The 105,891-nt window shown below is 42.1% G+C and overlaps 3 protein-coding genes across 8 annotated transcripts in view; 1 reads left to right on the top strand and 2 right to left on the bottom strand.

The window, feature by feature from the left end:
* LOC139368707 (uncharacterized) overlaps positions 1-11,022 on the bottom strand; it is a 15,970-nt gene extending 4,948 nt beyond the window's left edge. The window contains exons 1-14 of the mRNA XM_071107974.1: positions 10,859-11,022; positions 9,821-9,949; positions 9,432-9,577; positions 7,444-7,642; positions 5,748-7,309; positions 5,455-5,572; positions 5,138-5,182; positions 4,932-5,017; positions 4,751-4,828; positions 1,242-1,391; positions 988-1,095; positions 764-905; positions 213-500; positions 15-59 (exon numbers count right to left, since the gene is read on the bottom strand). Of these exons, the coding sequence (XP_070964075.1) occupies positions 15-59; positions 213-500; positions 764-905; positions 988-1,095; positions 1,242-1,391; positions 4,751-4,828; positions 4,932-5,017; positions 5,138-5,182; positions 5,455-5,572; positions 5,748-7,309; positions 7,444-7,642; positions 9,432-9,577; positions 9,821-9,935 (3,082 nt within the window). The 5' untranslated portion in view covers positions 9,936-9,949; positions 10,859-11,022. The remainder of the gene's footprint in view (positions 1-14; positions 60-212; positions 501-763; positions 906-987; positions 1,096-1,241; positions 1,392-4,750; positions 4,829-4,931; positions 5,018-5,137; positions 5,183-5,454; positions 5,573-5,747; positions 7,310-7,443; positions 7,643-9,431; positions 9,578-9,820; positions 9,950-10,858) is intronic.
* Positions 11,023-22,124: 11,102 nt separating this feature from the next.
* Positions 22,125-84,576, bottom strand: LOC139368705 (DNA (cytosine-5)-methyltransferase 3B-like). Of its 5 annotated transcripts, none has more exons than XM_071107970.1 (22): positions 84,326-84,576; positions 81,797-81,907; positions 70,010-70,160; positions 65,459-65,553; positions 63,827-63,994; positions 57,211-57,372; positions 56,441-56,599; positions 53,957-54,064; positions 52,169-52,310; positions 50,078-50,200; positions 49,700-49,744; positions 49,496-49,575; positions 38,492-38,604; positions 37,931-38,114; positions 37,635-37,719; positions 37,001-37,146; positions 30,803-30,893; positions 29,977-30,125; positions 29,675-29,760; positions 29,318-29,387; positions 25,622-25,740; positions 22,125-25,089 (listed from the first exon to the last, which is right to left on the bottom strand). In XM_071107970.1, exons 2-22 carry the CDS (start codon positions 81,854-81,856, stop codon positions 24,948-24,950), a joined length of 2,478 nt encoding a protein of 825 aa, XP_070964071.1. In that variant the 5' UTR covers positions 81,857-81,907; positions 84,326-84,576; the 3' UTR covers positions 22,125-24,947. The 5 variants fall into 5 exon arrangements, with proteins under 5 accessions (XP_070964071.1, XP_070964074.1, XP_070964070.1 ...); XM_071107973.1 differs by having other exon boundaries at positions 63,827-63,991; positions 84,326-84,502; XM_071107969.1 differs by having other exon boundaries at positions 63,827-63,991; positions 81,788-81,907; positions 84,326-84,458.
* A 4,079-nt stretch (positions 84,577-88,655) lies between these two features.
* Positions 88,656-104,445, top strand: LOC139368704 (COMM domain-containing protein 7-like). Of its 2 annotated transcripts, XM_071107967.1 has the most exons (9): positions 88,662-88,790; positions 89,820-89,873; positions 90,204-90,306; positions 91,881-91,937; positions 92,077-92,114; positions 92,225-92,315; positions 96,850-96,899; positions 102,581-102,629; positions 102,757-104,445. In XM_071107967.1, exons 1-9 carry the CDS (start codon positions 88,707-88,709, stop codon positions 102,831-102,833), a joined length of 603 nt encoding a protein of 200 aa, XP_070964068.1. In that variant the 5' UTR covers positions 88,662-88,706; the 3' UTR covers positions 102,834-104,445. The 2 variants fall into 2 exon arrangements, with proteins under 2 accessions (XP_070964067.1, XP_070964068.1); XM_071107966.1 differs by lacking the exon at positions 89,820-89,873 and having other exon boundaries at positions 88,656-88,790.
* Positions 104,446-105,891: the final 1,446 nt, after the last annotated feature.

Below are 105,891 nucleotides of genomic sequence, written 5' to 3'. Positions count from 1 at the left end.
GCACAAGCTCTCACCTTCAATGTCCAGTCTTTTCTTCTGTACCCTTTGAACCATCTCCTCTGAGAAAATAAAGATACAAAATACAGTATATTAAATGTGTGCAGAGTGCATTGAGAAAAGTAAACAAATAGGAAATAACGCCGTTGGAAGTGATTTTAAACAATTATTAACAGAGTATATATCAGCGTGAAGAAAGAGTAGAGAAGGCCCACCTCTGTATTTCTGATCCGGCTGTTCATAGACGTAGCCTGGGTCTTCTTTTTTGTTGGACTGCTGCTTTTGTTTTTTGAGTGGTGGCTGGCAGTCTGGATTTTGATCATTTTTCTCCATGTTGGACGAGGCACCTGCATCCTCCTCCTGCCTGAGGTTGAAGGTGCCGTTGTCCAGGTTCAGCGAGAGCTTGGTGAGACACACAGACACCTGGCTCAGGTTGTGCAGTTCGCTGTTGATGGATGTTGCCTTTTTTTGGTCCGGTTGCTTCCCATTAGCAATCCCTTTAGCTGTAAAATCATTATCATCAAAATACTGTACACCGTTAAGACAAAATATATCTATTTATTTTCATACAAGTTCTTATGACATCTTCAAAATGAAAGAGGGATCATGTATGTAATATCCACTAGGCACAGACAGCCAGTTTAACGTCTATCCCACATTGGTTCAACGTAATTTAATTGAAATGACGTGTGAACCACATTGGCTCAACCAGTGTGTGGCCAGTGGGTAGATACAGAATGATATGTTAGTCAGCCTCTTAGCTTACCCTCTGTCTGGAGTGGTGGTTGGAACCCATCTGGGCCAGAGGGTTTGAAACCGCCGAAGGCCCAGTCCACCATTTCCCTGAGGTGCTCCTCCTGCTTCTCTGAACCCAGGGAAAACACCTTCCTACATCTTGAAGCAGCCACCTACACGGTTACATATTAACACAATCAGGTGGGATACACACATACAAATCACAATCATACACAAGCAGAGATACAGACTGACCTGTAAAGACTGGAACATAGCATCCCTGTACGTGACAAGGGTGGCGAAGCTATTTGCGCAGAAACATTGTGCAAACGATCCAAATGGCAGCAGTCCCCGGGTATTTATCTGAAACAGACAGAATTTCACTGAGTGATAGGCACAACAATTCACCTTTACAATTTAATTTAAAAAACATTATTGTCCATCAAATATGGACACTCATAACTCACAAACACTGAAAACAAAAACACAATGTCTTTCTCCCCCCTCACCTCGGAAAACATGCCAGCCCCAAACCATTCAACTTTCCGGATGCGGTTGGCTGCCCGCCGTCCCTTCCAGGGTTGGACAGTCCCTGGCCACAGGGAGAATCCCTCTATCTGTCCCCATACCAGATCCCCCACATTGTAGCCCTTCTCATCCTACAGCACAGTCAGCCATACACCACAAAACAAATCTGGTGAGATTGAACACCGAAATACATTGATATGTACCATTGTTGGCCTCAAAGCTAACTGCCATGATAATGTAAATCAGAAAAGAGAAAGGATTATTTTACACACTTCAGTTAAGTAGAGAGAATTTCAAGACGAATAACATAATATTACTTAACAAATGTATAAGATCTTGGCAAGAAAAAGTGCGTGAACCCTTTGGAATTACCTGGACTTCTGCATAAATTGGTCATCAAATTTGAACTCCAGCTAAGTCACAACAATAGACAGTCTGCTTAAACTAAATAACACACAATTACACGTGTACATATCTTTAATGAACACGCCGTGTAAACATTCACAGTACAGGGCGGGAAAAGTATGTGAACTAGAGGTCGACCGATTAATCGGAATGGCCGATTAATTGGGGCCGATTTCAAGTTTCCATAACAATCAGAAATCGGTATTTTTAGGGGGCCGATTTGCCAAATGTTTTTTTGTACACCTTTATTTAACTAGGCAAGTCAGTTAAGAACATATTATTTTCAATGACAACCCACCGTTCCTAGGCTAACTGCCTCGTTCAGGGGCAGAAAGACATATTTTCACCTTGTCAGCTCGGGGGAACCAATCTTGCAACCTTAGTTAACTAGTCCAACGCAATAACGACCTGCCTCTCTCGTTGCACTCCGCAAGGAGACTGCCAAATGCAGTAAGCCAAGGTAAGTTGCTAGCTAGCATTAAACTTCTTATGAAAACAATCAATCATAATCACTAGTTAACTACACATGGTTGATGATATTACTAGATATTATCTAGCGTGTCCTGTGTTGCATATAATCTGACTGAGCATACAAGCATCTAAGTATCTGACTGAGTGGTGGTAGGCAGAAGCAGGCGTGTAAACATTAATTCAAACAGCACTTTCGTGCGTTTTGCCAGCAGCTCTTCGTTGCGCTGTTTATGACTTCAAACCTATCAACTCCCGAGATGAGGCTGGTGTGACCGAAGTGAAATGGCTGGCTAGTTAGCATGCACTAATAGTTTCTCAAACTTCACTCGCTCTGAGCCTTGGGGTGGTCGTTTCCCTTGCTCTGCATGGGTAACGCTGCTTCGATGTGGTGGCAGTTGTCGTTGTGTTGCCGAATCGAGCGAGGAGAGGGACGGAAGCTATAGTGTTACACTGGCAATACTAAAGTGCCTATAAGAACATCCAATAGTCAAAGGTTAATGAAATACAAATGGTATAGAGGGAAATAGTCCTATAATAACTACCTAAAACTTCTTAGCTGGGAATATTGAAGACTCGTTAAAAGGAACCACCAGCTTTCATATGTTCTCATGTTCTGAGCAAGGAACTGAAACGTTAGCTTTCTTACATGGCACATACCGCACTTTTACGTTCTTCTCCAACACTTTATTTTTGCATTATTTCAACCAAATTATCTACTTGAGGCTAAATTGATTTTATTGATGTATTATATATAGTAAGTTAAAATAAGTGTTAATTCAGTATTGTTGTAATTGTCATTATTACAAATACGTTTCTTTAAATTGGCCGATTAATCGGTATCGGCTTTCTTGGTCCTCCAATAAGTCGGTATCGGCATTGAAAAAAATAAATCATAAATCGGTCGACCTCTAATGTGAACCCTTGGTTTTAATAACTGGTTGACCCTACTTCGGCAGCAATAACCTCAACCAAACATTTTCTGTAGTTGCGGATCAGACCTGCACAACAGTCAGGAGGAATTTTGGACCATTCCTGGAACGAGTGCGCTGAGAGTCGGGAAGCAAGTTCAGGGAGTGAGTGTTTTAATAAATAAAATAAACACGAAACAAACACACAACATGAAAACAGAGTCATTAACACCAGAGTAAAGATCCAAGGGGAGTGACAGCTATAGGGAAGATATTCAAGGAGATTATGGAGTCCAGGTGAGTGACATGAGGCACAGGTGTACGAGACAATGGTGACAGGTGTGCTGGATAGTCAGCAGCCTGATGACCTAGAGGCCGGAGAGGGAGTATAAGTGACATTCACAGAGTTCAAGTAACAGACACATCAACTCTTCAGAGGAGACTGCGTCACAATTCCTCTTTACAAAACTGTTTCAGTTCAGCAATATTCTTGGGATGTCTGGCATGAACCGCTCTCTTGAGGACATGCCACAGCATCTCAATTGGGTTGAGGTCAGGACTCTGACTGGGCCAATCCAGAAGATGTATTTTCTTCAGTTGATTTACTTCTGTGTTTTGGGTCATTGTCCTGTTGCGTCACCCAACTTCTGTTGAGCTTCAATTGGCGGACAGATAGCCTTACAGTCTCTGCAAAATGTCTTAATAAACTTGAATTCATTTTTCAGTTGATGATAGAAAGCTGTCCAGGCCCTGAGGAAGCAAAGTAGCCCCAAACCATGATGCACCCTCCACCATACTTTACAGTTGGGATGAGGTTGATGTTGGTGTGCTGTACCCTTTTTTCTCCACACATAGTGGTGTGTTCCTGCCAAACAACTCAACTTCAGTTTCATCTGGCCACAGAATATTTTGCCAATAGCGCTGTGGAACATCTAGATACTCTTTTGTGAACTTCAGACGTGCAGTTATGTTTTTTTTGTACAGCAGTTGCTTCTTCAGTGGTGTCCTCCCATGAACAACATTCTTGTTTACCGTTTTACGTATCATAGACTCGTTAACAGAGATGTTAGCATGTTCCAGAGATTTTTTTAAAGTCTTTAGCTGACACTAGGATTCTTAACCTCATTCAGCATTCTGCGCTGTGCTCTTGTAGTCATCTTTGCAGGATGGCCACTCCTAGGGAGAGTAGCAACAGTGCTGAACTTTCTCCATTTATAGACAATTTGTCTTAACGTGGACTGGTGAACATCAAGGTTTAGAGACACTTTTGTAACCTTTTCCAGCTTTATGCAAGTCAACAATTCTGAGATCTCTTTTGTTCAAGGCATGGTTCACATCAGGCAATGCTTCGTGTGAATAGCAAACTCAAATTTTGAGAGTGTTTTTTATAGGGCAGGGCACCTCTAACCAACATCTCCAATTTCGTCTCAATGATTGTACCCCAGGTTAGCCGACTCCTGGGTTCACATACTCTTCCCAACCTACACTGTGAATGTTTAAATGATATATTGAATATAGACAAGACAAATACAATAGTTTGTTTTATTAGTTTAAGCAGACTGTTTGTCTGTTGTTGTGACTTTATGCAGAAATCCAGATAATTCCAAAGGGTTCACATACTTTTTCTTGCCACTGTACATACATAACAGTATAATTTAATATATTAACAGTTACAATCTGTTGTTGATGGAGTCAACAGTACCTACCTCGTACAGGCAGGAGGATGTCTTAGATGGTCCTTCAGGGGTGGATGTGGCCATTGGCAGGGCATTGTCATTTTTAAGCTGGGGGTCAGTGAGAGAAACACTTATATTATGCTTCCATAATATATGCACATAATCATATTTTATATAAAAGTAAATAGATTTAAACAAAAATATAATGTACCTTGTGCTGTATGGTCTCAGTCCAAATAACGTCATCGTCGCTATCATCGAGAACAATAATTTCAATAGACTCAGTTGTCTTTAGCGCTGCCATTGTGGGCAAATTGCAAAGAGGTCAATATTTTTTTTAGGATATATACAATATTCATACAATTGTCTGACAATGATCCTTTAATGAGTGTATGTGATTCTCAGTGCTATCCTTACCTGGTCTTGTGTCTGTCTCAGCAGGCTCTGTGATGTCAATCAAATCTTGAACAATAGGAACAATCGGAATTATTAAATATACAGAATATCCGTACTCACCTACAGGGTATGCAATGTTTGTTCCAGCCTAGCACTCACACACTTGTGTCAAATAAACAAATAATGGCCTTCAGTCTGGAGAGAGGCTTAGTTGAATTGAGTCTGTTACTGCTGGGCTGGAACAAAAGCCTGCACACAGAAACAGAGCTGGAGACCTCTGCTCCAAATAAACAGTTTGTCAAGTGTCACATTCCGGTAAATATATAGTACAATCTTACCAGATGAGTTACTCTCCTGTTTTAGAGGACTTGAGGGTGATGAGGGTATGCCTTCATCCTCACTGCGTTCTGTGAGCCAGTCATCCTCATCCCGACTACCATCACCAAGCAAGTTAGCCTGGACACATAAAAGACATCCATACCAACACATTAACAGACAGAAACAAAACATAAAAAATGGTATGTTCTACATTGCAAAACAATATGCTACTACTATAGTCACACATTACAGCAGAGCTAACACACCAACATAATTTCCCAAACAGTGCCGTCTAGTCCAGTTAGCTACACACCCGAGCGAAGACCTTGTCCCTTTGCAGAGAGCCAGAGAGGAGAGTAAGCAGGCTACAGATCAGCCTCCGTAGGATAGATGTCTTTCCCATGGTTCTCAGCACCTGTTTCCAGTGCTGCTCCACCGTGGGCCCAGGGGTGGGAGAGTCGGCGGTAGGCTTCTCACCCTCTGAGATCATATACTCCAGGAACTCATCGGTCAGCAGGGCCATGTCCCCCGGGACTCCACACAGCCCCATGAGGGACCCCAGCTCGGCCACTACCCTACTCGTCACCTCCAGCCTCCCAGCAGGCCTCAGCAAGATGGGAATGTTCTTCAGGGCCACGTTGGGTAGTGGCAGGCTCTTCATCAGGCTCCAGGTGGTGGCCTTGTAGAAGGAGACACTGCTCTCCAGGAAAGAGTCTACGACATCGTCGTCGAGTTCTGCCTGATGTTCTGACAGGAAGTCCTTCACGCGGGCGCCCGTATTCACATCCACCCTCAGGAGGTGATCCTTCTCGTTGGCAAGGAGCGTGGGCTCCCGCCGCCTGAGGAAGCGGTCCACGGCGGGCGAGCGGAGGAAACTGGCTGCATAGGAGTGCACCAGGCTGGAGGCCTGCTGTAGGATGTTGGCCACATCAGAGTCGCCCCATTCAAGGAGCTCCTGGAAGGCACAGAGGGGCTCCAAGGCTTGCCCCAGGAACAGCAGGCTCAGTCTGACTTTTAGGTCCCTTAGACGGGCACACACTTGCTCCGCGTCCCCCTCATTGCCCCGGGACTCAAAGTACTGGAGCAGCTCGGGCCAGGCGTCTGCCATCCTCTGCACTGTCCTGCCCAGGAAAAGGCACTGGGACGACAGGGGAAGGAGAGGGTCCAAGGATGTCACATCGGCAAATATCTCCTTGAGGTTGTCGTTGGTGGTGGGGCAGGTGGAGTAGTGGTGGTGGATGTTTCTAACCAGCTCCAGGACCGACTCCGGCAGCGCACTCACGCCCACTTGACACGCCCGTCCAGCCAGGCCAGGGAGACCACAGAGGGACACCAGCCCAGGGTTCAGGGCCCTGAGCCCGGTCACCAACACCTGGCTCAGCCCTGAGTCTCCACAGTAGAACACAGCCAAGTTCGCCAAGGGGAGCTCAAACCTCCTCAGAGTCTCCACCAGACAGTTCAGCTCGGCTGTACCAGCTGACACTGTGGCATCCCTGGGCTGAAGGGTGTCTAGCAGGCGCACATGCTTGACCCCTGACCTCTGGTCAAAGTAGCCAATCAGGAGCACACTGGCCGTCTCCCGGTCTCCATCCCCTCCCAGCTCCACACCTCGGTACAGGTAGAGGCAGTAGGGGGTCTGGGAGCAGGCAGCGGTGATGTCCTGAGGGTATTTCTGACCCAGAACGTGTCTGGCTACCTGATCCTGGGTAAGTTCTGTCCCGTGCTTTGCTGGGCTGGGCCAGTGCTTCTGGATGAGCTGCAGCAGGCTGGGGCTGAAATGGAAAAATGTATCCTCCTTCTCCTCCTCTGCTGTTTGAACATCCAGTGCCATTTCCTGGTTCTGCCAGGGCCCCTCAGACATCTCCACTTCCCTAGCTGTGGGTGACAAATGACAACATTGAGAAACCAAAACACAAATAAAGTGGATACAGTGGACTAGAATTTCATACTAGCAATTCACACGAAAAAACAAAAGAATAGAACAGAGAGAGAGTGAAGTTGAGTCTCACAGAAATCAGGTTGTGTCAGGGCTTTGGGTCTTTGTGGCTGTTTAGCAGCATTAGCAGGTGGCATGCTCTGACCAGCCCGCGACTCCAGAGCATCATACTCCTGGCCATTGTGGTTGGAGTCAAAGAACACCTTGAACCACTGTAGGAAGTCCAGGCTCGCCTCAGAGCTCCCTCCGATCAGACCCTCCACTGGGATTGACTGGGGGAGGAGAGATTTTACACAACATTATTAAATCACATGTAACAATATGCCTGTTATAAAATGTAATAAGTACTAGATTACATATACACTGCTCAAAAAAATAAAGGGAACACTTAAACATCACAATGTAACTCCAAGTCAATCACACTTCTGTGAAATCAAACTGTCCACTTAGGAAGCAACACTGATTGACAATACATTTCACATGCTGTTGTGCAAATGGAATAGACAACAGGTGGAAATTATAGGCAATTAGCAAGACACCCCCAATAAAGGAGTGGTTCTGCAGGTGGTGACCACAGACCACTTCTCAGTTTCTATGCTTCCTGGCTGATGTTTTGGTCACTTTTGAATGCTGGCGGTGCTTTCACTCTAGTGGTAGCATGAGACGGAGTCTACAACCCACACAAGTGGCTCAGGTAGTGCAGGTCATCCAAGATGGCACATCATTGCGAGCTGTGGCAAGAAGGTTTGCTGTGTGTCAGCGTAGTGTCCAGAGCATGGAGGCGCTACCAGGAGACAGGCCAGTACATCAGGAGACGTGGAGGAGGCCGTAGGAGGGCAACAACCCAGCAGCAGGACCGCTACCTCCGCCTTTGTGCAAGGAGGAGCACTGCAAGAGCCCTGCAAAATGACCTCCAGCAGGCCACAAATGTGCATGTGTCTGCTCAAACAGTCAGAAACAGACTCCATGAGGGTGGTATGAGGGCCCGACATCCACAGTTGGGGGTTGTGCTTACAGCCCAACACCGTGCAGGACGTTTGGCATTTGCCAGAGAACACCAAGTTTGGCAAATACGCCACTGGCGCCCTGTGCTCCTCACAGATGAAAGCAGGTTCACACTGAGCACATGTGACAGACGTGACAGTCTGGAGACACCGTAGAGAACGTTCTGCTGCCTGCAACATCCTCCAACATGACCGGTTTGGCGGTGGGTCAGCATTTCTTTGGGGGGGGGGGGCGCACAGCCCTCCATGTGCTTGCCAGAGGTAGCCTGACTGCCATTAGGTACCGAGAGGAGATCCTCAGACCCCTTGTGAGACCATATGCTGGTGCGGTTGGCCCTGGGTTCCTCCTAATGCAAGACCTCATGTGGCTGGAGTGTGTCAGCAGTTCCTGCAAGAGGAAGGCATTGATGCTATGGACTGGCCACCCGTTCCCCAGACCTGAATCCAATTGAGCACATCTGGGACATCATGTCTCGCTCCATCCACCAGTCTGTGCCACGTTGCACCACAGACTGTCCAGGAGTTGGCGGATGCTTTAGTCCAGGTCTGGGAGGAGATCCCTCAGGAGACCATCCGCCACCTCATCAGGAGCATGCCCAGGCGTTGTAGGGAGGTCATACAGTCACGTGGAGGCCACACACACTACGGAGCCTCATTTTGACTTGTTTTAAGGACATCACATCAAAGTTGGATCAGCCTGTAGTGTGGTTTTCCACTTTAATTTTGAGTGTGACTCCAAATCTAGACCTCCATGGGTTGATCAATTTGATTTCCATTGATAATTTGTGTGATTTTGTTGTCAGCACATTCAACTATGTAAAGAAAAAAGTATTTAATAAGAATATTTCATTCAGATCTAGGATGTGTAATTTGAGTGTTCCCTTTATTTTTTTGAGCAGTGTATAATATGTAATAACACCATGTTATTACTAGAGTAATTGCAGTGTTGCTACACATGTGTAAGAGCAATGGAATGAAGAAGTTGTGTGCAGATTACACACAGTCCTACCAGACTGCAGTATATCATTAACGGGTGTATGGCTGTAGTGTAACTCACTTTGATCACCCCACTCCTCCCGAAGCCGGCCTGCAGCACACTGTAGTTGTGACGGGCATCCACCTCATCACTGGCATGGAACCTCACTCTCTGTACGTCCACAGAACCAGGGAACAGCCAATGCATCAGCTGGCAGAACGCAGCACCTGGAACACACACATTTAGAGTCTTACCCCCCCCATCCCTGAAACTCATGCAAAATAGCGAACTATGATTGTTTTACATGGTAACTTCTCAACTGGCCTACCTGGTTAAATAAAAGTTTAAAACATTGATGTAGAGGAATGTTCTCTAAGTATGACATCAGACACATAACAGTGTATTATCTAGAGACAATACATGGGCCTAGAGAATTTGTCAACAGGGTGTACAATGAGCATCTAGCCTACCTGAGCATGTTTGCTCCACCTTCGTGAACCTGGTCTGTAGAGATTCATTGAGCCAAGCCAGCAGCTCATAGCGGTTGTGTTTCTCACCAGGCTTGACTTGGACATTCACTGCCATCTCCAGGTCTCCACCTGTAGCAAAACCACATATCAATAACAATGTAGCTTAATAACTAAAACAAGGATCATAGTATTTGTATAAGTGATAGTATGTGTTAAATGCATGAATTGAGATTCAGTACGGAGTGCACACTCCACGAACAAGGCTACTTTCAGGCACTGGTAAACATCAACGTAAACATCCATTTGCGTATTGTAAAGGTTGGGGGAAGGAATCGAACATCGCAATAAAAGTAAACTACCGCTACAGTGTGTCACGTATAGCTGCTGCAACATTGTATCGCTCTCGAACGATTCAGGGTGTCGTAAAATTGTGTCGATTCATCTGCGCTCTTGCTTTGTGCATTCGTGCTTCGCGTTAACTTCCTGAATGTTCAAATAGCCTATATTAACAGTTACTATAGTCAAATGTTCTGATTTTAAAATGTTTACACAAATCGCCAAGGGCTAAACTTACGCATGCTCATATTATTTTCCCGCAAAAACACCGAAGGAATGTATTGTATTTGGACCAATGCTGACCCAACAGCCACGTGTATAGTAACCATGCAGTGTTAAGAGAAAACGTGAGTGAACCGAACAAACGCAGAAGTGTTTCTTCAGGTGCCCCACATGTTATTAGAACGTTATTTAGAACAATATTTAACTAGTGTTTTCAACAAGGCTGGTAAACTGTAGACAAAATCGCAAAACATATATTTCTCAGCATTCAAAGCAATAATAATTTATTTGGACATATTGGTAAAAGAAAACCATATAACATTCAATTACATTGTTATATGTGTAACTTATGCTATTTATAAAGCTTGGTGAACGTAAAAAGTACAATACAACCTGGTAAAAGTTCATGTGAGGCTATGAGCTATGCTACTTGTCTATTTGATTACGATATATCGAAAATGTTCAGACATGTGCGCTCACCTCGCTCTCCTTTCCTTTTCACGGCGTTTTCAATGTCCCAAACTCGTGGTCTGTTGTTTGGCCAAGCTAGCTACTCATCCCTTTGGCTCAGGGAATACGGGATATTTAACTCGCTGCAGCTGTACAGAAGACCCATAGCTATGTTTCGTCCGCGGGATTCCAACCAATGATCTCTCTATGATAATGTCTGGCGTTGGCGGGATTCCAACCAATGATTTCTCTATGCTAATGTTGAGTGGGGTTGGACTACGTGAACCAGCCGAACCCGCTTCGTGCGCAATTACGCAAACTATGCTTTAGCTATTTGCGCCCGCCAACCACCGAAAAAATGGAAACACTAACTGTTTTACAGTTTCCAAGTCAGAATCGTAGGCGAAACATCGTAATCTATTGTTGTATCATTGTAGGGTTGTGTTTACGACATTTTGAGAGCCACAAGGTGTTGCAGACAAAAAGCCCATCAAAACGGATCTAGGCGAAATTTACTCAACATCTCAGATGATCGAACTTTCTAGTGTGGCCACTAAAAGGAAGTAACCGAATGTACCCACATATTAATCACGTTCCACGACAAAACAACATTTAGGACTATAAAAACACCATGGGGGTAGGTAGGGGGACCACAGGGTTGAACTTTCTTGATAGAAACATAACGCCTTCGTTCCCGAAATATGCCTAAATCTGGACAGGCTAAATCTAGTGTAGTAATGTGACCATTCCGTCCTATTTAGTTGAACCATTCTGTGCATAGGCCTACAGTAGCCTGGTGCTCCTGTTGTCAAATGGCAGCTCCAACGGGTCTAAAATGGCGAAGGTCGAAACTAAGCTCAGTTGGGATCGACTCAAACTCCGAGTAATTTAGTTGTTAAACGAATGGATTAACATTATCCACGTTTCTATCCACCGTTTTTATGTTTGTAAAGTAATATGTATAAAATTAAAATAAACACGACAGCTGTGATAGAAAGTTTTGGTGTAATTGTTGTAAATGCCGACAAATAGGCCTAATTTGTTCTTTCAACATGGTGGGATCTTTTTGTGACTAATATTATCTGGAAATGGTGGTGAAAAGTTATAATTATAGTATTCAGACCCCATTACTTTCTCCACATTTTGTTAAATTATGGCCTTATTCTGAAATCGATTAAATTGTTATTTTTCTCCTCATCAGGCCTTTATGGCACGCCTGGAGGAAACCTGGCACCATCCCTATGGTGAAGCATGGTGGTGGCTGCATCATGCTGTGGGATGTTTTTCAGCAGCAGGGCCTGGGAGATTAGTCAGGATCGAGGGAAAGATGAACAGAGCAAAGTACAGAAAGATCCTTGATGAAAACCTGCTCTAGAGCACTCAGGACCTCACACTGGGTGTCACGGCTCTTGTCGTAATGAGGATCGGACCAAAGCGCAGCGTGGTAAGTGTCGAACAAAATAAACAGAGGGAAAACCGAAACAGTTCTGTAAGGTGCATAAACTATACAGAAAACAACTACCCACAAAACACAGGTGGGGAAAAAAGGCTGCCTAAGTATGATTCCCAATCAGAGACAACGATAGACAGCTGTCCCTGATTGAGAACCATTCCCGGTCAAAACATAGAAATAAAGAAACTAGAATGCCCACCCTAGTCACACCCTGGCCTAAACAAAATAAATAATAAAAGCCACTCTATGGCCAGGGCGTGACACTGGGGCGAAGGTTCACCTTCCAACAGGACAACGACCCTAAGCACACAGCCAAGGAGTACCACAGGAGTGGCTTCAGGACAAGTCTCTGAATGTCCTTGAGTGTCCCAGGCAGAGCCCGGACTTGGCCCCTTAGTTCCAGTGAAGGGAAATCTTAACGCTACAGCATACAATAACATGCTAGATGATTCTGTAATTTGTGGCAACAGTTTGGAGAAGGTCCTTTTGTGTTTCAGCATGACAATGCCCACATGCACAAAGCGGTCCATAAAGAAATGGTTTGTACAGATCGGTGTGGAAGAACTTGACTGGCCTGCACAGAGCCCTGACCTCAACCCCATCAAACACCTTTTTCATGAATTGGACACCGATTGCGAGCAAGCCCTAATCTCCCTACATCAGCGCCTGACTTCACCAATGCTCTTGTGGCTGAATGGAAGCATGTCCCCTCAACAATGTTCCAACATCTAGTGGAAATCCTTTCCAGAAGAGTGGAGGCTATTATAGCAGGAAAGGGGGGACCAACTCCATATTAATGCCCATGATTTTGAAATGAGATGTTCAACGAGCAGGTGTCCACATACTTTTGGTCATGTAGTGTATGTCTCATGTGGTCTTCCTGAAGGGCTTGACCCATGAGAGGGTGTATTTATTTATTTTTATTTCACCTTTATTTAACCAGGTAGGCTAGTTGAGAACAAGTTCTTATTTGCAACTGGGACCTGGCCAAGATAAAGCAAAGCAGTTCGACACATACAACAACACAGAGTTACACATGGAATAAACAAAACATACGGTCAATAATACATTAGAAAAAGTCTATATACAGCATGTGCAAATGAGGTAGGATAAGGGTGGTAAGGCAATAAATAGGCCATGGTGGCGAAGTAATTACAATATAGTAATTAAACACTGGAGTGGTAGATGTGCAGAAGATGAATGTGCAAGTAGAGATACTAGGGTGCAAAGGAGCAAAATAAATAAATAAATAGAGGAAGGGGATGAGGTAGTTAGATACACTATAATTGAGAATTTCAATAAGCATTTTTCTACGGCTGGCCATGCTTTCCACCTGGCTACTCCTACCCCGGTCAACAGCACTGCACCCCCACAGCAACTCGCCCAAGCCTTCCCCATTTCTCCTTCTCCCAAATCCAGTCAGCTGATGTTCTGAAAGAGCTGCAAAATCTGGACCCTACAAATCAGCCGGGCTAGACAATCTGGACCCTTTCTTTCTAAAATTATCTGCCGAAATTGTTGCCACCCATATTACTAGCCTGTTCAACCTCTCTTTCGTGTTGTCTGAGATTCCCAAAGATTGGAAAGCAGCTGCGGTCATCCCCCTCTTCAAAGGGGGAGAAACTCTTGACCCAAACTGCTACAGACCTATATCTATCCTACCCTGCCTTTCTAAGGTCTTTCGAAAGCCAAGTCAACAAACAGATTACCGACCATTTTGAATCTCACCATACCTTCTCTGCTATGCAATCTGGTTTCAGAGCTGGTCATGGGTGCACCTCAGCCATGCTCAAAGTCCTAAACGATATCTTAACCGCCATCGATAAGAAACATTACTGTGCAGCCGTATTAATTGATCTGGCCAAGGCTTTTGACTCTGTCAATCACCACATCCTCATCGGAAGACTCGACAGCCTTGGTTTCTCAAATGATTGCCTCGCCTGGTTCACCAACTACTTCTCTGATAGAGTTCAGTGTGTCAAATCGGAGGGTCTGCTGTCCGGACCTCTGGCAGTCTCTATGGGGGTGCCACAGGGTTCAATTCTTGGACCGACTCTCTTCTCTGTATACATCAATGATGTCGCTCTTGCTGCTGGTGAGTCTCTGATCCACCTCTACACAGAGGTGTACTTCTGTATACTTCTGGCCCTTCTTTGGAGACTGTGTTAACTAACCTCCAGACGTCAATGCCATACAACTCTCCTTCCATGGCCTCCAACTGCTCTTAAATACAAGTAAAACTAAATGCATGCTCTTCAACCGATCGCTGCCTGCACCTGCCCGCCTGTCCAACATCACTACTCTGGACGGCTCTGACTTAGAATACGTGGACAACTACAAATACCTAGGTGTCTGGTTAGACTGTAAACTCTCCTTCCAGACCCACATCAAACATCTCCAATCCAAAGTTAAATCTAGAATTGGCTTCCTATTTCGCAACAAAGCATCCTTCACTCATGCTGCCAAACATACCCTTGTAAAACTGACCATCCTCGACTTCGGCGATGTCATTTACAAAATAGCCTCCAATACCCTACTCAACAAATTGGATGCAGTCTATCACAGTGCAATCCGTTTTGTCACCAAAGCCCCATATACTACCCACCATTGCGACCTGTACGCTCTCGTTGGCTGGCCCTCGCTTCATACTCGTCGCCAAACCCACTGGCTCCATGTCATCTACAAGACCCTGCTAGGTAAAGTCCCCCCCTTATCTCAGCTCGCTGGTCACCATAGCATCACCCACCTGTAGCACGCGCTCCAGCAGGTATATCTCTCTGGTCACCCCCAAAACCAATTATTTCTTTGGCCGCCTCTCCTTCCAGTTCTCTGCTGCCAATGACTGGAACGAACTACAAAAATCTCTGAAACTGGAAACACTTATCTCCCTCACTAGTTTTAAGCACCAATTGTCAGAGCAGCTCACAGATTACTGTGAGCTGCTCTGATATCGTTTAGGATATTGAGCTTGGCTGAGGTGCAACCATGACCAGCTCTGAAACCAGATTGCATAGCGGAGAAGGGATTCGAAAAGGCTTGGTAATCTGTTTGTTAACTTGGCTTGGAAGAGAGGGTCAGATTGTCTAGCCCAGCTGATTTGTAGGGATCCATATTTTGCAGCTTTTTCAGAACATCAGCTATGGTGATGGAGAAATGGGGAGGCTTGGGCATGTTGCTGTGGGGGGTGCAGAGCTGTTGACCGGGTTATGGGTAGCCAGGTGGAAAGCATGGCCAGCTGTAGAAAAATGCGATATAGCCCTTGAGAACCAAGGGCTATATCTGTTCCTGGTTCTAAATTGGAACCCACCATACGAGACTGTACAGTGTAAAACGTTTCCCTGTAAATTTACAGCATTATACTGGCACCACAGTTGCCAGTTTGTCAATGTGGTGCCTGTATAATGCTGTAAATTTACAGGAGAATACTTACAGTAATATACAATTGATTTACAGTACTAAGCAGCATTGCAGGTTGTCTTTAGAAGACACCTCCCTGAAATGTAATATTGTAAGAAAAACAATGTGTACAAATATATTTATTCAAATTCATAATAGGAATTTCACATGAATTGCACTTTAACCACAAAGAACAACATTTGAAAAGAGCAACATTACAACTCCAGATAGTAGGGGAGAGAGAGAGACAGAGAGAGAGACAGTGATAAGAACATTGACAAATACTGGCCAATAATGTACTTCACCATACACAAAACAAGACATCAGAATAGGGCATTCTTGAAAATACAGGATTATGTAAGAAAAAAATTAAATCTAAACAGATCAATGAAAAATAGGAAAACAACAGTAGAAAATGAAGACATCTTGACAAAAAACTACAACAAGAACTGCTTGCCTGCCTGTCTTTGAGAAAGAAATGAGAGAAAGAGAGATCGAGAGAAAAAGGGGCTGAGAGAAGGACGGATAGAAAGGAGCAAGCAGGGCTAGACTGGAGCCAGAGTAGCACGCTACCACAAGCCAACACAGGCTCTGGGATGGAGCAAGCAGATCATTTTCAATGCCTCAACTGATTTAATGTATTCCATGTTGGGTTGTGCAGGTTCCTTGGTTCGAATAAACCCTGAAGGAACCAAATTCACAGCGAAAGCAGAAGTGAGCCGCAAGACCGGAAAGGTCGTTCTGAGGAAGCCATTGCCAATTGACCCACATGTTACACGCTTTCTCGCAGACCTGAACGAGTTTGAGTGGAAAAAGTACACAAACAATAAGGAATATCATTGCAATGTAACTAACAAATGCTAAATGTAAGTGTTGGATTAATGAATGTTCAATGCTTACCTCTGTATCAGCTCCAAGGTTGCAGAGGTCGACTCCTGGTATTCTATGTTAAAAACATAGAAAGTGCTGAAGAGCACAGAGGGCAGCAGCAAAGTTGGACTCACTGTCCAAAACACAGACCACTCTCCCCCCGATCGACACCATCCATTTTGAGGATGGATTTCCTGAAATACACAAAAGTAAGGGTGTTAGTGTATACTTACTAGACATCTCTAGATAGGTACCACAATACTATATATTTCTGTTCCACCTTAAATCAAATAAATGTATTACCAAGCATGATCAGCCTTGGTGTGTCTGGCAAAGGAATTTGCGCCTCGACATCAACCTGAGATGCAGTGACCTAAAATCACAAAACATACATATAGAAAATATTCAAATCATGTGTAATAGTACAGTATAATCACCATTAATCATATTAACTTTCTAAGTATAAAAATACTATTCCTTACATCTGCCAAGAGGAACAGAGACTCGTCCTTCTCTTTGAAGTGGGTCATCAACAGAAGAATGGCAGCAGTGGCAGTTAGATCGTCATTGCCTTTTATGTAACCATCGATTTCATTCAGCAGGCACTGGATCTCTCTCCTCAACTTGGTCTTTTGGCTTTTAAAAAAGTAGAAAATTCTCTTACCCTTGTTCAGGAGAGCTTGAGTCAGGTGACTGTCAATCACAAGTATTGAAGTGGTCGCAGAGCCATAACTTGGTGAAAAGGATAGGCTACTGTTCCTGGAGGTCACTGATGCTTGAAGGAGGACAAGTGTCCTATCCATTCTTAATTTTCTTTTAAAAAATACAAAGAAAAAAAATGCTGTTAGGCTATGCGCTGCACTCCATACCAGCACAAGAGGACAAACAGCTAATTTTCAGAAACATTGTCACGTTCTGACCTTAGTTCTGTTATTATATCTTTGTTTTAGTATGGTCAGGGCATGAGTTGGGTGGGCAGTCTATGTTTGTTTTTCTATGTTGGTTTTTGAGTTCGGCCTAGTATGGTTCTCAATCAGAGGCAGCTGTCAATTGTTGTCCCTGATTGAGAATCATACTTAGGTAGCCTGGGTTTCACTTTTGTGTTGTGGGTGTTTGTTTTCCGTGTGAGTGTTTGGTCCACACGGTACTGTTTTCGGTTTTGTATATTCACGTCGTTGTTTTGTTTGAGTGTTCTATTGTCTTTATTAAAAAAACATTATGGACACTTACCACGCTGCATTTTGGTCCTCTGATCTTTCATACTACTCCTCCTCGTAAGAAAACCCTTACAAACATTTGAATATTTCTGTACTTTTATGTATTTTTGTAATTTCCGTCCATTTTATTGCATATAAATGCAATATGCTCCCTCGTAGCATAAACCATTTTTTTTGAGGGCAAACTAACTAAACTCAGCAAAAAAAAAGAAACGTCCCTTTTTCAGGACCCTGTCTTTCAAAGATAATTCGTAAAAATCCAAATTACTTCACAGATCTCATTGTAAAGGGTTTAAACACTGTTTCCCATGCTTGTTCAATGAACCATAAACAATTAATGAACATGCACCTGTGGAGCGGTCATTGAGACTAACAGCTTACAAACGGTAGGCAATTAAGGTCACAGTTATGGACACTAAAGAGGCCTTTCTACTGACTCGGAAAAACACAAAAAGAAAGATGCCCAGGGTCCCTGCTCATCTGCATGAATGTGCCTAAGACAGCGCCATAGGGAGACAGGATGGACAGCTGATCATCTTCACAGTGGCAGACCACGTGTAACAATACATGCACAGGATCGGTACATCCAAACATCACACTTGCGGGACAGGTACAGGATGGCAACAACTTTTTTAAATTTAACCTTTATTTAACGAGGCAAGTCAGTTGAGAACAAATTCTTATTTACAATGACGGCCTACACCAGCCAAACTCGGACAACGCTGGGCCAATTGTGCGCCGCCCTATGGGACTTCCAATCACGGCCGGTTGTGATACAGTTTGGATTTGAACCAGGTTGTCTGTAGTGACGCCACTAGCACTGAGATGCAGTGTCTTAAAGGCTGACTACACCACTCACGTCGCATACGCGAGCATTGCAAAATACATTTTGAAATCTATGTTATTCAATTATTGCACCCACACTGCTCGCGCGTGCCAACGAGTGTCTGCTTTGCCAAGTGATAAAATAGAAATCAGTTCTATTTCTGACGCAGATCGCACTGCAAGTCCTGCCTCTCCCATCTCCTCATTGGTTTTTAGAAGCAGGTACCCACGTGCCATCTCCTCATTGGTTATACCCACGTGGGTGACTCATTGTCTATACAGTGCCTTGCGAAAGTATTCGGCCCCCTTGAACTTTGCGAACTTTTGCCACATTTCAGGCTTCAAACATAAAGATATAAAACTGTATTTTTTTGTGAAGAATCAACAACAAGTGGGACACAATCATGAAGTGGAACGACATTTATTGAATATTTCAAACTTTTTTAACAAATCAAAAACTGAAAAATTGGGCGTGCAAAATTATTCAGCCCCCTTAAGTTAATACTTTGTAGCGCCACCTTTTGCTGCGATTACAGCTGTAAGTCGCTTGGGGTGTGTCTCTATCAGTTTTGCACATCGAGAGACTGACATTTTTTCCCATTCCTCCTTGCAAAACAGCTCGAGCTCAGTGAGGTTGGATGGAGAGCATTTGTGAACAGCAGTTTTCAGTTCTTTCCACAGATTCTCGATTGGATTCAGGTCTGGACTTTGACTTGGCCATTCTAACACCTGGATATGTTTATTTTTGAACCATTCTATTGTAGATTTTGCTTTATGTTTTGGATCATTGTCTTGTTGGAAGACAAATCTCCGTCCCAGTCTCAGGTCTTTTGCAGACTCCATCAGGTTTTCTTCCAGAATGGTCCTGTATTTGGCTCCATCCATCTTCCCATCAATTTTAACCATCTTCCCTGTCCCTGCTGAAGAAAAGCAGGCCCAAACCATGATGCTGCCACCACCATGTTTGACAGTGGGGATGGTATGTTCAGGGTGATGAGCTGTGTTGCTTTTACGCCAAAAAGTTCAATTTTGGTTTCATCTGACCAGAGCACCTTCTTCCACATGTTTGGTGTGTCTCCCAGGTGGCTTGTGGCAAACTTTAAACGACACTTTTTATGGATATCTTTAAGAAATGGCTTTCTTCTTGCCACTCTTCCATAAAGGCCAGATTTGTGCAATATACGACTGATTGTTGTCCTATGGACAGAGTCTCCCACCTCAGCTGTAGATCTCTGCAGTTCATCCAGAGTGATCATGGGCCTCTTGGCTGCATCTCTGATCAGTCTTCTCCTTGTATGAGCTGAAAGTTTAGAGGGACGGCCAGGTCTTGGTAGATTTGCAGTGGTCTGATACTCCATCCATTTCAATATTATCGCTTGCACAGTGCTCCTTGGGATGTTTAAAGCTTGGGAAATCTTTTTGTATACAAATCCGGCTTTAAACTTCTTCACAACAGTATCTCGGACCTGCCTGGTGTGTTCCTTGTTCTTCATGATGCTCTCTGCGCTTTTAACGGACCTCTGAGACTATCACAGTGCAGGTGCATTTATACGGAGACTTGATTACACACAGGTGGATTGTATTTATCATCATTAGTCATTTAGGTCAACATTGGATCATTCAGAGATCCTCACTGAACTTCTGGAGAGAGTTTGCTGCACTGAAAGTAAAGGGGCTGAATAATTTTGCACGCCCAATTTTTCAGTTTTTGATTTGTTAAAAAAGTTTGAAATATCCAAGAAATGTCGTTCCACTTCATGATTGTGTCCCACTTGTTGTTGATTCTTCACAAAGAAATACAGTTTTATATCTTTATGTTTGAAGCCTGAAATGTGGCAAAAGGTCGCAAAGTTCAAGGGGGCCGAATACTTTCGCAAGGCACTGTACCCACGTGCAGGCTCATCCTGACATGACCCTCCAGCATGGCAATGCCACCAGCCATACTGCTCGTTCTGTGTGTGATTTCCTGCAAGACAGGAATGTCAGTGTTTTGCCATGGCCAATGAAGAGCCTGGATCTCAATCCCATTGAGCACGTCTGGGACCTGTTGGATCGGAGGGTGAGGGCCAGGGCCATTCCCCCCCAGAAATGTCTGGAAACTTCCCCCCAGAAATGTCTGGAAATCCTTTCCACAGAGAACCCTCTGTGGAAAGGGTTCTACATGGAACCCAGAAGATTTCTACCTAGAACCAAAAGGGTTATACATGTACCTGGAATCAAAAAGGGATCTTCAAAGGGTTCCCTTATGGGGACAGTCAAATAACCATTTTAGGTTCTAGATAGCACCTTTTTTCATAACAATTACATAAATATTTATCAATATTTATCATTTATCAATCAAGAGCTCACCTCTTTGGTTGAAGGACTGAAGTAATTCCCGGCACTGTGTTGGCGTCAAATGGTATTTTATGTCCTCCGGCTGAACATATTCAAGGTCTTTAATATTCTCCACTCCAACATTTGCCCTCAGATGCACCGACAAAGATCTCACCATCTCGGTCTCCAACTCGGGCAGTTGGTGTTTAATTGCACCTTGAAGACCCTCCAACCTAACACTGGTTTAAGGAGAACACACTGAGTGATGCAGGGAAACAAAGAAACCTGACACTAAATTGGTAGTGGGTAATAATTACTCAGACTATCTTCATTAACACACACATAATTAATCAGAGAATCTGGTATAAAATGAACCCGGACATTGATCAGTGACACAGACTGATACACCCCAACAATAAAATGAACATGTGATTCTGTGACCAGTATCAGTGAGATCTTTCCAAATGTGTATCCATCATTTTCTCCCATTAGAACAAGGCCTTTAGTGTGTTTTTACTTTGTATACAATTTTGAACATCTACAGTGCTTTGCTTTGTGAACACTTTTGACTGTACAGCTCCCTGAATGGCGTTGTTATTAATAATTGCTCCTCAAATTAATTAATGACACCAACAACTTCAATACTACGTGGAAACAATTGGCAGCTGCATAAGTAAGATTGGAGTAACAGGTGGCTCCCAGACAAGTTTTCTGGCTCACTCCTTGAAGCAGGAGTGCTTGCTCTCAAACCTTGGTGTCCACAAACTAATGAGTCGCCCAAATTGCAGGATGAGGTCGTGGTAGTGCAACAAGTTGTGATGCTTTGGTGCAAGGGCATTCTACCCCACAAGCAAAACTGTAGTTCGCCACATTTCTATGTTTTTTTTGCATGAATAATGAATTCAGAGCCAAACATCTGTGGTGTGTGTGAGAGAGAAAGAGCGCTGTATCCCATTGTTGAAACCAAGACTGTTCTCAGGGCAGGTCTGCCGGTTTTGACTATTAAAGTTGCTTTTCTTAGCAGGTACTACTGTAAAGAAATAAACTAAGAGTCATTTTTACAGGCTTAAAATTAATAACAGTATTTTTCAGCATTTTACCCATATGCAGTGCAATCTACAGCATTAATGCTGTAAAACACATGTAAGGTATTTTACAGTGGATTCTACAGTGTTTTACTGTTGAAATTACAAGGAAAACCAACATAGTAAAGAACATAATTAAAGCCGTTTTTATTGAATAGAAAGAAGTAACATATATGAGTAAAAATAAATACTTTCTTGCTGCATTTCCAAACAGTACACAAGTACAAAAATAGGAGACAGATCTTTTAGAATAACTCCCTCTTCAAACAACACGTTTAGTTTAAAAACATCTGAATGCACAATGGAAGTACAGTATTATTGGAGAAAGTATTTTTCACCAAATATAAATCATATATATATATAAAAAGATGTTGCAAATCTAACATACAAAAAAGCCTATTAATTAATCATGCTCTAAAATGCTTGATAAAATAATACATCTCAAGCAAGCCTTCAGTAAGTATTCACACCTCTCGACTTTTTACACTTTTTGTCACTGGCCTACACACAATACCCCATAATGTCAATGCGGTATTATGTTTTTACAAATGAATTCAAATTGAAAAGCGGAAATCTCTTGAGTCATTAAGTATTGAAGCCCTTTTCTAAGGCAAGCCAAAATAAGTTCAGGAATAAACATGTGTTTAGAAAAGGGATATCCCTTTGAGCAGGGTGAAGTTATTAATTACACTTTGAAAGGTGTATCAATACACCCAGCCACTACAAACATACAGGCATTCTTCCTAACTCAGTTGCCGCAGAGGAAGGAAAACTGAGGATGGATCAACAACATCGTAGTTACTCCATAATACGAACCTAATTGACAGCATGAAACGAAGGAAGCCTGTACAGAATAAAAATATTCCAAAACATGCATCCTGTTTGCAACAAGGCACTAAAGTAACACTGCAAAAAATGTGGGCAAAGCAATACATTTTTGTCCTGAATACAAATCCAATACAACACATTACTGAGTACCACTCTCCATATTTCCAAGCATAGTGGTGACTGCATCATCTTATGGGTATGCTTGTAATCGTTAAGGACTGGGGAGTTTTTCAGGATAAAAAAATATAGAGCTCAGCACAGGCAAAATCTGGTTCAGTCTGCTCTCCACCTATGAGCAGGACAATAACCTAAAACACATGACCAAATGGCCGAGTTACAGTTTTGACTTAAATTTACTTGGAAAAATATGACAAGACCCTGAAAATGGTTGTCTTGCAATGATCAACAACCAATTTGACAGAGCTTGAAGAATTGTAAAAATAATGAGCAAATGTTGCACAATCTAGATGTGGAAAGCTCTTAGAGACTTACCCAGAAATACTCACAGCTGTAATCGCTGCCAAAGGTGCTTCTACAAAGTATTGACTCAGGGGTGTGAATAGTTATGTAAATGGTTTATTGCATTTTCAATAAATGTGCAAAAATGTCTAAAAACATGTTTTCCCTTTGTCTTTATGGGGTATTATGTGTAGAAAAAAATCTATTTCATCCGTTTAGAATTCAGGCTGTAACACAACAATATGTGGAATAAATCAAGGAGTATGAATACTTTCTGAAGGCACTGTATATATTGTGCTACTTCTTCAGCTCTTGTTGCAAGTAAGCAGAAGATCTGAGTATATAAAACAAAAAATGTTGAAAGTGTAGTCATAAAAAGAATAGAAAAAACATTTTGAATATTCAAAATCATAAGTATGACATTTATCAAAATGAAAAGGATACAGTGCTATTAATAAAGCATGTAAACATCTTATGTATTTTGGTATCTTAGTAAAAAATAACCTTTGAAGTAAAGCAAGTGCTGGTTATGACATATAGTCAGTGTTTTACTAAAGTAAGCTCTTTGAACAGACTGCTAAAAGGCACTATGAACGAGTGAGTAGTACTGAGTAGTACTCAGTAAAAAACAAATAACTGGCAGGTCTCCACTGGGAACATATGCTATGTAAAATCAGTAAAACAAATGTCCAGTATTTTAAAACTGCACAGCAAACTCTCCACATTTATTTACCAAAACAAAAAAGGGCTACAAAAGTAGCCAAAATGAGTAGCCAAAATGAGTGTATATTGTACTTCAATCTGAAGTCCAGAGCACTTTAACAATGGTGAAGGATATCTATGCACTATACTGGGGTTTATCAACCACTGAAATTTACAGATTTAAAAATATAAATTTAAGATGACATTAGGACAATGAAACTCCCAAAGTCCAATCAAATATTTTTTTAATCTTGTAAACATTTTCATATATACAGTATAAAAATGAAGTATACCATTTCTATAAAACATTCGTGACTTTTTGTACAGATAGCCAAGATGGGTTTTCAGATGTCCTGGATGATGAGGTAACTCTCACTTATATTTGGTGAAAGCAAAAACTAACTTCCAGTTCAAGAATATGGATACTTTAGAACAGTAGCACATGACAAATGTCAAAATGTCCAATATTGAGATGTCATTACGTCTTTGTATTGATTTCACAGTACATTTTTAAATGTATTTTGGCATGGCTGAGAACGGAGCGTTCTTTATTCTGTCTCTCAGCTCGATTGGACATTTTTGTATTGAATTGTTTCAAGTGTTACTTCACATTGGCATTTGGGAGAAGAACACGTACATTTCCCAATGTTGACATCATGAAAATGAAACAGAAATGTCTACTCATTGATAAAGAGATCTATATAAATTGTTATATAAAACTTTCTCTAGTTTTAGAAAATCAGTGTGGCATAAACATATGTCTGACTTTGTGATTACAACAAATCCACTCAAAGACAACATGAGGGGAAGTCATTTGTTAAAAAGTAAAAGCAGTGTATAAAACCTTAAAACCCTAAAATAACACTTTGGCTTTTGCCTACCAGGGGATAACAAGATTGTCTAACTTGACATTGGCACTTCTGATTGAAGCCAAGTTAGAACTACAGAGAGGTTGGTTAGGGAGGGCGCTATTCACATGCAAAGTAGTCCTTCAGAGGGGCAAACAGGTGTCTGATGACAGGTACGCTCCAGGACCTGCCCAGAAGCTTCTGCCTGGCACCGCGGCCCATGTTGGACACATCTGTGTAGTGGACCGGGAAGCCAAAGATCCTGGAGGGAACAGAGGATTAGTTTCCAAACGTGTGAGCGGCACAGTCTGAATATAATTGTGGGTCTTGGTCTCACCCAATGGTGTTTATAAAACCTGGATTGCTAATGCTATGTATTAGCCAATGAGAGGCTTGAAGCTACCGGTTGGGCATATTGGCACACCCTTTTAGGACCAGTCCTCCATAGGAATACATGGAATTCTACAGTATTTGAATTAAATGTTCTAAGGACAAAAATGTGTATTTAAGTTTTTGTTTGTTGCAGAGGTGACAGTAACATTAGTACTCTCTAAAATACATGAAGGAAAATGTTATTATCTTTATGTTTAGCTCACATAATATAATTTAAATGCATACATGAAGGTGTTTGTAATAAAATAAATGTGTCAAAATCGAAGGTAGACATTAATAAAAGCGTATTCTATAGTATCCAAAATCTTTTACAATTGAGGAGTACCAAGATGGCTGCGTGGTGGCTTCAATACAGCTCTTCCTGTTAGTCATCCAGGGTTTATACACATCATTGGTCTCACCTCTCCAGTTCGGTGCACCACAGAATGTCCTCTTTGCCATTCATCATGACGGGAAAGTGCTGGTCTTTGCCCTGCTTGATGGAGTTGGCGCGCGTGGTGATGGTGCGCACCTTTCCAAACTACAGGACAGAGAAAATACACACTCATATAAGATGATACCCAAAATGATTATTTTCAGATATAAATACGCCGCTGTATCAACAAAAAACAAAAATTACAGACAGAGGGGCAACAATTTCCAACTTTGTTCAACATTTGAAGCTGCACAAAGAATCGTGGCTAATATAGCCGACAGCTATATAATTTATAACTTTGCTAGTGTAGCATGTAGGCTAACGTAACGTTAAATCAATGACCCTCCACACAGTCAGTGCAGGAATGTGATCATTGCAACCAAGATTGAGCTACAACTGGCTAGGCAGTTGGTAGCCTAAATCCTGCCCGACTTTACTGCTGTTCCTAAAACCATTGACATACCTTAGCCTACTGTAACCACATACAGAGAGTATGTGTGGGTTAAGGTTGGGCAATTGTGTACAAGCCTACATCGCCTGATTGCGCCTCATAGCGATCCTCGATAGTCAATCGCTATTGAGGGGGGAGGGGGAGTATTCTGAGTATTCTTTGTTTTCTTTATATATTTTGGTTAGGTCAGGGTGTGACATGGGTGATGTATGTGTTTTTGTACTGTCTAGGTTTTTTTGTAGGTTCATGGGGTTGTTTACCATCTAGGTGTTTATGTATGTCTATGGTTGCCTAGATTGGTTCTCAATTAGAGGCAGCTGTCTCTGACTGGGAACCATATTTAGGCAGCCATCTTCTCTGGGTATTTCGTGGGTTATTGTCTATGTTATGCTGCATGTTAGCACAGTGTTTCGATAGCAGTCACGTTCGTCTTGTTAGTTTGTTTTAGTGTATTTCCTGTTTTTTCCGTCTTTCATTAAATCATGCATTCACACCACGCTGCGCTTTGGTCTCCTCAATACGACGATCGTGACAGGGGGGGGGGGGGGTCTTTCTCACGGTCTTTCTCCTGGCTACCCATATATTTCCATGGAAATATAAAGTTTATTTGGAAAGTAAGAAATATATATATTTTTTAAAAGCATTCATGATTTGCGTAAATGTAATATACTAACTATTACTAATATGAAAAGGTATTACATTTGGTGAAGAGACTTGTTTAGGACTCGAAACTCAGTTTAGGAGTTGAGACTTGTCGGTCTTGACTTGAGACTTGACTTGAGTGCTAAGACTTGAGACTTACTTGTGACTTGTAAAACAATGACTTGGTCCCACCTCTGGTTTCTTCACAGTCCCTGCTGTTCCATAAGGTGTATTTTTTATCATTTTTAAAAATCAAATTTGACTGCTTGCATGATTCTTGATGTGGAATAGAGTTCCATGTAGTCATGGCTCTATGTAGTACTGTGCATCTCCCATAGTCTGTTCTGGACCTTGGGACTATGACATTTGACCTTTACATTTTAGTCACTTAGCAGACACTCTTATCCAAAGCGATTTACAGTGCATTCATTTAAGATAGCTAGGTGAGATAACCACATATCACAGTTGTAGAAAGTACATTTTTCCTCAATAAAGTGCTAGTAGGAAAGGACAAGTGCTATTTAAAAAAAAAAAAAATTGGTGGGGGATATGATTAAGATATCTTATTTAAGATGTTCTTGACCGGAACTGTATATATTGAAGGAGACACAGAAGGACTGAGTGTGGTTTTATTCAAATCTGTACTGTACTGTAATAGAATATACAATATATATGTACAAAAGTATGTGGAAACCCCTTCAAATTAGTGGATTAGGCAATTTCAGCCACAGTCGTTGCTGACAGGTGTATAAAAATTAAGAAACACAGCCATGCAATCTCTATAGACAAACATTGGATGGCCTTACTGAAGAGGTCAGAGACTTTCAACGTAACACCGTCATAGGATGCCACTTTCCAACTAGTTAGTTCGCCAAATTTCTGCCCTACTAGAGCTGCCTCGGCCAACTGTAAGTGCTGTTATTGTGAAGTGGAACAGTCTAAGAGCAACAATGGCTCAGCCGCGAAGTCACACAAGTTTACAGAACAGAACCGGAAAGTGCTGAAGCGCGTAGCGTTTAAAAATCATCTGTCCTCGGTTGCAAAAATCACTACCAAGTCCCAAACTGCCTCTGGAAGCAACTTCAGCACCAGAATAGTTAGTAGGGAGCTTCGTGAAAAAGGTTTCTATGGCCGAGCAGCTGCACACAAGCCTAAGTTCACCATGTGCAATGCCAAGTGTCGGCTGGAGTGGTGTAAACTGTCAAGTTTGGTGGTGGAGGAATAATCGTCTAGGGCTGTTTTTCATGGTTTGGGCTAGGCCCCTTGGTTCCAATGAAGGGAAATCTTAACGCTACAACATATAATGACATTGTAGACGATTCTGTGCTTCCAACTTTGTGGCAACAGTTTTGGGAAGGCCCTTTCCTGTTTCAGCATGACAATGCCTCAGTGCATAAAGCGAGGTCCATACAGGAATGGTTTGTTGAGATTGGTGTTGAAGAACTTGACTGGCCTGCACAAAGCCGTGACCTCAATGAACCCTATCGAATGAATTGGAATGCTGAGTGCGAGCCAGGCCTAATCACCCAACATCAGTGCCCGACCTCACTAATGCTCTTGTGGCTGAATGGAAGCAAGTCCCTGCAGCAATGTTCCAACATCTAGTGGAAAGCTTTTCCAGAAGAGTAGATGCTGTTAGTGTAGCAAAGGAGGGACCAACTGCATATTATTGCCCATGATTTTGGAATGAGATGTTTGACGAGCAGGTGTCCACATACTTTTGATTATGTAGTGTGTGTTTTCTGTGGGATATTGTGAAATATACACTCAGTGGCCAGTTTATTGGCTACAAAATCCCATTCACAAAAATGGTTCATGTGGCCGTGGCTTGCTATATAAAGCAGGCAGACAGGCATCGAGACATTCAGTTACTGTTCGATTGAACGTTAGAATGGGCAAAACGAGTGACCAAAGCAACTTTGAGCGTGGTATGATCGTCTGTGCCAGGCGTGCCGGATCCAGTATCTCAGAAATGGCCGGCCTCCTGGGCTTTTCATGTACGACAGGAGTTACCGAGAATGGTGCGACAAACATACAGTCAGCGGGCAAAAAACGCTACTTGATGAAAGGTCGAAGGAGAATGGCAAGAATCGAGCAAGTTAAATGGCGGGCCGCAAACAGGCAAATAACGAACACACTGGGTTCCACTCCTATCAGCTAAAAAACCAGAAGAAGCGGCTCCAGTGGACATGCGATCACCAACACTGGACATTGAGGAGTGGAAAAACATTGCCTGGTCTGACGAATTCCGGTTCCTGTTGCGTCATGCTGATGGCAGTCAGGATTTGGCGTAAGCATGAGACCATGGCCCCATCCTTCCTGGTGTCAACGGTAGAGCCTGGTGGTGATGGTGTAATGTTGTGGGGAATGTTTTACTGGCACACGTTGGGCCCCTTAATACCAATTGAGCAACATGTCCATGCCCCAGAGAATTCAGGATGTTCTGGGGGCCAAGGGGGGTCCCATCCGGTACTAGATGGGGGTACCTTATAAACTGGCCACTGAGTGTATATTGTAATATACTGAAATAAAACCACTTGTTGATTTTTGTCCAGTTCCACTGAGTGAAGAAAAGGTAGATAGTGTTACCTTAGCCACACGGCCATGTTCCAGACAGTCCTGTAGCTCTAGCTTGTCCATCCCAGATGCACACCGAGGCCTGGCACATGAACAATGGTAATGTGATATGGAATACGAGATATCCATAAATGGCCATTTATTTTACGGTAATGTTTCCACTAGATTTCAATTGGTAACCATGTGTACTTTCTGGCATTTACTTTTTTTCAATACAATTGACAACTACCAAAGTAAAAGTAATTCATATGATATAACTGTGTAGTTACCAACCATGCAATTAGGTCATTTTTGTATTGTAAATTAAAAACAGGAATATGAAAGACTGTGTTATTATAGGAAAACAAGTAGACTGTGGGCATCACACACCTGTTCATCCCTGGTAGGTTGCCCCAGAAGTACCTAGCCCTGTGAGCCGCAGACACCTCAATGGCATCGATCATCACTGGATTGCACTGTCGGACACACACACACACATATATACATTTAACATACCACAGCTATCTATCATGGGTTACACATTTTCGCTCTTTACAACGCCTTTGTGTTATGTTGTGAGTCCACAACGACATATAAAGACTACAACAACTTTTAAAACACTCTAATGAAGTAATGCCAAAGACCTCTGAGATTGTCACTTGCATTGTATTGATATTGTGGATATAACAAACCTCGAGGAAACGAGAGATGTCCCTCTTGTCGTTGACGCCCATGGCGACCACATTCTCGAACATCCAGAAGAATGGGCGGTCCTCGCCCTCCTTGGGCTTGGCCTCACTCAGCAGGCGGTAGAACTCAAAGAACAACCTCCCTGTGCCCTCTGGACAGACAGACAGGAGAACACGTTAGGAGATTTTTAATACAGTCCAATGTTGACTGAATAACAATATATATCAATTGCAAATATCTCTTTGATTGCTGTACCTTTAATGTATATGGAAAACAAGGTATAAGTTTATACTATGCATATAAGAGGGAATGTATAGAAATTACATTTTATAAGAACTACTTCCCTGCCACTTCTGCCTGTAACACATGGAGTGTAATTGGAGTGAAGTGAAGCATGCTTCGTAACACATTAATTATTATTAAGTTTGATTAAGATTAATAGATTTATTTTGTGTGTGTGAATTTTTACCCCCTTTTCTCCCCAATTTCGTGGTATCCAATTGTTAGTAGTTACTATCTTGTCTCATCGCTACAACTCCCGTACGGGCTCGGGAGAGACGAAGGTCGAAAGCCATGCATCCTCCGATACACAACCCAACCAAGCTTCTTAACACAGCGTGCATCCAACCCGGAAGCCAGCCGCACCAATGTGTCAGAGGAAACACTGTGCACCTGGCGACCTGGTTAGTGTGCACTGCGCCCGGCCCGCCACAGGAGTCACTAGTGCGCGATGAGACAAGGATATCCCTACCAGCCAAACGATGCAGTGTCCTAGACCACTGCGCCGGCCGGGAGGCCCAATTAATATTTTTTTATGAAGTTTCTTACCGTACAGTCCCTTCCTGGCGGGGTTGACGATAGATAGGTCGTTACAGGGGCTTCCTCCTATCACCAGGTCAAATGGGCCCCACTCTTCTATCTGTGTGAGACAACAGCACCACCTACTGTCAGACTGAGTGTAACACAAGTCAATGCCCCAACATTTGTACCCATCTGTAGTCAGGGCCTTTTCTCATTCCCAATCCCCTCTACTCTATCCCTACATAGCGTCACCTCCCCCATCCATATTACCAAACAACCCCAACACAGGATAGTATATAACCCCCACTGGAATCTCCAATTACATTGAATGAACTACAGGACAAAATACAAACCCTTCAACTCAAAAAGGCCTGTGGTGTTGATGGATTTCTAAATGAAATGATCAAATATACAGACCACAAATTATAATTGGCTACACTAAAAACTTTAACATAATCCTCAGTTCTGGCATCTTCCCCAATATTTGGAACCAATGACTGATCACCCCCATCCATAAAGGTGGAGACATATTTGACCCCAATAACTACTACTATATGCGTCAACAGCAACCTTGGGAAAACCTTCTGCATTATTATTAACAGCAGGCACTTACTTTTCCTCTACTGAGCAAATGTCATATTGTCTTTTTACTAAATTAACATACGACAGACCACATATTCACCCTGCACACCCTTACTAACAAACAAACTAACAAACAAACAAAGCTTTGTTGATTTCATAAAAGCTTTTGACTCAATTTCACATGAGGGTCTGCTATACAAATTGATGGAAAGCGGTGTTGGAGGAAAAACATACAACATTATAAAATCCATGGATACAAACAACAAGTGTGTGTTAAAATTGACAAAAAACACACCTTTTTCTCCACAGGGCCATGAGGTGAGACAGGGAGACAGCTTGAGCCCCACCCTCTTCAACATATATATCAACAAATTGACGAGGGCACTAGAACAGTCTGTAGCACCCGACCTCACCCAAGTAGAATCTGAAGTCAAATGTCTTCTGATTATCTGGTACTTCTGTCCCCAATCAAGGAGGGCCTAAAGCAGCACTTAGATCTTCTCCACAGATTCTGTCAGACCTGGGCCCTGAGATTAAATGTGCCCAAAAAGTTCCACGAATACAAATTCCATCTAGACACCGTTGCTCAAGAGCACACACAATAACAGCACCCAGGGTAACTTCTGCAAAGCTGTGAACGATCTGAAAGAAAAGGCAAGAAGAGCCTTCTAAGCCATCAAATGGAACTTAAAATTCAACATCCCAACTAGGATCTGGCTAAAAATAAAAAAAACACCAACTAATGCATGCAGAGCAGAATTAGGACGATCCCCGCAATTGATCAAAATCCAGAAAAGAGCTGTTAAATTCTACAACCACCTAAAAGGAAATTATTCCCAAACCTCCATAAAAAAGCCATCACCTACAGAACCTAGAGAAGAGCAATCTGGTCCTAGGGCTCTGTTCACAAACACAAACAGACCCCACAGTGCCACAGGACAGCAACACAATTGAGAACAAATGAGAAAACAAAAAGATAATTACTCGACACCTTGGAAAGAATTAACAAAAAATAACAAGAGCAAACTGGAGTACACAGTGGCAGAATACCTGACCACTGTGACTGACCCAACATCAAGGAAAGCTTTGACTATGTACAGACTCAGTGAGTTTTGCCTTGCTATTGAGACAGGCAGTCGTAGGCAGACCTGATTCTCAAGAGTCGCTATGCGCACACTGCCCACAAAATGAGTTGGAAACTGAGCTTCACTTCCTAACCTCCTGCCAAATGTATCACCATATTAGTGACACATATGTCCCTCATATTACACAGACCCACAAAGAATTTCAAAACAAATCCAATTTTGATAAACTCCCATATCTATTAGGTGAAATACAAGTGTGCAATCACAGCAGCAAGATTTGTGACCTGTTGCCACAAGAGAAGGGAAACCTGTGAAGAACAAACATTATTGTAAATACAACCCAAATTTATGTTGATTTATTTTCCCTTTTGTACTTTAACTATTTTCACATTGTTACAACACTGTACATAGCCATAATATGTATGGCATTATAATGGCGCCGGAGAAGAAGGCAGACGTTTTACGTGTACCCAACCGATTGTGTTTTATTGCTCGTTTATTAGCATTTTTTGTAACTTATTTTTTTAACTTATTTTGTACATAATGTACATCACAGACTGGCAGAATCCTTTATTTCCTTTAACGTGTCTGACGAGCCCGACGCAAACGATATACTGCTTTCTCGGGAACAGGCCAAGATCCCCGTGATTTGCGTGAAGAGGCGGATAAAAAAGGCTGCCTTCTGAGAATTCTTAGGCGATCAAATAAAGCCCCACTTCCTTCCATTCTACTAGCAAACGTGCCATTTTTATTTATTTATTTCACCTTTATTTAACCAGGTAGGCAAGTTGAGAACAAGTTCTCATTTACAACTGCGACCTGGCCAAGATAAAGCAAAGCAGTTCGACACATACAACAACACAGAGTTACACATGGAGTAAAACAAACATACAGTCAATAATACAGTAGAAAAATAAGTCTATATACAATGTGAGCAAATGAGGTGAGATAAGGGGGGTAAAGGCAATAAATACGACATGGTGGCGAAGTAAATTCAATACATCAAGTAAAACACTGGAATGGTAGATTTGACAGTAGATGAGTGTGCAAAGTAGACAAACTGGGGTGCAAAGGAGCAAAATAAATAAATAAATACAGTAGGGGAAGAGGTAATTGTTTGGGCTATTTATAGATGGGCTATGTACAGGTGCAGTGATCTGTGAGCTGCTCTGACAGCTGGTGCTTAAAGCTAGTGAGGGAGATAAGTGTTTCCAGTTTCAGAGATTTTTGAAGTTCGTCCCAGTCATTGGCAGCAGAGAACTGGAAGGAGAGGCGGCCAAAGGAGGAATTGGCTTTGGGGGTGACAAGTGAGATATACCTGCTGGAACGCGTGCTACGGCAATCTTTGGAGAATAAAATCAATGACCTACGCGCAAGATTAAACTACCAACAGGACATTCAAAACTGTAATATCAGTTGTGGCTGAACGACGACACTATCAACATACAGCTGGCTGGTTATACGCTGTACCGGCAGGATAGAACAGCGGCGCCTGGAAAGACAAGGGGCAGTGGACAATGTATTTTTGTAAATAACAGCTGGTGCACGATATCTAATGAAGCCTCAAGCTATTGCATCTCATGATAAGCTGTGCACCACACTATCTACCTAGAGAGTTTTCATCTGTATTTGTCATAGCTGTTTACATACCACCACAGTCAGAGGCTGCCACTAAGACAGCATTGAATGAGCTGTATTTCTGCCATAAGCAAACAAGAAAACGCTCACCCAGAGGCGGCGCTCCTAGTAGCCGGGGACTTTATGCAGAGAAACTTAAATCTGTTTTTCCAAATTTCTATCAGCTGGTTAAGTGTGCAACCAGAGGGAAAAAAACTCTGGTCCACCTTAACTCCACGCACAGAGATGCATAAAAAGTTCTCCCTCGCCCTCCATTTGGCAAATCTGACCATAATTCTATCCTCCTGATTCCTGCTTACAAGCTTAAATTAAAGCAGGAAGCACCAGTGACTTGTGGTCAGATGAAGCAGATGCTAAGCTACAAGACTGTTTTGCTAACACAGACTGGAATGTGTTCCGGGATTCCTCCGATGGCATTGAGGAGTACACCACATCAGTCATTGGCTTCATCAATAAGTGCATCGATGACGTCGTCCCCACAGTGACCATACGTACATACCCCAAACAGAAGCCATGAATTACAGACAACATCCGCACTGAGCTTAAGGCTAGAGCTGCCGCTTTCAAGGAGCGGGACTCTAACCCGGAAGCTTATAAGAAATCATGCTATGCTTAGTCCTGCTTAGTCCTGTCAATACAGGACTAAGATCGAATCGTACTACACTGGCTCTGATGCTTGTCGGATGGGCTTGCCAACCATTACAGACTACAAAAGGGAAGCACAGCTGAGGCAAATAACACTGAAACATGCATGAGAGCACCAGCTGTTCCAGAAGACTGTGTGATCCCGCTCTCCACAGCCAATGTGAGTAAGGTCAACATTCACAAGGCTGCAGGGCCAGATAGATTACCAGGACGTGTACTGCGAGCATGCGCTTACCAACTGGCAAGTGTCTTCACTGACATTTTTAACCTCCCCCTGTCTAAGTCTGTAATACCAACATGTTTTAAGCAGACCACCATAGTGCCTGTGTCCAAGAACACTAAGGTAACCTGCCTAAATGACTACCGAACCGTAGCACTCACGTCTGTAGCCATGAAGTGCTTTAAAAGGCTGGTCATGGCTCACATCAACACCATAATACCAGAAACCCTAGACCCACTCCAATTTGCATACTGCCCCAGCAGACCCACACCACAGATGATGCAATCTCTATTGCACTCAACAATGCCCTTTCCCATCTGGACAAAAATAACACCTATTGGAGAATGCTATTCATTGACTACAGCTCAGCGTTCAACACCATAGTGCCCTCAAAGCTCATTAATAAGCTAAGGACCCTGGGACTAAACACCTCACTCTGCAACTGGATCCTGGAATTCCTGACGGGCCACCCCAGGTGGTAAGGGTAGGTAACAACACATGAAACTCAACACGGGAGCCATCCATGAAACTCAACACGGGAGCCCCTCAGGGGTGCTTGCTCAGTCCCCTCCTGTACTCCCTGTTCACTCATGACTGCACGGCCAGGCACGACTCCAACACCATCATTAAGTGGTAGGCCTGATCACCGACACATTGTTGTCTATGTAATGTAGTGTTTAATTCATTTGTCAGGTCAAGCCATCTCTGGTGACCATACACCCAGATTAGCTGCAGGGAATTAGAGTGGAGACCATAAAAACACAGACACTAGTAGGACAGAAATGTCTTACTATTAGTTAAATATTAATTGTTAACCTTTAATATCAAATAGATCAGGTAAATATGTAATTTGTCTACCACACGTCTTGGTCAGTGTTGATTTCGGCACATGTGACTAATATAATTTGATTTGACATTTGAAATGTCATGATTCCTTTGAAACATTTGTGAGTGTCATTTTTACAGTTAATTTCTGATTGTTAATTTGTTTACTATCTATTCCACTTGCTTTGGCAATCTAAACATTTTCCCCATGTCAATAAAGCTTGTTGAATTGAATAGAGAGAGAGAGAGAGAGAGAGAGAGTGAGTAGTAGTGCTACTGAGACTCTTACGCAACTTCGAGAGGGTGGTGGCCGTTGACTACCTACTGCCTAAGGGTTATGTGAGAGGGGTTGTAGGTTCCCAAAACAGCCAGGCCGACCCTCTTCGGGCCCAGACCCTCTTTGAGGAGTGCTCTGAATCTTTGACAAAGGGATGAATGAGTTCTGGGGGATTTACTCTGACAAGAGGCTGTGCTTTGTCCTCTAACCCAGATGACGTCAAGGACTCGCATGCAACCCGGCAGCGCGTCCCTCTCTGCCACTGTGGCGGAGTGTTGTGTTTAGCTATGACTTGGGAGTAGAGGGGGAAGTTGTGTTTTGTTATGAACAGGGATGCAAGCTGGGTGGATAAAGGTTTGTGTGGTTAATGTTGTGTGTTGCTGTATTGTGTGTGTGTGTGTTGTGTTGAAGCACTCAAAAGAGCCCTCAAGAGCCCATGTGTCTGTATATGTTTCATTGTGGATCCACAAAGTAGGGTAGGAGAGCATTCACTAGAACTATAACAAGTGAAGCTCATTAAGCTACAATAAGGTACTACTGTCCTGTCTGGACAGGCAATAGCCCACAGAAACAGCAGTAAACGGGTGTGTCGTATGTGTAAATGTTTGCATTTCGAAAGACACTGAGGACTACTCCATGAGACATAAAGGCACTAGCCCTTGGTTCTTGGCAATTTATTCTCATATGATAAATAATATGAATAATGTAGACCAGTTCAGATGATAATCCTCAGATGTTGAATAAAGAGAAGGACCAGAAAGAAATGTTTCATGAAGCACCTGCTTTACACAACAACAACATCAGTCATTGGGGAAGGGATTGAACTTAGAACTATCCCTTCTCACTCCTCCCTCTATTTGACTTGACTCAGATTAAGTTTGCTCTGCCCATCCAGTTGTCAGTAATGCGAAGAGAGAAAGAGAAAGACAGGGAAGGAGATGTGTTCTGCTTACATTTTTTCTGGTGATGTTGCGCACGTCGTGCACGTACTGGATTCTTCCTTCATGTCGGACGACCCCCACCGATATGGAATCCTCACACACCTCTGATGCAATATAATGGTCCACTTTGAATCCTAGGTCTCGTAGCACTAAGTAGCCTAGAATCATGCACCCACACACATGGAAATATACAGTACCAGTCAGAAGTTCAGACACACCTACTCATTCAAGAGTTTTTCTACATTGTAGAACAATAGTGAAGACATCAAACTATGAAATAACACACATGGAATCATGTAGTAAGCAAAAATGTGTTTGACAAATCAAAATATGTTTTATATTCTTCAAAGTAGCCACCCTTTGCCTTGATGAAAGCTTTGCACACTCTTGGCATTGCACACAACTTGCAAGCACCCGGCCCGACACAAGGAGTCGCTAGAGCGCAATGGGACAAGGAAATCCCGGCCGGCCAAACCCTCCCTTAACCTGGACGACGCTGGGCCAATTGTGCGCCGCCTCACTGGTCTCCAGCTCGAACCCGGGTCTGTAGTGACGCCTCAAGCATTGTGATGCAGTGCCTTAGACCGCTGCACCACTCGGGAGGCCCTCTGAATATTACACTTGACACCTACGTGCACACACTTACCAGTGGCGATGCCATCAAACAATGAGAGCACACGGATGGGGTGCCGCTGTTCTGCAGGGACAGCCCGGTAGATATTTGGGCTTTCCTGAGAAACATATAGACCAAATCACAATGTTTATATAAACAACCACATCTATGTAGTAATGTTGCTATGAGTGGAACCCTGAGGTTTTCCAGACCCTGTGACCCGAGCAAGGAGAATGGCAGGCCCTAGATGCTGTATGAGATAAATTGGTTTGTGATCAGTATTGTGACAAGGGCCAATGTGAGGAGTTAAGTATCTTGATGGGACTCACAAACTCCTGGCCGTTGTCGTTGATAAAGAACTCCTGCAGCTTCATGCTCCAATTGTGGCGTTGTTTGAGCACACCGTAGGGCTGCAGGGGCTGGCACATGTAGCAGCGCCATGGGTCCAGGTTACGGGCACTGTTCGACGCCCCAGCGCCCACCAGAATGTCCAGGCATTCTACACAGAAACACCTGCATGGGGAGGAAGGAGACAGATGGAGATGTGTGAAATAAGGTTGAGGGGGAAGGAGGGGAGAGAGGGAGGTGGATGAATAAGGGAGGGGATAGGGGGGAGAGACAGATGGAAAGCAACGATAGGAGGCAGGAGGAACTAGTGGTAAAAAAAGGTGACACGAGAGAAAAAAAATACTTCTAATCAACAGGTGAAAGAAAGTAGAAGCTGACTGAACATACAGAAGTTAAAAATTAACTAATATACAGTAGATACAGTCTGTGTTCCCTATATAGTGCACTACTTAGTAGTTGACAATAAAGGGAAAAGGGTGTCAGTTGGAACACACTCAGTAGAATACAGAGTTACAGTTGAAGAAGTGAGTGTTGAGTCCCACCTGCAGCAGTTGGCGTTCCCACACAGTAACACCTCGCGGCCCCCGCAGCACACGGTACAGTACGATTGGTAGCCATCGTCATCATACATGTAGGAGATCTCAAGATACACGTCCTAACACACACAAAGATAAACACTAATTAACAACAATATCCAGATGCCAGTGTTCTACATACTGGCAAACAGAACCACATTTTCAAAATGCAAATTCTTGGCACCAGGATTAACTAGGTGCATGTCTGGTGAGCCAGGAGATCAGACAAGAATGTGAATGCAAACAGGACCGGCCCTCACATTAGGCCCTCACATTAGGCCCTCACATTAGGCAGGATTAAGCGGCCGCCAGGGGCTGAAGATTGATGAGGGCAGCATTTTCCGAGCTAAACTGACCAAGACGTGTGGTTGACAAATTACATATTTACCTGATCTATTTGATATTAAAGGTTAACAATTAATATTTAACTAATAGTAAGACATTTCTGTCCTACTAGTGTCTGTTTTTATGGTCTCCACTCTAATTCCCTGTTGCTAATCTGGGTGTATGGTCACCAGAGATGGCTTGACCTGACAAATGAATTAAACACTACATTACATAGACAACAATGTGTTTTACTAGAGATGGATTGTTCTACTCCCAAGATCTCATTGTCTCAAAATCATCCTGGCAACTGGGAAACTAATCCAGGGGTTAAGACAACAACCCCATGCAGATGAGGACAGGATGAACCCAGAGTGGCTTATAATGTCCTAATCTGCATGGGAGTGTAAAGACTGACGCTGGAGTCGAGAAGCAGGTACGAGGAGTCAACATTTAATTAGGGACAGACATGGAACAGGACATTAACAGCTTCAGAACTGGGTAAAACACAGACGTAAGACAATGAATGCAGTGGCGGGGAACAGAGATGGGGAACTGACAAATATAGGAGAGGTAATAAACAGGTGATTGAGTCCAGGTGAGTCCAATAAATCGCTGATGCGCGTGATGAGGGAAGACAGGTGTGTGTAACGATGGTGGCAGGAGTGTGTAATGCTGGGGAGCCTGGCAACCTCGAGCACCAGGGGGAAGAGCAGGAGCAGGCTTGACAGGGAGGTGTGGAACCAACCATGAGTGAGCATTCTTAGTGTCAGCTATATAAAGAACTCTGCATTTGTGTAAAGGTTAGGCTACTCAGCCCAAAGGTCAAAACTGTGGGATAGTCTCATTACTGCAATAATGAATCGATAGTAAATAAAGATGATTGTTTGAAGAAATGACAGTCTTTCTCAGTATGAATTTCCACCTCCAACAACACATAACGTAATTCTGCCCCAAAACAATGAAAACATAAATACAGGCAAGTGTCTGGAACTCTATATCGGAGGGATGCAACACCATTCTTCCACGAGAAATTCTATCATTTGGTGTTTTGTTGGTGGTGGTGGAAAAAGTTGTCTCAGGCTCCGCTCCAGAATCTCACATAACTGTTCAATTAGGTTGAGATCTGGTGACTGAGACACACAAACACACACAATTATTTGTGATTAATTGTGATTATCAGTTGCAATTTTCAAACACTTGGTTGAAAACTTGGTAATTCTGTCAGACATGGTTAAAACAAGAGTCAGGGTCTCTCTAAAATGAGATTATATGAATTTATACAAACTGTGCTAACTGAACGCAAAACCAACACTGTTTTATTTACCTTTTTAAAATACTGCCATACCACTGAAAATGCGCCCTTCTTCTAGCAACAATCATGTTTCCGACACTTACTCTGCACTCAGGTTTTTAGACAGAAATACATTATTTACATAAGTATTCAGACCTTTTGCTATGCGACTCGAAATTAAGCTCAGGTGCATCCTGTTACCATTAATCATCCTTGAGATGTGTCTACAGCTTGATTGGAGTCCACCTGTGGTAAATTCAATTGATTGGACATGATTTGGAAAGGCACACACCTGTCTATATAAAGGTCCCACAGTTGACAGTGCATGTCAGAACAAAAACTAAGCCATGAGGTCGAAGGACTTGTCCGTAGAGCTCCATGACAGGATTGTGTCGAGGCACTGCTCTGGTGAAGGGTACCAAACATTTCTGCAGCATTGAAGGTCCCCAATAACACAATGGCCTTCATCATTCTTAAATAGAAGAAGTTTGGAACCCCCAAGACTCTTCCTAGAGCTGGCCGCCCGGCCAAATTGAGAGAAGAAGGGAGAAGGGCCTTGGTCAGGGAGGTGACCAAGAACCCAAAGGTCACTCTAACAGAGCTCTAGAGTTCCTCTGTGGAGATGGGAGATCCTTCCAGAAGGACAACCATCTCTGCAGCACTCCACCATTTAGGCTTTTATGTTAGAGTGGCCAGACGGAAGCCACTCCTCAGTAAAAGGCACATGCCAGGCCGCTAGGAGTTTTTCAAAAGGTACCTAAAGACTCTCAGACCATGAGAAACAAGATTCTCTGGTCTGACGAAACCAAGATTGAGCTCTTTGGCCTGAATGCTAAGCGTCACGTCTGGAGGAAACCTAGCACCATCCCTATGGTGAAGCATGGTGGTGGCAACATCATGCTGTGGGGACTGTGGAAGCCTAGTCAAGATTGAGGGAAAGAAGAACGGAGTAAAGTACAGAGAGATCCATGATGAAAACCTGCTCCAGAGCACTCAGGACCTCAGACTGGGGTGAAGGTTCATCTTCCAACAGGACAACGACACTAAGCACACAGCCAAGACAATGCAGGAGTGGTTTCGGGATAAGTCTCTGAATGTCCTTGAGTGGCCCAGCCAGAACCCGGACTTGAACATCTCTGGACAGACCTGAAAATAGCTGTGCAGCGACGCTCTCCGTCCAACCTGACAGAGGTTGAGAAGATCTGCAGAGAAGGATGGGAGAAACTCCCCAAATACAGGTATGCCAAGCTTGTAGCGTCATACCCAAGAAGACTCAAGGCTGTAATCGCTGCCAAAGGTGCTTCAACAAAGTTCTGAGTAAAGGGTCTAAATACTTTTGTAAATGAGATATTAAAAAAATCAAATACATTTGCAAAAATGTAAAAATAAAAAAAACTGGTTTTGCTTTGTCATTATAGGGTATTGTGTGTAGATTGATCCCATTTAGAATAAGGCTGTAATGTAGCAAACTGTGGAGAAAGTCAAGGGGCCTGAATACTTTACAAATGCACTGTATATATGTATATTGATAGACTTTCCATATCGGTGCCTATCACTAATAGTATGCTATTACGTCCCCAATTTGTTTTACACTACCCAAAGGGAAATCTACTTGCTTTGAGATGAAATATGTTAAATTATGCTTATGGTGGCACAATGCGCTGGATGATGGCATGCAATAGCGCTCTGTTGTTCATGACAACTGACCTCTGTTCTGAGACCAGTGACTTGGCAGGTGTTGTCCACGTACACTATATATACAAAAGTATGTGGACACCCCTTCAAATTAGTGAATTTGGCTACTTCAGCCACACTCATTTTTGACAGGTGTATAAATATCAAGCACACAGCCAAGCAATCTCCATAGCCAAACATTGGCAGTCGAATGGCCTTACTAAAAAGCTCAGAGACTTTCAACGTGGCATAGGATGACACCTTTCCAACAAGTCAGTTCGTCAAATTTCTGCCCTGCCAGTTACCCTGGTCAACTGTAAGTGCTGTTATTGTGATTATTATTTCCATTGCAAAAATTTCTAACAACTTGTTTTTTCTTTGTCATTGTGGGGTATTGTGTGTAGATTTATGAGGGGGGAAAAACGATTTAATCAATTTTAGAATAAGGCTGTAACGTAACAAAATGCAAAAAGTCTGAATACTTTCCAAATGCGCTGTATAAAGGACAAATTGGTAATACCAAAACTGTAAATTGGTGCATGTCATTCTCCTTATTTAAATTGTTACTAAAGCCAGAAACAATCTCTTTATTATGTTTTGTCTAGGCGACAGAACGATTTTCAAATTGGTTTCAAATTCTCTCATCCATAAAAACACACAGATATCAGTTATATTAGCCTACCTTTAAAAAAATGAATATTAAAGCCATATCAGGTGTTGTTATTTCATCTTGATCATCTGCGTAAACAAGCACATTTGCAACATTCTTTCTTCTATTAGGCTACTTTCTGACAGTATCAGACAAAAACAAGTGATAGGATTTACTGGGGGGGAGGGGCTGATCCAAATCTAAGTGTCAGGGAAAAAATGCCCCACTCTTCCCAACATTACAACTATTTTCACAGGACCCTGCCCTTGTACTGTAAAATAAATGGAATACCCCACCCCCGGGATGGCACAATAAAGTCGGGGACTTATTTCCATGATGGTCCTTTTTTTTTTTTTTTTTTTTTTTTTACATAAACACACATACAATTACATAGAAACAGACATTACAAAGAGACGAAAAATGCTCAACCTTCAGATGAGCATGAGGGGGGAGTTTAAGTACCATTCTTACAAGCTTGTTTGGCTGGTAGCTTATTCTTTAAATATTTGGGGCTGCTGGTGAACCATGATGTGCAGGCATCATCAAAGTGACACAGGACTAGCGCACTTGCCAGAGTCTCTATAGTGTCTATAGCTAGGTTTCCAACCAATTGGCGATAGATTTTCATGTGAATATAAAACAATCTTCCTAAAAACAATATGCCATTTCAGAGTTTCTCTTTGGAAAATTTGGCGCCAGACAACTTGACAGGGAAGACTTAAATTCACCTGACATTTGACAAATTTTATAGACATCCATAAGCATTCAGATCAGACTAAGCGCCATCAAAAAATGAGGGATGTTGGCCAAATGAGCCATATTTACGTGTCCTTAAAAACAGCTATAACAAATTACAAAAACACTATTCCTTGTGTTTCGATGTGTAGCATATGTAAAACTTTATAGCCACATTTTTTATTGGTTTTTAGGCTACTTTCCTAAAATAATATTTGTCCACCTCACGGTTCAGCTGTCAGAGATTTGAGCACTAAATGCATCATGGAATTGCATGCATATGCCTATAGGCTTAGGTGTCCACTGTATGATATTAATATGTTTATAAATATATACAGTACCAGTCAAAAGTTTGGACATCTACTCATTCAAGGGTTTTTCTTTATTTTTACTATTTTCTACATTGTAGAATAATAGTGAAGACACCAAAACTATGAAATAACACATATTAAATCATGTAGTAACCAAAAAACTGTTAAACAAATCAGATACATTTTTGATGACAGCTTTGCACACTCTTGGCATTCTCTCAACCAGCTTCATGAGGTAGTCACCTGGAACACATTTAAATTAACAGGTGTGCCTTGTTAAAAGTTAATTTGTGGAATTTCTTTCCTTCTTAATACGTTGAGTAAAATCAGTTGTGTTGTGATAAGGTAGGGTTGGTAGACAGAAGATAGCCCTATTAGGTAAAATACCAAGTCCATATTATGGCAAGAACTGCTCAAATAAGCAAAGAGCAACTACAGTCCATCATTACTTTAAGACATGAAGGTCAGTCAATCAGGAAAACATGCACCCTACCCAAAGCAACAAAAACAAGTTTGACAACCCTCCCCTATTTTGGACCACCCCTCCAACCCCAGTAAATTTAGATCTGTCCCTTAGTAACTCAAGTGTAGTCTGCCTTAGCTTAATCAGAAAAAGAACGATGGCTGACTTGGTGGGAAAGAAAAGCATGACTTTGCCTGTATGGCAGTTCTTCAATTTCAGGCCGAATTATAAAGTTGAGCCAGCAGACCTGACCGAATTCTTGTAGACTATGCTAACAGATTATCAGGGCAAGGGATGGGCAGACTACAAACCTCCATTAACATTTACAAGTCCATCATCCTGCTGAGTTCGCTTCTCTGGGCAGAAAAGGTAAACATGCTGGAGTTTGCCAAAAACATTTAGGTAGGCCTAAGAAATGGTAAAAACAACTAGGCCTAATGGTTCCTCATTGCACCTTTTTATTTAATTTTAAATGGATATATTCAAATAAAGATGCATCTTATTCGAAAGACATAGCCTATAGGATAGGCTAAAATATTCTGTCAAACCTTGAAAGGCTTATTTGCACAAAAATAAGTTATTTTCATACTTAATTTGTTTAGGCAGTTTATTTATTTTGTCATTTGTAGGCATATATTTAGGATTTGTACAGTTCAATAGGCGGGAGATAAATCCCAATTGCCTGTTGCACAATTCAAGGACATCAATAAACACTTTGACAATATTATAAATATTAGTTTATAAGTTTAACTTGTCAAAGAAATGTTTAGCCTACTGCAACTTTTATTGACAGTAGCCTATGTGCAGGCCTAAAGCCTATTATTGGCTGTTTGGTTTGCAAGGAAGGATTTTCAGGATTGTTTAAACTTAGCCTGGTCTCATACACTAGATGTAACATAGTAAATCGGGGGCACTCAAATTACTATGATATGCTACGTTTGGTTAGATAACGTAAAAACGAACCCAAAGTGTGCGAGTTCGAATCTCATCACGGACAACTTTAGCATTTTAGCAACTTTTCAACTACTTACAACTTTTTAGCTACTCTGCAACTACTTAGCATGTTAGCTAATCCTTCACCTAACCCTAACCCTTTAACCTAACTCCTAAACTTAACCCTAACCTTAGTCCTAACCCTTAGCCTAGCTAATGTTAGCCACCTAGCTACAATTAGTAACATATCATAAGTTTTGCAAATTCTCAACATATTGTAAAATTGAGGCAAATTTGTAACATTTTTCAAACCAAGTAAAGACAAGGATGATCAAATGCACTTGAAAGATGGGTGGAACACAAAGAATTTCTAAAAAGACCAACACCAGCAGAAACCTCAAACATATCCAGAGCTGAAATACTGCTGAATGTGAATTGCGAGATACCAATAAAAGCTGCAATTAAACTACAAAAGAGTGGAAAGGCAGCTGGAGCCGACAACATTCCATCGGAGGCCTTTGAGGCGATATCAACGCATCTACAGACATGCTCTATGAGGGGTCTGGGAAAAGGAGAAAACACCCAAAGAATGGGCTGAGGGGCACATTGTCAAGCTTCCGAAAAACGACCTAATGGAATGCAGGAATTACTAAGGGATTACTCTGTCTATACCCTGCAAAATCCTGAATAGGATCATCCTCATGCGCCTTCAAAAAGCTGATCAGGGACCAGCAGGCCAGGTTTAGGAAAGACAGAATGTACGGACCACATGGAAACACTACGCATCATCATAGAACAATCAATAGCTAGACGATTATGGCCAAAATATCATATTATATTTTTCAACTAAAAGTTGATCTCATTTGAGATCATTTCCACACTGCAAGATATGGGCAAAAAAAGACATGCTCCGAAACTTTAGCGACTACTAAGTATTTTTGGGCTAGATGTGTCAATGTGTAGTTCATGTATGCATAATATATGACCAGAATTACTGTTTTACCTCAAATAGCCACGAAATCCCTAGTTTGATAGCAACTGTTTTTCTGGAAGCTGTGCTGCACCATTTTCCCCCACGTTTCCGAGCCCCTAGCAATTCGAGTTCAACCAATGAGCTTCAGCTTCTAGCTATATGAGTGACAGCTAGCAAGATGCACATGATACACACACAGAAGAGCGAGAGAGAGCAATGACATAGTGCACATACAGTGGGGAGAACAAGCATTTGATACACTGCCGATTTTGCAGTGTACATGTACAGGTCTGTAATATTTATCGTAGGTACACTTCAACTGTGAGAGACGGAATATAAAACAAAAATCCAGAAAATCACATTGTATGATTTTTAAGTAATTCATTTGCATTTTATTGCATGACATAAGTATTTGATCACCTACCAACCAGTAAGAATTCCGTCTCTCACAGACCTGTTAGTTTTTCTTTAAGAAGCCCTCCTGTTCTCCACTCATTACCTGTATTAACTGCACCTGTTTGAACTTGTTACCTGTATAAAAGACACCTGTCCACACACTCAATCAAACAGACTCTAACCTCTCCACAATGGCCAAAACCAGAGAGCTGTGTAAGGAAATCAGGTATAAAATTGTAGACCTGCACAAGGCTGGGATGGGCTACAGGACAATAGGCAAGCAGCTTGGTGAGAAGGCAACAACTGTTGGCGCAATTATTAGAAGTTCAAGATGACGGTCAATCATCCTCGGTCTGGGGCTCCATGCAAGATCTCACCTCGTGGGGCTATAATCCAAGTTTATCATTTTAAAAGGCTGATTAATCATTAGATAACCCTTTTGCAATTATGTTAGCACTGTTGAAAACTGTTGTTCTATTAAAGAAGCAATAAAACTGTCCTTCTTTAGACTAGTTGAGTATCTGGAGCATCAGCATTTGTGGGTTCGATTACAGGCTCAAAATGACCAGAAACTAAACACTTTATTTTGAAACTAACTCGTTAGTCTGTTCTTAAACTTGGATTAGCTAACACAATGTGCCATTGGAACACAGGAGTGATGGTTGCTGATAATGGGCCTCTACGCCTATGTAGATATTCCATAAAAAAATCAAGACTTTTTCAGCTACAATAGTCATTTACAACATTAACAATGTCTACACTGTATTTCTGATACATTTATGTTATTATGTTATATGTTAATTGACAAAAAACGTGTTTTTTTCAAAAACAATGACCTTTCTAAGTGACCCCAAACGGTGGTGTACATATACCCCCAAAAATTACTTAAGTACTTTATACCACTGTCTGGTCGTAACGGTATTGTTTATTGTTGTTCTTAAAATTTGAATTCTATATTGCTCCAAATTTGCACACACCCCATGTTCCATAACATTGTCATGGAAAATATGAATTATGTTTCCAACTACCAATCAGTCAGTAACTGCGCCTTAAATCCAGTTGCATATTGAACGTTGAGATTTCTGAATGGCCAGTCTCTTTGGCAAATAACAGGAGTGTTAGCTAAAAAGACTGGTACCCAGACTGATCTATTGGACTGGAGGTATTCGATAGAAGCAGCCAGCCAAGCCTGGTATCGATGCCTCTAGTCCAGGGGTACCAACCTTTTATTTTTTTTACCCCTTTTTCGTGGTATCTAATTACTAGTTAACAGTCTTGTCCCATCGCTGCAACTACCGTACGGACTCGGGAGAGGCGAAGGTCGAGAGCCATGTGTCCTCCGAAACACAACCCAGCCAAGCCGCACTACTTCTTAACACAATGCCCGCTTAACCCGGAAGCCAGCGGCACCAATGGGTCTGAGGAAACACTGTACACCTGGTGACCATGTCAGCATGCATTGCGCACGGCCCACCACAGGAGTCGCTAGTGCGCGATGGTAAGAGGACATCCCTGCCGGCCAAACCCTCCCCTAACCCGGACCACGCTGGTCCAATTGTGTGCCGCCCCATGGGACTCCCGGCTGCAACAGAGCCGGGAGCAACAGAGCCTGAACTCGAACCAGGATCTCTAGTGGCACAGTTGGCAGACCACTGCGCCACTCGGGAGGCCTGTTACCAACCTTTGAGTCAAGATCACTTTTGGAGTCAAAAGGCAAGCCGAGATCTACGGCTCAGATTTATTTTTAAACATGACAAAAAAATAGAACCCTATGCAACATTAACCTAATAAAGATAGTTCTGTAGAAATGAGGTTTGTGCATTAGGCCTAATACATTATCACAGCATATTGGCTATTTGATTGGGCTGCCAATATTGTTAATCAGACCATATTATATTTCAAAACTCGAGCTTGATAACAAAATAGATCAGTTGTTGTATCACTTGCGAGGCACAGCTGAGCATAAATTTAAATAATTCCCTTTTTTATTTTACTGGACTGATGGTACCTGCATCTGATGGTCAGTCTCAGCGGAGGGAGAGAGCAGCAGAGGGTTCGCCTCTCACGTTCCCTGCTCTCTCCTTTCCTCCGGTGAGATTGACCAGAGAGAGGGGACACCGTCTTCCACCTGGTGGCGAGACTAGAGTCGCACCACATTATTTCTGACTTGTGCACAAATTCATGTTGTTCCTATGATGAAAGAAAGTGAAATATTCCTCGATATTAAAATAGACACGATCTGCTAATAATAAAAACACAGGCCTATCGATACACTTGGATACTCATTGATTGCAGCTGCAGTGCTAGTTGTAGCATGAGTGGAAGTAGGGCGTTTTATGTTTTGTAAAAGTGTTGAATAAAAACAGTGTTGACAGTGCTGAATAAACAAACAAACAAACTCATAAAAATATTAGCTCTGTGCTGTATTTGTTGACAGTTTCTCTCTGGTCATGGTTTTAAAAGTTATAAAATCTCACATAGGAGGATATCAAACTTTGCCGTGGGATCGTGGAAGCTGTAGGCACGGTGATTTGAGCTATCTGATTGGCCAGCGCAGTAAGCACACTTGATTTAGTTATCCTGGTCCACCGGGTAGGTGGAGTTTGTCCCTTCAGACAAATTAAATGGTTCAAAATGGGAACACTTTGCCTACCCAGTGTGCAGGGTTTCTGATTAAAGTGCACCTACCACTAACAGCGCAGGACAAATTGAAACAAAGTAGGAGCGCAAGGATTTCTCGCTGGAATTTCTACAGAAATGTTTGGTGATTGACTAGGAATGCCTTGAAGATTGACCAGTTGGTCGACCGGTTGGTGACCACTGCTCTAGTCCCTTACACAACAAAGAGAGGCAAGCCCAGGCATTGACAACTCTAAAATTTTGAACACAGTGGCTCTATTGACAGAATAGCTCTAGATGGCTATTGTGGAAATCCTGCTTCCAGAGAGCAGCACAAACACATTAATACACATTTTGACACATCGTAGGGCTCGGAGTGGATTAAATATTTAGGTAGGTAGGTAAATGTCTGCATGTCATTCACCTCAGGGTGTCCTGCTTTTTTCAACAATTATTTTCTACTCTACAAGTACAACGTGGGATCTACTGTATAGTCAGTGGGTGTTGTAAGGATGGTTGAGTGAGAGTGATGACAGTTAAAGATAATATTGGTGTATTTCTTGGGAGTATGCCGTTTCTGACTGAGAGAAGTGCACTAACCTTGCATGCTTGGCAAAGGCCTCCTTCAAAAAGTGGATGGAAGGTTGCCGCTCGTGTTTTCCCACATGAGAGGCAAAACTCTGCCAGAAAAAAGACAGGTAGATAAAGTCTTCAGACTAAAGCACTTTTCGCAGTTTATGTTCCATAGCTACATCAATTAGAGATCTTTTTTGAGAAATGTCCAAAACTAAAATGAGAACATACCTTCTATACTTCTGTTATTCTTCAAAACTTCATGCACCATTTGTTCTGAAGGGCAGAGAGGATACACAGAGAGAGACACACACATCCAAGTCAATAATCAAGACAGGTCTTGAGACACATGAACAATAACATACTACCGTATAGTAATAAAGAACAATCTTAAGGGAATTAGCTACATATGTTTGAAACAGACAACTCCAGGTTCGTATTCATTAGGGCATAACATTTGAAATCGTTTTGCAACAGAAATGGGAAATGAATGTTTCTTATAGGACAAATCTAAGTAGTCCCTCCCTGTTTCAGTCTGTTTTCTTCTGTTTGGTGCCTAATGAATATGACCCTGGTACCCCAGGTTGACCCGTTTGGTTGACCTCTGACCTCTACTGTAGACCTCCTCTGGGCTGCTCTTGGCCTTACAAAGGCTGATGCGGGGCCTCTTGGTTGTGGGGAAATACTCTAGCAGACTGACGTCCAACACTTTGTGGTTTAACGGGTTGCTGTCTAGAGAGGACACATACAGAACAAAAACAACAGTCAAATTATAACACAGATTAAGTTATACCAGCTTACTTTCAGTGAGATAAAAAAAAGTTATACAACATTTTGTTTAGGCAAATGTTGTATTACTTTTTTAAATCTCACTGGCAGTAAATTATTGGCCAAGTAATATCGGGGTGAAAGTAAGCCGGGACAGACCGGTATGGAGTAGACGTTACGGCGTACCAGTATAACATGAGCCTATCACAATAATTAAAACAAAGATGCCAAGAAAACTGAAGGCAATTATAATATTATTTATCATTACTGCATGTCGGTTGCATGACAAATGAAAGAATGGACATGAAAACGTGTAGAATACACTCCAAAATGCAGTGTGGTTTGACGATAAAAGTTGCGAAGGCAGAGGTGAGTGTCAGAGACTGAGACTCTTGCGGACAGCAGTGGACGCATCATTTCAGGTTACAAGTGTAGGCCTAATGAATGTGTCACACCCTGATCTGTTTCACCTGTCCCTGTCTCCACCCCTCCAGGTGTTGCTTATTTTTCCTGGTGTATTTTTCCCTGTGCTTCCTGTCTCTCTGTGCCAGTTTGTCTTGTACGTCTTTCAAGTCAACTAGCGTGTTTTCCTGTACTCCTGCTTCTATTCTCTTTTTGCTAGTCCTCCCGGTTTTGACCCTTGCCTGTTTTCTGGACTCCGTACCCGCCTGCCTGCCCTGACCTCGAGCCTGCCTGCCACTCTGTACCTCCTGGACACTGAACTGGTTTTGACCTTTTGCCTGTCCATGACCACTCTCTTGCCTACTCCTTTTGGAACTAATAAATATCAAAGACTCAAACCATCTGCCTCCCGTGTCTGCATCTGGGTCTCGCCTTGTGCCCTTAAAGAATGACAATCACTGATGGTCATTCATTATACTTTTTGGTGTTTTGTAACAGATGTTTCTTTCCATGCCTGCCATTCTGGACCCTGACCTCCACCTGCCTTTGACCTGTCGTTTGCCTGCCCCTGTATTAGAAATAAACTTTTGTTTCTTCGACACTGTCTGCATCTGGGTCATACCTGAAACGTGATAACCAGGCTCTGAGGGTGGCCAGTGCTCTTCTGGCTGTGGACGTTGGAGATTGTAAGAGTACATGGCCATTCATGAAATGGTAGTTGCATAGTGCACTGTATGGATTTATTTTAGAGTGGATGAAGGTGAGCAGGTGGCTATTGAAGTGATTGTTTGAAAATTAGATGAAAACATTATGACTGTTTTTTGTTTATGCCACAAAATATAATCTTGACTATTAGTCCAGGCATCATATTAAGGGATTCATTCTATATACTTTCACACCTGGCTAATCCCCTGACAAACCCATGGAACCCTAACCAATGGAGTACTGTGGATGACATGAAGCATACTAGACAGGAGGCAACCCGTAACCACCCCGATGAAATAGTGTGTCAACATACAGTTAACAGACAATGTGCAAACAAAGACTGGGGGAGAAAGACAGAAAGACAAAGAGAAGGGCGAGTGTGGGAGATGCCAAGTAGAGACATAAATAAATTACGTAAGTATTCTAAAAACAGCTTATCAAGAAGCAAATTATTAGAATCCGTTGTGCTAGATTGTGGTTGGAGCTAAAAATTACAGGACGGTAGCTCTCCAGGAACAGGGTTGGAGAACCTGATCTAGAGAAAGTAACGGTGGAACTATTTTGAATCTGTCAGCAACTATTGTTCACAGCACTAACAGGGGCTATCGTTTAAGTTGGGTGCTATAACAGTGATACATTGGACTACAGATATGCTTCCTAGCTTATTCTAGCAAATTCACAACTATTGTATGATGTGAAAACTGAAAAAACGGCAGCTATCCCTTTAAGGGGCCCATAGTGGACAAGACTGGACAGAAGGGGGCCAGGAGAAAAACCCAGCAATGGCATTAAGACCTTATATTGACTTTGGTTAGTGAGTCTCACCAGGGTTCTCTGTGGGTTTGAGGCCCTCTTGGCCCTTAGGCAGGAAGCCCCCGTTGGCCCAGTCCAGCATGGGCTTGACCTGGTCCTCTGGCCCCTCTGACTCACACGGAGGGAATGGCTTCTCAGCACGCAGACTGGCCATCTGAGAGAGAGGGGGAAAGAGAGGAAAGGGAGGAGGTAGGGTTGTGGAAGAGGGAGAAAAGGTGTGGTGAGGGAAGGAGAGAAGGAGGGGAGGGAGAGGTAGGAGGTTAGATGGAAGATAGAGAGGTTGTAAATGAGAACTTGTTCTCAACCAGCCTACCTGGTTAAATAAAGGTGAAAAAAAGAATAATAATAATTTTAAAAAATACAATTGCTTGTGTGAGTATACCTTTTAGGGGAAATATTATAGGCCTATTTAACAATGAAAAGGAATTGTCTAAGTTAAATTAAAAAATCCATGTGACATTGTCACATACACATATATAACCTGACATTTGATATTCTTAATTTAATAAAACAACAAACTTTTAAATGTAGTTTGTATCCTCTTCACCCCATAAAAAACATATCCCACTTGTTGTGTCTGCCAATCAAAGCGGCACTACAGTCATAGAGGCTCCATGTGTAGCAAGTCAAGTGAGAGATCATTGTTATTTGTTGCTATTTGTAGACAAGGACAGGAAGCACAGCAAAATGTTGCCTCAATTAGCCTAGCTAGCTAGCTGGCTAGTTTAGGTAACTTCTCTTCTCCGATTTGATGCAGTCAACACAGGCACTGTCAGATGGGACTATAAATAACATATGGCATCAACAAGTTAGCGCGAGTTGACTAGGCTACATTGCATCTCTCTCTGCCTCTCCCTGTTTGCTCAGCACACCCCTTACACACACACTGGCACCTCCCCCCGCCTGCTTTGCTGCAGCAGAGTGCATTGCCTCTACCTTGCTGAGCAAGTGTTCAGGTTAAAAACATAGCGAAGTTAAGGAAACACATGTATTACGAAAATCTGAATACCCCCCCAAAAATGTATGATATTTTTCAAATAGTAACATTATTTCAAATTGCCATACCTACTGTCTGTCTGTTTGTCGGTATTGTGAAGTTATTAACAGGCCCTAGTATTGAGATCAAGGAAATGCAGGGAAATTCCCGGACCCTGTATTGACATTAAAAATTAATATACAGTACCAGTCAAAAGTTTGGACACACCTACTCATTCAAGGGTTTTTCTTTATTTTTACTATTTTCTACATTGTAGAATAATAGTGAAGACATCAAAACTATGAAATAACACATATGGAATCATGTAGTAACCAAAAAAAGTGTTAAACAAATCTAAATATATTTTATATTTGAGATTCTTCAAAGTAGCTACACTTTGCCTTGATGACAGCTTTGCACACTCTTGCACACTCTGTGGTAAATTCAATTGATTGGACATAGGGTTGTGGCGGTCACAAAAATGTAGTCAGCTGGTGATTGTCAAGCAAATAACTGTCGATCTCAAGGTAATTGACCATTAATTAACACACACTTATTTTTAATGCAATTCTAAAAATGGCTAAAAACCTGTTTCTGCTTTGTCATTAGGGGCTATTGTGTGTAGATTGATGATGGGAAGAAACGACTTAATCTATTTTAGAACAAGGCTGTAATGTAACAAAATGTGGAAAAAGTAAAGGGGTCTGAATACTTTCCGCACTGTAGAGTAACCAAACCCTCCCCCACACATCACACATATATACACACACACACAAATGAATCTCTACATTCTTCTTTGCCACCCTCCTCCTCCCCCTCCTTACCTCCAGTGTCTGGAAGATGGCCCTGCGGTAGGATGCCAGCTTGGCGTAGGAGGCTTGGTTGAAGAACTTGGGGAAAGCAGTGATGGAGTCCAGCTTGTCAGCTGAAACCTGGTGAGGATGATGTGTGGAAGCCAAGGACAAGACATTAGCCGGGGTAGATACAGTGCCTTGCGAAAGTATTCGGCCCCCTTGAACTTTGCGACCTTTTGCCACATTTCAGGCTTCAAACATAAAGATATAAAACTATTTTTTTGTGAAGAATCAACAACAAGTGGGACACAATCATGAAGTGGAACGACATTTATTGGATATTTCAAACTTTTTTAACAAATCAAAAACTGAAAAATTGGGCGTGCAAAATTATTCAGCCCCCTTAAGTTAATACTTTGTAGCGCCACCTTTTGCTGCGATTACAGCTGTAAGTCGCTTGGGGTATGTCTCTATCAGTTTTGCACATCGAGAGACTGACATTTTTTCCCATTCCTCCTTGCAAAACAGCTCGAGCTCAGTGAGGTTGGATGGAGAGCATTTGTGAACAGCAGTTTTCAGTTCTTTCCACAGATTCTCGATTGGATTCAGGTCTGGACTTTGACTTGGCCAGTCTTACACCTGGATATGTTTATTTTTGAACCATTCCATTGTAGATTTTGCTTTATGTTTTGGATCATTGTCTTGTTGGAAGACAAATCTCCGTCCCAGTCTCAGGTCTTTTGCAGACTCCATCAGGTTCTTCCAGAATGGTCCTGTATTTGGCTCCATCCATCTTCCCATCAATTTTAACCATCTTCCCTGTCCCTGCTGAAGAAAAGCAGGCCCAAACCATGATGCTGCCACCACCATGTTTGACAGTGGGGATGGTGTGTTCAGCTGTGTTGCTTTTACGCCAAACATAACGTTTTGCATTGTTGCCAAAAAGTTCAATTTTGGTTTCATCTGACCAGAGCACCTTCTTCCACATGTTTGGTGTGTCTCCCAGGTGGCTTGTGGCAAACTTTAAACAACACTTTTTATGGATATCTTTAAGAAATGGCTTTCTTCTTGCCACTCTTCCATAAAGGCCAGATTTGTGCAATATACGACTGATTGTTGTCCTATGGACAGAGTCTCCCACCTCAGCTGTAGATCTCTGCAGTTCATCCAGAGTGATCATGGGCCTCTTGGCTGCATCTCTGATCAGCCTTCTCCTTGTATGAGCTGAAAGTTTAGAGGGACGGCCAGGTCTTGGTAGATTTGCAGTGGTCTGATACTCCTTCCATGTCAATATTATCGCTTGCACAGTGCTCCTTGGGATGTCCAAAGCTTGGGAAATATTTTTGTATCCAAATCCGGCTTTAAACTTCTTCACAACAGTATCTCGGACCTGCCTGGTGTGTTCCTAGTTCTTCATGATGCTCTCTGCGCTTTTAACGGACCTCTGAGACTATCACAGTGCAGGTGCATTTATACGGAGACTTGATTACACACAGGTGGATTGTATTTATCATCATTAGTCATTTAGGTCAACATTGGATCATTCAGAGATCCTCACTGAACTTCTGGAGAGAGTTTGCTGCACTGAAAGTAAAGGGGCTGAATAATTTTGCACGCCCAATTTTTCAGTTTTTGATTTGTTAAAAAAGTTTGAAATATCCAATAAATGTCGTTCCACTTCATGATTTTGTCCCACTTGTTGTTGATTCTTCACAAAAAAATACAGTTTTATATCTTTATGTTTGAAGCCTGAAATGTGGCAAAAGGTCGCAAAGTTCAAGGGGGCCGAATACTTTCGCAAGGCACTGTATAGAAGGTTAAAAGCTCATTCATTGCTTTACTGTAAAACAAGGTCCATATTCACAAAGCGTCTCAGAGTAGGAGTGCTTAACTAGGATAAGGTGCCCCCTGTCCATGTAATGTTATTCTTTATGATCTACAAGAGGACTGATCATCAACCAGCACTCCTACTTTGTGTCGCATGAGCCTCGTTTACACCTTGCACTAATATGTGGGGTTCATGATCTTATCAATATGATCCAATCACTATCTAATCAAGGTTTATCTTTCATCCATCCACTGTGTCCGCATTTTGACCAGATTTCCTAGTCCCTCCCTGTATGCAATTTCTTTGCATTGAGATAATATGAATGTATTTATTTATTTTAAGAGACGATTATTGGTATCCAGATTTGTCTACACTTGATTGATTTCCAGACACAATGCTTGCCTGACTACCTCCAGATGTGGTCAGGAAGATCTGATCACAACCAGATCACAATTGTCTACACCTGTCTAAAAATGTGGGCACAATCAGAATGTGGACAAGATAACGTCAAAAGGATGAATGTTAGCCCCGGGTATAAAACGGGGCTTTGGTCAATGCTGACCCTGAAATATAGCAGACTTTATGACAGACATAACATCCAAAATGTTCCTCTCTGCCAAAACAATGATGGAGTGTTGTGATTGTTGTGAGTACACAGGGTGGGAACCATCCTCCTCAATTCTCACCTCAGAGAACTTGCCATCACCGAACCACTGCAGCCACCTCATGCCATGAGTGGCTTGTCGTTTGCCCGTGGCGCGCCAGGTGACCACGATGCCTGGCCACCAGGAGAACCCCTTGATCTTCCCCCACACCAGCTCTCCAATGCCAAAACCCTTGTTGTCCTGCGAGGGGAGAGGACGGGGGACAGTTTGAGAGGTAAAGAGGTGTGTGTGTGTGCAAAGTAGATTTGGAGTTTGAAACAGGTGGGTCTTTGACTCTAGGACATGTCAGCGCATAGACAATCCGCCAGGTGCACATCATTATAATGGATATACCACTGCTAGGGGACTGTGGGTTCCATTAGTCTTGTTGTGGATACAGGTTGACCTCCAAACACACATTACAAAGACTCAGTCTTACTATGAGACTATGTTATACTTCATTTACTTCATGTGCCACTGCCACTGACTAACCGCACACCACACAGCTCTGTAGACCTGTGAGGTTACAGACATCAAAGACAATGAAGGCAGAGATGTACAAACACACACAGTCAGTCATGCTCTAAACACACATTGTCTCTGCAGGTGGACAAACAGAAGGGATGGGAGACTTCTATGATATTATCCACATTCTCCTCTCGTTTTCTGTTAAAACTTAACTCCCTCTTCTATTGGCCCTATATTACCCCCTTTGTCCTCTCCCTTCTCTCTCCCCCTTCCTCACTTCCTCCCCTCTCCCTGTCTCCCCTCCTTCCTTCTCCCTTCCTCTGTCCTCTATCCCCTTCCGTTACCTTGTACTCTGGCTGGCAGGCAGGCTCTGTGGTGTTGGAGGCCAGGGAGGTGGAGGAGGTGCTCTGGGCCGAATCCTTAGAGTCCTGCTCAAGGAGCTCCAGGGAGGGGCTCTCAGGGACCACGGACACCAGTGGCCCGGGGCCAACACTGCAGGCCAGGCTCTGTGGAGAAAGAGAGACAGGTGGGAGGGGGAGAGATGGGAAGGAGAGAAGGACAACGCATTAAACCTTAGTTGGGATAAGGGTTGCAAAATTCCAGGAACGTTCAATAAATTCCCTGGTTTTCCCGGAATCCCGGTTGGAGGATTCCTGTTTATTCCCTCCAATTCTGAGAATATTCTTTATTGAATGTTTCCGGAATTTTGCAACTAGCTTTATGAGAAGGTTACATGTTTTGAAGTGTATTAAAACCTATGTGTAATTACACAATGTTACCAAGTACGAACAACTGCTAAATCTGTGTGTTTTTTTGTTTAATTTGGTCCCTATCCACCTGATGTTCTCTACTCCACCCAATCCTAGTTCTTAGCTCCATCAGTGTGTGTTTTAGCATAGTTCTCGTGACCCAAATGGACTTCCACATCTACCCAGATAATCCAGACCATCAATTCGGCACCTACTCAGTGTCCTTTAATCCAGACCATCACCTTGGAACCTACTCAGTGTCCTTTAATCCAGACCATCACCTTGGAACCTACTCAGTGTCCTTTAATCCAGACCATCACCTTGGAACCTACTAGGTGTCCTTTAATACAGACTAACACCTTGGAACCTACTCAGTGTTCTTTAGTCCAGACCATCACATTGGAACCTACTCAGTGTTCTTTAGTCCAGACCATCACCTTGGAACCTACTCAGTGTTCTTTAGTCCAGACCATCACCTTGGAACCTACTCAGTGTTCTTTAGTCCAGACCATCACCTTGGAACCTACTCAGTGTTCTTTAGTCCAGACCATCACCTTGGAACCTACTCAGTGTTCTTTAGTCCAGACCATCACCTTGGAACCTACTCAGTGTTCTTTAGTCCAGACCATCACCTTGGAACCTACTCAGTGTTCTTTAGTCCAGACCATCACCTTGGAACCTACTCAGTGTTCTTTAGTCCAGACCATCACCTTGGAACCTACTCAGTGTCCTTTAATCCAGACTAACACCTTGGAACCTACTCAGTGTTCTTTAATCCAGACTAACACCTTGGAACCTACTCAGTGTCCTTTAATCCAGACCATCACCTTGGAACCTACTCAGTGTTCTTTAGTCCAGACCATCACATTGGAACCTACTCAGTGTTCTTTAATCCAGACCATCACATTGGAACCTACTCAGTGTCCTTTAATCCAGACCATCACCTTGGAACCTACTCAGTGTCCTTTAATCCAGACCATCACCTTGGAACCTACTAGGTGTCCTTTAATACAGACTAACACCTTGGAACCTACTCAGTGTTCTTTAATCCAGACCATCACATTGGAACCTACTCAGTGTTCTTTAGTCCAGACCATCACATTGGAACCTACTCAGTGTTCTTTAGTCCAGACCATCACCTTGGAACCTACTCAGTGTTCTTTAGTCCAGACCATCACCTTGGAACCTACTCAGTGTTCTTTAGTCCAGACCATCACCTTGGAACCTACTCAGTGTTCTTTAGTCCAGACCATCACCTTGGAACCTACTCAGTGTTCTTTAGTCCAGACCATCACCTTGGAACCTACTCAGTGTTCTTTAGTCCAGACCATCACCTTGGAACCTACTCAGTGTTCTTTAGTCCAGACCATCACCTTGGAACCTACTCAGTGTTCTTTAGTCCAGACCATCACCTTGGAACCTACTCAGTGTCCTTTAATCCAGACTAACACCTTGGAACCTACTCAGTGTTCTTTAATCCAGACTAACACCTTGGAACCTACTCAGTGTCCTTTAATCCAGACCATCACCTTGGAACCTACTCAGTGTTCTTTAGTCCAGACCATCACCTTGGAACCTACTCAGTGTTCTTTAGTCCAGACCATCACCTTGGAACCTACTCAGTGTTCTTTAGTCCAGACCATCACCTTGGAACCTACTCAGTGTTCTTTAGTCCAGACCATCACCTTGGAACCTACTCAGTGTTCTTTAATCCAGACCATCACCTTGGAACCTACTCAGTGTTCTTTAGTCCAGACTAACACCTTGGAACCTACTCAGTGTTCTTTAGTCCAGACCATCACCTTGGAACCTACTCAGTGTTCTTTAGTCCAGACTAACACCTTGGAACCTACTCAGTGTTCTTTAGTCCAGACCATCACCTTGGAACCTACTCAGTGTTCTTTAGTCCAGACCATCACCTTGGAACCTACTCAGTGTTCTTTAGTCCAGACCATCACCTTGGAACCTACTCAGTGTTCTTTAGTCCAGACCATCACCTTGGAACCTACTCAGTGTTCTTTAGTCCAGACCATCACATTGGAACCTACTCAGTGTTCTTTAGTCCAGACTAACACCTTGGAACCTACTCAGTGTTCTTTAGTCCAGACCATCACCTTGGAACCTACTCAGTGTTCTTTAGTCCAGACCATCACCTTGGAACCTACTCAGTGTTCTTTAGTCCAGACCATCACCTTGGAACCTACTCAGTGTTCTTTAGTCCAGACCATCACCTTGGAACCTACTCAGTGTTCTTTAGTCCAGACCATCACCTTGGAACCTACTCAGTGTTCTTTAGTCCAGACCATCACATTGGAACCTACTCAGTGTTCTTTTCTCTTTTTGATGTAATTAGCAATCTCACTGGTAACTGAAATAAAGCAACCTTTTTGCAGGTACTGTAGAGTGACAGAGAGACACACAGGGTATGAGAGAGACAGAGAGAGGAAGAGAGAGGTGATAAGAGAGTGAGAGACAGAGAGGGGGAGAGACAGAAAGAGGGACAGAAAGCAAAAGAGAGAGAGCACAAGAGGGAGAGTGAAAGAGACAGGGAAAGAGAGAGATAAAGAGCCGTTGAACATTGTCAGTCACAAAGGGCAGACGCCGAGCACTTAAGAAGGCACTTTTGAAATCTCATCACATGATGGACAGCAGACAAGCATGTTTTAACTGGCTCACGCTGCAAACAAGAGACTTCAGAAAATAAACCACGAGGATCCAATTGTACACTGACTGTCACTCCTTCCGGGCCGCAGCGTTTCACACAAAGGCAGCCCCTATGGTTGCTGTGTGTGTCTCCAACAGTTTGGTTTCTCCTCTGTACCTACCCTCTCAGAGCTGCTGTTTGAGCGTGGCAAGTGTGTGTGTGTGTGTGTGACTGTTTCAGAGTGACAAGTCATTCTTGTTGGATGGTGTGTGTTTCTACAGGTGCTGTCTCATAATTTCTCAGAAAACTGACAGAAGACACACAGAGCTACATTCCTCCAGCCACATGTCATGTCTTGTCCTGTCCTACTCTGTTAGTTGTGTTAATGGCAAGGATGTTGCCATGGTTCAGAGTGATTTTTTTTATTTCACCTTTATTTAACCAGGTTCGGCCAGTTGAGAACAAGTTCTCATTTACAACTGTGACCTGGCCAAGATAAAGCAAAGCAGCGAGACAAAAACATTACACATAGGATAAACAAAAGTACACTCAATACAACAATAGAAAAATCTATATACAGTGTGTGCAAATGGAGTAAGGAGGTAAGGCAATAAATAGGCCATAGTAGCGAAGTAATTACAATTGAGCAAATTAACACTGGAGTGATAGATGTGCAGAAGATGAATGTGCAAGTAGAGATACTGGGGTGCAAATAGAGCTAAAAAGTAAATAAAAACAACATGGGGATGAGGTAGTTGGGTGGGTTATTTACAGATGGGCTATGTTGAGCTGCAGCGATCGGTAAGCTGCTCAGATAGCTGATGCTTAAAGTTAGTGAGGGAGATATGTCTCCAACTTCAGCGATTTTTGCAATTCGTTCCAGTCCTTCGCAGCAGAGAACTGGAAGGAAAGGCAGCCAAAGTGTGTGTTGGCTTTGGGGATGACCAGTGAGATATACCTGCTAGAGCGCATGCTACGGGTGGGTGTTGCTATGGTGACCAGTGAGCTGAGAAAAGGCGGAGCTTTACCTAGCAAAGACTTATAGATGACTTGGAGCCAGTGGGTCTGGCGACGAATATGTAGTGAAGGCCAGCCGACGAGAGCATACAGGCCGCAGTGGTGGGTGGTATATGGGGCTTTGGTGACAAAATGGATGGCACTGTGATAGACTGCATCCAGTTTGCTGAGTAGTGTGTTGGAGGCTATTTCGTAAATGACATCGCCAAAGTCAAGGATCGGCAGGATAGTCAGTTTTACGAGGGTATGTTTGGCAGCGTGAGTGAAGGAGGCTTTGTTGCGAAATAGGAAGCCGATTCTAGATTTAATTTTGGATTGGACATGCTTAATATAAGTCTGGAAGAAGAATTTACAGACTAGCCAGAAACCTAGGTATTTGAAGTTGTCCACAGATTCTAAGTCAGAACCTTCCAGACTAGTGATGCTAGTCGGGCGGGCGGGTGTGGGCAGCGATCGGTTGAAGAGCATGCATTTAGTTTTACTAACGTTTAAGAGCAGTTGGAGTCCATGGAAGGACTGTTGTATGGCATGGAAGCTCATTTGGAGATTTGTTAACACAGTATCCAAAGAAGGGCCAGATGTATACAGAATGGTGTCGTCTGCGTAGAGGTGGATCAAGGAATCGCCCGCAGAAAGAGCGACATTATTGATATATACAGAGAAAAGATTCAGCCCGAGGATTGAACCCTGTGGTACCCCCAAAGAGACTGCCAGAGGTCCTGACAACAGTCCCTCCTCCGACTTCTAGGTTAGACTACTGCAATGCTCTACTTTCCGGCTACCCGGATAAAGCACTAAATAAACTTCAGTTAGTGCTAAATACGGCTGCTAGAATCCTGACTAGAACCAAAAAATGTGATCATATTACTCCAGTACTAGCCTCCCTACACTGGCTTCCTGTCAAAGCAAGGGCTGATTTCAAGGTTTTACTGCTAACCTACAAAGCATTACATGGGCTTTCTCCTACCTATCTCTCTGATTTGGTCCTGCTGTACATACCTACACGTACGCTACGGTCACAAGACGCAGGCCTCCTAATTGTCCCTAGAATTTCTAAGCAAACAGCTGGAGGCAGGGCTTTCTCCTATAGAGCTCCATTTTTATGGAACGGTCTGCCTACCCATGTCAGAGATGCAAACTCGGTCTCAACCTTTAAGTCTTTACTGAAGACTCATCTCTTCAGTGGGTCATATGATTGAGTGTAGTCTGGCCCAGGAGTGGGAAGGTGAACGGAAAGGATCTGGAGCAACGAACCGCCCTTGCTGTCTCTGCCTGGCCGGTTCCCCTCTTTCCACAGGGATTCTCTGCCTCTAACCCTATTACAGGGGCTGAGTCACTGGCTTACTGGGGCTCTATCATACCGTCCCTGGGAGGGGTGCGTCACCTGAGTGGGTTGAGTCACTGATATGGTCATCCTGTCTGGGTTGGCCCCCCCCCTTGGGTTGTGCCGTGGCGGAGATCTTTGTGGGCTATACTCGGCCTTGTCTCAGGAGGTAAGTTGGTAGTTGAAGATATCCCTCTAGTGGTGTGGGGGCTGTGCTTTGGCAAAGTGGGTGGGGTTATATCCTTCCTGTTTGGCCCTGTCCGGGGGTGTCCTCGGATGGGGACACAGTGTCTCCTGACCCCTTCTGTCTCAGCCTCCAGTATTTATGCTGCAGTAGTTTATGTTGCAAATTAATGAGTGCCAGAACTTGCTCCAATAAAATGGGGCTAGGGTAGGTTTGTTATATCTGGAGTACTTCTCCTGTCCTATTCGGTGTCCTGTGTGAATTTAAGTGTGCTCTCTCTAATTCTCTCTTTCTCTCTCTCGGAGGACCTGAGCCCTAGGACCATGCCTCAGGACTACCTGACATGATGACTGACTCCTTGCTGTCCCCAGTCCACCTGGCTGTGCTGCTGCTCCAGTTTCAACTGTTCTGCCTGTGATTATTATTATTGGACCATGCTGGTCATTTATGAACATTTGAACATCTTGGCCATGTTCTGTTATAATCTCCACCCGGCACAGCCAGAAGAGGACTGGCCACCCCAAATAGCCTGGTTCCTCTAGGTTTCTTCCTAGGTTTTGGCCTTTCTAGGGAGTTTTTCCTTGCCACCGTGCTTCTACACCTGCATTGCTTGCTGTTTGGGGTTTTAGGCTGGGTTTCTGTACAGACCTTTGAGATATCAGCTGATGTACGAAGGACTATATAAATACATTTGATTTGATTTGACACACTGAACTCTATCTGATAAGTATAGTATGACTACCTAGTCATGTATCACAGACAGGATTGACAGAACATATATTTTTAATATCAAATGTCTAAGGTACTGTTAGAACAGAGTAATTCATTTCTGTGGGGGTGTCAAATTTGAATGAAAAAATATGTCAAATCAAATATGACTCAGAAGTGGATTTGTTTTTCTTTGTGAGAACATAAAACAACAGAGCTGAATATTTTGACAGACTAGTTGTGAGCCCTGGGGTATATAGTGTCTGTTCATTACGTTGCTGCATATTCAGTCTACTCTGAATGGCGTGTGTCCACATGTAGTGTGTGTTCTCACCAGAGGACTGCTGTGGTGCTCCAGCTTGTTCTGGCGTCTCTGCTCGCGGCTGCGTGGTTTGCTGTGAGGGGCCAGCAGACCGGCCTGGAAGATGGTCCTGGGAGAGGGTCTCTGTCTCAGACCCGAGCCAGACTCCGAGCCCCCCACTCCTGCTACCTTGGCCTTCTGCTGTAGAGAAGACAAAGCACTGCTAAACCATGGTTGACCAACTCCCTGCCCAATCTGGCTGACCTTTGGACCATCATAAGAAGGTTCATGTCCATTCCTGTATCCTAATTCTACAGCGCACAGTGTCTGGCTACGAGACAACATCATCACCGTTCAGGTTTTGTTGATGAGATGGGGTTCAATACAGACTAACAGCAGGGCTAACTGGTCCTCCTGTTAGGATCATCACTTTGAGCACTATGTATTTGTGCAGATAGTGTTCTCCTGGCATTCGGCAAACCCAGATTCGTCTGTCGGACTGCCAGATGGTGAAGAGTGATTCATCCCTCCAGTGTTTCCACTGCTCCAGAGACCAATGGCGGCCAGCTCAACACCATTCCAGCCGACACTTGTTATTGCGCATGGTGATCTTAGTCTTGTGTATGGCTGCTCTGCCATGGAAACCCATTTCATGAAGCTCCCGACGAACAGTTATTGTACTGACGTTGTTTCCAGAGGCAGTTTGGAACTCGGTAGTAAGTGTTGCAACCGAGGAGAGATTATTTTTACGCGCTACGCACTTCAGCACTCGGCGGTCCCATTCTGACAGCTTTTGTGGCCTACCACTTCGCGGCTGAGCAGTTGTTGCTCCTAGACATTTCCACATCACAATAACAGCAATTACCAGGGCAGCTCTAGAAGGGCAGAAATTTCACGAACTGACTTGTTGGAAAGGTGTCACGTTAAAAGTCACTGAGCTCTTCAGTAAGGCCATTCTACTGCCAATGTTTGCCTACGGAGATTGTGTGCTCGATTTTATACACCTGTCAGCAATGGATGTGGTTGAAGTAGCCAAATCTACTAATTTGAAGGGGTGTCCACCACAGGAGGTTGCTGAGGGGAGGCCGGCTCATAATAATGGAGCAAATGGAATGGCATCAAACACCTGGATACCATGTGTTTGATGTATTTTATACCAATCAACATATTCCGCTCCAGTTATTACAATGAGCCCATCCTCCCCAATTAAGGTGCCACCAACCTCATGTGGTGTCCACATACTTCTGTACATATAGTGTACCTTGAGAAGCAACTGCTCTCGATGTATCCCGTCTTGATCCCGCAAACTTTTGTCTCTTATGTAGCAGGTGTAAAAGAAACACAGACCAGACAAGTAGATTATGGTTGGATTGGATTATGGTCATTGTAGTTCAGTATCACGTATTCTGCGCTAAACTATGCAGAACATTGGCCTGTTGAAAACTACAACCCCATACAGTTTGGGCATGATCTGATTTATTTCTAGAGAAACTGCAGCACAATGTGCAGAGTCTGGTGGAGTAGAGTGTTGGGCATTGTGTGTTTTTGTGTGTGTGTGTGTGTGTGTGTGTGTGTGTGTGTGTGTGTGTGTGTGTGTATCTATGTATGAGTAAACTGTCCGCACGCATGTGTGTGTATGTGGGTCTATGTAGTGTGAATACTCACCTCACTATAGGAGGAGTCCCAGCTGCAATCTTCCTCCTCAGAGGACCTCTTCCTGGTTCTCTTCCTGCTCCCAGACAACTGGTTAACATCTGAGTCTGGGGAGAGAGATGGTAGGAGAGAGAGCAAGAGAGAGAGAGAGCGAGAGAGAGAGAGGGAGAGCGAGAGAGAGAGAGGGAGAGAGCGAGAGAGACATGATGACTAATGAAAACACAGGGTACAGAGAGTGTGTGAGAAGTTTAGGCTTGAGAGGTGAGAGGAAGCTGCTACTTAATGCGGTAGTCAAGTGTAAGGTGAGAATTTGGTCAAACGAATCAAATGTATTTATAAAGCCCTTTGTACATCAGCAGATGTCACAAAGTGCTTACAATTGAAGTCGGAAGTTTAAATAAACCTTGGCCAAATATATTTAAACTCAGTTCTTCACAATTCCGGACATTTAATCCTAGTAAAAAATTCCTGTTTTAGGTCAGTTAGGATCACCACTTTATTTTAAGAATGTGAAATGTCAGAATAATAGTAGAAAATTATTTATTTCATCACATTCCCAGTGGGTCAGAAGTTTACATACACTCAATTAGTATTTGGTAGCATTGCCTTTAAATTGTTTAACTTGGGTCACACGTTTTGGGCGCCTTCCACAAGCTTCCCACAATAAGTTGGGTGAATGTTGGCCCATTCCGCCTGACAGAGCTGGTGTAACTGAGTCAGGTTTGTAGCCCTCCTTGCTCGCACACGCTTTTTCAGTTCTGCCCACACATTTTCTATAGTATTGAGGTCAGGGCTTTGTGATGGAAACTCCAATACCTTGACTTTGTTGTCCTTAAGCCATTTTGCCACAACTTTGGAAGTATGCCTGGGGTCATTGTCCATTTGGAAGAGATATTTGCGACCAAGCGTTAACTTCCTGACTGATGTCTTGAGATGTTGCTTCAATATATCCACATAATTTTCCATCCTCATGATGACATCTATTTTGTGAAGTGCACCAGTCCATCCTGCAGCAAAGCACCCCCACAACATGATGCTGCCACCCTCGTGCTTGTCACACTGACCATTATTTGCGTTGTTTGTTTCTATGTTTTGTTTGGTCAGGGTATGGGCATTCTATGTTGCATGTTTAGTTTGTCTGTTTCTATGTGTTTTGGCCTGATATGGTTCTCAATTAGGGACAGGTGTTTGTTGTTGTCTCTGACTGGGAACCATATTTAGGTAGCCTGTTTTGTATTGTGGTTCGTGGGTTATTGTCTATGTGAAGTTGCCTGTGTCTGCACTCGTTGGTCATAGCGTCACGTTCGTTTTGTTGTTTTTGTTTAACTGTTCTTCGTGTTCTTCTTTCAATAAAATGTTTTCTAATCACGCTGCGCTTTAGTCTCCCCATTACGACGATCGTGACAGTGCTTCACAGTTGGGATGGTGTTCTTTGGCTTGCAAGCTCCCCATTTTTCCTCCAAACATAACGATGGTCATTATGGCCAAACAGTTCTATTTTTGTTTCATCAGACCAGAGGACATTTCTCAAAAAAAGTATGATCTTTGTCCAGTAGCAAACCGTAGTCTGGATTTTCTATGGAGGTTTTGGAGCAGTGGCTTCTTCCTTGCTGAGCGCACTTTCAGGCTATGTCGACATAGGACCTGGTTTACTGTGGACATATACTTTTGTACCGGTTTCCTCCAGCATCTTCACAATGTCCTTTGCTGTTGTTCTGCGATTGATTTGCACTTTTTGCACTAAAGTACGTTCATCTCGAGGAGACAGAACGCGTCTCCTTCCTTAGTGGTATGACGGCTGCGTGGTCCCATGGTGTTTATACTTCCCTTGAAACACATCCCCAGGTACACCTCCAATTGACTAAAATTATGTCAATTAGCCTATTAGAAGCTTCTAAAGCCATGACATCATTTTCTGGAACTTTCCAAGCTGTTTAAAGGCACAGTCAACTTAGTGTATGTAAACTTCTGACCCACTGGAATTGTGATACAGTGAAATAATCTGTCTGTAAACAATTGTTGGAAAAATTACTTATGTCATGCACAAAGTAATGTCCTAACCGACTTGCCAAAACTATAGTTTGTTAACAAGACATTTGTGGAGTGGTTGAAAAACGAGTTTTAATGACTCCAACCTAAGTGTATGTAAACTTCCAACTTCAACTGTACATACTGTGTGCGGCTACAGTAAAAACGACAACACGATATACAGAAAATAAGGAACTTACTTTGATAGGAACGAACACATGTCCAAAGTTATTATGTGTAAGGAAAAAAATAAGGATAGGCAAAGCGAGCGCCAGCAAGAAAACATTCAAATTCTTGCAAGACTGTGCAAATATACTCATACTTGATCTGCACAAACATGAGTGAAGTACGGTGGGTTCTCCTGGAAGAGAGAAGTTTATCTGGCTCAGTAAAGCCTCAAACATAAATTGTGAATTAATGAGGAGGGAGGACACACCTCAATTCAAACTGTTGTTAGAAAATACAACTTGTTCGAAAATAATTTGAAATTGACAAGTTCAAACATAGCCTATAGACAATTAGCAGGAAGCGCATGTTAACTGGCCTGTTGCGTAATAATCATATTTTGGAACAGTGAGTGAATTCTGACATCAAGTGCATTAAAAAACTCACACTGTTAGAGATATTTGGAACTCACATGTGAAAAGATTAATGCGTTTGAGCCAACCATTTGCACACACTGTATATAGACTTTCTTTTTTTATTTTGTGTTATTGACTGTACGCTTGTTTATTCCATGTGTAACTCGTGTTGTTGTTTGTGTCGCACTGCTTTGCTTTATGTTGGCCAGGTCGCAGTTGTAAATGAGAAGTTGTTTTCAACTAGCCTACCTGGTTAAATAAAGGTGATTTTTTTTATCAGTTGTGTTGTGACAAGGTAGGGTTGGTAGACAGAAGATAGCCCTATTTGGTAAAATACCAAGTCCATATTATGGCAAGAACTGCTCAAATAAGCAAAGAGAAACCACAGTCCATCATTACTTAAGACATAAAGGTCAGTCAATGCAGGAAATGTCAAGAACTTTGAAAGTTTCTTCAAGTGCAGTTGCAAAAGCCATCAAGCAACTATGATGAAACTGGCTCTCATGAGGATAAGTTCATTAGAGTTACCAGCCTCAGAAATTGCAGGACTATCCTGATAATTCCTACAAAGATTTTCAATGGGGTTGAGATCTGGAGACTGGCTAGGCCACTCCAGGACCTTGAAATGCTTCTTACGAAGCCACTCCTTCGTTGCCCGGGTGGTGTGTTTGGGATCATTGTCATGCTGAAAGACCCAGCCACATTTCATCTTCAATGCCCTTGCTGATGGAAGTAGGTTTTCACTCAAAATCTCATGATACATGGCCCCATTCAATCTTTCCTTTACACGGATCATTCGTCCTGGTCCCTTTGCAGAAAAACTGCCCCAAAGCATGATGTTTCCACCCCCATGCTTCACAGTAGGTATGGTGTTCTTTGGATGCAACTCAGCATTCTTTGTCCTCCAAACACGACGAGTTGAGTTTTTACCAAAAAGTTATATTTTGGTTTCATCTGACCATATGACATTCTCCCAATCTTCTTCTGGATCATCCAAATGCTCTCTAGCAAACTTCAGACGGGCCTGGACATGTACTGGCTTAAGCAGGGGGACACGTCTGGCACTGCAGGATTTGAGTCCCTGGCGGCGTAGTGTGTTACGGATGGTAGGCTTAGTTACTTTGGTCCCAGCTCTCTGCAGGTCATTCACTAGGTCAACCCCCCGTGTGGTTCTGGAATTTTTGCTCACCATTCTTGTGATCATTTTGACCCCACGGGGTGAAATCTTGCGTGGAGCCCCAGATCGAGGGAGATTATCAGTGGTCTTGTATGTCTTCCATTTCCTAATAATTGCTCCCACAGTTGATTTCTTCAAACCAAGCTGCTTACCTATTGCAGATTCAGTCTTCCCAGCCTGGTGCAGGTCTACAATTTTGTTTCTGGTGTCCTTTGACAGCTCTTTGGTCTTGGCCATAGTGGAGTTTGGAGTGTGACTGTTTGAGGTTGTGGATAGGTGTCTTTTATACTGATAACATGTTCAAACAGGTGCCATTAATACAGGTAACGAGTGGAGGACAGAGGAGCCTCTTAAAGAAGAAGTTACAGGTCTGTGGGAGCCAGAAATCTTGCTTGTTTGTAGGTGACCAAATACTTATTTTCCACCATAATTTGCAAATAAATTCATTAAAATCCTACAATGTGATTTTCTGGATTTTTTTTCTCATTTTGTCTGTCATAGTTGAAGTGTACCTATGATGAAAATTACAGCTCTCTCTCATCTTTTTAAGTGGGAGAACTTGCACAATTGGTGGCTGACTAAATACTTTTTTGCCCCACTGTATGTGATGTCAGGTCAATTACAGTAGTTGTTTAAAAACAGTAAAATAACCTACATTTCTGTTCATCACTTAGCTCTACTGTAAACCAACTAGAGAGCTTAAAATATTTTAAATGTCCCTTTCCAGTCTTGCTGCCATGCATGTTTGCTACTATCAGTGTTGTATGTGTTCCTGACCTGCAGGTGAGGCAGCGTCTCCGTTTTGCTTGGGGCTGAAGGGGGAGGGCGGCTCAGCAGCGGTCAGCGGGCTGTTCTCATTGGTCATCTCTGCGCCACTGTCGTTCTCTGATGGTCCTTCGGCTGCAGGAATGTCCCCGTTCACCTCAGCCTGGGGACGACAGAAGATGTGCTATCAACTCAGTTAAAAAAACTGCAAAACAGTCCAAACAAACCACCCCAAACAGCAGCCAACTACCTATAGACCAGTCAGCTTCCATCACAAACCACCCCACCTAACATAACACTTAACATAACACAACAACAATTGTCATCAAAAAAGCTTGGAGCATTCATCAGAAAACTTGCATATTAGCAAGTCAAGCTAAGGGCAGTAATTTTCTGTCTATGTGTGCTTTCACTGTGCACAGTATGTAAGAAATGATGCAAATTCAGAAATGGTGTCAGTCTCGTGGCAAGAATCAAACGTGTATGGACTGCTAGATTTGAATGACTCAGCTGTGGTGCCTGTGTCCCACTTCAGCACTCATCTATTCCCCTTGAATTACACCCTTTAAATCTAGAGAGACAGCCCGTAAAGGAGTGATGAAAAATTAGGCGATCTCTCTCGCCGTGGCTTCAATAGCATTGTGGGTCTATAAATCACATGACCCAGCGTCCTCTTTGCTAATTCTGCCACTAAGACAACACTACAGTTTTTCTCAATCGCGTACAAGCATTTTTGGAACAATGTTGTCAATTTTCAAAACAATCCACTCTGTGTTTTTTTGCAAGACAGTACATGTGTTTTCCAAATGAAGTTGTCAAAATTGCAAATACATTCATCAAAACAACACGACTGCCAGCAAAAAGATTAACGCAACCATATTTATCTCGAGTCCAAGCAGACAGAACAGAAAGTTAGTCTGTGTTTAAAAAATCCCAGGAGATCAATACATTTTCTTTGCAGTCACTAATGATGATACAAATGTCTACCCCTGTTTGGACCCCAGGAAGAGTAGGTGCTGCCTTGCCAACAGCTACTGGGGATCCTAATAAATACTACTAAAAGTACAACTATGCAAAGGTGAAGAATTATGGGCAATTACTCTCCCTTTATGCATATTTCACACAACAATTTCATACACATCAAATCAAATACTATTCCTGTAAAAAATAAAATAAAAAACAAGCACATCGTGTTCAGGATTCATTCATCTGTATCATCACAATCCATCAGCGAAAATGTTTTGCAAATTCGGCATGCGGGCAGCCAGTTGGGGAACCATGTACATGGTATGACATGTTATGACACTGACGGAATGATTTAGAATTCCATGCAGTAGTATTTACTGATTGCCTGAAACAATGAACACAATTGCACACCTTTATCTTCTGATTAAAACAATGTGTTAATATTCTGGGAACAAAACACTTAACACTGAATGTGTATTCACTGATAACATTTGCATTTAATGGACAGAGCTGGTGTAACTGAATCAGATTTGTAGGCCTCCTTGCTCGCACACGCCTTTTCAGTTCTGCCCTCAAATGTTCTATGGGATTGAGGTCTGGGTTTTGTGATGTCCACTCCAATACCTTGACTTTGTTGTCCTTATGCCATTTTGCCACAACTTTGGAAGTATGCTTGGGGTCATTGTCATTTCCGACCAAGCCTTAATTTCCTGACTCATGTCTTGTGATGTTGCTTCAATGTAGCTACATAATTTTCCTTTCTCATGACGCCATCTATTTTGTGAAGTGCACCAGTCCCTCCTGCAGCAAGTACCAGTCTCAAATCTCTGGAAGACTGAATCCGTTTTCACTCAAGAATTTCCCTGTATTAGCGCCATCCATAATTTCTTCAATTCTGACCAGTTTCCCAGTCCCTGCTGATGAAAAACATCCCCACAGCATGATGCTGTCACCACCATGCTTCACTGTGGGGCTGACCTTCTCAGGGTGATGAGAGGTATTGGGTTTGCGCCAGACATAGCGTTTTCCTTGATGTCCAAAAAGCTAAATTTTTGTCTCATCTGACCAGAATACCTTCTTCCATATGTTTGGGGAGTCTCCCACATGCCTTTTGACGAACACCAAACGTGTTTGCTTATCTTCTTCTTTAAGCAATGGCTTTTTCTCTGGACACTCTTCCGTAAAGCCCAGCTCTGTGGAGAGCACAGCTTCTTTAAGCAATGGCTTTTTCTCTGGACACTCTTCCGTAAAGCCCAGCTCTGTGGAGAGCACAGCTTAAAGTGGTCCTATGGACAGATACTCCAATCTCCGCTGTGGAGCTTTGCAGCTCCTTCAGGGTTATCTTTGGTCTCTTTGTTGCCTCTCTGATTAATGCCCTCATTGCCTGGTCCGTGAGTTTTGGTGGGCGGCCCTCTCTTGGCAGTTTTGTTGTGGTGCCATATTCTTTCCATTTTTAATAATGGATTTAATGGTGCTCCGTGAGATGTTCAAAGTTTCAGACATTTTTTTTTATAACCCAACCCTGATCTGTCCTTCTCCACAACTTTGTCCCTGACCTGTTTGGAGAGCTCCTTGGTCTTCATGGTGCTGCTTGCTTGGTGGTGTTGCAGACTCTGGGGCCTTTCAGAACAGGTGTAAATATACTGAGATCATGTGACAGATCATGTGACACTTAGATTGCACACAGGTGGACTTTATTTAACTAATTATGTGACATCTGAAGGTAATTGGTTGCACCGGATCTTATTTAGGGGCTTCATAGCAAAGGGGGTGAATAAATATGTACCCACCACTTTTCTGTTTTGTTTTTGTTTTTTTAAACAAGTTATTTTTTAAATTTCACTTCATCAATTTGGACTATTTTGTGTATGTCCATTACATGAAATCCAAATAAAAAGATATTTAAATTACAGGTTGTAATGCAATAAAATAGGAAAAACACCAAGGGGGATGAATACTTTTGCAAGGCACTGTAAGTAACAAGGTAGTCCTACCAATTATGTGTAGTGATTTTCCTGATTTTAATTTAGTTTATGAATTATTAAGTGATTAAAACTCTTTCTGTTACAAAATTGGTAAAATAATTACTTTAAATAATTGATGGAATTCCTGCAATTAAATTGACTACAATGGGAAATCATAGTAGTCACAAACAACATTTGGGTCACATGCTCCCTTCCACTGGCAAACTGTGATAATCAGTTCAGCTCTTAACAACCTCTCTCAATTTGTATCTTTTCTCTCTCTCACTCCATTTAAAGGGATATTGTGAAATTCTGTCAATTAAGTTGTTCTACTTACCCAGAACTAGTGGATACCATTTTTAAAGGTAGTTTAGCGAGTTAATTCTAACTACTGTAGCATTAGCGCAATGACTGGAAGTCTACAGGTACGCTAGCATATGAATAAAAAGGTTAGCTAGCTGCAAGACTCAGTGACTCTATATGCCAGAAGGAGTGAGTGGGGCCTGTGGTGGAGGAGTGTATGGATACATGTTTGTTTTTTCCTTTCCCTGTATTTTTCTGTCTCTCGATCTCTATTCAAGCGAAGGCATTATAACCTGGTATGGCAACTGCTCAGCATTTGATCGTAAGGCGCCCCAGAGGGTAGTGCAAACAGCCCAGTACATCACTGGGGCCAAGCTTCCTACCATCCAGGACATATATAATAGGCAGTGTCAGAGGAAAGCCCATAAAATTGTCAGAGACTCCAGTCACCCAAGTTATAGACTGTTTTCTCTGCTACTGCACGGCAAGCGGTACCGGAGCACCAAGTCTAGGACCAAAAGGCTCCCCAACAGCTTCTACCCCCAAGCCATTAGACTGCTGAACAATTCATAAACAATACATTGACCATCCCCTTGTACACTGTTGCTACTCGCTGTTTGTTTGTTGCCTATGCAGTCACTTCGCCCCCAACTACATGTACAGATTCCCTCAACTAGCCTGTACCCCTGCACACTGACTCGGTACCGGTGCCCCCTGTAAATAGCCTCATTATTGTTATTCTTATTGTGTTACTTTTTATTATTACTTTTTATTTTAGCCTACTTGGTAAATATTTTCTTCTTCTTGAACTGCACTGTTGGTTAAGGGCTTGTAATTAAGCATTTCACGGTAAAGTCTACACTTTTTGTATTCGGCGCATGTGGCAAATAAAGATTGATTTGATTTAAACGGGACTGCAAGACTCCAGTGCTTTGCCAAATGCCAGCTAAAGATGTGGAGTTTCAGCAGCATCAACTGCAGCCTTGTTTTTTTACCCTAACACGGAACCCAAACCGGCTGCGCGTGCACCATCGTGCATAAATATATTTTGTCCCCCTACACCAAACGAGATCCCGACACGCAGGTTAACATTTAAAAAAAACTCTGAACCAATTACATTAATTTGGGGACAGGTCGAAAAGCATTAAACATTTATGGCAATTTAGCTAGCTAGCTTGTACTTGCTAGCTAATTTGATATAAGTCTCCAGCTTCAGTGATTTTTGCAATTTGTTCCAGTCATTGGCAGCAGAGACCTGGAAGAAAAGGCGGCCAATGGGGAAGTTGGCTTTGGGGATGACCAGTGAAATATACCTGCTGGAGCGCATGCTATGGGTGGGTGCTGCTATGGTGACCAGTGAGCTGAGATAAGGTGGGGCTTTACCTAGCAAAGACTTATAGATGACCTGGAGCCAGTGGGTTTGACAACGAATATGTAGCGAGGGCCAGCCAACGAGAGCATACAGGTCACAGTGGTGGGTGATATATGGGGCTATGGTGACAAAACGGATGGCACTGTGATAGACTACATACAATTTGCTGAGGAGAGTGTTGGAGGCTATTTCGTAAATGACATCGCCGAAGTTAAGGATCGGTAGGATAGTCAGTTTTACGAGGGTATGGTTGGCAGCATGAGTGAAGGATGCTTTGTTGCGAAATAGGAAGCCAATTCTAGATTTAATTTTGGATTGGATATGCTTAATGTCTGGAAGGAGAGTTTACAGTCTAACCAGAAACCTAGGCATTTGTAGTTGTCCACATAGTCTAAGTCAGAAATGTAAGCCCTGGATGACTGTAGAATCTAAGAGTAAAAACAAACTGTTATCTTAAGTAAAGTTCATAGGTTAAAACAACACTCCTTTAGGGAACTGTAGCTAATAAGTATTTAGGGGAAATAGAAAGTGTTGTAAACTAAGGTACTGTAAAACTTTAATTAATAGCCCAGGTGTTTATTTGCTTAAATCACTGAAGACAATAGGCACTTATTGGAGACAGGCTTCTATTTGAGCCAGGCCTCTAACTTATTTCCTTAGTGCACACAACCTTTGCTCATTTTCTAGTTCATGTTTAATTTCAGCATTCACTTTCAGCATTTTTATCAATTTATTCATTTCCTGCACTAATGTGTTATCATTTACACAGTGTCACGTTTGTTTTGTCTTAGTATGCCTATATTTAAAAAATATACATAACAATTAATTGAGAATAATTATTCTCCTCTTTGACAGTGCTTACTTCTACCGATTTCTAGGGCTCTGTACTCCCGAAGTTGTTGACTGTTTTTGTGCATACCAGTAGCAGTTCTCAGCTGTTAGGAGCCAAAAAATAAGCTGATTGCAATCATTTTTCCAGTCATTACTTAATTATTGAATGTTACAAATAAAACATTAAACCTCATAAACAATTAACCCACTGTTTATTTGAAACTGTGGTTTATGTGCTGAAATGTGTGCCGTTGTCCAGCTATTAAAAGGGGCAGGTGGCTATTTGAGACTTGACATTTAATTTAAGATTTACAGTATGCATATGTGTGTGTGTGTGTGTGGGTTTGTGTGTGTGTGTGTGTGGGGGGGGGGGGGGGGGTGTAACAGTGAGAGTGATGGGATCTGCTGACTTGATTAAAGGTAAAGGAGAATAATGTTAATTCCAGCTGTGAAATTGATGCAGAGGTAGCTATAGGAACACACACACACACCAAAATAAAACAAGACCACAAAAAAAATATAACAACATAGAGAGCTACAGAGTAAAAGCATCTATCCAAAATATTTAGACTGAACACCGGGCTGAGACCGGAAGAGGGTGAGAGAGGTGGAACTCCCTGAGGGGGAGACAGCCAGGGAGTTGGGGGTGAGAGAGTTAAGGGCCTTCACCTCATTGGCAGGCTTCCTCCTGAGGAAGCGTAAGCCCTTGGCCTTGGGAACAATGCATGCGGTTGTGGGATATCAGGAATCTTCCTCTGGAATGCCAGTCTGAGTCACGTTTCCCTTACCACCATCGCTGTCCTCCAGTGGCACAGTCACTTGCCAAAGCTAACACAGCCAACCAGCAGGCACAGGGGAAGACACAAGCCAACCCAGGCTAGCACAGCTGCACAGTAGAGCTGAGCATAGTTCAATTACATACCACACACTGTGCACTCTCTCACTCTAGGAAACCAGCACTGCAATACAAACGCTATACAAAGAAATAAGCAGTTTCTCTCTCTCTCAAACCCTCTCTCTCTCCTGCCCCCCCCCCCCCCCCCCCTCCCCCCCTCTCTCACAGGCAGCAGTGAGATTCTTTCTCTTGCACCTCCAACCGTGTCAGCTCAAATCACACCTCACCTAAGCCAACCTGGGCCGCACAGCACAGTATAACATAGTAGAGCACGACACAGTACAGTTATAGACCCCAAAGCACTCAATGCACCGTGGATAAAGGGATTATTAAGGCCACAGGGGCAAAGGTGGAGAGAGAGAACTAGAGAGGGGGAAAGAGAGAGAGACAGAGTGAGGGTGAGAATGAGAGAGAGAGAGAGCACGAGAGAGAAAGAGAGACAGACAGACAGAGACAGAGAGAGAAAGAGAGGAGACAGAGTGAGGGTGAGAGAGAGAGACAGCTAGGTCAGCAGGTCAGTGCCAGAGTTTCTCTCATTAGTGAGATTAGACCTGAGAGAGACGCCTTTTTCCAGACCAGGAAACCCCTCTACACCTGTCAACACTTCGTCTGCTACCCCCATTGCCCCTCCCTAATCTCCTGTCTGCACCCTTTCACCCCTCCTTCTCTCTCAGCCCCACATCTGGCTAGGAGAGGCTCAAGGAACATCTCAGGGCAGACGGCTATGAAAACCGTGTCTGACATAAGACAATGCACGTGTGGATTGATTAAAAGTGTGTTGACAGATTAAAAGAGCAAGACCTTTGGTTGATCTGTCTGTCCGTCCATCCGTCTGTTTCTGCCCACTCAAACGTCCTCAAAATAAATATTCCCTGACAAAGTACATCATCACCCCCCCAGCCCAAGCTGAAGGGGCCCAGACAAGGCTCTGCCACAGCCCCTGCTTTTGTAAAAGGAGAACAAAGTATGAGTGGAAACTAGAAGCTGGGGCTCAGACCAGGTGTCTAGGAGCCCTTTCAGTATCTCTGCCTCCCTGACACCTCAGCCCTTGATCTGCTTTCTGGGTTGGACACAGATACGGGAAACAAAGGAGAGGTTGGGAAGGAATGGACTCAGTTGGAGAAAGATACTCCCTTTCAATGGACCCATACCTGACCTACAGTATAGCACACACACCTTCCAGACACATTTACAACATGAGGCACTGGCTAGCCATGTAAATGTGCTTAGCTAATGTCAGTTACTCTCATCCCTGGCCTGGCACAAAGACACCAAGATAACAGCGTGACAGAAAACCCTAAAGGGGAACTACATAAACTATACACCTGTGAATACCATGTCTGTGCTTTAACTGCTTTCTATAGAACAATATTATTCTTATCTGGGATCACAGATTCACATAGTTGAGAACCAGTTTGCCAGGAAGACCCAGGAATGATTAAAAAAACTATTGTAAAAGCATGTAGAAACCCATAAGGCATTTCCCAGGGTATCACTGTACTAGTGTTCCAAGGTATACCGAAACTACTGTACTTTTCTAATAAAATAAAAATACGTTCAGTACTTCTGTCAAATGTGTTTCTCAGCATTGAGAGTCTATCAGCGGAGTGGAGCAAAGTACCTGCTCTACTTCCTCATTCATTGTTAGAGCTGTCTGGGCTAACCACTAGGCTACCTGCTGCCCCTCAATACCCGAATGCATGCACACTCTCCTATTGAATCATATGAATTCACCTGTATTGTGAATAGACCTATGCTAAATCTTCATTTACCCAGTTTATCAACAGAGATTTACCATTCAAATAAATTATTACCACTATGTTGTTTTGTAAAAACGAAGTCAAATTGATTGTATAATTGATTAAATAATGCATATATGGCTGTAGGGCTGGGCAATATGGCCTAAAAGTAATATCTCAATTTTTTTTACGAGGTTCAGATGATTCACTATACATATCTCCATTTCTTGTTTCTCTCTAAACAAATTAAAAAAGGCCAAGACTGTCACGACTTCCACCGAAGGTGGCTCCTCTCCCTGTTCGGGCGGCGCTCGGTGGTCGTCGTCACTGGTCTACTATCCGCCACCGATTATTTTTTCTTTTCTGTTAGTTTTGTACTGATTGTTTTCACCTGTTACTTATTTGTTGTTAATTATGGCCTATTTAAAATTCCAGGGCCCGCCTGCTTTTGTGCGGGCTTATTCTCACTGTCAGTGGTGAAATTGTTTTGCTTACGTATTTTGTTGTCTGTTATTTTCCCTGGTTTTGGGGACATACCTGTTTATTGGTCATTTTGCCTGTTTGTTGGCTAGATCCAGCTTAATAAACGTATGCATTGGAAGCATTGCTCTCTGCGCCTGAGTCCACACCCACCGCTCCTAGCTATCCGTGACAGAGACATAATTCTTAACTGAAGTTAAACATTTAAAAAATGTACAACGCCTCAAGGCCTATTTGTGCAAAACAAATGAACAACCCCCCCACGTCTATTCTATTGTTTAGAAATGTTTGACAAATAGCTGTTTGAATAAGTAATTTATATAATCATTTTGATTGAAAATGTATTAATTTAGTTAATTTGTTATAATTAAAACAGCCTGTGGTTATTTGCTATTGGATTGGAGGAATGACTCAACTACTAACACATTAGCCTACAGCTGGCCTGAACATAACTTTTTTGAATGCACTTTAATTATCCAATGTCACATTTACCGATGGCGAGGTGAAGCCTGTGCCCAAAGCACTGCAGGCGGGTCCAGTTGTTCAAGTACAATGCATTTATCATGTTGCTCCTGCTGTCAGTTGTCATGTACACCTGTCGGTCTTCGTTCATCTTCCACGATGCCAGAGTCTTTTGAGATCCTGGGCCATATTTCACCCATATGCTCATCGGGGAAGTAAGATGTCTGGAGGCAGACATTTTGCCATTTCCAGTCTTCATTTATGTAGTGGACTGACAAACTTAGGTATGGCTCTGACGTTCTGTGGTGGAGAAATAAGAAACCTCGCCAGCTTCTCTGCGGCTCTTTCGCGGGTAGCAGTGTATAATCGCAGCAGGGCTTCTTCCATGAAATACTTGCGGCTTGGCAGCTGATATTTGTGGCCAACTGCAGCTTTTTAAAGCCTGGCTTTTCTACTGTAAAGATTGGAACCATATCATTTCGCTATGTAATAGGTCACTGCATCTGTTATCTCCTTCCACCTCAAACTTTTCTTGTCATAAGGGATTACGTTTGAAAAGGATGTGGCTACTGCGTAGTCTCACGCATTCCTTCCATTCCACCGCGTGTTTCAGTTGCAGGTGATGGAAAGGGTTGGTTGTACTGCTGCGTTTCGTGCCTTTCAACACATTTTGCACAGGACATTCGTTTGCTGAACATCAGACTTCTTAAACCCGAACCACTTCCATATTACTGAAAAAACATTGCCGCCCTTTTTGGGGATGATTTCATCCTCACGAGAGGCTGAGCTGCCTTCCCCATTTTCCATTTTGGTGGAACTCTTACTGCTGCTACACTTCTCTGGCGTGGTTACAATTTGTGAAAGGCTGTCTAGGGTGGTGATTGGTGGATAACCTCTGTGCACGTGTTGTCTCACAATTGGGACATTATTTGACATTGGGCTGACAGAGAAGAGACAGTGAGATGCTGCATTTGTAAAACGTTCCAACATTATAACAGAACCTCGATTCTTGCGATACAGGCATTTCCATATCGCGCTAAAACATAAACTCGGATATATCTAAAAAAAAAATTGATATATCGCTCAGCCCTATATGGCTGTCATAAAAATGTTAACCTCAACATGTTAAAATGTAATGATATTGAACTCAAAAGATGGCCAACAATTGAATAGGGCAGTAGCTGAGTTTGTCTGTCTGGATGAAGTGCCATTCTGTGACTTTGGCTAATACGCCTTATTTTTTGTTGTTGTAGTATCGTTTTGGTATCGTGATGGGATCGAGTACTGTGATACTAAACCTGGTATCGAAGTCAAAATTCTTATATCGTGACAACACTACTGTACACTTTCTGAAAAAATATGGTGACCACCGGGCCAACTCTTGTCTGTCACGCTACTAAGCCCCTCGGGCAAGAACCAACAGGCCTAAGAAAGGAAGCGTCTAGGAGTCCTACAGTGTCTAATGCTATGGAAAGTGGAAACACAACACACATACCACACCAGTAGACAAAGTTGAAATACAACTATGCCCCCCAAATGGTGATCCATCCATCATGAATATAGTGGCCCATTACAAGACCATTATGACAGAGACAAGCAGGCCTCCCACAAGCCTCCAGAAGCTTCTGAAAGCCTGGTCCCTGAGGGAGAGGGTGAGGTGATTGAGGTAAGGGGTTAGGCGATTGAGGTAGGGGGTTAGGTGATTGAGGTAGGGGGTTTTGTGATTGAGGTAGGGGGTTAGGTGATTGAGGTAGGGGGTTTTGTGATTGAGGTAGGGGGTTTTGTGATTGAGGTAGGGGGTTTTGTGATTGAGGTAGGGGGTGAGGTGATTGAGGTAGGGGGTGAGGTGATTGAGGTAGGGGGTTAGGTGATTGAGGTAGGGGGTTAGGTGATTGAGGTAGGGGGTTAGGGAGTTCCAGTGGCTGTGTGGTTTATTGTACTGTAGCAATAGAGCAGGACCGGAAGCAACAGGATGAGAAATGGGGGGAGAGAGAGAGAGTTCCCTGATGCCGTAAAGACTAGTGTGGGCTCTGAGCCATAAATCACACTGAATCATAGTTAATAACTATCTCACTCTGGGATAGAGCAACAGCCAACACTACACTACCACAGACACCACAGAAGGTAATTTATTACATTTATTATAATGTTATGCAGATTTATCTAGATAGTCCTTATAACAACATTTTTAAACATACGCATGGTACTAATGGTATAATCCAGGAGTGAAGGCCAAAACCCAACTGGCAAAGGATGCTACTGGGGCTGCCTGGAAGTAACTTTTTTCTAATGTAACTAACGGGGCAGAAATATTGTCCTACTGAATGGAAAAGGTCTGAGGGCAAAAGATCTGAGGGCAAAACTGATCCAACCAAAACATTCAGTCACAGTGTATCATGGTCCAGTTTTGTGTGAGAGCGTTAGTGGGTGAACCAATAGGCGTGCTATCTGGTAAAAATTGGACCTAGTGGCATGCTGTTGAGTTGTGGACGCAGGAGAGAACAATCATCCTAAAATCTTATTAGAAATTAGGTGTTTCTTTGTCTTACAGTAACATTATACTTTGCTATTATATTCGGTTCTGTTATGTACAATGCTATCATTATGTGATTTTGCAGACATTGATTCAGCTTTGATGTAACTATTAAACAAGCACCATTCACCAGAGTAGCCTGTTCTCTACGAGTAGCACATGCTTCAGGACCTTTAGCAGTTGGGAAGAAAGGTCCAGAAAAGTCAGCTCTGCAGCCACTCTGTAAAATAAAAATGGAGACCCACACTACTTACTGTTGCCGTCATCTTGTCACTCTCAACCATGATGGCTGAAGAATACTTGTTGGATGGCATTACTGTTGCAGTTAACTTCCTCGATTATTGTTATTTTGATTATCTTCTAATCTGGAGGCAAAACAAACAAGACAATGCAGTAGTTAGGAGAGTGCACAAAACAGTATATTTAAATGTGCAATATTCATGCATAAAATCACACTGAATCACTAGCTGTGATTCCTTGAACAATTTTTCTGAGTAACATCTGTTTCTCAAACTAGACACTCTAATGTACTTGTTCTCTTGCTCAGTTGTGCACCAGGACCTCCCACTCCTCTTTCTATTCTGGTTTGTCACGCCCTGACCTTAGTTATCTTTGTTTTCTTTATTATTTTGGTTAGGTCAGGGTGTGACGAGGGTGGTATGTGTGTTTTTGTCTTGTCTAGGGTTTTTTGCATGTTTTGGGTTTTGGTATGTCTAGGTATATGTAGGTCTATGGTGGCCTGAATTGGTTCCTAATCAGAGACAACTGTTTATCGTTGTCTCTGATTGGGGATCCTATTTAGGTTGCCATTTTCCATTTTGGTTTTGTGGGTTATTGTCTATGTGAAGTTGCATGTCAGCACTAGTTGGTTATAGCGTCACGGTTGTTTTTGTTAGTTTGTTTAGTGTTCTTTGTTTAATAAAGAAGAATGTATTCATTTCACGCTGCGCCTTGGTCTCCTCGTTATGACGAACGTGACAGAATAACCCACCAAACCAGGACCAAGCAGTGTGAAAAGGAGGAACAGCGCTTAATGGGGAAATGGACCTGGGAGGAGATATTAGATGGAGCAGGACCCTGGACGCAGCCGGGGGAGTATCGCCGTCCTAAGGAGGAGATGGAGGCAGCGAAAGCGGAACGGAGATACTACGAGGAGAAATACCGGAAGGTACACGGCTAGCACGGAAGCCCGAGAGGCAGCCCCAATAAAAAATGTTTGGGGGGGGCACACAAGGAGATTGCATGAGTCAGGTCGGAGACCTGAGCCAACTCCTCGAGCTTGTAACTGGTTAGGCACTGTGTTATGCAGAGATGCGCATGGTGTCTCCAGTGCGCTATTCTAGCCCGGTGGGCTCTATTCAAGCTCCTCGCATTTGCCTGGCTAGAATGGGCATCCAGCCACGACGTATTGAGCCAGCTCTATGTTCTGGATCTCCAATGCATCTCCACGGTCCAGTGTATCCTGTGCCTCCTCCCCGCACTCGCCCTGAGGCGCGTGTCCCCAACCTGTACAACAATAAACATGTAAAATAAAATAAAAAATGTTTTTGCTCAGAAAACTTGTGGGGACAAATAAAACTTGCATGCTGCCAGTTGGAGAACCGTGGCATAGCCTATATTATATTGTTTCCCAAACTCGCTCCTCAGGTGCACGTTTTGTTTTCTGCCGTAACACTACACAAATTATTAAAACGATCAAAGCTTGATGATTAGTTGATTATTTGAAAGCTGTGTAGTGCTAGATCAAAAACCAAAACGTGCACTCCTTGGGGTCACGAGGAACGAAACCCTGGATTAGCTATTGCGGTTTGGTGCGGATGAACAAACAGCTGACACGCGCACGACTAACGCGGGCACTCTCCGAGAATAAAGACCCAACTTCAAAAACTGCAAATTTGATTGAAAAAAATCCACGCAGGTGCACAACAGTCCACGAAATTGTGTCATACTTAAGCGACTAGTCTGTGGTTATAGGCTTATTATATTATGTTTCAGCATTCGAATTGAAATTCCACTACAGGGAATGATTATCAAGGCATACAGAAGACAATTATTTCAAATAAGCCATACAAAATACTAAACTATCTGTCTAACGGCATGGAGTAGGAAACATGCACTTGTTTGAATGAAAAACAACGCAATCGCGCAATCGAATTTATAGTGATTTTGAGGAAATTGTGCCAATACCACAAGAAAAATCTAACCCTTCATTAGTGAAGTTGAAGTTCATCAAACGTTGAAATAAACGTCCAAGACACGCTAAAAATAAATACATCACCACCTGATTGGAAACCACAAACTACCCACGCATAAAAATCCATTACGTTCCACTCGCAACATCTGTAGCCTACTGTAGGATACAATACTGAGTGCGCGTGACGCAGATCAACTCTGAATTGAAACTATGCAATAACATATGCAATAACATTCCCATACAAAAAAAGTATCATATTATTTTATTATAGGATAAATATCCTTATATTTACCATGTTTGAGGATATGTTGGGTATTTTCCCTTCCTTGTCTCCAATTTATATAATCATCGACGCAACATTGTTTCATCAATTGATTCGAAATGTAATGTTACCCTACGTCTTTCCGCAAAAAAGTTTAAATTAAATTGACTCTATCGAGCAAATTACTGTAACAGTAAGAAAGTTATCAAACCTCATGCATGAATTCTTCCAGTTTCTGACAGCATGCTGTTAACTGATCTCCTAAATAATGTTCTGCAGACTAGCATGCATAAACACATCATAAATGGCAACTGCACAAAAATGTACCTGTTGCAGGGGTAGTCGTTCGGTGAGCGGGGAAGAGTTGAGATTGATTGGTCCTCTCTCACTGCTTGCCAAGGTGCCTTGAAGTGTCACACTACTTACCTCAACATATGCATGCCTTTATACCCTGTGGGGCAAATATCTAAGTGGAGTTCTCTTCTTTTCAAACTTGCCTGTTGTAATCTTTTTTTCTTCGTTTTTTTTCCACAATGTGCCACAATGTTCAGGCGTAACTTTTCCCGGGTCTCGAATCACACTGTAGCTGAATGGAAACTAGATTTACCTTTTCCAGTGTTAACCCTTAATACAAAGGTATTGCATTTATACACCATTTATATGCAGTTCTGCCAATGGTCTACTACCCTGCTGGCAAATACAAATACTTTAAAGTGCTACTTAAGTCGTTTTTGTGGGTATCGTTACTTTACTATTTAGATATTTTTCAACTTTTACTTCACTACATTCCTTAAGAAAATTATGTACATTTTCCTCCATACATTTTCCCTGACACACAAAAGTACTCAGTACATTTTGAGTGCTTAGCAGGACAGGAAAATAGTTCAATTCACACACTTATCAAGAGAACATCCCTTGTCATCCCTACTTCCTTTGATCTGGTGGACTCACTAAACACACATGCTTAGTTTGTAAATTACATCTGGGTGTTGGAGTATGCCCCTGTCTATATGTAAATAAAACAATTGTGCCTTCTGGTTTGCCTAATATAAGGTATTTGCAATTATTTATACTTTTACTTTTGATGCTTAAGTACATTTTAGCAATTACATTTACTTTTGATACTCAAGTAGTATTTTACTGGGTGACTTTCACTTTTACTTGAGTAATTTTTACTACGGTATCTTTACTTTTACTCAAGTATGACAATTGGGTACTTTTTCCACCACTGGTCCTTATTAGGAGAGTGCGTGAAGCCTAATGTTCACAATAAACCAACCCATCCAAACATTTGATGTTGTCACTGGAAAAGGATTGCTCATTGAATTAATATACTGAAATAGTATAAAGGGTAGAGTCAGCGATATGAAATGTAGATGCTCAAAGTAAACAGCATAGTGGGTCAATTTCCGCAACAACTAAGAGCATTGGAGAGCAAGGCTAAACTTCTCCACTGTTTTAATCCCGTAGCTACCACATTCCAAAAGCGTGAAGCGAACCCATGCACATGTGCAGATACTCTGTGTGATTGTGTGAGAGCGAAGTCTTGTATCTTGCTCATTGCAATATCTGGCTACCTTATTGCTCATCCCAATATCTGACTACCTTTAAATCCATTGGTATAATAACAGATACATAATCATATAATAATAATCATAACTGTGCCCATTTCAATTATATCACACTATTGTCTTACGTGTCTCTGTTATTGCACTGTAGCCTGTGTAATGTTCTGTGTTCATCCTACTTGCAAACCAAACCTGACCTTTGACCCCTTCTCTTCTGACCAGATGCAATTTCTGAAACCCAGAACTAAAATATTGCATAATTGCGTCAGCTGCTCGATACCAGTTAGGCTATGTTATGTGTGTCTGTCCATGAGATATTAGATCAGATATAAACCAGAAGATTATAGGGGGATTTAACAGACCGTGTATAACCTCTGCTGAGGGTGCATACACCCACTTATTATATGGTTGCCACTCAAATCAAAAGCAGACCACAAGGCCCACAGCCTAGCCTACTGAACAGTCACAACTCACCACATTGTCTGAGTATTGTCGTCATTCATAAGTAGGCCCTGTTGTCACGAATGCAATAGATCAGTATTAGAGTATTGCTATGACTCATGACTGAAATAAAACTTTTGAATTGGCTTTCCTTATTGAATCCAATAATGTGCGTAGCAACTAACCATACCTTTTACCTATTGGTACAAGCAAAATACAATATGTGGATGCTATAATATAAATCATAACCACTTAATTTAACTGATGCTGTCGCCCCGTAGCACTCACTTCTGTCAACATGAAGTGCTTTGAGAGACTAGTCAATGATCATATCACCTCCACCCTTCCTGTCACCCTAGACCCACTTCAATTTACTTACCGCCCCAATAGGTACACAGACGATGCAATCACCACCACACTGTACACTGCCCTATCCCATCTGGACAAGAGGAATACCTATGTAAGAATGCTGTTTATTGACTATAGCTCAGCATTCAACACCATAGTACCCTCCAAGCTCATCATTAAGCATGAGGCCCTGGGTCTGAACAGCGCCCTGTGCAATTGGGTACTGGACTTCCTGATGGGCCACCCCCAGGTGGTGAATGTAGGACACAACACCTCCACTTTGCTGATCCTCAACACTGGGACCCCACAAGGGTGCGTGCTCAGCCCCCTCCTGTACTCTCTGTTCACCCATGATTGCATGGCCAAGCACACCTCCAACTCATTCATCAAGTTTTCAGACGACACAACAGTAATAGGCTTGATTACCAACAACAATGAGACAGCCTACAGGGAGAAGGTGAGGGCTCTGGGAGTGTGGTACCAGGAAAATAACCTCTCACTCAACGTCAACAAAACAAAGCAGATGACCGTGGACTTCAGGAAACAGCAGAGCCCACTTATCCACATCGACTGGACAGCAGTGGAGAAGGTGTAAAGTTTTAAGTTCCTGGGCATACACATCACTGACAAACTGAAATGGTCCACTCACACAGACAGTGTGGTTAAGAAGGCGCAACAACGCCTCTTCAACCTCAGGAGGCTGAAGAAATTTGCTTGTCGCCTAAAACCCTAACACACTTTTACAGATGCACAATTGAGAGCATCCTGTCGGCTGTATCACCTCCTGGCACGGCAACTGCACCGCCCACATCCGCAGGGCTCTCCAGGGGGTGGTGAAGTCTGCACAACACATCACCGGGGGCAAACTACCTGCCAAAAAGATAATCAAGGACAACAACCAACTGAGCCACTGCCTGTTCACCCCGTTATCACCCAGAAGGCAGCATACCATTGCTGGCTTGCTTCTGAAGATAAACAGGGTTGATCCTGGTCAGTCCCTGGATGGGAGACCAGATGCTGCTGGAAGTGGTGTTGGAGGACCAGTAGGAGGCTTCCTTTCCTCTGGTCTAAAAAAAAATATCCCAATGCCCTAGGGCAGTGATTGGGGACATTTCCCTGTGTAGGGTGCCGTCTTTCAGATGGGATGCTAAATGGGTGTCCTGACTCTCTGTGGTCACTAAAGATCCTATAGCACTTATCGTAAGAGTAGGGGTGTTAACCCTGGTGTCGTGGCTAAATTCCCAATCTGGCCCTCATACCGTCACGATCACCTAATCATCCCCAGTTTACAATTGGCTAATTCATCCCCCTCCTCTCCCCTGAAACTATTCCCCAGGTCGCTGCTGTAAATGAGAATGTGTTCTCAGCCAACTTACCTGGTAAAATAAGGGTTAGATCAAAAAAAGTGAGGTCTGTACAGGTGCATCAAAACTGGGACTGAGAGAATGAAAAGCTTCTCTCTCAAGGCCATCAGACTGTTAAATAGCCATCACTAGCAAAGAGAAGCTGCTACCTATATACACAGACTTGAAATCATTAGCCACTTGAATAAATGGAACACTAGTCACTTTAATAATGTTTACATATCTTGCATTACTCATCTCATATTCCATATTCTGTATTCTACACTATTCTACTGTATCTTAGTTTATGCTGCTCTGACATTGCTTGTCCATATATTTTTATATTCTTAATCCATTTCTTTACTGGTTAGATATTGTTGCACTGTCGGAACTAGAAGCACAAAATCATTTCGCTATATCCGCAATAACATCTGCTAAACAAGTCTATGTGACAAATAACATTTGATTTGATGAATAGCCATGCCATGTGCTAAATTGTAGCGGTGAAGATTGAACAAGGTGCAACTCCCTTTGTATTGCACCTTGTTCAATCTTCACTGCTACAATTTACCACATGGCATGGCCATTCATCAAATCAAATCAAATGTTATTGGTCACATAGACTTCATTTCATTGTAATTACAGCACCATTTAAGGCCAAATCTGCTCCAATAGGCCTATGTTATCCAAGGCAAGTTATCTTTAATGCATTAGAGGTGAGGATTGTCACACTTCCATTGTATTTAACTATTGCCACACTTGTAACAATGCATGAACAAATAAAGCATAAAATACTTTACAACAGATTGTGTATTTTTGTAATAAATATATTTTCAATTCGATTATTATTATTTTTTAAATACAATTGATAGTTTTCCCGCCTTGAATGCACTGTATAGGCAAGATAAAAATATGGAATGTGCTGAGTTGAATAGCAAGATAGCTTCATTTGAGTATACCATCACGGAAGTAGCCACTAAAGTAAACATTTCCAGGCCGACAGCTATAATGTTGCAACTGCAATTTACCAAAGATACTTTACCAGATTCTGTGAGCAATGACTTTCAGAACTTGAACAAATTCAACGAACAGGTGAGCATTCAATAACTCGAAATTTTCGTTTTGAGCGTTAGATAAGAACAGTGAATTGCATGCAAATCTTAGCTGTATGCTTGTAGTCAATATAATAGACAAGCTTTGCTCAGGAACAAATTAATTGACATACCGGTAGTAGTCAAACTGTTATAGAATCATGCTGTTTTTAGTATGATACAATGTTGCAAAATGAAGATGAAACACATTTGTGTCGACAAAGATAGACATTTGTTCCTTAGCAAAGATTGTCTATTATATTGACAAGATAGTCAAGTGACTGCTCTAACAATGGAAATACATGTCCTCAAAGATGGAAGGCAGGCTAGAGGAGGCGAGATCAGACTGGGCAGATACACGTGCAAAGAACAGATCTAAGAGATAGTGGACTCATCTTTGTATCGGTGTCATTATAGTGTCTGTGACAGCATGGGCAGCGCCATTGAGGCCATCTCCATTTTATTTAAAGTGTTCAATTTTTTTTCTTCTTGACTGATTGCTCCCAACTCATAGGAATCCCCACCCGGTTGACTACTTTAAAATGGTGGAATCCCTAAATGGCAATGTCTATGCTAAAATGGGTTATATCCATGATGAGTCCTCTATTTTTCTCTATGAAAACGGGCACAACAAGTTGCAGAAATGCTCACTTATATCAGTGCATTTGTAACAACCTAACCATTATGACATTTCTATTAGATCAAATAAGCCTCACGTAGCAAATTAGCAATTACATTTTTTGTTGACCAAATTCAACTCTCTCTCATTGACCTCTATACAAAAATTCCTCACTTTGTGGGCATATTTTCATAGACAGATTTTTATTTAGGCAGAGTAAAACCTCTCACTTTGTCTCATCCTCTCTGGCCTAAGTCAACATCCCGGGTCACATGACTAGCAAGTGTCACATGATTCATAATTCCAATTAGGTCTTACCTGCCTTACATGTCAACAAAGTAGATCTGTGGCAAAATAGCAAATACTGTATTGAAGAGGCCAATAAACACATTTTAAACTGTTTCCCTGTAGCAATTCACAAGTCTGACTGAGATTCTTTTCAATTTCCTGTTGGAGCCAAAAGAGGTAAACACACCCATGCATGAACTTATTTTTGACATTTTAGTCATTTTGCAGACGCTCTTATCCAGACCGACTTAGTCAGTGCATTCATGTTAAGACAGCTAGGTGAGAGAACCACATATCACAGTTGTAGTAATGCATGTTTTCCTCAATAAAGCCGTTATCAGCAAAGTCAGTGCAAGTAGGAAAAGTCAAGTGCTAGTTTTTATTTTTTGGGGGAGGGAGGAATAAGACTTATTTAATATATTATTTGAAGAGCTTTTTCATTCATGGTGTGCTGTGTGGACAGACAGCCACTTGACTGGTGTTTCATTCATTGTGTTGTGTATGCAGGCGGACAGGTTCCTGCATCAGCTGAGTGAGTTTGCAGGAGAGAATGGGATGAGTGCAGGCCCACTGAGGAACCTCATGAAGAGCCTCCTGCTGCTTCCCCATGGTGAGACTGACCGAGCACTCACAAATAAGCAGATTTAAAAAAAAAAAAAACTTTTGTATTTAGCTTCAAATGTGTACAACATGAAATACACATACACCAAAATATTGTAAAGATTCCATCACACATCTTAGATATATGGTATATCAAGGAAAATGTCATTTTTTGTGGTCCATACTGTTACCACCATAGAGAGAAAAAATGTAAATGCAAAATGTAGTTACAGTTCATATAAGGAAATCAGTCAATTTAAATAAATAAATTAGGCCCCAATCTATGGATTTCACATGACTGGGAATACAGATATGCATCTGCTGGTCACAGATACCTTAAAAAAAAAAGTAGGGGCGTGGATCAGAAAGTCAGTCAGTATCTGGTGTGACTACCATTTGCCCCATGCAGCGCGACACACAGTGGGGCAAAAAAGTATTTAGTCAGCCACCAATTGTGCAAGTTCTCCCACTTAAAAAGATGAGAGGCCTGTAATTTTCATCATAGGTACACTTCAACTATGACAGACAAAATGAGAAAAAGAAATCCAGAAAATCACATTGTAGGATTTTTAATGAATTTATTTGCAAATTATGGTTGAAAATAAGTATTTGGTCACCTACAAACAAGCAAGATTTCTGGCTCTCACAGACCTGCAACTTCTTCTTTACACATAGGTACAAATATCGTACTTTTTGTAGAATTATCCTCTGGTCTGATGAAACAAAAATATAACTGTTTGGCCGTAAAGCCCATTGTTATGTTTGGAGGAAAAAGGGGGAGGCTTGCAAACCGAAGAACACCATCCCAACCGTGAAGCACGGGGGTGGCAGCATCATGTTGTGGGGGTGCTTTGCTGCAGGAGGGACTGGTGCACTTCACAAAATAGATGGCAAAAAATGATGTGGATATATTGAAGCAACATCTCAAGACATCAGTCAGGAAGTTAAAGCTTAGTCGCAAATGGGTCTTCCAAATGGACAATGACCCCAAGCATACTTCCAAAGTTGTGGCAAAATGGCTTAAGGACAACAAAGTCAAGGTATTGGAGTGGCAATCACAAAGACCTGACCTCAATCCTATAGAACATTTGTGGGCAGAACTGAAAAAGCGTGTCTAAGCAAGGAGGCCTACAAACCTGATTCAGTTACACCAGCCCTGTCAGGAGGAATGGCTACCTGAAACTATTGACCCAAGTTAAACAATTTAAAGGCAATGCTACCAAATACTAATTGAGTGTATGTAAACTTCTGACCCACTGGGAATGTGATGAAAGAAATGAAATCTGAAATAAATCATTCTCTCTACTATTATTCTGACATTTCACATTCTTAAAATAAAGTGGTGACCCTAACTGACCTAAGACAAGGAATTATTACTGGAATTAAATGTCAGGAATTGTGGAACTGAGTTTAAATGTGTTTGGCTAAGGTGTATGTAAACTTCCAACTTCAACTGTATGTAGTAGGGTTTCATTCAAATCAAAAGTGGTGGTGTCAAAAGGTGATTGAATTCAAATGGATTTACTCAAAAGGGATAAAGTGTTGTATAATTTAACTCAAACCAAGATTTTTTTTAAATTCTAGGTTCCCTGAAGAAAAATCTGACAGAAGACCAAGTCAAAGAGGACCTTCTCACTTTAGGTCTGTTGTAATATGAAATACCATATGCTGTATGTATCAAAGCTAATCCATACTCCTGTCTCCACAGTCCTCATTATTAATGAGTTTTACAGTGTCACTGCGCAACATAGATAATGTTGTATAATGTTTTCATTTTTAGGAGTCAGTGAAGACAAGGCAGACCATTTTTCACAACAGGTATATTTGATATCATATCCTCCATGCTGTGTCAGTACTCTATTTAAGTACAGTTCTGAATTGAGAAAAAAGGTAATTGATTGACTTTTTATATATATATTTTTTTTCAGTGGAGCCTCCACTACCCTGTGTTGTCCAGGCTGGCTGTAGGACAGACACTGATGGTCAACCAGTTGGTGGACATGGAGTGGAAGTTTGGTGGTAAGACTTAATCAGGGACTGACATCTTATGAACAGAAGACCAGGGCCTGTAAGAACAGTAGTGCTGATCTAGGATCAGTTTAGCCTTTTCGATAATAATGAATACTTATTATATGGCCAGGATGGACCTGATCCTAGATCCGTACTTCTACTCTGAGATACTTTAAGAATAGGGGGCAAGGATAGAATTGCCATTGTAAATAACCCTCATCGTATTATAGATAGATGGATGTTGTGTATAGTGTGCATTTGGGATGGATGAATTAGCCTATTCCTGGTCCTCTCCATGAAGGATGAGGGTGAAGGGGAGAGAGAGAGAGGGGGTAATACGGAGCTTATCTTTGGGGAGGCACAGCTTTCTCTTTTCTCGTTGAGATGTACAAAGGCCACTAAATTGCTCTATACACTTGAATAGGCACGAACAGAGCCATGTATTTAGAGAGTTGGGCCAATGCAGTTTCTACATTATGATGCATTTACATGAACGCTTCTTGCTCCGGGCCAAACTCTCCGCAATGGGTTGAGACAGAGGCAGAACACACGTGGGTAAAGCAACGTTTTGAAAATGATATTGCTTAGAGCAGTGGTTCCCAAACTTTGTATAGTCCCGTACCTCTTCAAACATTCAACCTCCAGCTGCTTACCTCCTCTAGGGTCAGCGTACTCTCAAATGTTGTTTTTTGCCTTCATTGTATGCAGCTGGAGGTTGAATGTTTGAAGGGACACTGGACTATAACAAGTTTGGGAACCACTGCCTTCATTGTTAAACATAAGAATGAGTGAGTTTTTGTCACAACCCAGCTCGTGGGAAGTGACAGAGTTCTTATAGGACCAGGGCACAAATAATAATCAATAATTTTGCTCTTTATTTAGCCATTTTACATTTTAAAATTGTATTTGTTCATCAAAAATGGTGAATACAGGTTAATAAGAAGGGTGTGCTTGAAAGGATGCACATAACTCTGCAATGTTGGGTTGTTTTGGAGAGAGTCTCAGTCTTAAATCATTTTCCACACACATTCTGTGCCTGTATTTAGTTTTCCTGCTAGTGAGGGCCGAGAATCCACTCTCACATAGGTACGTGGTTGCAAAGAGCATCAGTGTCTTAACAGCAAGTTTTGCCAAGGCAGGATACTCTGAGCACAGCCCAATCCATAAATCTGGCAGTGGCTTCTGATTTAAATTTTCACAGAACCGCTTGTTACAATTTCGATGAGGTTCTCTTGTTCATATATCAGTAAATGGACTGGAGGCAGGGCATGGAAAGGGATAACGACTCCAGTTGTTTTTGTCGTCCTTTTCGGGAAAGTATCTGCGTGATTGCGCACCCAGCTCACTCAGGTGCTTCGCTATAGCACATTTGACAAGCTTGAGTTCATTTGCACACAAAAAATCATACAATGATGGAAGGACCTGTGTGTTGTCTTTGTTAATGCAGACAGAAATTTTTCAATTTTGTCCTGCGCATTGAATATAGTTGCAGAAAGTCCCTGTAATCCTAGATTGAGATCATTCAGGCGAGAAAAAACATCACCCAGTTAGGCCAGTCGTGTGAGAAACTCGTCATCATGCAAGCGGTCAGACACGTGAAAAGGATGGTCAGTGAAAACTTTAAGCTCTCAATTTAAAAAACATGTAAATTCTTTGCCCCTTGATAACCAGCGCACTTCTGTATGTTGTAAAAGCTTTACATGGTCGCTGCCCATATCATTGCATAGTGCAGAAAATTCACGAGAGTTCAGGGGCCTTCCTTTAACAAAGTTATCCATTTTCACTGTAGTGTCCAAAATGTCTTTCAAGCTGTCAGGCATTCCCTTGGCAGCAAGAGCCTCTCGGTGGATGCTGCAGTGTACCCAAGTGGCATCGGGAGCAACTGCTTGCACGCACGCTACCACTCCACTATGTCTCCCTCTCATGGCTTTTGCGCCATCAGTACAGATACCAACACATCTTGACCACCAAAGTCCATTTGATGTCACAAAGCTGTCCAGTACTTTAAAAATATCCTCTCCTGTTGTCCTGGTTTCCAGTGGTTTGCGGAAGAGGATGTCTTTCTTAATTGCCCCCCCCCCCCCCATAAACGTAACGGACGTATACCAGGAGCTGTGCCAGGCCCGCCACATCTGTTGACTCGTCCAGCTGTAAAGCATATAATTCACTGGCTTGTATGATAAGCAGTAATTGTTTCAAAACATCTCCTGCCATGTCACTGATGTGTCGTGAAACAGTGTTGTTTGATGAAGCCATTGTCTGTATAGTTTTTTAAAACTTTTCCCCCAGCATTGTCCCAACCATATCTGTGGCAGCAAGAATAATTAAGTCCCCCACAATAGTATGGGGCTTGCCTGTCCACTCAGTAGCTCACCGTATAAGATGCTTCTAGCCCCTTCTTATTAACCTGTTGGATCTCTGGGGGCGCTATTTCATTTTTGGATAAAAAACGTTCCCGTTTTAAGCGCGATATTTTGTCACGAAAAGATGCTCGACTATGCATATTCTTGACCGTTTTGGAAAGAAAACACTCTGAAGTTTCAGAATCTGCAAAGATTTTGTCTGTAAGTACCCCAGAACTCATTCTACAGGCGAAACCAAGATGATGCATCACCCAGGAATTAGCAGAATTTCTGAAGCTCTGTTTTCCATTGTCTCCTTATATGGCTGTGATTGCGCAAGGAATGAGCCTACACTTTCTGTCGTTCGCCCAAGGTCTTAGCAGCATTGTGACGTATTTGTAGGCATATCATTGGAAGATTGACCATAAGAGACTACATTTTCCAAGTGTCCGCCTGGTGTCCTGCGTCGAATTCGGTGCGCAATTGCCAGCTGCTTCCACTTTACCATTTGATTCAGGGGAGAAAGCATGTGTCCAAGAACGATGTATCAATGAAGAGATATGTGAAAAACACCTTGATGATTGATTCTAAACAGCGTTTGCCATGTTTTCAGTCGATATTATGGAGTTAATTTGGAAAAAAGTTCGCGTTTTGAGGACTGAATTTTCGGTTTTTTTTTGGTAGCCAAATGTGATGTATAAAACGGAGCTATTTCTAATACACAAAGAATCTTTTTGGAAAAACTGAGCATCTGCTATCCAACTGAGAGTATCCTCATTGAAAACATCAGAAGTTCTTCAAAGGTAAATGATTTTATTTGAAGGCTTTTATGTTTTTGTTGAAATGTTGCGTGCTGGATGCTAACGCTAATGCTAACGCTAAATCCTTTGTTTGCTAGCTACTGTTACACAAATTATTGTTTTCCTATGGTTGAGAAGCATATTTTGAAAATCTGAGATGACAGTTTTGTTTACAAAAGGCTAAGCTTGCGAGATGGCATATTTATTTCATTTCATTTGCGATTTTCATGAATAGTTAACGTTGCGTTATGGTAATGAGCTTGAGTCTGTATTCCTGATACCGGATCCGGTATGGGGAGTTCCAAGAGGTTAATGGTATCTGTTGCTTTTATACGTCTTACTACTCGAAAGTTGTCTTTATTCTTCCTCAAACTCCTGTGGCTTATTTTTCAAATTGTCATGTTTCATTTCTAAATGTCTGTGCGAGAGTGAAGTTTCCCGCGAGAGTAATGGTTAATGTGATTTGATGTTAATTATTTAACTAGGCTACCTGTATTTGACATTGTTTTTATTGCGCTGAACACTAGATGGTTTCATTTTATTGTTGGCAGTGAAATGAGGCTACTCAGGCGAGAGAAAAACCTCACCTAAATGTATAGCCCTGTTGGAAAATATAAATGTACTGTATGAAAATGTTAAGAAAAATATTTTTTGTTGAAGAAAAAAAATCACATTTTTATTTGGCGTACCCCAGACGGCATTGCGCATACCTCTGGGGAATACCTGGCTTAGAGGATCCAATCGCTGATTACTTTGTTTTGTTCAACAACCATCATCACAAACTACTTCAACGATGGCAGTCTCACTGAAGTATGTAGCGAACATAGCGCAGAGGAACCATTCCGTTTGAGTCGTCAGGCAAAGTCATGTTAGCTTTCCATTAACATAGCACTGTTTAAATATTCCCCATGTTATGGAACTGAAAGTCTAAAATTAGAACAATATTCAAAATTCTAAAAGTTGACCTAACTCTCTAAATATATGTCTCTGGGCACGACAACATGAGCAGAGCATGCTATTGTGGTTTGTTGGCTTTAGACTCATTAAGTTATCTGTTGTGATTAGGTGTACAACGATACATAAAATGTTTGTGATCAGTGAATGGTCTAAACTGAAAGATTTAACAGTGGCCTAATGACTCAACCAATCAGTATTCACTATACTAAGTAACGATTATGCTAAGTACTATACGTGAGTATGCTAAGTACAATCTTCATTTAACAAATTACTGCTCAGGCATCCCTATTATTGCTCAGGCATCTGCGCATGTCTATAATCCACGTGTCTCGAGCACTTGGCTGAAGCCAAGCTAAATGCCTCCCTCTCTTGATAGTTAAAAGTGCAGTTCAATTACAATATGGACAATAAGGCATTGTGATTGAATGTTGTCTGTCTCCATAGTGACCGTGGGGACGAGTGAACTTCAGAAAGTTGGAAACACCTTTCTACAGGTATTATTTGTTGCCATCATGATTACATATAGAATAAATGTACAGTGCCTTCAGAAAATATCCATACCCCTTGACTTATTCCACATTTTATTGTGTTACAGCCTGAATTGAAAATTTATTTAACATTTTAAAAATTCTCACCCAACTACACACAATACCCCATAATGATAGTGAAAACATGTTTTTAGAAATGTTTGCTAATTTATTGAAAATTAAATACAGAAATATCTAATTTACATATGTATTTACACCCCTGAGTCAATATATGTTAGAATCACCTTTGGCAGCGATTACAGCTGTGAGTCGTTCTGGAAAGTCTCTAAGAGCTTTGCACACCTGGATTGTACAATATATTTTTTAAATTTTTTTAATCAAGGTCTGTCAAGTTGGTTGTTGATCATTGCTAAAGAGACATGTTCAAGTCTTGCCATATATTTTCAAGCTGATTTAAGTCAAAACTGTAACTAGGCCACTCAAGAACATTTTATGTCGTCTTGGTAAGCAACTCCTTGTGTATATTTGGCCTTGTGTTTTAGGTTATTGTCCTGCTGAAAGGTGAATTTGTTTCCCAGTGTCTGTTGGAAAGCAGACTGAACAATGTTTTCCTATAGGATTTTGCCTTCGCTTTATTCCATTTATTTTTATCCTAAAAAACTCCCTAGTCCTTGCCGATGACAATAAATGACATTTATTGGATATTTCAAACTTTTTTAACAAATCAAAAACTGAAAAATTGGGCGTGCAAAATTATTCAGCCCCTTTACTTTCAGTGCAGCAAACTCTCTCCAGAAGTTCAGTGAGGATCTCTGAATGATCCAATGTTGACCTAAATGACTAATGATGATAAATACAATCCACCTGTGTGTAATCAAGTCTCCGTATAAATGCACCTGCACTGTGATAGTCTCAGAGGTCCGTTAAAAGCGAAGAGAGCATCATGAAGAACAAGGAACACACCAGGCAGGTCCGAGATACTGTTGTGAAGAAGTTAAAAGCCGGATTTGGATACAAAAATATTTCCCAAGCTTTAAACATCCCAAGGAGCACTGTGCAAGCGATAATATTGAAATGGAAGGAGTATCAGACCACTGCAAATCTACCAAGACCTGGCCGTCCCTCTAAACCTTCAGCTCATACAAGGAGAAGACTGATCAGAGATGCAGCCAAGAGGCCCATGATCACTCTGGATGAACTGCAGAGATCTACAGCTGAGGTGGGAGACTCTGTCCATAGGACAACAATCAGTCGTATATTGCACAAATCTGGCCTTTATGGAAGAGTGGCAAGAAGAAAGCCATTTCTTAAAGATATCCATAAAAAGTGTCGTTTAAAGTTTGCCACAAGCCACCTGGGAGACACACCAAACATGTGGAAGAAGGTGCTCTGGTCAGATGAAACCAAAATTGAACTTTTTGGCAACAATGCAAAACGTTATGTAAAAGCAACACAGCTCATCACCCTGAACACACCATACCCACTGTCAAACATGGTGGTGGCAGCATCATGGTTTGGGCCTGCTTTTCTTCAGCAGGGACAGGGAAGATGGTTAAAATTGATGGGAAGATGGATGGAGCCAAATACAGGACCATTCTGGAAGAACCTGATGGAGTCTGCAAAAGACCTGAGACTGGGACGGAGATTTGTCTTCCAACAAGACAATGATCCAAAACATAAAGCAAAATCTACAATGGAATGGTTCAAAAATAAACATATCCAGGTGTTAGAATGGCCAAGTCAAAGTCCAGACCTGAATCCAATCGAGAATCTGTGGAAAGAACTGAAAACTGCTGTTCACAAATGCTCTCCATCCAACCTCACTGAGCTCGAGCTGTTTTGCAAGGAGGAATGGGAAAAAATGTCAGTCTCTCGATGTGCAAAACTGATAGAGACATACCCCAAGCGACTTACAGCTGTAATCGCAGCAAAAGTTGGCGCTACAAAGTATTAACTTAAGGGGGCTGAATAATTTTGCACGCCCAATTTTTCAGTTTTTGATTTGTTAAAAAAGTTTGAAATATCCAATAAATGTCGTTCCACTTCATGATTGTGTCCCACTTGTTGTTGATTCTTCACAAAAAAATACAGTTTTATATCTTTATGTTTGAAGCCTGAAATGTGGCAAAAGGTCGCAAAGTTCAAGGGGGCCGAATACTTTCGCAAGGCACTATATATATATATATATATTTTTTAACCAATCTACCAATAGGTGCCCTTTGCGAGGCATTGGGAAAACCTCCCTGGTCTTTATGGTTGAATCAATGTTTGAAATTCACTGCTCGACTGAGGGACCTTACAGATAATTGTATGTGTGGGGTAGCGAGATGAGAGTGTTTACAATGATTTTTGAAAGACTATTATTGCAGTCCATGCAACTTATTGTGACTTGTTAAGCACATTTTTACTCCTGAACTTAAGCTTGCCATAACAAAGAGGTTGAATACTTATTGACTCAAGACATTTCAGCTTTTCATATTTTATTAATTTGTAACTTATTCTAATAAACATAATTCCACTTTGATATTATGCGGTATTGTGTGTAGGCCAGTGACACAATCTCTATTCAATCCATTTTCAATGCAGGCTGTAATGAAACAAAATGTGGAAAAAGTCTAGGAGTGTGAGTACTTTCTGAATAGATTGACCAGGTTCTCAAATATGGCTAATACAATATGGATTCAGTGTGTATCTACTGTCTAGACCACATATGTCAGAGTCAAGGCCCGCGGGCCACATCCGGCCCGCAAGAAGGTTTTTTACGGCCCCTGGGATGATCTTGATTTATTATTAGAACCGGCCCGCAGCAAGCCGGCAGCCCGCAGATCTTTTACACGCACCAATACTACATTTCCCACAATGCAAAGGTGACGCACCGAGCAGTAGGCTGCTTCATTTCAATATTTATTGGCACAGCAGTCGTCAGCATCACAGTAAAATTAACTTTCAGATACCCATCAAAAATGGCAAAACGGAAGGTGGATACTGAGAACCGGGGGTTTCAAACAAGGTGGGAGTCGGAGTATATGTTCACGAAGGTAGCTGGAAAACCTGTGTGTCTTCTGTGTGGAGAAAGTGTGGCGGTACTGAAAGAGTATAATCTGAGACGACATTATGAAACGAAACACGCGGACACACACGCGGACGCAACTGTCAAGGCCAGTTTTATTTTGGCAGAAGAGATCGCTAAATCAGCCCGGCCATTTACGGAGGGGGATTTCATCAAAAACTGCATGATTAAAGTTTGTGACGAAGTTTGCCCAGAAAAAAGGCAACTCTTTTTAAATGTGAGTCTGAGCAGAAACACCATTGCCGAGAGAGTAGACCAGTTGTCCATCAATCTAAAAGAGCAGCTTGTGAAAAAGGGAAAAGATTTTATTGCATATTCCTTGGCTGTGGATGAGAGCACCGACATTTCTGACATTGCCCAGTTGTCAATTTTCATCCGCGGAGTGGACTCCAACCTAAGCGTGACAGAGGAGTTTTTGGCTTTACGTCCTATGCATGGCACAACTACGGGGCATGATTTGTATGAAGAGGTGTCAAGATGTGTAAATGAGATGGAGCTGCCTTGGGAAAAACTCGTGGGTTTGACAACCGACGGAGCACCTGCGATGTGTGGACACAGGAGCGGACTGGTGGCGAAGATACGGGAAAAGATGCAAGAGGAAAACGCGACAGGTGAGCTGACAGCTTATCATTGTATCATACACCAGGAAGCGTTGTGCGGTAAAGCCTTGAAAATGGAGCATGTAATGAGCATCATCACGCGCACAGTTAACTTTATCAGAGCCAAAGGTTTGAATCACCGCCAGTTCAAGGCATTTCTGACGGAGTTAGAAACGGAGCATGGTGATTTGCCTTATCACACAGAGGTGCGATGGCTAAGCCAGGGAAAGGTGCTTCAAAGATGTTTCGAGCTTCGTGAGGAGATTTGTCTGTTCTTGGACAGCAAAGGGAAAGACACAACACAACTCCGAGACGAAATGTTTCTGTGTGAAATGGCTTTTCTGTGTGACATTACGAGTCATCTGAATGCAATAAACTTGCAGCTGCAGGGTCGGGATCGTGTCATCTCTGATATGTACAGTACAGTGAAGGCATTTAAAACCAAACTGACTCTGTGGGAGACGCAGATGCGGAAAGAAAATTTGAGCCACTTTCCCAGCTGCCAGACCATGAAAGAGAAGCTCTCTACCAGTGCGTTCCCGAGCACACAGTTGGCTGATAAAATAGGTATGCTTGCCGCTGACTTTCGATGCCGATTTGCTGACTTTGAAGCACAAAAAAGCAGGTTGGAACTGCTCGGTAACCCATTTGCTGTTGACGTGGAAAGCTCACCACCAAACCTCCAAATGGAGTTGATTGACCTCCAATGCAATGATGCACTGAGGGCAAAATATGCGGCAGTGGGTGCTGCGGAGTTCGCCCGTTTCCTCCCCGGCACAATGCCCCAGCTGCGCATCCAGGCTGCTCAAACGTTGTCTATGTTTGGCAGCACATACCTGTGTGAACAACTGTTTTCTTTGATGAACCTGAACAAAACATCACACAGAAGTCGACTTACTGCTGAACACCTCCACTCAATTCTGAGGATTTCTTCAGCTCAGAGCCTTACCCCGAACATTGATGAACTTGTGGAAAAGATGGGACACCACCAAGTATCACCCTCAACCTCAAACAAGTGAACATTACTGTGCAATCACATATTTAGAGTTTTTACTCAGTTCAAGTTTAAAAGTTAAAATTTAATATTTGTTTTCACTGCATGTTACTTCTCCTTAAACAAAGTGTTGTTTTTGATTAATAGATTTTTGCACTTTATTTTTTTGTATTTCAATCCAATTATATTTTAAAAATATTTCAGTTGAGTGGATGATAGAAAATTGCTATTATTGTTTTTTCTTTGAAGTAAATTTAGCCCACTTTTGCTAAAATAGAAAATATAGTCTACTGATGGTGCCTTGAATACCGGTTTCTTTCATTTAATGTTCATGTTATGGGGATATTTATATAAAGGAAATTTGTCTTTTGTGTCTGTTGAAAATTAAAGATTACTGACAGAGCCATAAGAAAATATTGCTTTATTTATCTGATCATATTGTAATATATTTGTTAGGTTTTCAGTAGGTTCAATTAGGTTCACTAGACTATATGCGTCATTTAAAATTTTTTCAATGAACATTCGAACAGTCCGGCCCTCGTCTTGTAGCTGATTTTTTTATTTGGCCCTCCGTCCATTTGACTTTGACACCCCTGGTCTAGACCATAAACCCATAGCGTAGAGGTTAAAATAAGGCTGATGGACAGTAACATTTTATTGTAAGAAGTGTGAATTATGAATGTTACAGGTTTATGGATTAACTGACTGACCGATGAAGGTGTGATAGATCGCTATGACAACAGACTTAGCCGTTAGTTTTCGTGGTCTGCCTTCCTACTTGTCAAAATTCCTGCGGACTGCTAATACTGTATTTCTCCCCTTCAGCCGCTTTAATGTGTTGACAAAAGTATGTCCACACACAGTGAAAGTAGCACTCTGAATGAGCATAGCATGAGCATATGTTTAGTACTAGCACAATATACACAATCTGTCCTCACCAATGTCTAATGTTTCAAAGACATTGGCACATTGCTGTTTTCTACTGCACTATTTGAAAATATATATATATATATGTCTCTTCCAGCTTAAGTTGGTCATCAGAAAGGGGAACTCAACTGAAAATGTCTACATGGGTGAGTCTCTAACTCGTACTGTACCCCAGTCAGTATGTCATTGGTTCACTTTGCTTATTGTTCTTGGTATCATTCACAGATTTTGGTCTGTTTTTTTTGTTGTTATTTTTTAAAATTTTTCTTTTAGAGTTGACCCTCCCCCAGTTTTACAACTTTCTCCATGAAATGGAGAGGGCCAAAGCCAGTATGGACTGTTTCAGCTGAGCCTGATCGCCAGTAGCAAGAGCATGTACTGAATATGTGTCCTAGAGGAGCAGCAGAAAACAAAAGAGGAGATGGAAGTGATTGACACTGGATGGATCCCAATTGGCACTCTATTCCCTTTATAGTGAACAGGGGCAATTTGGGGCATGCATGCAGTTCAAAATAGAACATACTGAATCTGAATGAACCTTCCAGGTTCTCACATACCAAGATTTCAATATTTCTTTTGTGTTATTTTGACATTTGTCTTTTGAAATGTGCACAATTGTTTTGCAGTAGTGATTTTGTGTGTATTAGTAACTGTCCGTGAGTTTGTTTTGCGAGAAAGTATTATATTGTAACCCAATGACTTTAATTCCATTGGCTGTCACGACAAGTGATGTGAGGCATACGTGTAACAATTTTTTGCAATCTCTCGTCATTTATATTACTGATTTGCTTAACTTTTTATTTTTAACAAAATCAAATGGAACATGATTCACACTTGCACTTACTTTTTTCTCTCCAAATAAAGTATTCAGATGTTGTCATATTGGTCTGCTGTAGGTATTCACATAATGAATGAATGATAGAAATTCTGAATAATATCCTCAGACAATTACACAACAAGATAGTCAGTTATTACGCTGATATAGAACATACTGTAAAATTGGTTCTAATAACAGGTTTCAGTAGATATTCCACTGACACCAACATGAGACAACGATGGGGAGCCAAATACACTGTAGAGAGAAGCATGTGAATACTAGTTGTTATTCCATCCTACTTTTATACCTTAATTAGCCAAGAAGTCACATTAAATGTACACCCATCCATTTCCCCAAAAGGAAATAGTTCATACTAGCATTTGGGCCTGCAACAATGATCTGTCATTTGTGGACATTCTGTATTCATTAAATGTTGTGAATAAGAGCTTGAAGCAGAAAACAACTTTAATATTGTAATCTCTACCAATTTTGTGGCAGAGCCGCGATGAGTTGGTTATCATTTTGTATTGATCATACACCTCCATACACTATTGTTAGTTGCTTGTGTGACAATTTTACCGTTCTTGTTTTACAATGTCCTTCATAAATATACTCTTATACATTTTTTCCCTAATTAAAAATAATATTAAATATTTTTTTCTCTCTCAGTATATTGGAGTTTAGCCATATTTACTGTACTATTAGAACTGCCTTTTCTGGAGGATGAAATTTGAAATTGTAGCCAACTATGTATGACTTAATTTTAAAATTAGGATAAACAGGGATCCATTTTCAGTACCACCAATGGGTCAAAAAGGAAAAGAGCCCACTCTCCTAGTAGCTTCCTAGCAAATCCATTTGGATTTAGATACAATGGAGGCTTTAGGAGAGAGGTTTGGGTTTAAACAAAAACAACCTAACACTGCCTGCATTGCTGCTTACATGGTTATTATGACAAATAGGATGTTGAGCAGAATGTGATTTGTTTTTGGAGAAGTAAAACTTAAGAGGAATGTCTGTCTCCACTTGTCTCAGTGAATGTACAGTATATGATCTTGCACTTGTTTGTATTAAGTAACTTATCAGCCATGGCTTTCCACGTTTAATGACAATGTCATCAATTCATTCGATTACTCATTCAGTCATCTTGGGTTTAATGTCTTCTTTATGAACATATCTTCTGTCTGACCCTACTCACTCACTCTTTCAGTTTCTCAAGTTGCTGGCCTCCTCCCAAAATCCCCCCTCTTCTCCTCTTTCACTTTTTATTCACTCTTCCCTCCCTGACAATCCCTGCATGTCGGTGCTTGTCCCAGCCAATACTAAGTCTATTCAGAAGAAGAAAGGAGGGAAATATTGGTCTCTACTTAAGTGAGCTCCAAAACAATTTTGTGGTTGTTTTAGCTCTGTACTCCAGCACTTTGGATTTGAAATGACACAGTAACTATGAGGTTATAGTGCAGACTGTCAACTTTAATTTGAGGGTATTTTCATCCATATCGGGTAAACCGTTTAGAAATTACAGCACTTTTTGTACATAGTCCCCACATTTTAGGGGACCAAAAGTATTTTGATAAATTTACTTGTGTAGTAAAAAGTTTATTTAGTTCCATATTCCTTGCTCAAAATGACTACATCAAGCTTGTGACTACAAATTTGTTGGATGCATTTGCTGTTTTTTGGTTGTGTTCCAAAATATTTTGTGCCCAATAGAAATGAATGGTAAATATTTTGTGCCCAATAGAAATGAATGGTAAATATTTTGTGCCCAATAGAAATGAATGGTAAATATTTTGTGCCCAATAGAAATGAATGGTAAATATTTTGTGCCCAATAGAAATGAATGGTAAATATTTTGTGCCCAATAGAAATGAATGGTAAATATTTTGTGCCCAATAGAAATGAATGGTAAATAATGTATTGTGTCGTTTTGGAGTCGCTTCTACATTAAATTGAATCCGATTTTATTGGTCACATACACATGGTTAGCAGATGTTATTGCAAGTGTAGCGAAATGCTTGTGCTTCTAATTCCGACAGTGCAGCAATATCTAACAAGTAATCTAACAATTCCACAATGACTACCTAATACACACAAATCTAAGTAAAGGAATGGAATACGAAAAAAATGGATGAGGAATGACAGAGCGGCATTGGCAAGATGCAATAGATGGTATAAAATACAGTATATACATATGAGATGAGTAATGCAAGATATGTAAACACTATTAAAGTGACTAGTGACCGATTTGATTAAAGTGGCCAATGATTTAAAGTCTGTATGTAAGCAGTAGCCTCACTGTGTTAGTGATGGCTGTTTAACAGTCTGATGGCCTTGAGATAGAAGCTGTTTTTCAGTCACTCTGTCTCTCGGTCCCTGCTTTGATGTACCTGTACTGACCTCGCCTTCTGGATAGTAGTGGGGTGAAAAGGCAGTGGCTCGGGTGGTTGTTGTCCTTGATGATCTTTTTGGCCTTCTTGTGACATCGGGTGCTGTAGATGGGCAGGCAGTTTGCCCCCGGTGATGCGTTGTGCAGACCGCACCACCCTCTGGAGAGCCCTGCGGTTGTGGGCGGTCCAGTTGCCGTACCA

Source organism: Oncorhynchus clarkii, chromosome 16, assembly GCF_045791955.1.
Source record: "Oncorhynchus clarkii lewisi isolate Uvic-CL-2024 chromosome 16, UVic_Ocla_1.0, whole genome shotgun sequence".
Classification (NCBI taxonomy): domain Eukaryota; kingdom Metazoa; phylum Chordata; class Actinopteri; order Salmoniformes; family Salmonidae; genus Oncorhynchus; species Oncorhynchus clarkii.
The sequence above is the reverse complement of the archived record's forward strand: the minus strand, read 5'-3'. Positions and strand labels throughout refer to the sequence as shown.

Coding starts and splice junctions, on each gene's coding strand:
- LOC139368705 (XM_071107969.1), bottom strand. CDS start 81,856: ATGCCATCCAACAAGTATTCTTCAGCCATCATGGTTGAGAGTGACAAG. Junction 56,600..57,210: donor CCTGCCAGCCAGAGTACAAG/GTAACGGAAGGG, acceptor CTCCCCTCGCAG/GACAACAAGGGTTTTGGCAT. Junction 25,741..29,317: donor AACATGGCCGTGTGGCTAAG/GTAACACTATCT, acceptor TCTGTCCTGTAG/TTTGGAAAGGTGCGCACCAT.
- LOC139368704 (XM_071107967.1), top strand. CDS start 88,707: ATGTTGCAACTGCAATTTACCAAAGATACTTTACCAGATTCTGTGAGC. Junction 88,791..89,819: donor TGAACAAATTCAACGAACAG/GTGAGCATTCAA, acceptor GTTTCCCTGTAG/CAATTCACAAGTCTGACTGA. Junction 89,874..90,203: donor TCCTGTTGGAGCCAAAAGAG/GTAAACACACCC, acceptor TTGTGTATGCAG/GCGGACAGGTTCCTGCATCA.